Source organism: Schistocerca cancellata, chromosome 3, assembly GCF_023864275.1.
Source record: "Schistocerca cancellata isolate TAMUIC-IGC-003103 chromosome 3, iqSchCanc2.1, whole genome shotgun sequence".
Taxonomy (NCBI): Eukaryota; Metazoa; Arthropoda; class Insecta; order Orthoptera; family Acrididae; genus Schistocerca; species Schistocerca cancellata.
In genome coordinates, this window is record NC_064628.1 from 292899084 (window position 1) to 293043262 (window position 144179).

Genomic DNA, 144179 nt, shown 5'->3' on the forward strand with positions numbered 1-144179 from the left:
AAAACACACAAACACACACACAAATTTCAAGCTTTCGCAACCCACAGTTGCTTCATCAGAAAAGAGGGAAGGAGAGGTAAAGACGAAAGGATGTGGGTTTTAAGGGAGAGGGTGAGGAGTCATTCTAATCCCAGGAGCGGAAAGACTTACCTTAGGGGGAAAAAGGGACAGGTATACACTCGTGCAAACACACACACACACACACACACACACACACACACACACACACACACACACACATACAGAGACAGGCAGACATATGGCCTTTACATGTCATGCTCACTAGTGTGAGATAGCTTTGTATAAACTGGAGGTGTATTTTTCCAATTGCTTTTCTCATCAGTAAGACGTCTCTTCTTCGATTTACTTCTGGAAACTTGGGATATTCTTGGCAGTGAAGGACAGGTATACACTCGTGCACACACACACACACACATATCCATCCGCACATATATACAAACACAGGCAGACATGTGTAAAGGCCATATGCCTGCCTGTGTCATTACTTACCTCAGCAACAAAATCTGGTAAAATTACCACATTCTAAAAAGAAAATACATCAGCAGTAGCAGAGTTTCATTTTCGAACGTGCAGCAATACAAATAACTGAAATGATAACACCAAGTCCCAGTGTCCTATTTCGAGTACACAAAATTTTATAACAATGGAAAACAATGAATATAACTCCAATTGAGCTAACAATGCAAGTGGTTTAAAAGACACATTGTTGACTATAAATAATCACAAAAAGATCTTTGCCACATATTTCAAATATCACTAAATTGTCGATAAAGTAAATACCTGTAATAACGAAAGGTGTGCCTTAGTATTCAATAATCAATTAATGGTAGGATTTATTGCTTTTAATTTCCTGTAAGCATACATTTGTTATAAAAAGCATCAACAAATGATGTAGAACAGTAATAGTTGCAAATTAATAATTTATTGTGTATTTATAAATAAATATGTGCTCTGTCCTCAAAATAGGACACTGGTACTTAATGGGTTAAAATCACCCATGAGCAGAACACTGTCCTTCTCCTTTACTCTAACAACTACATTACTGAGTGCATCATAAAAACTATCCATCTTATCTTGATCTGTACCTTCACAATGCGAATATACTGACACAATCCTAATTTTCTTGCTAGACACTGTCAAATCTATCCACATCAGTCATTCGTTTACATACCTTACTGCAACTACGCTGGGTTCCATTTCTTTCCCGATGTAAAGTCCTACACCCCATTGTGCTATTCCTGCTTTAATTCCTGACAGGTAGACCTTGTATTCTCCCACTTCCTCTTCTTTCTCACCCCTTACCTGAATGTCACTAACAGCTAAAACGTCCAGCCCCATCTTACTTGCAGCCTCTGCCAGCTTTACCTTCTTCCCAGAGTAGCCCCCATTGATATTGTTACCATTCGTTTGCCGAGTCGTATCTTAGAAGTCCCTGGTTTGTCAATTAGAGGTGGGACTCCGTCACCTCCAAAGGTACGAGGCATTTTGCTCTGATTGTTGCCAGCATCATATTTAAAGTACCAGGGAAGCAGGTTGCTAGCCTTACTTGCCCCGGGTCCCATTGAGTTTTACACCTAACGGTTGAGGGACTAACTGGTGGATTTGGTAGTCTTTGCCATCTGAGCACAAAGGTGACCACGACTTAGAATATGTCCGAGATGCCCAACCTTAATCCAAAGTAGCTGGTATCCCGACTGTCAGGACCACTTACTTGGCCACTCATACGTTGCCCGTGGTTCGTGAACTAGGACATGACAACAGGAACCCATACCACGATGATGATGTGATGATGATGATGACGACAATCTATATCAGGTAAAGTTTCATTCAAGTATGAACATTATATTTTCAAGTTCATTTTTTGCATAAACGTTAATGGATGCTTGATAATAGTGCCCTAGGTGTCAATGAGTTCCAGTATTTAGTTAATAACTTACTTGCTCCGCAGATCAAATACACAATAAAATTTATGATTTGGAATGTGTCAACAGAACAAACATTAACCACTTATACAAATTTAAACAAATAAATAATATTTTTATGGCTGCAAGCTGGCATTTACAGAAACTGATATGGTCACAAGCTCAGGAGAGGCACTGTGGGTGATGTGCTGCTAGGAAAAGCACTCGCCTTGGTCGTCTCCTGCCACATCCCTTTAGTGCCAAATTTTGCCACACTGTTCTAATGGATACGGTCATCGTATGGAGTCGTATCTTAGAAGTCCCTGGTTTGTCAATTAGAGGTGGGACTCCTCATTGCTTGTCTGTCAGCAATAACAATGCTACGCGGTCACCACTGCTCTTGGTGGTTACATGCAGGCCATCAGCCACTGCACTGTCCGTGGTTAGGGTTTGTGTTGTCTTGGTCTTCAGTCCAAAGGCTGGTTTGATGCAGCTCTCCATGCTACTCTATGCTGCTTAAGTCTACTCATGTCTGAGAAACCGCTGCAACCTACATCCCTATGAATCTGGTTACTGTTTTTATCTCTAGGTCTCCCTCTATGGTTTTTGTCGCCCCCCCCCCCCCCCCCCCAAAGCTTCTCTCTAGTACTAAATTGGTGACCCCTTGATGCCTCAGGATGCGTCCTACCAACCGGTCCCTCCTTCTAGTCAGGTTACGCCACAAACTTTTTTTCTCTCCAATACAGTGTCTCCTCATTAGTGACATGATCCACTCATTTAATCTTCAGCATTCTTCTGTAGCACTACATTTCAAAAGCTTCTGTGGCTACACTCCATGCAAATACTTTCAGAAAAGCCTTTCTGACACTCAAATCTATATTTGATGCCAACAAATTTCTCTTCTTCAGAAATGCTTTTCTTGCCATTGCCAGTCTATATTTTATATCCTCTTTCTTGACCATCATCAATTATTTTGTTGCCCAAACAGCACAACTCATCTACTACTTTAAGTGTCTCATTTCCTAATCTCATTCCCTCAGCATCAACTGATTTGACTACTTTCCATAATCCTTGTTTTGCTTTCGTTGATGTTCATTTTATATTCTCCTTTCAAAACACTGTCCATTCTGTTCAACTGCTCCTCCAAGTCCTTTGCTGTCTCTGACAGCATTACAATATTGTAGGTGAACCTCCCAAGTTTTTCTTTCTTCTCCCTGAACATTAATTCCTACTCCAAATTTTTCTTTAGTTGTCTTTACTGCTTGTTCAATTTACAGATTGAATAACATCGGAGACATGTTACAACCCTGCCTCACTCCCTTTTCAATCAATGCCTCCCTTTTGTGCACCTTGACTCTTTTAACTGCAGTCTGATTTCCGTATAAGTTACAAATAGCCTTTCACTCCCTGTATTTTACCCCTGCCACCTTAAGAATTTGGAAGGGAGTAATCCACTCAAAAGCTTTTTCTAGGTCTACAAAGGCTGTAAACATAGGTTTGCCTTTCTTTGACCTATCTTCTATGAGCAGCCGTAGGGTCAGTATTGCCTTGCATTCTCTGGAAACGGAATTCATCTTCCCGAAGGTCTGCTTCTGCCAGTTTTTCCATTCTTCTACAAAGAATTTGTGTTAGTATTTTGCAGCTATAACTTATTAAACTGATAGTTCCGTAATTTTCACACCTGCCAGCAACTGCTTTCTTTGGAACCTCTCTATATACTACTACCACCTTTCTGCTTTCCCTTCTTTGCTTAGGACTGGTTTTCCATCTGAGCTCTTGATATTCATACACATGGTTCTCTTTTCACCAAAGGTCTCTATAATTTATCTGTAGGTGGCATATATCTTACCCCTAGTGATACATGCTGTAAGGAATTATCCTTACATTTGATCTCTAACCATTCTTGCTTAGCCATTTCGCACTTCCTGCTGATCTCATCTTTTAGATGTTTTTATTCCCTCTCACCTGCTTCAATTATTGCATTTTTATATTTTCTCCTTTCATCTGTTGAATTCAATATATCTCATGTTACTCAAGGATTTCTACTAGCTCTTGTCTTTTTGCCTACTTGATCCTTTGCTGCCTTCACTATTTCATCTCTCAAAGCTACCCATTCTTCTTCTGTATTTCTTTCCCCTGTTCTTGTAAATCATTCCTAATACTCTCTTTCAAACACTCTAAAGCCACTGGTTCTTTTAGATCATCCAGATCCCACCCCCTTAAATTCTGACTTTTTTTGCAGTTTCTTTGGTTATAATCAATAGTTCATAACCAATAAATTGTGGTCACGAGTCTACATCTGCCCCTGGAAATGTCTTACAATTTAAAATCTGGCTTCAAAATCTCTGTCTTACCATTACACAATCAATCTGAAACCTTCCGGTGTCTCCAGGTCTCTTCCACATATACAGCCTTCTCTCATAATTCTTAAACCAAGTGTTTGCTATGATTAAATTATGTTCAGTGCAAAAGTCTACCAGGCAGCTGCTTCTTTCATTCCTTTCCCCCAGTCGATATTCACCTACTATTTTTCCTTCTCTTTCCTTTACTAGTATCAAATTCCAGTCCCCCATGAGTACTAACTTTTCGTCTCCCTTAACTATCTGAATAATTTGTTTCATCTGATCACACATTTGTTGAGTCTCTTCATCATCTACAGAGCTATCTGGCACATAAACTTGTACTACTATGGTGGTTGTGGGCTTTGTTGTCTATCTAGGCTACAATAATGGATTCACTATGTGTTCATAGTGATTTATCCACTTTCTTTATTCATTATTAACATACTCCAGCATTCCCCATATTTGGTTTTGTATTTAGGGCCCTGTATCCACCTGACCAGAAGTCCTGTTCCTCCTGCCACTGAACTTCACTAACTCCTACTACATCTAACTTAAGCCTATTGACTTCCCTTTTTAAATTTTCTAACCTACTTGCTTGATTAAGGCTGTGACATTCCATACTCTGATCGTAGGATGCAACTTTTGTTTCTCCTGATAATGACATCCTCCTGAGTAGTTCCCACCCGGAGATCCAAATGGGAGACAATTTTATCTCCAGAATATTTTACCCAAGAGGACAGCATCATTTAGCGATTCAATAGAGTTGAGAGTTGCATGCCCTTGGGAAAAATTACAACTGTAGTTTCCCCCTTTCTTTCAGCTGTTTGCAGTACCAGCACAGCAAGGCCATTTTGGTTGACATTACAAGGCTAGATCGATCAATCATCCAGACTGTTGCCCCTGCAACTACTCTCAATGGATACCTCTCCATTATGGTTGCATGTGCAGTATGGCTATCTGTATCGCTGAGGCACACAAGCCTCCCCACCAATGGCAACGTTCATGGCTCATTGATGGGGGTGAAAGATAATGTCTGAAAATTGGTATTCTTGGCACACACTTGCCACTGTGGATGTCAGAATACTGAATTCCTTACAGATTTCCAAAATCTAATATCCCATGTGTCTAGCTCCAACTACATTTCCACTTTCGAAGTCTTAATTCCCGTCGGGCAGCCATAATCACATCGGAACCTTTGCACAAGAATCAGTTGAATACAAATGACTGCTCCACCAATGTACTGACCTTTTATACCTTGTTCACGCAATATTACTGCTGTCTGTATATGCGAACATCGCTTCCCTTTAACTTTTGTCACCTCAGTGTACTTATGAATATCACTGTTAATGTTCAAACCTTGACTGCTGATAAGTGAATAAATATACTGAGAGGGCACAGTTAATATTCTCAGCTGTTTAAAGAGATACCTGCATGATGAACACATGTGAACTTCATACACAATTCAAATTATTTTCTTCTGTGAAATTAGCAGGTGCTTTGTGGAAGGGACTGGGCAGTTGTTTAGGCTACAGGGTCCCAGGGTCAACTACAGAAAAGGCTTCAGTCTCAACGGATGCAGGGCAAACACAAGAAGATAGACCTAGCAAATGTGGGCTTAGCCTTTCTGAAATGCACAAATCTTTGCTTTGAAATAAAAACAAACAACTAAAAGTGTCCTTGTTCCAAAGTGCAAATCTTTGTACATCCATGAAACTAATATTGATGCTGGGCAGTGTTCAATACCATGTTACTACATCCAATACATTGTAACATCCATGTTACCCACCTTGGCAAGCTGTCCACAAGGTGGTGGAGATATTGCCAGTCAAGCCTTTCCCACTCTTCAATGGCTGCCTTCCTGAAGTCATGCAGTGTGCAAGAAGTGTTCCTACCATTATAAATAGCAAGTATCAATTGGTCCTAAGCATGCTCAATGTTCGTGTCAGTAGATATCCCAAGCCATTTCCCCGATTCGTGTGTTCTAGGTGTTGTGTTCTCGTGCATTATTGTACTGAAAGATGAACCGTTCACCAAAATATGAATTGTAGGCCTTGGCAATAGGTTGGAGGATCCTTCCCCCAACATTAAACATTGTTCAGATACCCCTAAATAGTGATCAGGGCATTCAAAATCCATACATACCACCCCAAAACATGTCTGACCTGCCTCCTTGCTGCACCTGTGTGACTGCATGCCTGAGACATGCCACCGATATTTGGCTGCCTCCATATCTTCTAGGATGATGATCATTGGTTCCAAATGTTGTCTTGCTCAACTTCATTACAAATATTAGGGGTTGTTTGTAAAGGGTGGAGGGACCAAGTTGGTCATGTGGAAATAATTATGAACCATCTGCTGACAGAGCTGCCCCAGTTTCCTCCAAAAATGTTAGCACATAAATTAGCAGGTTTTCTTTGGGGCTTGTGATCCACAATTTGGAAGTAGTCGCCATCAGCTGGTGCTGTTAACTGCAAATGACAACTACGAGACAGATAATGTTTTGAGTCTCACAGTAGGAACTGAATGTTCATGTGAAAACAGTCAATTTGGCGCATTGTTACAAATAAACAATGATTTAATTTGCTTTTAATTTTATAACTGTAAAGCTAATATAACAACTAAATAATATGTCCACATTCAACATATACCACAATCACAGTTATCGTCTTCTATTATAGAATTACATGCAAACGCAAATTCCAAAACAGTTTTTATTTACATTTAATAACTTTTACAGATGATTGTACCAAACATGCTTTAAGTAAGGCAACTGGCATGACAAGGATATTCTCAACTGCTACTTTTGTCAGTGCTTTGTATATAATTGGCTAGAAATCATTCCATATGAGGACAGGTCAAATATTTTGCAGAATAACTTATGTTGACTAGAGTCTGTAATGCCCTCAGTATCACATTCTTCTAACCATTATGGCACAACAGAGAACTGCTATTCTCAGTAATACTACATTAAGAACATACAAAAAGGAAAAATATCTCAAAAGAGGTTGAAACCAGTAATTGGTATAATACTCATGAAGTTATTGCCTTTGTCAGTGCACTGAATGACATGAATAGCATTTACATTTACTATTGCTTTAAATTCCCCCCCCCCCCCCCCCCCCCCCCCCCCCCCCCCCCCCCCCCGTTAAAGAGAACATACACAATATTCAAAGAAGACACCAATCAAGACTGATGAGGTTTTTCAGGCATTTCTCGTAACTTCCTCATATGTCTGCAATCTTCAATTAAAAATCTGAAACGGAAAGAAAAAAAACATTAGTTCACTTTAAAAAACTGAAATACAGCCAACATGCATTGTGTGTGTGTGTGTGTGTGTGTGTGTGTGTGTGTGTGTGTGTGTCGGCGCGCGCACATGCATGCGTGCTCAGTATCTGCTGTACTTAATCTTTTTGCCTAAATGCTTTGTAACAGGTTTGGTTTTACCTGTGTCATCAGATTTGTTTGCTTCAAAAGTAGAGCATGTAAAGGGATTTGTATAAGTGTGTGAGAGAAATTTCCAAATCCTATCAGTTACCATTTGAATGATTATCAAAGTGTAATTATATGAATCATCATGATACTTAATTTAGCTACCTTCTTTTAAGATCATTCACAGGAATATGACTAGGAAACTGTCTAGTTAGAGAGCCCTTACTGTCTTGGAAAATATTACCCCACCTCAGAAATAAAAATCTCAGGTCTTAGCTGCTGCCATTATTATAAGGATATGAGTAAAACTGCCAAGTACAAAAGTTGAGATAAAAAAAATTGTTTTTGTACTTTTACATTCAATGCCAACAATTTGAAATTAAAATGCATGAGAGGGAATTGTACTGATTTGATTCCCTGAAGCAAAACAAACGCTGTGGCAGTGCAAGGAACAATAATCAGTGAATAAGAAGTGCTGGTATTGATATATAAGGTCATTGTCTGCCGGTACAAATGATACCCGTTTAACAATGGAATGACTAAAGGCAACCAGTCACTGAGCAGTCCTCAGGGTAAGTGTTAGAAAGACAGAAAACAAAATTGGCTGAAAGCTTAGCTACAAGTTCAATGCCCCAGGGGCAGACATTGTACAAAAGATTGGCAATTATTCAATCTTCTGTAACAGCCCATCCACCTCTGCAAACCATTGCAAAATGGATAGCATTAGGTTCTCACATTGCACTACGTATTAATGTTTTCCGTATTCAATCTGCATATGCATCACCGTAATGATGACTGTGTGTGCTGTAATTAGACTAATCTTGTCTCTGCAGTTCTTAGGCAAACAATATGTACAAGATTTAGTATATTTCTACATTCCTCACTTAATTCTATTTTTTGAAACTTTGTGAGATAGCTGGTGACTACCTTGAAGTTACTTCTTCCATTCATGCATGAACTATACCTTTACTCCTTTCATTATATATATTTCAGCCCGAGCATTTGAGTACAATATTAAAATTCAATGTACAAACATACAACAATGAATTTGTTCTATGGAAAGGAAAGTTTGTAACTCACCACATAGTGGAGGCACTGAATTGCAGACAGGGACAATGAAAAAGATGCTTTAAATATTAAAGCTTTCATAATAAGTTCTCCTTTTGCACAAGCACAATTCACTTTTACATGGCCGCTGACTAAGGGCCAACTGCAAATGCGTCTGACAGAGCAGCGGTCTGGTGGGGGTAATGAGGAGGTGTGAGATGGGGAGGAGGAGTGATAGTATGGTAGGGTTGGGGGAAGCTGCTAGAGCTGCCTATCAAAGGTTGCAGGGCCTTGGTGATGCAGGACAGGGCTGTTAGGTGCAGTGTCAGGAGGCCACACTGGAAGGGGAGGGGGAGGGAAGACAAGCCCAGCTTGTTATTAGTCATGCCCATGGAGAAAGTGGCACAGTGGATGCATAAATTTTATTTTTCAATATTAGAGAAGGAAAGTTGCTACTCACCATATAATGGAGATGCTGAGTCGCGATAAGCACAACAAAAAGATTCACACAATTATAGTTTTCAGCTATTAAGGCATCTGTCAGCAATAGACACACATACACGCACGCACTCATGCAGATGCAACTTGCACACACGTGTGCAGTCTCAGACAACTGAAACCCACACTGTGAACAGCAGCACCAGTGCATGATGGATGTTGCAACTGGGTGAGGGTAAGGAGGAGCTGGGGCGGGGAGAGGGAGAGAGAGTGTGGTGGAGGTGATGGGCAGTGAAGTTTAGACGGAGGGCAGGAGAGAAATTAAAAGACTGGGTGTGGCGGTGAAATGACGGCTGTGTAGTGCTGGAATGGGAACAGGGAGGGGGCTGGATGTGTGAGGACAGTCACTAATGAAAGCTGAGGCCATGAGGGTTACGGGAACGTAGGATGTATTGCAGGGAAAGTTTCCACCTGTGCAATTCAGAAAAGCTGGTGTTAGTGGGAAGGATCCATATGGCACAGGCTGTAAAGCAGTCACTGAGATGAGGGATATCATGTTTGGCAGCGTGTTCAGCAACAGGGTGGTCGACTTGTTTTTTGGCCACAGTTTGTTGGTGGCCATTCATGCGGACAGACAGCTTGTTGGTTGTCATGCAGCACAGTGGTTGCAGCTTAACTTGTAAATCACGTGACTGGTTTCACAGGTAGCCCTGCCTTTGATGGGATAGGTGATGTTAGTGACCTGTCCCATACATCCTCCTACCACCACCTACTCCAGTCTGGTCACTAACATCACCTCTCCCATCAAAAGCAGGGCTACCTGTAAAACCAGTCATGTGATTTACAAGCTAAGCTGCAACCACTGTGCCGTATTCTATTCAGGCATGACAACCAAGAAGCTGTCTGTCCGCATGGATGGCCACCGACAAACTGTGGCCAAAAAACAAGTGGATCATCCTGTTGCTGAACACGCTGCCAAACATGATGTCCCTCATCTCAATGAATGCTTCACAGCCTGTGCCATATGGAGCCTTGCAACAACACCAGCTTTTCTGAATTGCACAGGTGGGAACTTTCCCTGCAATACATCCTACGTTCCCGTAATCCTCCTGGCCTCAACCTTGATTAGTCACTGTCCTCACCCATCCAGCCCCCTCCCTGTTCCCATTCCAGCACTACACAGCCGTCATTTCACCGCCACACCCAGTCTTCCAGTCTTTTAATTTCTCTCCTTTCCGCTCTCCGCTATATGGTGAGTAGCAACTTTCCTTCTCTAATATTGTTACATTCCATCCTGGATTTTCCATTGTTTAAATTTTATCTTTCTGTTGACAGACGGGACACATTGACAATCTGTGCAAGTATTTGTTACATGTTATCTGCAGGCTGCCTTACAATGACAGCGCAACATAAATATTTAATCGGGTAATCTTTACATTCATTGTCATCTTGCCAGTACTTTGAAGATGAGGGTGACTTGTGTCACTTACAGTTTACAAGTGTTTGTTGTGCATGCGCATTTTTGCATTCAATCTGATGAGCCGCTTATGGCACATGTGTTGCCCTGGGAGTTAGCTTTGACACTGATCTTCACAACCTACTATTTTTATAGATATATCTGAAGGTGGGGCAGAGTTCCTGAAATCTGACAGTACAGATTTCAGTCAATACATAACTGTACAACTGTTGTGGATGTTTTAATCATGAACACTACAGTGGTTACAGCTTAGTTGGTAGATTGCACAGCTACTTTCGCACATGGCCTTGCCTTAGATGGGGTAGGAGATGCCTGTGACGTGACTGAAGTACATGGTACTGGGAGGATGTATGGGTAAGATCTTGTATCTAGGTCTATTGCAGGGATATGAGCTATGAGGCAAGATGTCACTGCAGCTTTCATGATGAGTGGTCCTCTCCAACTAAGCCAGTGGCCTCATGAAGGCCTTCACAGATTAAAATTATCCCCCCAATCTTGTCCAGAACAGATCTCCCATCAGACCCACTGTCCGGTCACAGAAAAGCACTCCTCTCATAACTTAGTACCACCCACAACACGAGCAACTGAATCACATTCTCCATCAGTGTTTTCACTACCTGTGATCATGCCCTGAAATGAGGTACCCCCCCCCTCCACCCCCCCCCTCCCACAGTGGTATTCATGGCCAAGCAAACCTACACAATATCTTTATCTGTTCCTATGCCACCTCTCCTCCAAACCCCTTGCCTCATGCCTCGTAACCCTGCAGTAGACCTAGACGCAAGACCTGTCCTATATGTTCCCCCGCTACCACCTACTCCAATCTTGCCACAGGTAACTCTTACTGCTCAAACGCGGGGCCACATGTGAAAGCATCTATGTGACCTACCAACTTAGCTGCAACCACTGGGCCACTTTTTTCGTGAGCATGACAACTAGCAATCTGTCTGCCCGCATAAATGATCACTGCTAAACTGTGCCGAAGAGACAGTTGAACTACTACTACCCCCCCCCCCCCCACTTCTACTCCATGGCACAGCCGCCTGATGCTGCTCCTAACAGCCCTATCCTGCCCCCATCAAGCCCTGTGCACCCTCTTATAGGCAGTGCTAGCATCTTGCCCCACCCCTTCTGTCCCTCTCCCTCACTGCCTCCTTATCCCCACCATCCATCTCCACAGAGGCAGTCCCAGTAGGGTTCCAGCACCCTGAGACACTGGTCATGCACATGTGTGTGTGTGTGTGTGTGGGGGGGGGGGGAGACATGAGAGGGGGAAGGAGGGGGAAGGAGGGGGAGAGGGGGAAGGAGGGGGAGAGGGGGAAGGAGGGGGAGAGGGGGAAGGAGGGGGAGAGGGAGAGGGGGGGAGAGGGAGAGGGGGGGAAGGAGGGGGAGAGAGGGGGAGAGGGGGAAGGGGGAGGGGGAGAAGAGGGGGAGGGGAGAGAGGGGGAGGGGAGAGAGGGGGAGGGGAGAGAGGGGGAGGGGGAGAGAGGGGGAAGTAGGAGAGGGGAGGGGGAGAGATGGGGAAGTAGGAGAGAGGGGGATGGGGGAGGGGGGGAGAGAGAGAGAGAGAGAGAGAGAGAGAGAGAGAGAGAGAAGGTTAAGGTCTCAGTCAATTTATGAGGCATGTCCAGATGTTTTGAAAGAATACTGATCATGCAATTCAGGCATCCAAGTTAGAGATTCAATGCAGCACACAATTTTAATCAGTCATGACTAATACATCAGAAGTAAAATATTTCAGTACAAGAAACTTTTTACAGCAGCAGTTTATTACACTCCAGACCGGATCAATTCTTGAATTACATGTCCCTCTTGCTCCAAGAGCAGCTCACAAGTTAAAGTTGCAGGCCTCAGCTAAAACCATTTTCAGTTCAGTGTATTTGGCCATAACTAGGCACTGAAGTGACTGAAAAGTTACCCAGGCATGTCATCGACAACTAAGGACACCCTTGCACTGTTAACATGAAAATGACATTGTATGTACTGGAAATGAAGCCCCTGCTTCCACAGTATTCACTATTTAAGTGTCAATTTAATTTAATTACACCTGTTCCAGTTGCTGTGCCAGTGCATTAATTATGTGAAGAAATCAGTAAGTCCTACATTTTGAGGGTATATGCTGATACTTCTGAAAACAAGTATTCTGGCTCAACAGAAGTGTTATGCACACATAACAGCAAGCAGAGGATAACATTTGAGCAGTACCAACAGGTTGAAGTGTGTTACTAATTCTTACGAATGAAACAATGATACCCGTTTCTGTATATTATTCTCTGTTAACATATTTTTTAATGTTGAAATCTAATATGTCAGAAGTGTGAATAATGGGATACTCCTAGAATTCTCCCACATGACTTGGGGTGGAAATTTCCACTCACTAGTTTTATACTGGCTTAACTATCATCATAATAAAAAGCACTTCAGTTTCCATGTTCAACCTCTGATAACAGATGTCTTCTTATGTGAATTGGTTGGAGGTCATGCATCATTTCCTTTAAATAATAGCCGATTAGGGTATCACGAAGCACATACTACTGCCAGAGTGTTACCAGATTTTTGGTCAACTGAGAGTTTATTAATTATTGTTTATTTATGACAATATAATGCAGATGGATGGATAAAAAATCTACTCACCAAGCAGTGGTAGGAGAAGACACACACACACACACACACACACACACACACACACACACACACACACACACACACACACACACACAAAGGTTTAACTTTTGCAAGCTTTCAGCACCAGTGGCTCCTCATCCTGGCACAAGGAGCCACTGGCACCAAAAGCTTGCACACGCTAAACCTCTTTGTATGTGTTGTTCTGTTAGTGACAATACTAGAAGCTGGAGACATTTCTTTATCTTAGAATAGGAAGAAATTAACTGAGCACAGAGGCAAAATAAATGCCAAAACAACAATTTGTGAAGCTATTTATGCCACAGTTCTCCTGACTTAAATACAGGCTTCCCACATGAAATCGGCACACCTCACGCTTGAGATTCAAGTAACAATGAAGTAATTAAAAAATAGTAACATTAAAGCATGTAATTACCTGTTTATAAGAGATGCTGGAAGTCATAGCTATGGGCATTTCGAGACAGTGTTGCCACTACACAAGCAATTCGACTAGAGATGGTTAACCAGTACGTGAACTGTACTGCTTTTATGTGGGATACCCTGTAGCTCATTGCAGTTTTCTAACTAAACTCTGTCCATAGAGAGCAGAAAAAAAATGTTTACTTGATTTAATGATAATCCAGTAATAGTCTTAATAGCTACAGTTGTGAAATTTAATTAGATTCCACTATAATACAGTTATGTCAATGGCCTTGCTGCAGTGGCAACACTGATTCCCATCAGATCACTGAAGTTAAGTGCTGTCGGGCTGGGCTGGCACCTGGATGTGTGACCATCTAGTCTGCCGAGCGCTGTTGGCAAGTGGGATGCACTCAGCCCTTGTGAGGCAAACTGAGGGGCTACTTGATTGAGAAGTAGCAGCTCTGATCTCGTAAACTGATGTATGGCTGGGAGAGAGGTGTGCTGACCACATGTCCCTCGATATCTGCATCCAGTGATGCCTGTGAGCTGCTGATGACACGGCGGCCACTCAGTACCGTTGGGCCTTCATGGCTTGTTCGGGCGGAGTTAGTTTAGTTTTTATAAAACAGTTATATCAGTGACAGTAATAATAATCAGCAGTTTATGGTATTTTGAGCACTGTATACAGCCAGAAACCAGAATAATTCGATGTATCAGGTTGGTGCACAAGTTCATAGCATTTTTGTTTTGCATGCTGGTAGGCCGGTTGCTATGGATTGATTTATCAATTGTCATTTTTTTATTTGCAGTTTACTGTTGCCATTTTAGGTTACGTATTGTCATTTGGATACAGTGAACGGAGCTGTGTACACTATAAAATGGAGTGCCAAGTGGAGAAATTGGAATATTTCTGACATATTCTTCTTTTCACTAGAGGGGTGATAGCAGCGGAGGCAGCCAAAAATATTTGCACTCTGTATGGCGATAATGCCACTGGACAGAGCACAGCAAGAAAATAGTTTTCTCATTTTAACACTTAGGCGCCGACGCCCGTAAAAATACGGGTGTGCGCGGCTTGCCCGAAAGTCCGGCGTAATTTTACAGGTGCATGTTCTCGTTCTTCCCCTTCCTTCCTTTGTGTGTTCTTACAGCTCCCACTTGTCTGGGAGGTGCTGTATGGACTGTAGTTTGAGTATTGGTCACTAGAGAGTGCGGGCATGCTGTGGAAGGGTGTGCTTCCCTTTTTACTTGTCGGGTTTTGTGAGTGGCGATTTTTTCCCACGTGGTCTCAGTAGTGTCGACATGGCGAAGCGTGGCTTGACGGACGAAGAAACTGCTCGCGAGTTATATCGTGATTTACACTCCTGGAAATGGAAAAAAGAACACATTGACACCGGTGTGTCAGACCCACCATACTTGCTCCGGACACTGCGAGAGGGCTGTACAAGCAATGATCACACGCACGGCACAGCGGACACACCAGGAACCGCGGTGTTGGCCGTCGAATGGCGCTAGCTGCGCAGCATTTGTGCACCGCCGCCGTCAGTGTCAGCCAGTTTGCCGTGGCATACGGAGCTCCATCGCAGTCTTTAACACTGGTAGCATGCCGCGACAGCGTGGACGTGAACCGTATGTGCAGTTCACGGACTTTGAGCGAGGGCGTATAGTGGGCATGCGGGAGGCCGGGTGGACGTGCCGCCAAATTGCTCAACACGTGGGGCGTGAGGTCTCCACAGTACATCGATGTTGTCGCCAGTGGTCGGCGGAAGGTGCACGTGCCCGTCGACCTGGGACCGGACCGCAGCGACGCACGGATGCACGCCAAGACCGTAGGATCCTACGCAGTGCCGTAGGGGACCGCACCGCCACTTCCCAGCAAATTAGGGACACTGTTGCTCCTGGGGTATCGGCGAGGACCATTCGCAACCGTCTCCATGAAGCTGGGCTACGGTCCCGCACACCGTTAGGCCGTCTTCCGCTCACGCCCCAACATCGTGCAGCCCGCCTCCAGTGGTGTCGCGACAGGCGTGAATGGAGGGACGAATGGAGACGTGTCGTCTTCAGCGATGAGAGTCGCTTCTGCCTTGGTGCCAATGATGGTTGTATGCGTGTTTGGCGCCGTGCAGGTGAGCGCCACAATCAGGACTGCATACGACCGAGGCACACAGGGCCAACACCCGGCATCATGGTGTGGGGAGCGATCTCCTACACTGGCCGTACACCACTGGTGATCGTCGAGGGGACACTGAATAGTGCACGGTACATCCAAACCGTCATCGAACCCATCGTTCTACCATTCCTAGACCGGCAAGGGAACTTGCTGTTCCAACAGGACAATGCAAGTCCGCATGTATCCCGTGCCACCCAACGTGCTCTAGAAGGTGTAAGTCAACTACCCTGGCCAGCAAGATCTCCGGATCTGTCCCCCATTGAGCATGTTTGGGACTGGATGAAGCGTCGTCTCACGCGGTCTGCACGTCCAGCACGAACGCTGGTCCAACTGAGGCGCCAGGTGGAAATGGCATGGCAAGCCATTCCACAGGACTACATCCAGCATCTCTACGATCGTCTCCATGGGAGAATAGCAGCCTGCATTGCTGCGAAAGGTGGATATACACTGTACTAGTGCCGACATTGTGCATGCTCTGTTGCCTGTGTCTATATGCCTGTGGTTCTGTCAGTGTGATCATGTGATATATCTGACCCCAGGAATGTGTCAATAAAGTTTCCCCTTCCTGGGACAATGAATTCACGGTGTTCTTATTTCAATTTCCAGGAGTGTAGAAGAAAGTGACGTTGATTTGTCAGAGGAACATATTGTAGATGACTCTGATGATGATGATGTGGACTATGTTCAAGAAGGAGTTTCTGACAGTTCATGTGTAATTTTTGTTCAGACTTTCACTAAAAAAAACTCTCAGAACGTAATTAAGATTTTATTTGCAAATACTACCCTTCTGATAGATTCAGAAGAGGAAAGAAGGTGTCCAAGCACTTCAGCAGCAAGTAATCCCGTCGATATTGTGCCTGAAGAACGAGCGAGACTGATGGCGAGGGGGAAGCCGAGACCTGCGCAACGCACTGATTCTGAGGAAGGTTGGACGACTACTGATTGTGCACCAGATATCGATCTATTCTCAGGACAATCTGGAATATGCAATGTTGTCAGTTTAGACCAGAACAGTGCACCTCTAAAATTTTTTTCATATTTCCTGACAGACAGTATGATGAAACATATAAAGGAACAAACTAATCTGTATGCTCAACAATGCATCAGGAAATTACGAAGCACAAATTCCCTTTCACCCACCTGCTCATTGCCAAAGTGGAAAGGAGTTACACTTATGGAAATAAGGAAGTTTCTGGCAATTGTAGCCCATATGTGTGTAAGTGTGAGGCCACGTATATGAGAGCACTGGTCCAAGAACCCTGTTGTGTCGTGTAATTTCTGTCCAAACATCTTGAGCCGTCACAGATTTCTTTTTATTTTGAGAAACTTCCATTCTTAGTGATAATTCCTTAGCTAAGAGGAAAGGAGAAACTGGCTATGACCCACTCTTACCAGGGTGAGCACCTTGGCCACCTTTTCTGACGATTGGTGTGGCCACTTTCCCTGATCGAATGCCATGTCGGTATTAGTGATCCACAGAAAAAACAATCAGACTGAAGTAAATAACAAGCAGCTACATTTGAAGGCTTTTGTTTACATACTGATATGGTGAAAAATTATTACTCTCCACACAAGTGAGGTAACAATAATAATATAAATGATTTACCTTACACCAAACAATTCAAAAACAAAAATGTTTTTATTGAAAGATAATGGAACAAGATTCTTCTGAAAATCTCATTGACAACAATGGTGATGTACATTAGAACAGGTCTGACTGCTTCTCAGCAGGCAGCAGCACTGTTCAAGGCAATAAATATGCAATGGCCACTTTTCCCATTCTGAGCATTTTACCACACCAGCTCCTACTGCTGTTACTGTTAACCTCCATAAACCAATATGTTATATTAATTTACATTAATTAATATCAGTAACTGCAATATGAAACATTATCACAAATGTTTTGAATGACATTTTTCTTTCACTCATTGCACTGTATTACAACAGCCTTAATTTGATTTCATATTACTTGCTAAATGCACATACACCACCTTTGAAAGTGACTATCTGCATAGACCATTCACAAAAGTCCATTACTTCCATTTGACATTTATATCACAGGAGCTGATCGGTGCTAACTGAGTGTGCTCATGCGTTGGCAGCATTGGAAGGAAAAGACAAAAATATTTCACCTTTTGCTTCTATTAACCCTGCAATGGATGCACTACATATCACTCAGCCCCTGAAGTAAGTGGCAAATTTTACTTAGCTCAAGGTCGAATCCACAGATGTCAATTAAAATTAAACAATCTTAAATATTATTGACTCTGTAGGTATTTTCATTTGTTACTGAGCAAGAAAAACAAACTCTTATCTTTAGCCGATATTTTCAGATCAGGTGTTAGTTGCTTCATGTATATTATTATAAAATATCGCCGACAACAGCGGACCGCACATATACTTGATTCAAGCTGCATGTAGCCGGTCGGACGTAGTTTGATGGCCACTAATTTAGATGATCTCCAAATACTGTCTTATTATTACACAGTGCTGTTTTTTAACTGGGTCTTAAAAGTTCTAGCAGTGTGACCCAGATACTGTTTAGGACAGACATTGCACTTAATCTCATACACAACCAATGCACCAAATTAGCATACGGATTTATTTCTACCACATTTTACGTAAATTGAATGTCTGTCACTTGCATAAAAGTCTATTCTTAACCTGGTCTTCCAGAACTGTTGCACTCTTATCTGCTACCTTTCTTCTATATGTTATCGGCATGTACACCAATTTTTGCACTTGATGTTCATCTTTTAATGTAACAGAACCTGTTCTCTGCGTGTCCTTTATTTTAATTTATTGAAACATTTTAGTAACTACTTCAGCCTTGTAATAATTACTTGCAATGACTTGCTTAAGAATGGCTATTTCATTTTTCCTTTCTTGCTCACTTATTGGTAGCATCACCAAAGTGTTAATTAAGGAATGATTTTTAAAAACTTGATAAATTTTTCATAAAATGAGTTTTTCTGTTTTCATCCAGATAGATATGTTTGAGCATTTGAATTTTTACATGACTGCTAGGTCTCACTGACATTAATAAAGTGTTGTAATGAACTACATTAAAATTTAATTTTATAACAGTATAGTAAGGTGTGATTTTTCCAATTTTTTTTCAAATGTCAAAAAATGCTTATAATTACTGCTGGTATCAGTTACATTGCCTTCTTTAATTCCATGTATTTTCTTCCACAACTAATATTTTTATGTGCTGTTGTGTCTAATATATGCCGGCATTGTAAAATGCACATTTTTGCATATATTATTATATATAGTTTTCTAATTTATCAAACAATGGAAAATCCAGGATGGAATATAATAATATTTTGAAAAGGAAAGTTGCTACTCACCATATAAAGCTTTCAGCCATTAAGGCCTTCATCAAAGGCCTTTGATGAAGGCCTCAATGGATGAAAGCCTTGTTTATTTGTGACAGTCTTTTTGTTGTGCCTATCTGTGACTCAGCATTTCTGCTATATGGAGAGTAGCAACTTTCCTTTTCATAATATGTTTTTAATTTACAGTTATTGACTTTATCGAGAGCACAAACAATAATAATAAAAATACAGTGCCATAATACAATAATAGCAGTGATAACGGTTTTAATGTAATTGTTATCTTATATAATTATTCTAATACTACCTGAAGTATGAAATGAATAACACAAAAAGTATTTCACGTTAAAATCACGTTGTTATAGTCAAGTTTTCCCTCTTATATCTTTACATTATTCATCTACAACATCTTTGTAAAACTTTGCCTCCTCTGGAATTACAAAATAGTTTAGTAAACCAGAAACATCTTTCTTCTTTCTTTGTTTAGCATATTTCATTTTGATAAAAGGGTGGATGTTAGTACTGTTGGATGGCATGGTTTCTCTCATTTCATGATGTCAATTTGTACTGGATGTCCACAGTATGTATCACTGGCTGTTCATTTTGAATGTTAGCTTGGATTTTAGTACTTTATGTGCATTATCTTTTAGATTTTTAACATCCCAGTCTGTGTTTAGAACTTTGAGAGTACCATGCTCTTCTAAAATATTGCAATATTATTTAGCAGTCTCTGTGCTTTCTTTTTTTTCTGTAAGATTACTCAATTCCACCAAACACTCTTTCTGGAGGCATGTAGCTATGGCCATGAACAGGGAAGAAGTGACAAAAATTATTTAATCTTGTGCTCTTTTTCCAAGAACACTGCAAGCATAGCCATATTTTGGCTGCTGCAAGACCTGAGAATAGATGTATAGTAGTGGGGCCATCATCTGATTGTTTTTATCTAAGTCAAAATGAAAGTCCAGCAAAGCCAAAGCAATGTGAGTGCATCCTCTTTGTCTCGAAACAGGTGCAGAAAACAATACTTTGCATTCTCAGCTCCATAGTATGGATAATATAACAACAAAAATAATCAATTATTGATAATATAATATAAACGGATAGATAAAAATTGTACTCAGCCAAGTGCCAGCAGGGGAAAACACACACACACACACACACACACACACACACACACACACACACACACACACACACACGGATTTAACTTTCACAGACTTTCAGAGCCAGTGGATCCTTCTTCTGGCAGAAGAGTTGAAGGGGAAGGAAGAGGGGTGAAGGAAATGACTGGATAGGTTTTGGGAAAGGGGTACAGTTCAGAAAAATCACCTGGAACCCCAGGTCAGGGGAGACTTACCGGACGGGATGAGAAGGAAAGACAGACTGTTGGGGACTGCACCGGATGAGATTTGACTCAAATTTTGTCCGTTGCAGTCCCCAGCAATCAATCTTTCCTCTTCATCCTGTCCGGTAAGTCTCCCCTGATCCAGAGTTCTGGGTGACTTTTCTGAACTGTATCCCTTTCCCTGAACCTCTCTAGTCCTTTTCCTTCACACCTCTTCCATCCCCTTCAACTCTTCTGCCAGGAGGAGGAGCCACTGGCTCTGAAAGCTTGTAAAAGTTAAATCACTTTGTGTGTGTGTGTGTGCGTGTGTGTTTTCCCTCTCCACAGCTTGTTGAATAGATTTTTTTATCTATCCATTTATAGTATGGATCATGATGCACAGATTGTATAACCATACTTGTCTAGCACAGAAAACCTCACTGATGGTTTTGTTGCATGTCAAAGCAAATCTTAATGACAGTATGATTATCTTCCTTCTTTATATCACAAAACCACTTTGCAAAAAATTTTTGTAACCTGTGTCTAGTTCATCATTCTTCTTCTTCTTCTTCTTCTTCTTCTTCTTCTTCTTCATTTTCTTCATTTCAACCTTACAAGTGGAGTAGGTACCAGTGTGAGGGGTCCTGAATAATAGATTGAAATGTCTGTATGCCTGTCTTTTGATAAGGAGCATTGTTTCAGTCCAATATATTTTTTCTTTTTTCACAGAATCTCCTGAACATTTTATTGACAGAGAACTGAAGGCAAATAACCTCTCTTAGATTTCCCCCTTCGATGGTGGCCCTATCTGCATTTATACATTTTTTGTATCATTCTTAATGACAATAGTTACCTCCTTATGATCCTTTCCTGTTCTGTTGCCTCCTATCCTTTCCTTTGGCAACCTTCCTCCTTCATGGAACCTGCTTGCTAGATAGGATAACCTGCCCTTTCACATGCCAGATACACCTTGGAAAGTGGCAGCACAAAGAGGCACTACTTCACCATTCCTTTTTCTAATGGTATACTTGTCACTATTTTTCTTCCTTTTTGCATTATGGGTGTCCACTACTGTGCACTGAAGTGAAGAAATATTAAGAAATTTTAACAGAAACTCACCTTGATCCATTTTATTTAATAATGTCTTGCAATGATGAAAGCAGAAAATACCTTCATAGCACAGTCAGCAGCTTTACACTCTCATTTCTGTAGCTTTTGAAGGCAAAACCTCAAGTTCATGATTGCATTTAATGATTTTTAAACTTTTTGCTTTGCATGTCAAGTTAATGTAAGCTCTTCTTGAATCGGGATTTTCTCCCATCAGAACATTCTCTTACTTGTACGCGATTTTCAGAATCACAAGAATCATCGTCCATTCTGCTTCTGTGGAATAATTCTTTGTAGACATACACGTGAGCATAAAGTGAATACCTGTCTAAAAGCAAGTTACAGGTGTTCCAATGACAATGAAATCTGGCTGCAACACTATTCCTGCCAGTAAATATTGTTACAACAATGAGTAACACCACTTACAGCAATCAGCGTACTCCATTATTGTTGACTGCTTGCTGCGGAAAGAAAGCTGAGACATGAGAGAGTAATTATATTGCATTTGTCGACTTTTGCTATAATTGTAAGAATGCGTATATCGGGTTTTGCTAAAACTTTGTTCAGAGGTTGAAGTGAAAGGACAACATTATGCTATTACCACACCTAACTCAATTTTCAAATTTTTTGCATGTATCAGGTTTTGAAAAAATGTTCCTTAATTAAGGAATGAGAACCTGCCATTTGATCTATAGTGAGATGCCATGATGTAGAATCTATAATGAGATCTGTGCAAATGGGTTTCCTATAAACGCTGAATCTATGTCAGCCATCTTCTTTAGCAACAGTTACATCAGGGAAATTGATTACCCCCTTTACACTCATGTTCAACAGTAAATTTTAGCTTAAGGTAAATGGCACTAAGCTTCACAGTAATCTCATTGATTTCATTTACATTCCCTTCACATAATAATATGAGACCATGAACATGCAAGTAATAATATATAATTTGGTTAGCGAAACCCAAGTAAGATAATTGTAAGCCAATGCTAATTACTAAAACTTCAAGAACAATTACAAATTGTTTGAAAAAATAAAAATAATGCTAATAAAACTATACTATGTTCAAATAAGAAATTAGAAAAGCATAAAGCATTATTTATAAAAACCAATAAAGGGAACACTGTGGTCATTACGAATTAAAATGAATATATATCTAAAACTGGAAATGAAATTAGAGAAATAAATAAGAGTCCTACAACAAAATGCCATAATGATTTGAAATGTAAAATTCAGAATTCTAACTTCCTATTTAACAATAATAAAAAGGAATGATTTTTGTTATGAACCCATTAACACTAGTCACCAGAGGACAGGTTAAACTGCACAAACAATTCATGAGGCTAAACTCCAACAATGAGTGGAGTCCTGATGCACCTATTAACAGATGTCTGTCCAGAAAGTTAAAAGCTTCATATACATTTACTCAAGAGTTTAGTATTAAGAATATCTATGACTTTGCTGATAGTGTCAAACATACCGCAATACCTGCATACATGTTGTTTGCATCACTTGACATAGTAAATTTGTACACATGTGTGCCAATCAGTGAAACGCTCTATTTCACTAAACACAATCTACTACTACATAAAAAAGTATCTGAAAGACAAACAATGGAGTTGTTTATCTCCTATAACCCTTGCTGGTATCGTGGCTGAAATATTCATTAACCACGTAGAGCAGAAATTTTTTATGAAAACCCACAGTTAGCTAACAAAATTATATACTACTACTGATATGTTTATGATTCCATTTTATTATTAAATGGGAATGTAAAGGAAATCAATGAAGATTCCCGTGGAGCTTAGTGCTTTTCACCAAGCAAAACTTTATTGTTGAACTTGAATGTAAAGGGGTAATCAATTTCCCTCGTGAAATGTCACTAAAAAGGACAGGAGACATAGATTTAGCATTTACAAGAAGCCCACTTATACAGATCTCATTATGGATTCTACATCATGGCACCTAAGAACTCTGAATATAAGGGCATTACATGAAAGACCCAGATAAAATACCTACTTTCTAGCCTGACCTAAAGAATTTTGATGACATATTTGGGCATTCCAGTCAGCAGCAACTCATCAGCTTTGCTGCAGCCCCACTTGGCAGAACAAGTCCTTAGCAACTTGCAGTACTTGCTGGCAGTGTGGCTGAGTGGCAGCATGGCCACAGACAGACTGGAAATCTAAAGTGCATGAACGCAACACACCTCAGACACGCTCTTGGGTGAAAACTATCCAAATATCTTATTTCAATATTTTAATTCAATTATAAATTTTAACAAGACATGCCATGTATTAACATTAAGTGCATTAGCTAACATGCTTCTCAATGTCATATTGTATCTTTTACACAGTTCTTTGTCATATTTTAATAATGCACAATAGCAGTATTTTTTGTCTCCCTGCCACTATCCTCCCTCTTATCATCATTTAGGATGCGCAGTACAATATAATGCTAGATGCCGCTGTGGTTGCCCCGGTTGCTGCCCGCAGTGGGGCTGAGCCCTCGCCTGTGGTTGATTGGGAGGTCGTTCCAAGGCGTGGCAGGCAGCGAAAGACGTCCCCGGAGGCTGATCAGAAAGCCTCCCGGTGCGTCTGACAAACAGGTTTCAGGTACTGTCTCTGACTGAGCCAGATGCAGCTGCCTGCCTTGTTTCAGAGGATGATTCTCAGCCTTCAAGGTACGGGCAATCGCAGAGGGTGGGCTTATTGGTAGTTGGGAGCTCCAATGTTAGGCGCTTAATGGGGGCCCTTAGGGATATGGCGGCTAAGGAGGGGAAGAAATCCAGTGTGCACTCCATGTGCATTCCTGGTGGAGTCATTTCTGATGTGGAAAGGGTCCTTCCAGATGCCATGAAGAGCACAGGGTACAGCCAGCTGCAGGTGGTGGCACATGTCAGCACTAATGATGTGTGTCGCTTTGCATCTGAGGAAATTCTCTCTGGATTCCAGCGGCTATCTGATTTGGTGAAGGCTGCCAGTCTTGCTTACGAGATGAAGTCAGAGCTCACCATCTGCAGCATCGTTCACAGAACCGACTGCAGACCTTTGGTGCAGAGTCGGGTGGAGGGTCTGAATCAGAGGCTCAGACGGTTTTGTGTCCATGTTGGCTGCAGATTCCTTGACTTGCGCCATAGGGTCGTGGGGTTTCGGGTTCCGTTGAATAGGTCAGGAGTTCACTACACTCTGCTGGCGGCTACACTGGTAGCGGAGGCTGTGTGGCGTGGACTGGGCAGTTTTTTAGGTTACAAGGCCTCGGGAAAGTACGGAGTGGGCTGCAATCTCAAAGGGTGCATGGCAAATACAGGATGTGCTTGGATCAAGGAACAGTTGGAATTGTAGTTGTAAATTGTTGTAGTTGTGCTGGGAAAGTCCCTGAGCTTCAAGTGCTAATAGAAAGCACAGAAGCTGAAATTGTTATAGGTACAGAAAGCTGGCTAAAGCCTGAAATAAGTTCTGCAGAAATTTTTACGAAGTCTCAGACGGTGTTCAGGAAAGATAGATTAGGCAGAATTGGTGGTGGAGTGTTTGTGTCTGTCAGTAGTGGTTTATCTTGTAGTGAAGTCAAAGTAGATACTCCGTGCGAATTGGTATGGGTGGAGGTTATACTTAAAAGCCGAACTAAGTTAATAATTGGCTCCTTCTACCGACCACCAGACTCCGATGATATAGTTGCTGAACAGTTCAGAGAAAATTTGAGTCTCGTAACAAATAAATACCCCACTCATACGGTTATAGTTGGTGGGGACTTCAACCTTTCCTCGATATGTTGGCAAAAATACTTGTTCAAAACCGGTGGTAGGCAGAAAACATCTTCCGAGATTGTCCTAAATGCTTTCTCCGAAAATTATTTCGAGCAGTTAGTCCATGAACCCACGCGAATTGTAAATGGTTGCGAAAACACACTTGACCTCTTAGCCATAAACAATCCAGAGCTAATAGAGAGCATTATGATTGATACAGGGATTAGTGATCACAAGGTCGTAGTCGCTAGGCTCAATACCGTTTCTTCCAAATCCACCAGTAACAAACGCAAAATAATTTTATTTAAAAAAGCGGATAAAGTGTCACTAGAAGCCTTCCTAAGAGACAATCTCCATTCCTTCCGAACTGACTATGCAAATGTAGACGAGATGTGGCTCAAATTCAAAGATATAGTAGCAACAGCAATTGAGAGATTCATACCTCATAAATTGGTAAGAGATGGAAATGATCCCCCATGGTACACAAAACAGGTCCGAACGCTGTTGCAGAGGCAACGGAAAAAGCATGCGAAGTTCAGAAGAACGCGAAATCCCGAAGAATGTCTAAAATTTACAGACGCGCGAAATTTGGCACGGACTTCAATGCGAGATGCCTTTAATAGGTTTCACAATGAAACTTTGTCTCGAAATTTGGTAGAAAATCTGAAGAAATTCTGGTCGTATGTAAAGTACACAAGCGGCAAGACGCAGTCAATACCTTCGCTGCGCAGTGCCGATGGTACTGTTACCGACGACTGTGCCACTAAAGCGGAGTTATTGAACGCAGTTTTCCAAAATTCCTTCACCAGGGAAGATGAATTGAATATTCCAGAATTTGAAACATGAACAGCTGCTAGCATGAGTTTCTTAGAAGTAGATACCTTAGGGGTTGCGAAGCAACTCAAATCGCTTGATATGGGCAAGTCTTCAGGTCCAGATTGTATACCGATTAGGTTCCTTTCAGATTACGCTGATACAATAGCTCCCTACTTAGCAATCATATACAACCGCTCGCTCACCGATAGATATGTACCTACAGATTGGAAAATTGTGCAGGTCGCACCAGTGTTTAGGAAGGGTAGTAGGAGTAATCCATCGAACTACAGACCTATATCATTGACGTTGGTTTGCAGTAGGGTTTTGGAGCATATACTGTATTCAAACATTATGAATCACCTCGAAGGGAACGATCTATTGATACGTAATCAGCATGGTTTCAGAAAACATTGTTCTTGTGCAACACAACTAGCTCTTTATTCGCACGAAGTAATGGCCGCTATCGACAGGGGATCTCAAGTTGACTCCGTATTTCTAGATTTCCTCACAAGTGACTTCTAATCAAGCTGCGGGCCTATGGGGTATCGTCTCAGTTGTGCGACTGGATTCGTGATTTCCTGTCAGGAAGGTTGCAATTCGTAGTAATAGACGGCAAATCATCGAGTAAAACTGAAGTGATATCAGGTGTTCCCCAGGGAAGCGTCCTGGGACCTCTCCTATTCCTGATCTATATAAATGACCTGGGTGACAATCTGAGCAGTTCTCTTAGGTTGTTCGCAGATGATGCTGTAATTTACCATCTAGTAACGTCATCCGAAGACCAGTATCAGTTGCAAAGCGATTTAGAAGAGATTGCTGTATGGTGTGGCAGGTGGCAGCTGACGCTAAATAACGAAAAGTGTGAGGTGATCCACATGAGTTCCAAAAGAAATCCGTTGGAATTCGATTACTCGATAAATAGTACAATTCTCAAGGCTGTCAATTCAACTAAGTACCTGGGTGTTAAAATTACGAACAACTTCAGTTGGAAAGACCACATAGATTATATTGTGGGGAAGGCGAGCCAAAGGTTGCGTTTCATTGGCGGGACACTTAGAAGATGCAACAAGTCCACTAAAGAGACAGCTTACACTACACTCGTTCGTCCTCTGTTAGAATATTGCTGCACGGTGTGGGATCCTTACCAGGTGGGATTGACGGAGGACATCGAAAGGGTGCAAAAAAGGGCAGCTCGTTTTATATTATCACGTAATAGGGGAGAGAGTGTGGCAGATATGATACGCGAGTTGGGATGGAAGTCATTAAAGCAAAGACATTTTTCGTCGCGGCGAGATCTATTTACGAAATTTCAGTCACCAACTTTCTCTTCCGAATGCAAAAATATTTTGTTGAGTCCAACCTACATAGGTATGAATGATCATCAAAATAAAATAAGAGAAATCAGAGCTCGAACAAAAAGGTTTAGGTGTTCGTTTTTCCCACGTGCTTTTCGGTTGGTTGGTTGGTTGGTTGTTTGAGGTTTAAGGGATCAAACAGCAAGGTCATCAGTCCCTTGTTTCAAATTGGCTCCATTCCGCTAATGGGACCTCACAGTAAAGTCAGAAAAATAAAACGGAAAAAGGTAAAAACGTAAAAGGGCAGTCATGTTGTCAGTGGTAAAAAACAAAATGAGGGAAGTCGGCAAGAGAACGAACCCAACACTATGCTGAAGCAGCATAGGCAAGACCACCTGTGACGTAAAAGGTACAACTGCTAGAATGTAGGAAGTACGTATACGTATGGGAATAGAAAGACTAACGAAGCCTAAAAAAAAGGGTAAAAACAGAGTAAAAGGGGAAGAAAAGAGGATTTCGGTCAGGGAGGGGAATCGGGAATCTCCCAACACTGCTTACAGTGGGAGACACCCAAACACTCACCGCCCTGCCCCAACACCAGAGAGAGATTAAAACCTTAAAACTGAGAATAAAAACCACTTTCCCGGAGGAAACCGAGAACCAGATAGACCATCCGGGAATCGTCAGCCAACATCAAAGGTAAAGTGTGGGGGAGCCTATACTTAGCACGCAGAGCCAAAAGAAGGGGGCATTCAACCAAAATGTGGGCTACTGACCGGAAGGCTCCACAACCACATAGTGGGCGTGGCTCATCACGCAAAAGAAAAACATGGGTCAGCCTGGTATGGCCAATGCGGAGACGACACAGTGTGGTCGAGTCCTTTCGGGAGAGGCAAACGGAAGAACACCACGGGCCTGGTGTCACCTTAATTGCACTAAGTTTATTAGACAGGGGAGTAGCCTCCCAAGAAGTGGCCCATGACTGTGTGAAGTGGGATTTGATGTGAAGCCGTAAATCCGCTGCAGGAGGGGTTACAGAAAATGGGGGTAAGTGACTGCTCCCCCAGCCAAACGATCAGCGAGCTCATTACCCGGGATACCCACATGGCCAGGGACCCAAAGGAAGTCAACGGAACAAGCAGCACGGTGAATATCAGCGAGATGGTCATGGATGGCAGAGTCCAAGGGATGGCATGAAAAACACCGGTCAATAGCAAGAAGGCCACTCATCGAGTCCGTACATAACAAAACGCGGTTGTGTTGGGACTGTTTAATAAAGGTAAGGGCCTGGGAAATTGCCATCAATTCCGCAGTGAACACCCCACATGTAGGTGGCAGCAGATGATTTTCCGTTCGGACAGAGGACGTGAAGGCATACCCCACATGATCAGCAGATTTAGAGCCATCAGTGTAGAAAACAACAGCATCCCGAAACTCCCATAAAATTTGGCGGAAAAAGGAATGGAACACCACCGAGGGGATGGAATCTTTCGGACCTCACCGGAAATCCATCCGAATTCGAGGCCAAGGAACTAACCAAGGAGGGGTAGAGGGGAGGGAGCGAGGAAGACAGGACAAAGAAGGAAGCTGAAAATCACGGCAAAGAGATGCAAGGCGCAGCCTAACTGGTAAACCCGCCCGAGGGTGGGAGTCAGGTGGGCGACGTCCATGGTCTGGGAACAGGATAGAATAGGAAGGATGAGTGGGAGAGGAACAGATACTGAGTGCATAAGACACCAGAAGCTGGGACCGCCGAATAGAAAGGGGGGGGGGGATCCCAGCTTCAACCAGGAGACTATCAACAGGGCTAGTAGGGAAGGCACCGGTGGCCAAACGGATACCACGATGTTGGACTGGATCCAGCACATGCAGTGTGGTAGGAGCAGCTGAACCATAAACTTGGCAACCATAGTCCAAGCGAGACAGAACTAGAGCACGATAAAGACGGAGGAGGAGAGAACGGTCCGCACCCCAAGAGGAGTGGGCAAGGAAGCGAACACATTGAGTTTACAGAAACATCCTACCTTCAGGAGTCTGATATGGGGCAGCCAAGTGAGTTTGTTGTCGAAAAGAAGACCCAAGAAACGAAACTGTGGGACCACAGGCAATCTTCGTGCGGCGAGATAGAGCTCTGGATCAGGGTGGATCGTAGTACGGCGACAGAAGTGGACCACTCACGATTTTAAACGAGACAATTGAAACCCGTGTGAGAGGGTCCATGCAGAGGCACGCCGTATAGCTACCTGGAGCTGCCGTTCTGCAGATGCCATCGAGGAAGAACTAACCCAAATGCAGAAATCATCCACATACAGGGCAGGGGCGACCAAGGGACCGACAGAGGCCACAAGTCCATCGATAGCAATGAGGAAAAGAAGGACACTCAAGACAGAACCCTGTGGGATGCCCGTCTCCTGGGTCCGTGGAGAACAAAGCAGTACCAACTCGGACTCTGAATGACCGATGGATCAGGAACTGGCGGATAAAAATCGGGAGTGGGCCCCGAAGACCCCACTGATGAAGGGTAAGTAAGATGTGATAGCGCCAGGCCGTGACATAGGCCTTGCGAAGGTCAAAAAACACTGCAACCAAATGGCGGCGCTGGGAAAAAGCCTGCCGGACTGCGGATTCCAAGCGGAGTAAATGATCGATTGGAGACCGTCCCTCTCGAAAGCCACACTGGTAAGGGGTCAATAGATCCCGAGATTCGAGGACCCAATTGAGCCGACGGGCTACCATCCGTTCAAGTAACTTACAAACAACATTGGTCAAACTAATTGGCCGATAGCTGTCAACAGATAGGGGGTTCTTACCAGGCTTAAGGACAGGAACCACAATGCTATCCCTCCATTGAGAAGGGAAGTCACCCTGGAGCCAGAAACGGTTAAACACCCGAAGAAGATGTTGCCGTTGTGGAGCACTGAGATGTTGAAGCAGTTGGTTATGAATGGAATCTGGGCCAGGGGCCGTATCATGAGAAGATAGAGCAGAAAGAAATTCCCATTCAGTAAAAGGTTCGTTGTAAGATTCTGACTCACAAGGGGTGAAACATAAGGTGGAAGCTTCAGCCCGCTGTTTTTGATGAAGGAAAGCAGCTGGATAGGAGGCTGACGCTGATGCCACTGCAAAATGGGTCGCTAGATGTTCTGCAAGAACTAATGGGTCCGTACAAATGCCATCCGGGAGGTGAAGGCCTGCGAGGGTGGACTGCCGATGGCAACCTTGGAGAGAGCGAAGTGTAGCCCATACCCGTGACAGAGGGACAGTAGAACCAAGGGAAGAAACGAATCGTTCCCAACATATCCACTTGCTCTGTTTGATTAAATAATGGGCTTTAGCACGAAGGTGTTTAAAGGTAGTAAGGCTGGCTATGGATGGGTGCCTCTTAAAGTGTTGCAAAGTTCGACGGCAATCACGGATGGCAATGGCAATAGCTGTATTCCACCACGGGACTTGCCGGCGACGAAATAGTCCAGATGAGCGCGGGACAGCAAGGCTAGCAGCACGAACAATCGCGTCAGACACGTCACGTAGGACGTCATCAATACAACCCGACAAAGAGGGAGAAAACGCGACCTGTGCAGTGTATAGAGGCCAATCGGCGCGTTGGAAAGACCAACGAGGCAACCTGTCCATCGGGGAGCAGGAAGGGAGCGTGATAATCAACGGGAAATGGTCACTATCACAAAGGTCGTCGTGTGGCGACCAGTGTGATGAAAGGCGGAGAGAGGGAGAAGAAAGAGAAAGATCAATGGCAGAAATGGTACCATGACCGGCACTGAAATGAGTAGGGGAGCCATCATTAAGAAGGCACAGGTCGTGGTCTGCAATAAATTGGTCTATAAGAAGACCTCGTCTAGATGGAAAGGCACTGCCCCACAAAGGATGATGAGCATTAAAATCCCCGAGGAGGAGGAAGGGAGGAGGGAGTTGCTGAAGAAGGGTGGTTAAGGTAGCAGGTGTAAGAGTCCTGTCAGGAGGGAGATAAAGATTGCAAACCGTGATTGCAGAGTCGAAGTGGACCCTAACAGCAACCGCTTCCAATGTAGTTTGAAGAGGAATCCACGTGCTAGCAATGTCTGTACGGACCAGTGTACAAACACCACCAGAAGCCCGCAGGGGTCTGACCCAATTTCGACAGAAAACACGGAAACCACGGAGGGTCGGTGAGTGAGCATCAGTAAAATGAGATTCCTGGAGAACCACACAAGCTGCAGAGTAGGACGAAAGAAGGGATTTCAATTCCGGAAGGTAGCGATAGTATCCATTACAATTCCATTGGAGAACCACAGAACAATGGCTTAAATGGGGGCTGAACACTTGAAATCCAGTCATACCGCCGGGTCCCCACCCATCACCGACAAGGAGGGGGCGACATCCATGAACGACAGGTCAGAATCCGGTTGTGACGTCGGGGAAGGGACCTCCGGTGACACCAGAGGCTCTTTGTCCCAGGACTTATGTTTCTTCTTCCGTTCAGGCTGAGATCGAGGAGGGCTGTGTGGCATGAAGGAGCCAGCTGCAGCAACATCAGGAACAGAAAGAGACCAGGCGACCTGGGGGCCGACAGACCACGGCTCTCGCGGTCGTCGCGCGGCAGCAGACCTTTGGCCTGGAAGGGGCATCCCGGGAGAGGCGCCCTTGACCGGCAGACGCCGAAGGAGTGGGACACTTCTCCGGCTGGGGAGGGGGAGCAGCGCCCAGAGGAGAAGGTGTGGGAGCCGCAGGGGAGGGGGGAAGGAGAGGGGTCCGGGATGGGGGTAAGGAAGGGGAAGGAAGGGGTGAAGATGTAACCAAGGCGTAACTAGATGTCGTGGACACAGGGTGGAGTCTTGCATATTTCTTACGGGCCTCTGTGTAGGCTAAACGATCGAGGGACTTATACTCCTGTATCTTTTTTTCCTTCTTATATACTGGGCAATCTGGTGAACATGGAGAATGACTACCATGACAATTTACACAGACAGGAGGGGAAACACAGGGACTCCCCTCATGGAGTGGACTCCACAGTCACCACAGAGAGGGGCCTGTGAACAGCGGGAAGACGTGTCCAAAATGCAAGCACTTAAAACACCTCATAGGAGGTGGGATGTACGGCTTCACATCACAGTGATAGACCATAATCTTAACTTTCTCAGGGAGGGTATTCCCTTCAAAGGCCAGGATAAAGGCACCAGTATCAATACGATTGTCTTTAGGACCCTTCTGAACACGCCGAACAAAGTGAACACCCCGCCGTCCGAGATTGTCCCGAAGTTCCTCATCAGTTTGAAGGATGAGGTCCCTGTGAAAAATCACACCTTGTACCATATTTAGGGACTGGTGGGGGGTAATGGACACAGGTATTGTGCCAAGATGGGTACAGGCACGAAGGGCCGCAGATTGGGCAGCTGAAGCAGTTTTTATCAGCAACGAACCCGACCGCATCTTGCTCAGGGAGTCCACTTCACCAAACTTGTGTTCAATGTGTTCCACAAATAATAAAGGTTTGGTATTAGTGAAAGTATCTCCATCAGTCCTGGTGCAAACTAGGTAACGGGGGAAAGGTTTTGCCCCTAGCCGACGGGCCTGACCCTCTTCCCAGGGGGTAGCCATGGAAGGGAAGCCCGAAGGGGCAAGAGAAGCAGCACTTGAGGAATCAGTTCCACGCAGAGAGACGGCCGCAGAAGAACGGCCAGAGTTCTGGACCCGTATGCGTTTCATTTGCATAGCGTCCGCCCTGATACCATCCACTCCGATCAGGGGCTCTCCTCATGGGCGCCACCCAGCCACAGCAAGGGCTGTCTGGCACGGCGGCCATTGCCGGGAGTTCCGATGCTCCAGGATGACGAGCAACCACTCCAAGGCATGCATGAGGAGGTCACAGCTCAGGTATCAGAAGTGTGATCCCTGTGTGTTCAGGGGGCTCAACCAAAAGGGTACATAGCGACCCCACCACACGGGCTGGCTACCGTGCTGGCTATGCACCCTAGTATCAGACAACAACGTGAAAGAAAAGATGGAATGTACTAAGAGGGCGCATGTCGGAGACACTAGGTAAGGTGCTCTTCCCCAAATGGCTCACACTACGGAGGAGAAATTTTGTAATGGAGGTCAAACCCCAGAGGGGGACCAAGGAATGCCAAAAGGAGGAGATGATCATGCAACAAAGCCGAATTAGAAAACCAACAGAACCAGGAGGATAGCGGGGCCAACATAAGCAAGGACACGAAGAGAGGGAGAAGAGAGGGCGAGGAGCAAGGAGGGGAAAGGAGGGGAAGGGAAAGGAAATGCAGCCCTGGAGAGAAAGAAGGCTGCAATGGCTCGGGGCCCCGTGCTCGCTACGCACGTATCCACAAAAGAGTTGTGGACCCCCTGGGGGGGGGGGGGGGGGGGTGCTGCTCGGGAGTGGAATGGTAGAGAGATAGTATGATTGTGGTTCGATGAACCCTCTGCCAAGCACTTAAATGTGAATTGCAGAGTAATTGTGTAGATGTAGATGTATTGTACAACTCTATCTTTCTTTTCTTTTTTTTTTCCCCTAAGAAGTGTGACTTTTCACTAATCATGATTAATCAGGAACTATTTTATGTTGTAAATAATCTCAATCTGCGTAATTTCAGTAATCACGTACAGCTTTTAATGTTTTTAATTTTGAATATATTTTCTGTCTGTGTTACCTGAAGAAAAAGTTATTTACGTTTTATTTTTAGAACTGAAGATGATCATTGTTTATGAAAGAAACTAGTAATTAACTGTGAACATTTGCAACTGACACTGTAGTAATAAATATAAAAAGAAGCTTGTGCTCAAAATATACAAGACCAGACCTTAATACAGTTACTGTTGCATGCCTCAGTATATGCTAGATAAGAAAAAGTACATGGAGCTCAACCACGCACACTTACCGCAGATTGTAATATACATCAGAAAATTATCAAAGTAAGGGAAACACCTATATTTGATACACTCCATCTCTGCAATGCCAATGGCCTTGCCACAGTGGTCCCCAATTCCCATCAGATCACTGAAGTTAAGCACTGTCGGGTTCAGCTAACTCAGATGAGTGACCATTCAGGTCTGCTGAACACTGTTAGCAGCCAGGCAGCAATCAGCACTTGTGAAGCCAAATGAGAAGCTGCTTGAGTGAGAAGTGGCAGCTGCAGTCATGAGAAGTGACAATGGCTGGGAGAGCGGTGTGCTGACCACATGCACCTTCATATCTGTATCCAATGATGCCTATCGGCTGAATGTGACACGGTGGTCAGGCAGCACCATTGGGCTTTCTGAGGCCTGTTCGGATGGAGTATATACATCTCTCCTGTCTGTCATATTGACAGACTGTTCTACTCATTTTAATTGCCCACTTTCAGATCTAGTAAAATGCTTACAATAATCAGAAACAGGTTTAACGTTCACAGTATATAAAATTTTGGGCACAAACAGATGTTTAATGTTATACTTCACAGTGTAAAAACAAAATATTGTTTTAATAACCCACTTAGGTTTCGTTATTAGTAAGGAACAATAAATAAACAGGTTTTTCCTACTGCTCTACCTCCCTCCCCCTGGCACTGGAAAAGTTGTAGAATTACTGAGAACTAATAAAATAGACGCCACACTATAAAGCACACCAGTTTTTCTGCACCTGTATTTCATGCGTGCAGTTAAGTTGATATTTTGCAAGAGTTTTTCAGTTAAATATTATGCACAGTTTCAGAACTGTATCAATGCGTGAACCATTATGAGACTCAAATTCCACGTTTTACCTGTAGAACAATATTGGAAGTGGCACTGTGGCGAGGTGCCAGAGTGCATGGGCATCTAACGTCCATAACAAAGGTGGGAAGTCTGCAATCTCAAGTAGTAATGAGAGACCAGCCAACACTACAAACAGGGCACAGCGCCAAACATAGGGCTGCATCTTTCGACACCACGTACACCATAACAACCATCCCAGTCCATTCACGATACCTGAAACAAAGTCCAACAGCCTGATATAAATGGCCAAGTATGTACAATAATTCAGAATGAAAATCAAAAAGAACATCCATAGTTTGTAAATATGCTTCCTGACAAATTATTCTAATGGGTAGAATTCACATTCTGTACTACAAATGAGAAGACCACCATAGAGACAACAAACTTGCATGTCTGAAATTCAAACATCTGTTGGTCAGAAATAATCCTTTGTCTATGCAGAAGAAATCAAGGTTTTTAGAGATAGTAATAGTTGAAAAAATGTAGGAAGAAAATGAGAGGAGAAAGAAGGGTTGACAGGTGGGTGGGGGTGGGGTCGGCTGTGGCGGGAGGGGAGGGGGTTGGGAGTGGAGAGGGAGGCATGGCAGCTGCAGAAAAAAAGAAACATACTTAACAAAAAAAGAGAAGTGATGGAAAACATAAAACTAGGATTTTTCAAAAAAGTTGCTGAGAAAACCACAAAGCAATATATTGATAGAAGGAGCTATTAAAACAATATTTTTTACATTTGAATTTAGAAGATTACTCGAAAAGATCAAGGAGGTTAAGAAGACTACAAAACAAAGGAAGTAAAAGAGCTGAACGCACATTTTAAAGTTATGTTCCGCAATTTCTACAATAAGGCAATGAGTAAGTCGAATTTAATGGAAACACTGAAAAGGTAAACATGGCAGTAAGGAATAACCACAATATCAACAAGTATTTAAATGTTTATGGGATGCACACAAGCAGGTCTCCATCAACTCCAGATAATGACATCCAGCGGAGACCCTGAAGTATTAGTGAGAGTTGAAAATAAATGTCCCCATGCCACATAAGGGACAATTAATTTTAGTGGCCAATTGCAACAAAGTGCAAGAGTTTGAGGCACTGAAAAAAAACAATGGAGCTCACATAATATATTGCTCTGCAAAACTTAAGGATGAGCTAGATAAAGTGACATAATATTAAATGCTGAGTGGAAATTAATGAAAAAGAGGGAGCATGTTACCAGATGTCTCTCTGTCACACACATAAAGCTGGACGTCACAGTGTGTGATGTAAGTAGACTATAGCGCCAAATGGGGCTGGCCCCACAACACAAGGCAGTTGAAGGTACAGGAAAACACAGTGTGTGTGTCAATCAGCAATCAGTTATGGAGGGCTGTGGTGGTGATCTTCGTAACAACATGGCCCAGAAGCAATATTTTGATGACTCTATGGGGAAGAACCATCAGGTAACTGAAAAAAGAATGAACTGTGATGAGTGTAGCCCATGAATTTGGTATTGCTCACAGCATTTTTTTGCACGCTTTGGGTGTGCCGGTCCATACGCCCTGCTGCCTGAAGGAGAAAATGTGGTTGACCAAGGTCAACTGCAGCAGCAGATGGGTACTACATTTTGTAACATGCTAGAAAGGATCAATCAAACAGTGAGTGCAATTGGAATCAGATTTAACATGATCGCAAGGTGTCCAATCTCACAGTCCACAGTGGCGCAACTGCATGGAGGTGGTCTCTTTGTCCAATGACCAGTACATTGTGTTCTGTTGATGCCTGAACATCAGAGGCACAGTTTGTGATGGTGCAAAGAGCACAGGGAATGTACCAGCAAGGAATTCTCAGTTGAGAGCAGATTTGGTCTGAGTAGCAATTCTCAACATTTCCTCATATGGCAAGAGATGGGAACATGTGATGTACCCAGTATGGTGTAACAGAGTATCAGAAAGTGTTGCATTGCTACTCTTACTGCCTTAGTGAATACAGGTGAGAAGGTAACATAATTAAAATTAATGCTTGTCAAGACAACTGAGTTAGATTAATACACTTTAGTTGTGTCCTATTACAATTATTATTATTATTATTATTATTGCATGAATAACTGTTTTATTTTGTTTTATGATAAGACCAAAATCAAAGAAGATATGGGGATAAAATCGTACGAAGAATTGAAGAGGATGACAATGGAGAAAGGGACATGGCTAAATCGACAAGGCATAGCCTTTAGTTTATGATTATGACAATAATAATAATAATAATAATAATAATAATAATAATAAGACCAAGGGCGATGTGATATGCTGACAGAGTCTTTGCTGCTGAGAGCCGAAGATGCTGCACTGTTCACAGTCACAACTGAAGTGATTGCCGACGACAACAAGAAGGTCCTGCTAGCACTTGTGAAACTCTGGTTTTCAATTTGTGTTGATTGGTGCTATTATAATTAAAAATCAAAATGTATGTGTAGTGAAATTATGATTATGTACGAGTCAGTCCGCTGCTGCCTTCTAATAAGTCATACATATTGTTTTACACAATTCAAAGGGAATAAGAGTGTTCCAATCTGAAAGTTGATTTCATATCATATTTAGTTTAGAAGTGAAGAACTCAATTTATTTTCTAATGTTCATATACACATATTTCTATTCAACTAGCAGAAGAATTTTACAGCCTTTCATATAATTTGATGTCAGTAACACAGTCTGAAATAAATGAATGTAGGTAGAAATTTCACCAATATACAGCACCTTTGACTGATTACCATCGTACCTCTAATTTTTGAGAGAACAAATGAAGGAGTTTTTCCTCCAATCAGGTCTCTTTCTGAAACAAGGATATGAATTTATCAAATAATAATTCACTACTAAAATTCAGTAACCTGGTGTGGCTTACGCTCTGGTTACTGAGCAGGTCAAAGAAAGTAACTGAAAGTCACTTCTTTGATCCAGAAATGTAATGCCGACACATGGTGAGACATACACAGGACATCAGAGAGACTAAGAGAGATTGGAGAATCCACTAAAAGGACTCGACAAAGTTGACTACTAGCAGATGCAGAAGAGTACCCTGCAACTGCCATTGTCTTTGGGAAGATACAAGGACAAGCGATGCCACATGCCGCTGCTCCATGGGCCAACCACCTGGTAACGCATGCTGCTGAGAACTGGAAAGCAATGGGTAATGAGACATTGCAACCTGGTTGTGGCAGCTGGGTGCATCTGCTGTCTGGGTGTGGCGATGTTGCACCAAATTCCAGCCAACAACCTATAATTAATTTTTCCTGTGAGTTTGATTCATTTTGATAATGAAAGAGTTGTACAGTGTTGTGTATAAGCTACAAGGTGAAACATTGTGTGTGTTTTGCAAGATACTGTGTAAATCTTATATTTTATTAAAGAGAATTCAAACTATAATTATCTATTGTGTCCAAGCAAAGTTTTGATGAAGAGAACATATCTTGGCGAGTCCAAATAGTGATGTGAAGAATGAGACAATTAGAGTTCATAGTTAATTAATCTACATAAACAGTTGAAGTACACAGGATGAGAATACAAAATCAGAACAGAATCAACAGAGTAACAGTCTTAAGTATAAAGGTTGCAAATACACATTCACAATTAGAAATGCATATTCGCAAATCAAGGGAGGAAAATGCTCAAATGAAAAATGGTATATTCATGTTAAGTAGACAGATAGGGAATTTAAAAATACAAATCAAGATGACATTGACAAAAATACTATAATAAGAAAAGAGATTTTTGACCAAACTGGTTTTAGCTCATAAAGAGTTTTTGGGAGTCCATCAAGGAAGTATCGTCAAACATGGAAGGGTGATCTGTGAAACAAAATGTGGAATTTTTAGCAATAATTAATTGTATTGAAGAGGCATACAAAAAATTAGTAAATTTAAAATCCAAGGTACAGGAAAACTGCAACGCACTCAGCATTTTGCAGACCACTATAAGCAAAATGTGTTCATACTGTCAGGAAGGTAATGGGTTACAAAAAGCTACACTGTAAGAATGTTGAGAAAAGGTAGAGGACTGTTTACAAGAGGTGTGCAAGCAAACAAGAAAAGGCGGAAGACTTTTTACAAGAGGTATGCAAGCAAACAGTTCTTAGTGTTTCCCCCATACTAATGAAAATAAACCACATCCACTGAGTGAGTGGTGGGAAGAGTTTAGCTTAGCAAATAGTCATATGGCAAGTCATTTCCCGAGACTTAACCTAAAAGGGGAGCTACATCCAATTATATTTTTGGGAACCTTTGAGGGAGCTCTCTCTTCCACATGGGAAGATAAAAGGACAATCCAGCTTGTGAGAGGGCATTTAGAGGCTGAAGCCACCAAGTGGGCCGTCCTTCATAAACATGACTTTACAAACTTGGCAGATTCCTCACACCAATTTAAAATAAATAATGGTTGAAGGTGTGCAATGGTAGTCAACTCTAGAATTACTAAATCCATGTCCTTATAATAAAAGATAAGAAGGATTTAGAAAATATTTTGAGTGGCACTTTAATCAAAGTAAGTTTGTAGACTCTAGTGACAGTAACCTTATTAAAGTACTTATTAGCACCTAGGGAATTAGGTATATTGAATAAAACCAGGGTTGGTTGGTTTAAAAGAGGGGGGGGCGAGAGGAGGACCAAACTACGAGGTCATCGGTTCCTTGTTCCTAATAAAACAACGCCGCAAGTGTGAGAATAAAACAGACGAGACATATAACACAAAACGGAAACAAAGGAAAAACCACAAGAATGAAGGAAAGGCAATGAACACTAAATGGAATAAAAGAGGATAAGAAAACAACAGAGACGCTAGAAACAGAAGAGAGTATAACAAGAAAGCAGATTACAGTGGCTGGCCGACCACGAGAATAAAAAGAAAAAGTCAGCCACTCTGCAACACATTAAAACTTCCACCCTAAAAGCACAAGGGTGGAGGACACAAGAGGGACAAAGGACATGCGCTAAAACCTACATAGAAGTATACAACCCACTCTCATGGATAAAATGTAAAAATAACGCTGCTGCTGAGGTATCGTCGTCCAACACCAAAGATAGGGAGCTGGGAAAGTTAAAAGTCTGCCAAAGAGCGGCTAAATGTGGGCAGTCCAGCAAGAGGTGGACGACTGTCATTTGGAAGCCACAGTGACACACACGCATTAGCCACGTATGGCCAATGCGGAGCCAGCAGAGGACAACTGATTTAACTGATTCCCTGTGAGAGGACCACATGGAAGACTTCCACACATTTGTAGTCTCCTTACTAACACGCAGCTTGTTGTGCATACTGTTATGCCATTCCGTCCCCCAAAGCCTGAAAACCCTGTGGCGTAAGACAGGACACAGGCCAGCTTTGGAGATGACCCTCTCCAGAAGCGGTTTCCGCATTGCCTGTTTGGCCAGCCTGTTGGCAAGTTCGTTGCCTGGGATTCCGATGTGTCCTGCGGTCCACACAAACACCACTGAAAGACTGGACCGTTCCAGGGCATAGATGGATTCCTGGATGGAGCCTACCAGAGGATGGTGAGAGTAGCACTGGTCAATAGCTTGTAGGCTGCTCAATGAGTCAGTACACAGGAGAAATGACACGCCAGGGCAGGAGCGGATGCGCTCAAGAGCACAAGATATGGCAGTCAGCTCTACAGTGAAAACACTGCAACCATCTGGCAAGGAGTGCTGTTCAATACGTCCTCCATGAACATACGCAAAGCCTACGAGCCCATCAGCCATCAAGCCGTCGGTGTAAACCACATCAGAGCCCCGGAACAAGTCAAGAATTGAGATGAAGTGACAGCGGGGAGTGGCAGGGTTAATGGAGTCCTTAGGGCCATGCAAAAGGTTCAGATGAAGTTGCGGCTGAGGCGTACGTGAACGGACCACAAGTAGAGGTAGTAAAGGGAAGGACCCCAGTTCAAAGGGAAGGGACTGCACGCCAACCGCAATCGTTAGTCCCGACCTGGACCACCAATACGGGAGATGGACCACCGCGGGTTGGAAAAGGAGACGATAATTCGGATGCTCAGGAGAACTACAGATATGTGCAGCATAACTGGCAACTAGTTGTGCAGGTCTGATCTATAATGGAGCGACCCCAGCCTCCACCAGTATGCTGGTCACCGGACTCGTCCTAAAAGCTCCGTCGCTAGTCTAACCCCACAGTGGTGCACAGGGTCGAGTAAATGCAACGCTGAGGGCGCTGCCGAAACATAAACCACACTCCCATAGTCAATTTGTAATTGGACAAGGGCTCTGTAGAGCTGCAGCAGTGTAGAGTGATCTGCACCCCAATTGGTGTTGCTCAGGCAACGGAGGGCATTGAGGTGCTGCCAACATTCACACTTAAGCTAACGAAGATGAGGAAGTCATGCCAATTGAGCGTAAAAAAATCAGTCCTAAGAATCGATATGTCTCCCTACAGTGAGTGGATCATCATTAAGGTGAAGTACTGTGTCCAGATGAACAGTACGACACCGACAGAAAGCACGACACACAACTTTGCGGCTGAAAACTGGAAGCCGTGGGCTAGAGCCCATGATTGCACCTTGTGGATGGCTCCCTGTAGATGCCGCTCAGCAACACCAGTACTGGTGGAACAGTATGAAATGCAAAAGTCATCTGCATACAGACAGGGTGAGACGGACAGCCCGACAGCTGCTGCTAGACCGTTAATGGCCACTAAAAATAGAGAGACACTCAGTACAGAGCCCTGTGGGACTCCATTCTCCTGGATATGGATGGAACTATGGGAGGCACTATCTTGCACATGGAAAGTATGGAGCAACAGGAAGTTTTAGATAAAAATCGGGAGCAGGCCTCAGAGACTCCACTCATACAATGTGGCAAGGATATGTTGCCAGGTGGTGTCATATGCTTTACATTAGTCAAAAAAGGTGGCAACCAGGTGTTGGCATCTGGAAAAGGCTGCTCAGATGGCAGACTCTAGGGACACAAGATTATTGGTGGTAGAGCGATCCTGGCGGAGCTGCCCTGACATGGAGCCAATAGGCCATGTGACTCCAGGACTCAATCCAACTGCTGACACACCATATGTTCCAGCGGCTTACAAAGAACGTTGGTGAGACTGATGGGTCGATAGCTATCCACATCAAGCGGGTTTACCGGGTTTGAGCACCAGAATGGTGATGCGCTCCTGCCATTGCGATGGAAAATCGCCATCACACCAGATCCGATTGAAGATGACGAGGAGATGTCGCTTGTAGTCAGACGAGAGATGTTTAATCATCTGGCTGCGGATCTGATCAGGCCCAGGAGCCGTGTCAGGGCAATGTGCAAGGGCACTGAGGAGCTCCTACTCTGTAAATGGGACATTATAGAATTCACTGTGGCATGTAGTGAATGAGAGGACTTTCCCTTCCAGCCACTGTTCGAGAATGCAAAAGACTGGGGGTAATTCTCCAACGCAGAGGCTTGAGGAAAGTGCTCACCAAAGTGCTCGGCAATCGCATTTGCATCAGTAGATAACATGTCATTTATGGTAACACCGGGAACACCTGTTGGGGTCTGGTACCCAAAAAGACATTTGATCTTTGCCCAGACTTGGGAAGGTGACGTATGGCACCCAATTGTCGAGACGTATCTCTCCCAACACTCCTGCTTCCATCACTTGATAAGTTGGCGAATGCTGCACGGAGCCGTTTAAAGGCTATGAGATGCTCCATGGAAGGGCGCCACTTATGGCTCTGTAGAGCTGGCTGACTTTCCTTAAATGCTTCAGCGACTTACGGCGACCAGCAAGGGACTGCCTTACGCCGGGGGGCACCCTAAAGAGTGAGGAATCGCGTTTTCTGCTGCGTAAACAATTGTTGTAGTCACCTGCTAAACCATGACATCGATGTTACCGTGTGGGGAGATTCAATGTTGACAGCAGAGGTGAAAGTCACATCTGCCATCCCTCTTCTTCATACTTATCCACCCACCTGCTACTCACAATAAAAAAAATCTATATTTTTATTATTATTTATATTGTTTCTTTGCTCTCATTGTGACTTCATGCCAAGATTAATGAGTTTTTGCCTTTTGCTATCATCGGCCCCCTCAGATTTCATCTTGTTTCCCCTTTTGCATCCATTTCATATTTCTCAGGATTTTTCCCACTTATTGAGTGTATTTTTGTGAATTTTTTCCTACATAATTCTACATTATTTTTGTAATTTTTCGCTTTTTTCCACCATCATGAATTCTTGCTCCTTTCATCTGCATCAATACAGAAAAGTTTCCTTATCTCTAGCCAGATCCCAGTCCCACATACTGTTTCTGTGTAGTTGCTTGGCTCATTGAATCTGCCCCCCCCCCCACCCCCAAATGGCCTTACCATCAAATTACCCACTTCTGAATGCCACCCCTCCTTCCATAATAACATTCAGCTGCTCAGATATTGCCAATCCTTAGCCCTCACCAACACAGCCCTACAAAACCATGTCAACCAAGTCCAAACCTCCTTGCAGTACCTTCACTCTATCTGCAAAATTCTCCTGCTGTGCAATCCCAAATTCCTGGAACCCATAACACACATTGAAACTCTTGCCATCCAGGAACTAGAGCAACATGCACAACACCACTTCAACAAGCTCTCCATCCTGCTCACTTCCTATTACTGCCTTGGATTACCACTGTCCACCACCACTACAACAATATCCAAACCTCCTCCACATCCCCTCATAACTGACAAACCCAGTCTCGCAGACCTACTACATTAACCCCACCCTCCAAAACTCCTTCCAACCATCAGACACAATCCAGAACCGAAACAGACCTGAAACACTGTCATGAACCTTTTCCTCCAGAAGCCTTAGCCCCACAGAAATATCAGTTCTTTCGGAAGGCCTCACCTTTTGCCCACTCCCAAATACTATCATGCAGGACTTGTTAAAGTCCTTCTCTCCTTCTCCTGGTCCCTACTGTGGAAATACTTTCTGTCACCAACCCTAGCAATCAGACTTAACCAAAGACCAATGTTGAACCCTGCCTAACTCAGTTCACTCCTTCATCCACCCATGATCCACCACCACTGCCCCCAAACCACCCCCTACTACTTTCCAGAATGTATTAACCTCGAACCTTGCCTCACCGTCATTCCCCAAGTCCCTCAACATGCAAACTAGCCTTACATACACAAAAAGAATCGAAGTCCACCATCTAAAAACTGATCCCAATCTTACAATACTATCTGCAGACAAAGATTCCAGCACTGTTGTTTTTAACCGCAAGTATTTCCTGGCAGAGAGACTCCACCAGCTGTCAGATACATTCATCTACAAATCTTGCCACAGTGACCCCATTCCAGAAATCCAGCAGGATCTCTAGTCACTCCTCAAATCCTTAGGCCTATCCCAGAACCTCTGCCTGGAGTCCATCTATCTGCTCACCTCTACCAGCCCTACAATCCTACCTTCTACATGCTTCCTGAAGTCCATAAACCCAACCACCCAGGATGCCCCATTGTGGCCAGTTAGTGTGCCCCCACTGAGAGCATTTCTGCTCTCATAGACCAATGCCTTCAACCTATTACCTAGAACCTGCCCTCCTATATAAAACACACCAACCATTTCCTCCACCTGGGTTTTGACTACCTCTCATTGTGACCTGAAATGAGAAATGTCCTTCCCACTATCCTTCCCTCCTCTCCCACAGCGGTATTCCGCCGTCCACCGAACCTACACAATATACTCATCCATCGCTACACAATCCCTGCTCCCAACCACATGCCTCCTGGCTCATACCTCTGTAATAGACCTAGACGCACGACCTGTCCCACGCATCCTCCCACCACCACCTACTCCAGTCTGATAACAAACATCACCTATCCCTTCAAAGGCAGGGCTCCCTTTAGACTGCAGTCGTGTGTGCGAGTTGTGTTTGCATGACAGTGTGTCTGTCGTCTATTTTTGAAGAAGGCCTAAAGGGCTGAAAGCTTTATTTGAACAGTATTTTTGTTGTGCCTATCTGTGACTCAGCATCTCCGCTATATGGTGAGTAGCTACTTTCCCTTTCATAAAATCCATCCTGTATTTTTCATTGTTTGAGATAAACTAGACATATACTCATGAACAGTTTCAACTTGAGGCTGTAATTTTTACATATACAATTAAAGGTCCAAGACCTATTTCACCCAATGCCCATAAGTAAAATACAGGAGGACTACAAGCGGTAGTAATGTTGCAGTAACCTTCCTCCCCACAGAGTGTGACCCAGTCATAGATACACTGAAGAGCCAAAGAAACTGGCACATCTGCCTAATATCGTCTGGGGCCCTTGCGAACACACAGAAGTGCCACAGCATGATGTGGCATGGACTCAACTAATGTGTGAAGTAGTGCTGGAGGGAACTCTTAACATGTATCCTGCAGGGCTGTCCATAAATTTGTAAGAGTATGAGGAGGTGAAGATCTCTTCTGAATATCATGTTGTAAGGCATTCTAGACACGCTCAATAATCTTCATATCTGGGGAGCCTGGTAGCCAGCAGAAGTGTTTAAACTCAGAAGAGTGTTCCTGGAGCCACTCCAAGCAACTCTGGACGTGTGGGGTGTCACATTGTCCTACTGGAATTGCCCATGTCCATCAGAATTCACAATGGACTTGAATGAACGCAGATGATCAGACAGGATACTTATATACGTGTCATCTGTCAGAGTCACATCTAGATGTATTAGGAATCCCATATCACTTCAACTGCACATGCTCCACACCATTACTTAGCCTCTATCAGCTTGAACAGTCCCCTGCTGATATGCAGGGTCCATGGGTTCATGAGGTTGTCTCCATATCAGTATACGTCCATCCGCTCGATACAATTTGAAACGAGACTTGTCCGACCAGGTAACATGCTTCCAGTCATCATAAGTCCAGTTGGGTGGTTGGTTTAAAAGAGGGAGGGGGGGGGGGGAGGGGGGGTGGCAAACTGCTAGGTCATCGGGCCTTCGTTCCGATTAAAATAATTCCACAAGGGTGGAAGTAAGACACAGAAATCAAAGCTGGAAGAAAGGAAAAAAAACACAGAAACGACAGAAGGGCAACAAACACTAAATACGACAAAAAAAAAAAAAATAAATAAAAATAAAAAATAAAAAATAAAAAGAAAATAAACCAGACACACGCAAGGAACAGGGTAGAAGAGATTAAAACAACAAAAGAGATTACCATGGTTGGCTGACCACGAGAATACACAGGAGAAGCCAGCCACTCTGCAACACATTAAAACCTCCACCCTAAAAGCACCAGGATGGAGGACACAGAGGGACAAAGGACATGTGCTGAAATTTAGGTCAAATGATACAACCCACTCTCATGAATAAAACGTAAAATTAAATTAGCTGATGAGGGGTTGCCAGATAAAATTAGGGGCGATGAATCCGGTAACCGAAGATTTTGTCACAGGGCAGTCAATGTGGGACAGTGCACCAGAATATGGGCCACTGTCAACCAGGCGCCGCATTGACAATGAGGCGGGTCTTCATGGTGCAGGAAGTAGCCGTGGGTTGCCCAATCATGGCCAATGCGGAGCCGGCAGAGAACCACAGAGTCCCTGCAAGAGGCCCACATGGAGGACTGCCACACATTTGTAGTCTCCTTAATGGCACACAGCTTGTTGTGCGTACTGAGACTATGCCATTCCGTCTCCCAAAGCCAAAACACCTGGTTGCATAAAAAGGAACGTAGGTCAGTTATTGGAATGCCGATCTCCATAAGTGGTTTCCGTATAGCCTGTTTGGCCAGCCCGTCAGCAAGTTCATTGTCTGGGATTCTGACGTGTCCTGGAGTCCACACAAACACCACTGAATACCGGTCCATTCCAGGGCATAGATGGGCTCCTGGATGGTCGCTGCCAAAGGATGATGAGAGTAGCACTGGTACATAGCTTGTACGCTGCTCAAACAGTCAGCACACAGAAGAAACGACTCCCCAGGGCATGAACGGATGTGCTCAAGAGCATGAGATAAGACTGCCAGCTCTGCAGTGAAAACACTGCAGCCATTGGGCAAGGAATGCTGTTCAATATGTCCTCCACGGACATACGTGAAGCTGATGTGACCATCAGCCATTGAGCCATCGGTGTAAACCACTTCATGGCCTCGGTACATGTCAAGAATCGAGAGGAAGTGACAGCAGAGAGCCGCGGGGTGAACCAAGTCCTTTGGTCCATGTGAAAGGTCCAGGCAAAGTCATGGCCTAAGTGAACACCACTGAGGTGTACACAAATGGACAATGAGTATATGTGGTAAAGGCAAGGACTCCAGTTCAGATATAAGGGATCGGACGTGAACTGCAATTGTAAGCCCTGACCTGGGCTGCCGATTTGGGAGATGAACTGCCATGGGTGGGAAAAGGAGATGGTAATTCGGATTTGCAGGAGAACTACGAATGTGTGCAATATAACTGGTGAGCATTTGTGCACGCCTGACCTGCAATGGACGTTCTCCAGTCTCCACCAGAACACTGGTCACCAGACTCGTCCATGGCGGGATTGAACAAGGGCTCTGTAGAGCTGCAGCAGCGTAGAGCGATCTGCACCCCAGTTGGTGTTGATCAGGCAAAGGAGGGCATTGAGGTGTTGCCAGCACTTTCACTTAAGCTGACGAAGGTGAGGAAGCCAAGTCAATCGGGTGTCGAAAACCAGTCCTAAAAATCAATATGTCTTCATTACAGTGAGGGTATCATTAGTAAGGTAAAGTTCTAGTTCCGGATGAACGGTACAATGCTGACAGAAGTGCGTAACACATGACTTTGCAGCCGAAAACTGGAAGCCGTGGGCTAGACCCCATGTCTGCGTCTTGTGGATACCTCCATGTAGGCGCCGCTCAGCAACACCAGTACAGGTGGAGCAATACAAAATGCAGAAGTCATCTGCATACAGAGAGGGTGAGACAGACGGCAATACAGCTGCCTGGAGCCCCCATTCTCCTGGATATGGGGGGAACTATAGGAGGCACCAACTTGGACATGGAATGTACGAAGCGACAGAAAATTATGCGTAAAAATAGGAAGCGAGCCTTGGAGACCCCACTCGTATAATGTGGCAAGGATATGTCGTCACCAGGTGATGTCATACTCTTTCCGTAAATCAAAAAAGATGGCAACAAGATGTTGGCATCTGAAAAAGGCTGTTTGGATGGCAGACTTGTGGGACACAAGATTATCAGTGGTAGAGCAACCCAGGCAGAAACTGCCCTGGCACGGAGCCAGTATGCCACATGACTCCAGGACCCAACCCAACCACCAACACACCATACGTTCCAGCAGCTTACAAAAAACATTGGTGAGGCTGATGGGCCGACAGCTATCCATATCAAGCGGGTTTTTGCTGTGTTTGAGCACTGGTATGATTGTGCTTCCCACCAGTGCAATGGAAAGATGCCACCGCACCAGATCCGGTTGAAGATCATGAGGAGATATCGCTTGTAGTCAGACGAGAGATGTTTAATCATATGACTGGATATGATCTGGCCCAGGAGCTGTGTCAGAGCAATGTGCAAGGGCACTGAGTAGCTCTCACACTGTAAATGCGGCATTATAAGGTTCACAGTGGCTTGTAGTGAATGAGAGGAATTTCCCTTCCATCCACTGTTTGAGAGTGCGAAAGGCTGGGTGGCAATTCTACGACACAGAGGCGTGAGCATAGTGCTCAGCAAAGTGTTCAGCAATCACGTTTGAGTGGGTAGATAACAAGCCACCTGTTGGGGTCTGGCACCCAAAACTCATTTGATCTTTGCCCAGACTTGGGAAGGTGACATTTGGCACCCAATGGTCAAGACGTATCTCTCCCAACACTACTATTTCCATCGTTTGACAAGCTGGCGAACGTAGGCACGGAGCCGTTTAAAGGCTATGAGGTACTCCAGGGACAGGTGCCGCTTATTCCACTGTAGAGCTCGCTGACGCTCCTTAATTGACCCAGCAACTTCCGGTGACCACCAAGGGACTATCTCTTGCCAGGGGCATCCTAAAGAACGAGGGATCGCATTTTCCGCCGCAGAAACGATCGTTATAGTTACCTTCCCAACCACCACATCGATGTTACCATGTGGGGGAGATTGACCAGTGACAGCAGAGGTGAACACTTCCCAGTCTGCCTTGTTTAAAGCCCACCTGAGCAGGCGTCCCAAGGCCTGATGCTGGGGCAGTGACCGGAAGATGGTGAAGTGGTCACTACCACACAGGTCATCATGTGCTCTCCGGTGGATAGATGGGAGGAGGTCAGGACTGCAAACCGTGAGATCAATGGCCAGATATGTTCCATGTGCCACATTGAAATATGTGGAGGCCCTGTATTTAAGAGGCAGAGGTCGAGTTGTGACAGTAAATTTTCAACATCCCTGCCTCGGCCAGTAAGCACGGTGCCACCCCACAAGGGGCTGTTGTTGTTGTGGTCTTCAGTCCAGAGACTAGTTTGATGCAGCTCTCCATACTACTCTATCCTGTGCAAGTTTCTTCATCTCCCAGTACCTACTGCAACCTACATCCTTCTGATTGTGCTTACTGTATTCATCTCTTGGTCTCCCTCTATGATTTTTACCCTCCATGCTGCCCTCCAATACTAAATTGGTGATCCCTCGATGCCTCATAACATGTCCTACCAACCGATCCCTTCTTCTAGTCAAGTTGTGCCACAAATTTCTCATCTTCTATTCTCTTTTTGTCCAAACTATTTACCATCCTTGTTTCACTTCCATACATGGCTACACTCCATACAAATACTTTCAGAAAAGACTTCCTGACACTTAAATCTATACTTGATGTTAACATATTTCTCTTCTTCAGAAACACTTTCCTTGCCACTGCCAGTCTACATTTTATATCCTCTCTACTTTGACCATCATCAGTTATTTTGCTCCCCAAATAGCAAAACTCCTTTACTACTTTAAGTGTCTCATTTCCTAAGCTAATTCCCTCAGCATCACACGACTTAATTCGACTACATTCCATTATCCTCGTTTTGTTTTTGTTGATGTTCATCTAATATCCTCCTTTCAGGATATATCCTTTTTTCGAGACACTGTCAATTCTGTTCAACTGCTCTTTCAGGTCCTTTGCTGTCTCTGACAGAATTACAATGTCACCGGCGAACCTCAAAGTTTTTTATTTCATCTCCATGGATTTTAATTCCTACTCCAAATTTTTCTTTTCTTTCCTTTACTGCTTGCCCAATATACAGATGAATAACATCAGGGATAGGCAACAAACCTGTCTCAATCCCTTCCCAACCACTGCTTCCCTTTCATTCCCCTCGACTCTTATAACTGCCATCTGGTTTCTGTACAAATTTTAAATTGCCTTTTGCTCCCTGTATTTTACCCCTGCCACCTTTAGAATTTGAAAGGGAGTATTCCAGTCAACATTGTCAAAAGCTTTCTCTAAGTCTACAAATGCTAGAAACGTAGGTTTGCCTTTCCTGAATCTATTTTCTAAGGTAAGTCGTAGGGTCAGTATTGCCTCACGTGTTCCAGCATTTCTACGGAATCCAAACTGATCTTCCCTGAGGTTGGCTTCTAACAGTTTTTTCATTCGTTTGTAATGAATTCGTGTTGTTATTTTGCAGCCGTGGCTTATTAAACTGATCGTTCGGTAATTTTCACATCTGTCAACACCTGCTTTCTTTGGGATTGGAATTAATATATCTTCTTGAAGTCTGAGGGTATTTCTGCTGTCTTATACATCTTGCTCACTAGATGGTAGAGTTTTGTTAGTCCTGGCTCTCCCAAGGCTGTCAGTAGTTCTAATGGAACTACTCCCGGGGCCTTATTTCGACTTAGGTCTTTCAGTGCTCTGTCTAACTATTCACGCAGAATAGTATCTCCTTTTTTCATGTTCATCTACATACTCTTCCATTTCCATAATATTGTCCTCAAGTACATCGCCCTTGTATAGTCCCTGTATATACTCCTTCCACCTTCCTGCCTTCCCTTCTTTGCTTAGAACTGGGTTTCCATCTGAGCTCTTGATACAAGGGGTTATGAGTGTTAACATCTCTCAAAAGTAGGAAACGATTGGGGAGTTGATCAATCAGTGCAGCCAATGTGTCCAGGGGTACTGCACCATCTGGAGGAAGATATATGTTGCAGACGGTTATTTCCTACATCATCCTTATCCTGACAGCCACAGTTGCAAGAGGGGTTTGAAGGGGCACAGGTTCACTGCATACTGAGTTCAGGACAGACACAAACTCCACCTGACACACTTTTATAGTCACTATAGTTCTTGTAATATCCCCTATAGCTGCGGATAGTAGGGGTCCACATTTCCAGGAACCACATTGCCATAGCTCAGCCAGGTGGTGGAAAAAACGCCACAATTCCACTAAAGGACGACATTATCGTGCAGCTGGGAAGGCACAAAGCGCGCAAGGAGGCAGTTTACAACTCAGGGTTACCTGCTGCCATGATTGAGTATTTGTAGCCATTTCTATGGTGGATGAGGCATCAGTGAGATTCAGGTCCGCAGGGGATGCCGAGATCTCCACTGCATCCTCAGATGCAGAACTGATAGGGAGTGGTGGTGTTGGGGTCACAAGAGGGTCCTGTTTCTTAGCAGACTACTACTTAGCTTGCTTGATCTCTCACTTCTCTTTAGGGGCTTGCTAGGAAGATTTCTCCGAAGCAGCTTCATGCACGGAGGAAGACCGTGAAGCTGGCGAGTGTCTGCCATGGCATTAGTGGAGGCCCTGGGAGAGAGCCCCCAATGGACCCCTTCCACACGAGAGGACCCAGAGGAGGCTGTTGCTTCTCTGGCAGGGAGGAAGGGACCGATCCTGCGTTTGGGGGGCCTTGCTCCCGAAGTAGGTGCTTTGAGAGCAACGGAGGAAGATTTGCCCCCTACCACCAAGGGGATGGATGTATTCTGGTGACCCGGAGGGCTCACTGTTCATGGTACAGAGTTAGGAACTGCTGGCACTTGGGACGGTGATGGTGATGTAGCTGCAGCATATGTCGACGTCAATCAAATGGGGTGTAATCTTTCAACTATGCATTTAGCCTCTGTGTAAGTCAACCAGTCCAGGGTCTTGTATTCCATGATTTTGCACTTCTTTTGGAGTACTGGGCAGTCTGGCGAGCAGGAGGAGTGGTGCTCTCCACAGTTGATGCAAGTGGGAGGTGGTGCACATGGAGTATTTGGGTGCAGTGGACATCTGCAGTCTCGACATGTGGCGCTGGAAGTGCAGCTGCAAGACATGTGCCCGAACTTCCAGCACTTAAAGCACAGCATATGGGGAGGAACATATGGTTTAACGTCACAGCAGTAAACCATCACCTTAACCTTTTTAGGCTATGCATCACCCTCAAAGGCCAAGATGAAGGCACTGGTAGAAACCCTGTTGTCTTTGTGTCCCCTGTAAACGCACCGGATGAAATGTACACTCCACCATTCTAAATTGGGGCGGAGCTCATCATCAGACTGCAAGAGGAGACTGAAATGGAAAACAATCCCCTGGACCATGTTGAGGCTTTTATGAGGAGTGACAGAAACAGGAATGTCACCCAGCTTGTCACAGGAGAGTAACGCTCGGGATTGGGCTGGGGATGCTGTCTGAATCAACACTGCACTGTTTCACATTTTGGACAGCGCTGTCACTTCTCCAGACTTATTCTCAAATTGTTCAACGAAAAACTGAGGCTTCGTAGGTAGAATGGAGTCTCCATCAGTTCTGATACAGACCAAAAACTGAGGTGAATATGGCTCTCTCCATTCTGAAGCCCTACTTTCCTCCCATGGTGTAGTGAGGGAGGGAAACGATTTAGGGTCATACCTGTTGGCATTGTATTTGATCTTGCCCTTCTTAAAGACTGCTGGTGCCGTACGGCTACCACCAAATTTGTACATGACGGCCCCACCACAATGGACTGGCTACCGTGCTGGATATTGGGTGCAGAGAAATCAAATATTGTAATGGGGGTGAAAGAGAACAGGAGGCAAAGGAAGAAGATGACATACCCTGGAAAGTGTCCTCACACAAACAGTTGAATCGCAGGCAGAGATGCAAAGCCATGACAAGAGATTCATGAGATCAAATCTAAGGGTACTACTATTGTTCATAAAACTTGTTGTTATATTGAAAATAAGTCGAGAATAGACAATGTCGAAACAAAGCTATTATATCAGTAGGAAACATATCAGCTATGTAAGAAAGAGCTTCGTCAACAGGGACCATGGTGAACAGGGATACTACATCAAAACTGACAAGAATGTCACTTGGACTAACTGTGATCTCCCTCAGTTTTTCGATAAAATGCATAGAATTTTTAATATGAGAGTCAGTTTTACCTATATACGGTTGCAACAAAGAAGCAAGATATGTAGCCAGCTCTTGAGTAGGAGCCCCAATGGCACTTACTATCGGTCTCAATGGGACATTGGGCTTACCCTCCTAGATTGTGAGATCTTGACAGTTTCGATGTAGTATCCCTGTTCACCATGGTCCCTGTTGACGAAGCTCTTTCTTACATAGCTGATATGTTTCCTACTGATATAATAGCTTTGTTTTGACATTGTCTATCCTCGACTTATTTTCAATATAACAACGAGTTTTATGAACAAATTGATGGGGTGGCCATGGAAAGCCCTCCAAGCCCTGCTATTGCTACTCTATTTATGTAATTTTTCGAACAACAGGTGCTGCGGTCGGCCAAAAAAAGCCCTTTGAAATGGTATAGATACGTGGATGACACCTTTGTGATATGGAATCATGCTGAAGAGGAACCGAGTGATTTTTTGGTGCACATAAACAGTTTCAATCCAAGGATACAATTCACCATGGAGAAAGAGAGTAATGTACAACTAAATTTTTTGGATGTATTGGTTATTAAACGGGCAGATGGGACTTCAGGGCACAAGGTATATAGGAAAGACACACACACCGATCGTTACCTACATAAGAACTCGAATCATCATCCTAGGCAGAAGAGAGGAGTCATAAAAATATTAGTGGACAGAGCTAATAACATCTGTGAGACAATTTACTTGCAAGATGAATTAAGTCATTTGAGAACAGCTTTCAAGAGAAATGGGTACACTGACAAGGAAATAGATCGAGCACTCCACCCTAGAAGAAAAGTGTCCGAAAATACACGACAACAACTGTCAGCTGGAAAAGTTTTTCTTCCATTTATTCATAACATCACGGACCGTATTGGTAAAGTTTTGGCCAAGTTTCAAGTGGAGACAATCTTTCGACCTAGCAAGAAAATTGGTGAAAGTTTAAGATCGGTGAAAGACGCACGACACCCCTTAGCTACCCCAGGTGTGTATAAAATTCCGTGTAGCTGTGGCATGGTTTATATTGGAACAACTAAAAGGAGTGTTAATACCCGCCTAACGGAACACAAAAGGAACTGTAGATTGGGACAGATTGAGAAATCAGCTGTAGCGGAACACATTTTCAAAGACGGTGATCACGAAATAAAATTTAGTGAGATAAGCGTGATAGCTAGGGCCTCACATTATTACACTCGCATGTATAGAGGAACTATAGAGATCTACAAGCACGGAAATAATTTTAATAGAAAAGAAGACAAGATATGGCGTTCGACTTTGTACCAACGAAGTGACAATCAATTATCTGTAATCGAGAGAGATGGCACTAGCCAGAGATAGTTTTAAAGTCGAAAGCACGTGACGAGTTGTGGCGCCATCCAAGCGCTCTATATAAGTGGGACCACCAGCACCTAGCAGCCAGTCGCCGACTCACCTCAGATGTTGCCTGCAGCCGACAACCAAACGTCAGGAAGGAGAAGAAGTTTTATATATGGACCACGGCAATTCAGTCCGGAAGTTTTAATTAATGAAGACGCCGGCCGTGAAAGCTTACATGCTATGAACTCATGCACCACGTAAGGCGTCCTTCCCCATATGGCCCACACTTCTGTAGAATTTTGAAACTGGCAGGTCAAACCATAGAATGGGACCTGAACTCATGGGGTCAAAAAGTGCGAGAGACTGTTTAGTCACCTCTTACAACAGGCAGGAACACCTCAGGCCTATTCTAACCCTTGGACCCGCAGGGGGATCAACAGTCTAGTGTCAGCGTTGATGGGCCCAGGCAAGGCGTAAACTTTGTGTTGTGCAGTTATCAAGAGTACACGAGGGGCCTTCTGCTCCAAAAACCCATACTGATGATGTTTAGTTGAATGGTTCGCAAGCTGACACTTACTGATGGCCCAGCATTCAAATGTACAGCAATTTACGGAAGAAGTACATTAACGTAACACTGAACGATTCTCGTCAGTTGTCGCTGGTCCTGTTCTTGCAGGATCTTTTATCGGACACAGCAATGTCAGAGATTTGATGTTTTACTGGATTCCTGATATTGACGGCACACTCATGAAATAGTCATACAAGAAAATTCCCACTTCACTGTTACCTCAGAGACGCTGTGTCCCATTGCTCATGCGCTCACTGTAACACCACATTCAAAGACTGCAGTGCCATATTCTTCCTGTTTACATATCTCTGTATTTGAATACGCATGCCTATACCACTTTCTTTGGTACTTCAGTGTAATAGCCAGATGAAGAGCACATAGGCATGGCCAGGAAATGAGACGTGTGTCCGTGGGAAGTGTGTTGGGATCCATGCTGTTCATGTCATATACTGATGACCTGGCAAACCACATTAATAGTAAACTCAGACACTTTGCAGGCAAAGCAGTTATCTGTAATGAAGTAGTCTGAAAAGCAGCAGACATATTCAGTCAGATCTTGGTATGGTTTCAAAGCAGTGCACAGAGTGGAACCCTCTTTAAATTTTCAGAAATGTAAAATTCTGTACTTCAAACAAGAAACAAATGTAGTGTCTTATGATACTAGGGATCAGAATCATCTTCGAAACATGAGTAGGATCCTGGGAAAATGCAATCATCTACAAAGGACAATGCTCACAAAACACTCTTATGACCCACTCGAGAATACTGCTGAAGTGTGTAGGGCCAATACTACATAGCTACTATCTAGGGACATTGAATAAGTACAAAAAAGGGCAGCACTTATAGTCATAGATTTGTTTGGCCCATGGGTGATCATCAGAGATATGTTTACAAGCTTGAACTAGCAGGTGCTTGAAGATATACCCCAACTATCCTGCAAAAGCCTAGTTGAGAAGTTTCAGGAACCAGCATGAAGTGAGAAATCTAGGAATATACTACAACCCCCTACCTATCACTCCTGCAGTGACCACAAAGACAAAGACAGACTAATCACAGTGCACGCACAGGCACTTAAGCAATAATTCATCCTGTTATCCATTCATTTTCTTTTATATAGTCACAGCTACTTTGAAAGCAGTGCTCTTAAGTAATTAGCCTATATAAATAGGTGAAATATCTTGGGTTACAAGAGGCATGAGAATATCAGGTACAACTAAGAGAACACTTGACGTAACATTTAGGAAAACTGATAGTGATGAAACGTATTTAAAACTGCACGGCAAAATTCTAACCACAGTCACCAGAACATAAAAATGTTCGTATTTCCAAGAAAAAATAAGATTATCCAGCAACTAGGTAAGAGTTAATTGTACAGTAAATACGAGAGAAGAAAAATGAATCAGGAATGTGACAAAATTTATTTAAGGCATATAATGAACTGTGCGAAGATAGCTGCCTCCCCAACTACAGAAACATTAAAAAAATTTCTTATGTCAGTAGCATATAATTTAAATTTGTACTTTTCCCCTTAGTAGATAACCAATAGCTTTTAAGAAACACCATATAAAACAAGTTTGATAAAATTCAACCACATCCTTTGTCTCCATTAGTAGGTTTCAACGTTATCAAAATTCTTAAAAACAAAATTTCTATTGGTTACGAAGAAAATAGTAGAAAAATAATTAAATGTTGTTCAGCTGAGCTTTGCAATATATCCTATTTCTTACGCAATTAATCATTTCATAAAGGTATCTTCTCAGATAACTTATTTGTGCTATTGTCAAGTCTATTCACAAAAGAAAGGATGAAATAATAAGAATAATACACTCATTGAAACTTCCTGGCAGATTAAAACTGTGTGCCCGACCGAGACTCGAACTCGGGACCTTTGCCTTTCGCGGGCAAGTGCTCTACCAACTGAGCTACCGAAGCACGACTCACGCCCGGTACTCACAGCTTTACTTCTGCCAGTACCTCGTCTCCTACCTTCCAAACTTTACAGAAGCTCTCCTGCGAACCTTGCAGAACTAGCACTCCTGAAAGAAAGGACAGTTTTAATCTGCCAGGAAGTTTCATATCAGCGCACACTCCGCTGCAGAGTGAAAATCTCATTCTGGAATACACTCATTCATTAGTTCCAACATTTTCAAAAAATTTTGAAGTCACGAATAATAGATTTTATAAACACTTACGACATAAATATATTTTCAGTGGCAAGTAAATTTGGACATAAAAAAATGACTGTCAACGGAACAGTCTATATTTACCTTGACAGATAGTACACTAGAAGTTGATAATCAGGAATTATCATCATTGGAAATATTTTGTGATTTAGTCATGGCAATAGTGTGCAGCATGATATCATCACAAAAAGTTAATCTAATAAACAGAGTAATAGACAACACAACACGTTCACGTTCATAGTTCTCAAGTTCACTGTATGACACAAAGCAGCAGGTATCAATTCCAAGACAATTATACACCAATAGGCATTCAGAATTTGAAGAAATGAGATATCGTGTACCACACTGTTCTCTTTTAGGTCCTTTGTTGTTTTTGATAAATATAAATGGGCTTAAACTTCCATTATTGTCAGAAAATCAAATTTCACTCTTTTTGCGGATGATTCAAATATAGGAAAAAGTAGTACCAATCCTGTTGTACAAAAGACAGCCAATGATATTAAAATATAAACAAATCCTTCGAGGCATATGGATTATCACTGTACACTAAAATTACACTGAAGTCACTGCCATTTAAGATGGTCCACTGGACATCGTCCTCAACAGGGGGTGTGATCACCACAGACAGTAACGCCTGCTTCGTAAAGCCCTTCCATGTTGGCCACAAGGTTGGTAAGGTGGTAAGGAGGTCTTAGTGCAGGGCATTCCATACCTCCACTAGCATTGTTGACAACTGCTGGATGGTCATTGGTGTATGTGGAAGTGCTGCAATATGGATCCCCAATCAATTCCACACATGCTCGATGGGATTTAAGTCTGGGGAATGGACAGGCCTACTCCATTTGCCAAATATTCTCTCGTTCCAAGAGTTCATCCAATTGCGCTATTCAATGTAGTTGCACATTGCCATTCGCAAAACTTAAGTAATGGCCAACGCAACCCTGAAAAGATGGACATGTGGAAGGAATACAGTGTCACAATAATGTGTTGAGTGTACCGTGTTCAGAGATTTGGATGGCAATATGTCCATGTAATATTATGCCTTCCCGCTCCATAATACCTAGAGCATCAAAAAATCATGTTCAATAATGTTCCTGAGTGTATTGGGTGTTCCCACCTCTCACCACATGAGGGTACAAGCAGCTTAGTCGAACATGATTGTTTTGGTGATCCAACTGTTATGATTTGGGGAGGCATAATGTTGCATGCACACCCTGATCTCCAAATCTTTGAAAAAGTACACTCACAGATCAACATTATTGTGACTCTACTTTTTCCCCATATGCATCTTTTTAGGGTTGCATCAACCCTGACTTCACCTTTATTGATGACAATGCATGGCTGCATCAAACAGCACTACTGGAGGAGCTCTTAGAATGGGAGGATATTTGACAAATGGACTGGTGTGACCTTTAGATATCATGTTTGTGTAGAGTTTAATCAATTATGTTCGCTAACTAGATTCTCTGTAACACCGGTGCGGAAGGACACTATGGTGAGTGGTGGATCGTGGATGGGTTGAGGTCAGGAGGCTGACGGTGCACAACCCAAGGACATGGATAACAGCAACGCAAAGGGTAGATGCCTGCCTGATGCCTGGAAGCATTATTGATACAATAATACAACATCAAATAATTATTGTCTATAAAATGCAATGTACAATGAAACAATGTTCAGGAAGTCAGTGCTGGCATGCCTGCAGTGGCGTCCACTGAGATGTACGTCTCTGCACGTGACTCACACCAAGCTGACAACATAAGGCCAATGAACTTGCCATACTAGTGTGTGGCCACACCCAAACTGAGAGAGGCTGTGCATAGCTTTCAGAAGAAGATGACCTGGACTCCCATGAACCCATCAAAGGTTGCACACAGGAAAAGAAGCCACCAGCTCTACTCGGAGCATGTGAATTCATGCAGAGAGGTGCTGTGGCCTCCTGACAGGAGAGAGACCAGCAGCATCAAAGTCTACCTACAGGAACAGAAGCAGGCAATGGCAGATTACACATTCCTGCAATGAGAGATTATCTGCTCCCAGGCACTGCTAGTTAGGCCGCAGCTGCCCTTCAGTCTCGACAGTGGTGCGACACTGCACTTATGTCCCTCCAGCTAGTGCTTGCTGTTCCATACAAGAATGAAAGCAACAAGACAAGAGCATAAACAGTTTTAATTTTATGAATTTGTCATGCTTTTGAATGAAGAAGTCTAATTTTCTTTCTTTAAGTTTGCTGTGACAATGTTATAACTTTATTTGGCCTTAAAAGGTACTTGCCTCTACACTTTTTCCTCTTAAAATTGTTTTCGATATTTTGTTGCAAGGTGGAAAGGTGGCTTGAAAAAGGTTCAATACAGCATTCTTCTCGATAACTTAGCTACTCTGCTTTGGACTCAATAACTACCCCTTTTACTAATGACAATTATGTTAGTAATGAGGGCATTACCAATGAAACTGCTCCAAAAGAAAGTAGTCAAGTTGATGCTGTTTGATTATGTCACTTTAAATTTCAGTTACTTTAAGAACTTTTGGGTTACTCTTGAAATTATTTTTTGAATCAAATAAACATTATTTAAAATAATTCTCATTTTTGTTGCAAATAATCATCTTAAAGAATGTTACATTAAGAATGTACTACAGAAACAAATCTGGGTATCTACGATAAAGGAGGACATTAAAATGAGTTCTACTGATCAAAATGATTAAGAAACACTGCTGCAGAGCAGTGGTTGCTATTTGTCCAATGTAATCAAAGAGACAAACAATAATTTGATGGAAGAGCTTTGCCAAAGAATAACTTTTGTCTTGGAACACCCAAACAGTTGATTGCTGCTTCATTTCCACATTGTACAAATATAGTGAAGTCTCACATCCCGTTAGGATGCTGCATTTTCTCAGTCAAATTTTTTGCTCATTTGCTTACACAGGAGCCTATTTTTGAACTTTGGGCAAACTCAGCAAAATACACCAGTATGAGATTTTTTTACAGCAAAATGCATTATAGTTCATTGCTGATAGAAGTAGCTCCATGATGAAATTCTGCAAATCAACTGTAATGTCTTTTCTGAATTACCAAACATTGAACAAACGGCCTTCATGGGAAAAAAATCATCCAGTGAGAATGTTCACATTTCATAGCTCTGTAGCACTGCCTGGTGGGTGATGGTATAAACTTCAAAGGTGACTATTGTAGATCACCCTGCAGAGAACCCATAGACACTTGGAATTTTGAGAAGTTTTTTGAAATACATATTTTCATTAGCGTCTTCATCATTATTTTCACTATAATGATACAAAACAGAAATATAATATTAGGAACAAAAACAAACTCAACAAAGTGTTTAAGGGATTAACAATAGAACAGGAATGAGTCAGATACACAGGTTCACATGTATTCAACAACCTAATATAACATATTAAATGTCTTGCAATAACTGAATTACATAACTCTATGTTGGGGAACTGTTCATCTCACTGACGATTATTTTTGTAAAACTCTTAAAATTAATGCATTAAACTACAAATTATTTATTTGCACTGTAATACTACACCATTTAATTAAGATGTTTCATAATACTATTCTTAAATAAAATGTGCACCCTCGACTTCTTTCCATACCTCAGAGACCATTCAGCACAGAATGTATAGAAGATGATCCATACAGTCATTCTCTATGTCTACCATCCATAAATGAAATAGAAAATACAAGAAATAGTACCGGTATATTATTTACAACCTACAGCATACCATATAGTGATATAGTGGCTCACTGACAAAAAATGTAAATTATGTACTGCCAACAAAAAGGATGAGGGGGAAAGGGAGAAGGGTGGAGGTGGGATTGGAAGAGGGAAGGAGTCAAATGTATACACTCCTGATTACATAATTTGTAATGAAGAGAAAAACTCATAGTAGGTCAACAGAAAATTACAAGGAAATGTAACACAATGTGATAAGAGTAATTGCAATAAATTAATGAGAAGTACAAATATTAGTACCAAAAAGTGTGAATCCTATACACACTTTGAAAGACGACTTAAATTTTACTAGAGAAAAGGATGTATAATGCTGTATAAAGGAGAATCAGTATACTTACCTACAACAATGTTTGCTTTCATGTTGTAGCCATAATCAAAGTGTACCATTGTCAAGTATGTAACATGATGAATGAAAAACAGAAGACTCACTGCTGTCAGTAACATTGTTAGCAGATTAATTTTCCCAGACATCATCCTGAAATACGAGAAAGTCAGTCAGCAAAGTGCTACAGCATTATTAAAATTATACATGACAGAAACATCTTTCTGGCATCTTACTCTAATAAGTGCTAGTGATCTATCTTGTAATGTGCAAAAACCTCCAAAAAAACAAGTTATTCACGTATGAAAACTAATTACCAAACATTGTGAAATTTGCAACACCAAGAAAGATAGATCTAACTGAAATGAAGTTCATATAACACATTAGATACATGAAATTCACAAATGATCAGCATTATAGGACTGCACATTATCTTCAACAATTTGATATGGTGTCTCCACGAAATGTTATTACAGCCTCTCAAAGCCATAGCAAAAAGAATCAAGGAGAACCTGGACATCTTCCTAGGGCATCTCCCTCCACACAGATTGTATGTCACAAAGCATCAACATAGATTGCCGTAGGACCATAATGAACACATATCTGGTCAATCATATCCCAGGCATGTTCAATGAGCAAAATGTTAGGTTGACATGCAGGGCTTGAAAGCAGTGGTAAATGCTTCCAGCCGAAATATGAAACCGCCTGAAGGATGGGCATTACTGCAGGTTCTAAAGCATGAAGTTCCTACCCATCCCGAAGTGTATTTTACCACCTGCCCCATCTAAGAAATATAGTGGTCCTGTAACTCAACAAAACTTTTCTAATTTATTTTGGCTTACTGTGAACAATTATTGTTGCGTGCTTATCTATTATAAACACAATGCTGTACCTGAGAGGTAAAGTGGCATTATGTCCTATAATCAAAATTTCAACTAAAGACCATATTTTTAATACATCTACATCTATACTCTGCAACTGACCTTACAGTGGGTGTTAGAACGCACTCTGTGTAACACTGTTGCTTCCCCTTTTTCCAGTTCCAGTTGTATATGGTATCATAGCAAGACGAATTGTCTTTACACTTCTGTGTGGGCTTGAATCTCTCCAATTCTACCTTCATGGTCTCTCAGTGATACATACAAAAGGGTCCAGAAAAATGTAGACAGTCTTCGATAGTTAATATCTTTGGAACAAAATGACATATTATTGCAATTTTGCACGGTAGCATAATCCACTGTTTTCTGAAAAGATCTTGGTGTGCATTTTCCAGCCTGTAGATGATAGTGTAGCAATGAATGAAGTAAGACTGTTGTCTGAGCAACACACTGAAGTGGTACTGGAAGTATGAAAACATAATGAAGGTACAATGGCAATGGCATAATGTATACAGAACTCAGCCACCAATGCATATAATTTATCGTATTCAAGATAAATTTGAAGCTGACAGAAATGTTCAGGATGTGTATAAGGAAAAGTCTAACATCAACAAGTCTAGCTGCCAGTGTTGCAACATTTTATTAAGTCACCTCAAAAATCTGTGGAGCTGTAACCTAACCTAACCTAAAGTAGGCTGATCAAGTGTAACAATAAATTCTGAATGCTGCTAAATGGAAAGTGTACATTCCAAGATTGCTGCATGCTATGAACGAGGATGACCCGGATCGAAAGAGAGAGTACTGCAAGTAGTTTGAAAACACTCTTCGCAAGAGAGAATGGTTTGCAGGGATGGTTATCTGGTCTGACAAGGTGCAATTCAAACTGAATGGTACTGTAAACTGCCACAATTGTATGCACTGGGCTCCTGAAAATCCTCACGTTCACGAGGGCAAACATGTTAATCTACCAGGTGTTAATATGTGGTGTGATCTGTCATCATGAGGTTTGACTGGCACATTCTTCTTTGAAGATATTTTAACTGGTGATATGTATCTTCATATGCTACAAACACCAATTTTATCCGCCACTTGAGAGGTGTTTCGAAATGAAAGATTTTATGTACAATAAGATGATGCTCTGCCTCACTAACACTGAGATGACAGAGCTTACTTGGATGAAAGTCTACCTGGATGACAGATAGGACAAAGGGAAGCTGTTGATTACTCACCATGGTCTCCAGGCCTGAAACCTCTTGACTTTTTCCTATGGGGGACCTTGAAAAATGAAGTTTCTCAACAGAAGCCAGCTACACTGAACAAGCTACTGGAAACCACTGAGGCATCCTGTGCGGCTACCACATTGGCACCACTGACAGCTGTAGTTTGGTCAGCAGTTAAGCAGCATTGATGTTTGGCTGCTAATGGCAGTCATTTTGAACACACAAAATAACCTCCCTTCGCCCTCTTGTGCAAGAATTTTACTGGTATGTCATTTTGTTCCATTAAAATTGACTATCAAAGAGTGTCTATATATTTCTGGACCCTTCTGTATGTAAGCAGAGATAATGGTTGACTCTTGTTGAATGTACAACCTCTGAATTTTAAGTTTTCCACACCATGATTCAAGACACCTATCTAGTAGTGTCTGCCAATGGAGATGAGTGATTATCTCTGTCACGCTTTTGTGCTTGCTAAATGAGCCTGTAATGAAACGTGTGGCTTTTTGGAACTTCTCTACATCCTCTATCAAACCTACCCGGTACAGATCCCAGACTGATGAACAATACTGAAGTGTAGGTCAAACAAGTGTTCTGTAAGCTACTTCCTTTGTTGATGGACTACTGTAGTATCATACTTAAGAGTGTGCATTTTGTGCTGTAGGTTTATCTATGCTTGGAGCATACGAATCCAAGGCTTCTATATTTCAATCATGTTTTAAGGCTCCACGCTACTATCAACTCGACTTATTGGTTATCACGAAGTAATAAACCACATTATCGGTAACGTTAAAGTCTCTTTGTTGTTTGCTGTATGCTGCACTGACTAAAAGAGAAGGTACGTTTTGTGTAGCTATCTTGAGTTAATAAGCACACAGAGTGTTCATCACGTTATACTTCCTAGTTTCTCAATCCTGATCTATGAAACATTTAAGTAGTTTTATGGAGAGATTTAATGCCTATCATTCACTTTGAAGGAACAGTCAAATTTATAATGTGTTGCACATTAGTATCTTATCTGTTGTTAGCTAACTTTCACAATCATTAATCATTTTTTCATTTGGCAACAATAGAACCTGCACTTATGATACAAGCCCATTTCAGGGATTAGCTTTAGCATCACTTGCATTAGAAATCAGATTTATTAGAATGTAGTTACACCGGATGGGGAACACGGTATACTCCTACATATATTCTGTTTGTTTAAAGCATTTGCATGCTGTAACTGGTAACCAAGACAGGATGCTTTGAAAAAATGTGTCGCTATTTTATGTATATTAATACAACCGTGATTTCTGTTTCATGGAAATAACTGAATATTGCACTAATCATAGGCATAAAAAGTCAAAGTACCAGCACACTGAACTAACAAGAATCTCATCAGCGGAGCAGTTTCGCGGAAGCTAAAGTTATACTTTTTCATAAAAAGAGTGTCCGTGTTAAGTTTAACACAATCACCAATTCTATACTGTGCTTTATAGTATTGTAGACATGCTGTAGATATAATTTGTTTAAGTAATTTGAATTTCTATCATAGCATAGTGCTTAGAGAATGTTTTTATCACAAACCGAACTGTGACATACTTAATTTTGCATAACTACGATGAACTACATTTTCAGTGTGGTGTTTGACTGTTAAACTGAGTATGGATTTTGGGAATTTAGATAAAATCTTGGAATGATTAAGACTCGATCACAGATGACTAATATGGATTCTACTGTTCAAAAAATAGTCGAGTCAGATGTCATGTTGGCAAGTCAGCAGCACAATCCATGCTTTTAAAAAACACAAACACAACACATTGGTGTTTGCTAGAAAGCACAATGAGATACCAAGCAAAAAATATCCGATTCGAGGGACCTCACTCAGATTCTGGAAACTACTAAGAGACAGGTTGTTATTGCAACCGAAATTAAAGTACTTTCTGCTAAGCAAGATGTGCTATAGAAAGAACTATCAGATGAGACAGCTGCTTTGTAGCTCACATCTGCTGGCATTCCCACAACAGTGCAAAAACTTTCTATGAAAGTGGATGAGGTCAGTCACATACAGACTGTGCTATCAGAAACAGTTCAGAAGTTTGCATCTAAAGCAGATAATCTCTCTGCCCAGCAAGAGTTGATGGCATGCAACAAATTTGAAATACAGCGAAAAATCTTAGCAGACGATTTCACTACTTAGACTTCAGCTCAAGATGAACAAATTTTCCAGTTAGTTGACATAAAAATACAAGAAGCCACTGGTAAGATTTCTACGGAAACCTCAAAGGTAAAAAATCAGCCAGACAATAGTGAACTGCAAAACACAAATGAAAAGCTAAGCCAAGATCTTTCACCATGGCAGAATGCCTTCAGCAACTAATAAGAGGAAATGAAGACAGAGTTATTGGAAGTATGAGATATAACAAAGGACAATATGTCTAAGGCAGGTTTGGAGGAAAATTTTTCTTCCAAGCCAATGTAGAGAGAATTACTGCAAGTGCAATCTAGGTGCCATGTGCAGCATCATATAATTGGTCCTGTGATACAGGTGTGCTGCCACATTTCACAAGTATGACGAGGGAAGAAAATCTTAGAAGGCAGCAATAATTTCAAGTTTTCATGCTGGATAAAAGATGTGTGCATCCTGTTGCTTTTATAAGAACATTTCATGAACTGATGCCACATTCGTCGTTGGATTTGCAAGGAACTGTTTTCATGTCAGGCTTTATTATGGGTTATGTAGCCTTGTGGACTACAGACATTGCTGAGTATTGCCAAACTTATGATGAATTTGAAAGCGCATTCTTGGCCAATACGGATTGTTGGCTGTACAGGATAGGTTGTCTAATGAGATATTCAATCCCAAGCCCTTCCAGATGCGCCAAGGGAGCCTGCGAAAATTTTTAGAAAAGTACCCAAGTAAGACCACATATTGGGATAGTTCAATACCACAACATGTGGTAGTGAGGATATTAAAGTCAAAACTATTCATTCATATTTGGGAGAAGTTAGTCAGTGTAGCCAATCTAAAACAGAAGAACTTACGCCAGTGTTAGACTTGATTCATTTAATAAACAAAGTCATCTTCCCAGAATAGCAATTACGGTAACAACAATCACCATGATCACAAAGGAGTGCATACAAATCTGTGAAAATAATCATGGCCAACAGAAGATGAATGGTGAGAACCATAATGGTAATAACAACAATAATATGATGGTTGTTCCAAAAGTAAGGTTCCCAACGAGCTACAGCCTCGAGAGAAGGTGCTAGGCTAAATCCAACAACAGTGCCACGTGCAGTGGTTCCCACTCTCGAGCCCACCCATCCGGGATTCACTATGTTGTTCAGTGTTGGCTTGGCAGCAGTCCGAGATGGAAGTGAAGCTTCCTGGCAGATTAAAACTGTGTGCCCGACCGAGACTCGAACACGGGACCTTTGCCTTTCGCGGGCAAGTGCTCTACCACCTGAGCTACCGAAGCACGACTCACGTCCGGTACTCACAGCTTTACTTCTGCCAGTATCTCGTCTCCTACCTTCCAAACTTTCATTCTAGAGATGGAAGTGTTGATCGCCGCTCCCGCCAAGGGCTAGGTTTGAGCAGTAATCTGGTTTCTCCAGGCAAGGAGTTACTGCCTGTGGAGATTCATCGGCAACTGACTGAGGTTTATGGTGAAGAAAGCATATCTGTTCAGCATGTCTGCAAATGGTGCAGGGCTTTTGCTGAGGGTGGCACAGAAATTCACGATGAAGAATGGAGTGGAAGACCACCAGTTTCGGGTGCGATTGTCCAGAAGATCAACAGTCAGCTGCTCAAAGATCAGAGGGTCACTGTCCGTGAACTTGTTGAACACATTCCTGCATCTTCCCATGGCACAATTGAAAGAACTTTAACAGAAACATTGGGTTATTGCAAGGTGTGTGCTCACTGGGTCCCCCGGATGCTGACTGATGGACACAAGGAGCAACACCTTAATTGTGCTCACAAGTTTCAACAACAATCTGAGAGGGGAGGCAAGAAGAAGTATTTGTTGGACTCTATCATCACAGGAGATGAAACAAGGGTGTTTCATTACACCCCCGAAATAAAACAACAATCTTGTCAGTGGCATCACTCCGGTTCAACGCAACCAAAGAAATACAAACAAATGCAGTCAGCAGGGCAGGTTATGGTGACTGTGTTTTGGGATCGGAAGGGGGTGGTACTCATTGATTTCATGCAACCAGGGATAACAATAAACACAGACAGATATTGTGAAACATTGACCAAACTCCTGCGAGCAATCCAGAATCACTGGAGAGGACGACTGAAGGAGGGATTAGTGCTTCTTCAAGACAACGCTCGACCCCATGTCACTCGTCAAACAAGGGAGCTTTTGAAGAAATCTGGGTGGACTGTTATGCCCCATCCCATGTACAGCCCAGACGTAGCCCCCAGCAATTATCACCTCTCCCCCACGCTAAAAGAACACTTAGGTGACAAACACTTCAAGAGCGATGATGAAGTTTGAGCAGAGGTTACTCACTTCCTCAACAGGTTGGCGAGAGACTTCTTCGACTTAGGAATACAAAAGCTGGAGCACCGCCTTCAACAGTGTGTCAAACAAAATGGAGACTGTTGACAAATAGACAAAAGTGTAAGCTTTTCAACATTGTATAAATTAATAACAATAAACAATGTTTTCTATTTGTAAGAAGTTTGGGAAACTTAGTTTTAGTACACCGCTCTTAGAAATAATTATGGGAATAATTTATTCCAACAGGCGGAACAGTTCCTAGTGGCACTACCAACCAGCCACTTATAACACGAGTACTAACTGGCAGAGTTCTAATTCAGATGGAAACAAGAACTGATGGTAACTGATGTCTGTTTCTGTGCTGGAAAATTGGAAAATTAAATTTGGCCACTTGATGGTATAAACACCTGGCTGAAGATTGGGTGTGAGGATTCAGTTAATTTATAAATTTATTTATTGCTCATCTTTAGCTCCAAGATGTTTGCAACCCCCCGTCCCTTCCCCACTCATTGATAATCCGTCTCATGTCTGTAGAAGAGCTCAACTTACTACCAAACCAAGGACTCATCAACTCCGATGTATAGAGAAGGCTTTTCTTGTGCCTTTAATTACAAAACGTGATCAGAGGTTACTCATCTAGTTATAACTTGTCATGAACAAACTGCAAACTTTCCCTCACCCCCCCCCCCCCCCCTGCCCAAAAAAAGATAATAAGAGTATCAATACATCAGTATATCAGGATACACATTATTGTTATACTCTCCTGGTTGTTGGTCTTCCTTGACCCCATAATTCGTGTAGAAGATTCTTTTACACCTCCAGTTACTTGCCAAGTACAGTTTTAACATTCTGGTTATGGCATGGAGCCCACACAGAATACCTCAGACGAGTAATAGAACATACGAACTAGATTTGCTCCTTAATAATTCCTCTTACATAATAATTAAAATTTTAAGTTCTGGATAATTTTTCTGGACAAACAAATGAACAAATCATATAGCTACTAATAAAGCTTTCTAATAAAAATTTAATCCTCAATCAATGAAAAGATTTATTTCCAAAAACTTTGGTTGGTTGGCTGGTCAGTTTAACATTAAAGGGACGATACTGTGAGGTCGTCCTACCAGGAACGGGCAATTCAACAAAACTACACAACAAAGAAGGGCCTAATGCATGAAACCCAAAGAAAGAAAACCCCAAGATCTACCAAAGGTCAAAAATGACTAGAGAAAGGATCAAGGAAGAAGAAAATGGGGAGAAAGGCACGTGAAAGTGCAGCTGGAGACCTCAAAATGCAGAAAAAGTGATGGAGAACATAACCCCACCACTTACAAGAGGCACCAGAGTGTGACGTGTAGAAAACCTCCATGATGATGTATCCCGGTGAAAAGTCTACACCCGCGACAGCCATACTATATCAAAGATTTCTCATGGCTATCCAAGCCAAAAGCACAAGAAAACAAACTGCAACAAAGGCTCTTCTCGGAGCCAACAGAATTTGGATGAAGTATCCATATATTACAGATAAATGTAGAAGGACTATCAATAACACAAATGTGAATACCTGAGCAAACTGGCCATTGATCATAATACCAATAATATCAAATCTCTCCAAGAACACAATCTAAATGAAGATAATATAACAAAGAGTGTAATGATAGGATACCTGCCATCACCAGTACATGGCTCTATCACTTATGTAAGAAATGGCCTAGAGGGAATTAGACTAAGAAATGAGACACTTTAAGTAGTAAAGGAGTTTTGCTATTTGGGGAGCAAAATAACTGATGATGGTCGAAGTAGAGAGGATATAAAATGTAGACTGGCAATGGCAAGGAAAGCGTTTCTGAAGAAGAGAAATTTGTTAACATCGAGTATAGATTTAAGTGTGAGGAAGTCATTTCTAAAAGTATTTGTATGGAATGTAGCCATGTATGGAAGTGAAACATGGACGATAAATAGTTTGGACAAGAAGAGAGTAGAAGCTTTTGAAATGTGGTGCTACAGAAGAATGCTGAAGATTAGATGGGTAGATCACATAACTAATGAGGAAGTATTGAACAGGATTGGGGAGAAGAGAAGTTTGTGGCACAACTTGACCAGAAGAAGGGATCAGTTGGTAGAACATGTTCTGAGGCATCAAGGGATCACCAATTTAGTATTGGAGGGCAGTGTGGAGGGTAAAAATCGTAGAGGGAGACCAAGAGATGAATACACTAAGCAGATTCAGAAGGATGTAGGTTGCAGTAGGTACTGGGAGATGAAGAAGCTTGCACAGGATAGAGTAGCATGGAGAGCTGCATCAAACCAGTCTCAGGACTGAAGACCACAACAACAACATATTGACGGAGTGAGTTGCCAAGAGATCTGTGACATCAAAGCAAACACTCTGGAGCTGAGTGGCTTAACTGTTGATTCAGTCTACAAACCACCAAACACCTAGTGGCCCACTCCAGTCTTACCCTCAGTATCTCAGTATATGTATATATCTAAGAATATACTTATGAGATCTCAGTAGCCATCACACTACCTGTGATTATAAAATAGTGATGATAATGGAGAGCAACTAGTAGAATGGCAAAAGGAGAAAAACTCTATCTTAGTTATGATGCCAAAGAAATGAACACCTTTCAGTCTGCTAGATGATACATTGATACCAATCCTGACCTGTGCCTTCCCTCCACTGATGAAAACACACTTCCTTTCAGTTGATCTAGAAAATTCCTTAAAAGATAGCTTCCCAAGAAGCCAGCACTGCCCTACAATAATCAGTACAGGATTTGAAATACTTATCATAAATTCTATTAACAAGCCAAGATCGAATTTCGGAAAGATAAGTGGAATCAATATAATCAGAAGGTCAACAGCAACTTACGTTGGATACCCCCAAAAGTATAAAACTACAAGAAATTTGAGAGTCTTGACTGGCGCAGCCAAATGTAATATACCATGACGGCTCAGGAAACATTACATCCCTTGCTGGGATGTTACAACAGAAAACATGATGCAGAATACCAACACACAGTTGTTTCAGACAATGTTTGAGAAGACAGAATGCGAGCTAATAGAGGACTGACACTGAGGCCTTGGCGAAATGTCTGGCAAAATGGTCGGCAATAGAACCAGGGCTGGTGAGAATAACACCATTCAGGGAAATTCCTTGGACACCTGTAGGAGGATGGTGTCAAGAAATGTGCCTGACCTTTGCCCATAACTATGAAGTCGGAATGTGGCGGCCTATGGCAGCGACATATTGTTCCCAACAAATCTGTTTCTGGTGTTCAAGAAGATAACAGGCTCAGGTATGAAACCATTTAAAGTCCAGGAGATGGTTGAGAGACAGATGCCATTTGCAGCATTGTAAGGCACAATGGTGGTCTTTAATAGCCACTGGAATTTCAGGGATCCACCAAGGGACAGTCTTCAATTGGGAAATAAATCCAAGGAAAAAGCAATCACCAAACCAACTGCTGAAAAAACGGCATCAGTCAGACTCCATATGGACTAATCAATGCCATTTTGTGGTGGAGCAGTTGGAATGGCAGCCAAGGAAAAGACACCCCAGTCAGCATTATGAAAGACCCACCTGTGTGTCCAGGCAACTGATACTTAAAAAAAGATAAGACCGTTGAAAAATAATCACTGTAGCATGAACTGTCATGAATTCCCCATTGAACAGAGGGAAAAAATCCAGGGCTACGATTTTGTAAGATCAATCGCCGAGAAAGTGCCATGTGCCACACTAAAGTGTGTGGGGGCCAAAGTTTTAAGGCGGCAGAGGTCAGGCCCTGCCCGTGGGTCTTCAACAATCCTGCCCCAATCAGTGGTTGCAGTATCGCCTCACTGAGGGTTACGGGCATTAAAATCCTCAAGCAGAGGGAATGGGGGAGTGAACTGTCAAAGGAGGGCAAAAAGAGCAGGAAGTGTAGGAGGCCAGTCTGAGGGGAGACAAGACTGCATATCATTACTGCCAAGTCTAAATGGATCTGAACGGCGACCGCTTCCAGCACATTATGAAGAGGAACTCAAGACCTAATAATTTCCATGCAGACCAACATACAGACAGCACCGGAGGTTCACAAAGGGCCAATATGGTTCTAGCAGAAGGCTCAAAAATAACAAGGAGTCATAGAATGAGTACCCACAAAACGAGATTCCTGCAGTACAACATGAGCTACAGAGGAGACAGAAAGAAGAGATTGTGATTCTGAAAGGCAACAATAGTAACCATTACAGTTCCATTTGAGGAGAGTAGTATAAGAGGTCAGATGGATATCGAATGGGCAATAATCAGTCATTGTGCCGAGTTAGTGTCTGTCACCAGTAAGGATGGAGTGACATTCATGAATGTAAGTTCAGACCCCGACACCATGACTGAGAAGGAGGAGGCGACACCCACTAGGATTTCAGCAGGAGGGGGGGGGGGGGGGGGGGAGGAGGAGGCGGCCTCGTCTTGAGACTTATGCATCATCTTCATCTTCTTCTTCTTCTTAGAGGTGTGGTCAGGAAGAGGGCAAGTCACAACATCACAACAACATCAAGATCTGAAAGAGCGTGGGTCCCGCATCCGACCAAGTAACAGGCTTCTTGTCCAGGAAACACCAGGGAGGAGGGTTCCTAGAGGGAGCCCTATCTCTGACAGGGTGCTAGAGAGGAGTGTTTATTTTCCAACCAAGAAGAAGGAGCAGTTCTGTGACAGAAGGGAATGGGAACTGCCAGGCAGGAGGAAAGGGAAGTGTAACAGGACAGACGTGAGGAGGAGGAGGAGGAGGAGGAGGAGGAAAGGACGCAACAGAAGCAAAGACAGATGTTAAAGATACTGGGTGGAGATGGTTGAATTTCTAACGAGCCTCAGATTAATTCCTGAATCTTCCTTTCCTTTACATTGATGGGACAATCTGGCGAGCAAGGAGAATGTGGGCCAGAACAGTACACACACTTGGGCATTGGAGTACAAAGGCTCCCCACATGGAGAGGGTAGCCACAGTCACCATAAACAGGATTCGTATCACTTTGTGAAGACATGCGACCAAAACAAAGATACCAGAAACTGCACATGGGAGGTTGAATATACGGCTTCACATCACAATGTTAAACCATAACGATGACGATGACATTTTCCAAAAGGGTAACACCCTCAAAAGCCAGGATTAAAGTGCCGGAATCAACAATATTGTTCTTAGGATCCTTTGGACTTGTCAGACGAAATGAACGCTGTGTCATTTCAGAGTAGTTCCGAGTTCCTCGTTAGACTGAAGGAGGAGGTCCCTGGGGAAAATAATGCTCTGGATCATATTTAAGGACTGGTGAAGAGTAATGTTGACTTAAGTACTTGCGAGTACAATGGGAAGCCAACTGGGTGGCAGAAGAGGTGTTAATCAGTAGGAAACCAGATCACATTATACTAAATGAGTCAACTTCACCAAACTTATCCTCGGTATGTTCTACAAAGAAGAGCACTTTGGCAGTGGAAAAAGTCTCCCCATCTGTCTGAAACAAACCCAAGTAATGGGGAAAGAGATTCAACCCAAACTACTGGGCCTGGCCCTCCTCCCAGGAGGTAGTCAGGTAGGGAAAAGTCGAGGAAGCAAAAGTAGGAGTAGAGAGAGAACTGTTCCTGTCTGAAGAAAAGGCTGCAAAAGAGCAGCCAGAATATGGAGCTTAGCGCACTTCACGTGCAGAGCATCCACCCTGGTACCAAATACTCTGATCAGGAGCCTCACTTTGTGGGCACCACCCGGCCGTGGCAAGGGCAACCTCGCACACCAATCATTACCAGCAGTTCCAACACTCCAGAAAGAGCAAGAGGTAGTGATAGCTCAGGTACCAGAAATATGATATCTGTGTTGTCAGGGAGCTCTGCCAGATGGGTACGCAACAGCCCCCATTACATGGCTGGCTACACATGCTGTTGACCTAGAGAGCAGGAGAGGCGGGGAGGGGGGAGGGGAGAGGGGAGGAGAGAGCAGGAGAGGGGGAGGGGGAAGGAGTAGAGGGGAGATACAAATCCACGTTTGAGTTCTGGAGAGGGAGTTTTTCTCCAGATGTATCATACTACAGAAACAGAATTTAGAGAGGGAGGTCAAACCCCTAGGGGGACCAAAAAAAGAAGCAACATGGCAACACAAAACCAAAAGGAATAGAGGAACCGAGGGAATAGACAGGTCGTCATAGAGAGAAACACTGAGTTAGACAAGGAGTAGTGGGGGGTGTTGGGGGAGCAGGAGTGGGAGGAGTTAGGATGGGAAGGAGTGGATATGGGGAAGGAATGCAGCCCAGAACAGAAGAAAGGCTGCAATAGTGCAGGACCCCATGTATGCCACACACATACCCACAAAAATGCTGTGGGACCCTTGGGGGTTAGATAACCTTTGGCTACAAAACTTCTGGAAAATCTTGTACCTTCACATGGGACAGGGCAGACAGAAAGAAACCAAGATTACAAGGTATGACAATGGTGGTGATATCAGTGACAAATTATGTTCTAATATCTGAAACTGCCAGGCTCAGCCCAATATTCACTCAATGCAAATGTAAGAGATATTCCTACTGTTGTGATTTTGGACACAGGTGCAGCAATAAGCATGACATCCCACAGCCTTTATGAAAAATTATGAGAGACGGTAGTCATGCCAACTTAGCCAATCAGTAATTGCTGAATCATGGGAGCTACAGCCACCTGATCACAGAATGTGAGACAGCAGGCCTGTATACCTATTACATTTTAGAAGTGTAGCCACAGCTGGCACATTCCTTGTAGTTAATGCTGTAGTTACAGACTGTGTAATGGGTATTGATTTTCTACACAAGAGTTAAGCAGAAATAGATCCCTCTGTTGGAAAATGCAAATTTACAATGTTAATAGACGTGAGCTGGCAACTGATTTGGTAAACACAGAACTTGGATAGGGCAAGTACGGGGATAAAAATCAAATTACAACGCAAGAAGATGCAAAAACAATACTCGCAGCAAACTGAAAAACTCGCTGAACTGAGTCTCAGAATATCAACATTTAACTAGAGACCAAGGGCAGATCTGAGTAAGGTTTTACTGCAATATATTTAAATGTTTGAAAAGAAACTAGGTGTGTTAAAAGATTGCACATGTCACTTAAATGTCATATCAGTGAATGTTTTTGTTACCCCTCATATTCAATTCCCGCAAGCCAACCATGTTTGATGACATTAGAAAAATGTCAAACTGGGGACATTATAGAACCATATTCCTGTCCATATTGCAATTCTTTATTAGCTATAGCCAAAGCAAGGGCAACACATCAAGATAAATAACGAAATATTTCCATTAATACACTGAATGTGTAATGACAATACATTGTGTAAATATGTACATAGCTATTCATAGGTGTGGATGTATAAAGCTCATATTTAATTAAAATTTCATACCTAGTGTTTAAGGGTAATTGATGTGTATATTATTACACAAGTTTTCCCTTTTTTTCCATGTGGTTAACATACAAGTCAATTAATTAATTCTATGCACAGCAAGGATGAAACCTTATGAGAAGAACAAATCATATAGAATCATTCAGACAGATTCCCATATTTATCAGGAAATATTCTGTAGTGTCATTACCCAGTTTTTAGTGAAATTCATAAGTCGTGGTAGTGAAGTACTGCAATAGCAGCTGATAGCCACAATGCAGTGACATGTGGGTCCAAATAACATGTACACAGTATTGCAAGATGGGCTAGCCACACTCAACGAAAACTGCACCGCGCAGCTGTAATAGCCGTAGCCAGTGGATCGGCGTCACCCTACCAGAGCAAGACTCTTGCTATGGACTACATGACTTGGTACCAGGTTTCGGCATAACGAATGCACACCAGAGTCATACAGGTCTGATTTTGAGGCCGAGGCACTTCAGGGTCTGACAGCACATGGTGACGTCAGGGCCATGCCAGACAATGAGATGACTGGGCATCACCAGCAGCAGCCATTGTTTCGAGACTGGGTTGGGCCCAGCTGTCACCAGCACACTGAGTTTCTTGCAGGACTTGGTGCCACAGTCCCACTGACCTGCCATCAAGCCAGCCACTATCCGAGTCCTGCCAGAGGGCAGTGGGTCATGCCTTGAGCACAGCAGTCTCCATATGCTGCTGCAGTGTACGCATGCAGGGCTGAGTTGCAAGTATGGCCATTCCCCACATAAACATCGTCACAGCAGAGCAGACAGCGACACTGACTTACAGCCATGGCCTACTGAGGCTGCCAGCCATCCTCTGACCTGATGTCTTAATTGCAGTGCACCGAAGTGAGCATCTCCTCACTTGATGGAAGCAGCTGTCCACAAGCTAGCAGCAGCCAGCGTCAATGGAGTGAGGTGTGTTTGCCTTGCTAAGCTAATGATGCAATGTGTAATTAGAGTTGAATGAAAGCATTTCTTTTGGTCAGCAGTATATCTACTGGGCATCTCGACCCACTGCCACCAAAGAGCTGATGCTGCCGAAGTGGACAGCACAACATCCAAGCCACAGCCTTCAATATAGTTGTTGTGGGGCAGGTGAAACCTATTCTGTTCTTTTCTGGTGACAAGCATGGAATTGAGAGTTAGGGGCCATAATAACTGTAGAGTCACTTTTGTGATATCAAAAGAGCCGATGGATCTCTCAGTTTAGGGGTAATCCTAGAAATGAATGGCTATAACCAGTGTACACAGTGCTATTTACTTGGGGATTCTGCTCCTTGTGCCAAGTCTACACCAGTGATTTGTTTTACATGTAATCATTTTGATCACAGGATGAGACAGTGTAGGGAATCCAGGTGGCTCATGATTAGACAGAAAAAGTGAGTGTGGTAATACCAGTAGCTACAGAGTGCCCTGTCCATTTTCTTACTGAGGTGTTAGTAGTGGATTGTGGAAATGGGTAATTGTGATGCAGTGGCAAAATCAGGCACACAAAATATCCCCAATGAGGTAGCTATATAGTCAGTGGCTAATTATGCCATCCAGTCAAGGGGAGAGAATATGTTTTGTGAATAACAAGCTAGCAGAGATTGATGAGGAGATAGCATTATTGAAGTTACACAATCCAGGAGCAATTGGGAACCTTGTTTCTCCCTTTTTCAGTGGGTTGTCATTGGCTTACATAGTGAGTTTGTCAAACAATTGTTACAGATAACAAGGCTGCACCTGTTGGGAGATGGAAAGTCATTTGCACAGTGCACAGAGGCACTGCACAAGGCAGAAAATTTTGAACAACTCGGGCAAGGATTAGCACAGAGATATAGAAAGCAGAACAGTGTACGGTTTTTCCATGAACAATTGAGAGTAATTTCAAAAAGGCATAATGAAGCTGTAGATGATTTTGTGGATAGGATTAGGAAACTTAATATGCATGCATAAGTCTTAACACATAGTGAGGAGGTGAAGAAGGTGTTGCTAGAAAAACCAATCAATGGGCACTTGGTGCTTTCCTGAAGGGTTTAGCAACACAAATGTCTAGGAGGCTGCACACTGGTGCACCTAAGGATCTGCATGCAGCAGGTAGGCTGGCACTGTAATATGACAAAATTGGTGTTTCGACAGAGAAATGTGATTGCATCAATGAGATGTTTTAATTGTGGGAGCACAGTACATGTGCATAAGCAATGTTGCCAACCATGAAGTAGTAAGGATGGTATGAAATACTGGCAGGTTAACGGGAATTATGACCAAGATAGTATGGATCAGCAGTGAGCTATAGGAGTAATAGTAGGGGTGGTCTGGGTGATAATAAGCACACATTATAATTGAGAGAGAATGCCAGATCCGACATAAGGCATGGCCAGTAAAAGTAAATGTTGCGAAAACAAATGCAGAGGTGTAATGTGCCATGTGGGTAGAATAAGTAAACCTTCAGTACAGGTTTTTGTTGGACAAAGGAGCACATGTGTCAGTGGCCTCGAAAGAGTTAGTGGGTGAGAGGCAAAGGAATGCATCATGTTGTAAGTTGTGTGGCTTAGGGTATAGTCATATATGACCACTGGGGTTGGTAGTAATGAGTTTTTCATTGGAGATGACCAAGTTTAAGCAGTGTGTGGGACTAGTGTCTTATGTAAGCAAGGGACACAGCATGATCCTAGGGTTAGAGTTTATAATGTCCCAAAATTTGGACATTATAGACAGAGTTATTTTTGTAACTTATTAATAAAATGTCTGAAGTGAACAGTAATTATTTTCCATTGGAGACATAGCCTGAACAATGTAGCTATCATACCTGACAACTGCAATTGTACAAAATAATAAATTTTCTTGTTCTATAAAATAAGCAGTTGTAATAGCCGCTACATCTGCTGTCTGCCTTACTTTTGTTTCCGCTGTTCTTGGAGAGTCATTTTTGGTGAGGAGATGTGTGTAAGTGTGTGTGTGTGGGGGGGGGGGGGGGGTCATTGTTAGTATATGCACAAAATGTTAATCTTTTTATTATTTAAAGTAACCTTCCAATTTCTCACATCAATGTTTTGAACATTTAAACAATTTCTAGCAATTTACAGCTGCCGCACCACCAGAAAACAGAATACCACTGGTGTGCAACAATCAGCTGCCTTTACGTGGCAATTTCAAATATGACAAAATATTTTATGTCTTTTTCCACAGTAGCAGCCACACAACAGTTCAAAGCATTTCATTTAATAATAGCTTGCATAGCAAAGAGTTTATTTTATTACGGAGTCGGTATTTACAATATCCAAGTCAGATACAGCAGCTTTGGCCTTGACTAAGAACAAAAGAATCTTAAAATATACAATTGTTAAGGTGCCTTGTATGATAAAAGTGAACCCACCAACAAAAAGTAAATGCAAATCCAGTATTTTATTCTCTTTACATATTCTTATTTCATTGGCTTGTCTATGGAAGTCTGACCTCTATTATATGCAAATTTATGTAATTTATAGGCAGGCTTGGTGTCGGAATATCAATTAATGGACCAGTAATCAAGAATATAATGAAATAACTTCATGCATCAACATCATGCCTTAACTGACCTTCAACAACATGTTTTGGAACTTAGTGGGAAGTCATTCCAGTTAGAGGAAGCTGTCATCAATGTTGATCTGTCACAAGGAGTGTGTGTTGCACAAGGCAATCCAGTTAAACCATGAACAATGACATTTAGGCTTAATTCACAAGACTGTGTGTAAAGTAAAACTGGGAAGTCGCTAAGTGCGGGTGTGGAGCCTAACTTACCAATTTGTGTGTTATGTATAGTGGAACCACTGGAAGATAGTGGGGTGTTACTTTCAGTGTGTTGTTTGATAATAATAGTATTGTTTGCACACAAGGAAGTGACAGAGGCAAGGTGATGCCCATCAATGTGGATTGGTAATGCTGGAAATTCCGAATGAGGAAGACTGCTGCATAGGATGCTGCTACGACTACATTTCGTGAGAAGCTGGAGCATTTAAAGAGGACCAAGAGGGCGCAGGTAGAGAAACTGTTTTTAGAATTTCAAGACTTATTCTTTCTGCAATAGCTGTTGCCTGCAATACAACATCGGATTCCGTCAGGGAACACAGGACTGCTTTATTGGAGGATTATGTAATACCACAGTCTCTGCTACAGATTTTGGAGGAGTTTGGCAATCAACAACTGGCTGATGGTATAATAAGCATTTGCAGCATCACTGCACAGTAGTACGCATACATTGATTACTGAGACGCTTTTGATAGTGTACCCCACTCATGGTTACTACAAATATTGGAAATATACAAAGTAGATCCTAAACTGATACAGTTCCTAAACATAGTAATGAAAAATTGGAAAACCACACTTAATATCCAAACAAATTCAAATAATATCACATCACAGCCAATACAGATTAAGCGTGGAATATACCAAGGAGACTCATTAAGTCCTTTCTGGTTCTGCCTTGCTCTGAACCCACTATCCAACATCCTAAATAATACAAATTATGGATACAATATTACTGGAACATACCAACACAAAATCACACATTTGACCTATGACATATGACCATGACCACATGAATGACCTATAACTACTGGCAGCAACAAATCAACAACTCAACCAATTACTAAAGATAACAAAAGTATTCAGCAATGATATAAATATGGCTTTTGGAACAGACAAATGTAAGAAAAATAGCATAGTCAAGGAAAAACACACTAAACAAGAAGATTACATATTGGATAACCACAGCGACTGCATAGAAGCGACGAAAAAAACAGATGCCTATAAATATCTAGGATACAGACAAAAAATAGGAATAGATAATACAAATATTAAAGAAGAACTAAAAGAAAAATATAGACAAAGACTAACAAAAATACTTAAAACAGAATTGACAGCAAGAAACAAGACAAAAGCTATAAATACCTATGCTATACCACTCTTGACCTACTCATTTGGAGTAGTGAAATGGAGTAACACAGACCTAGAAGCCCTCAATACACTTACACGATCACAATGCCACAAATATAGAATACATCACATACATTCAGCAACAGAAAGATTCACATTAAGCAGAAAGGAAGGAGGAAGAGGATTTATCGACATAAAAAAAATCTACATTATGGACAGGTAGACAATTTAAGAAAATTCTTTCTAGAACGAGCGGAAACTAGCAAAATACACAAAGCAATCACTCATATAAATACATCGGCTACACCATTGCAATTTCATAACCACTTCTACAACCCTTTAGATCACATAATATCAACAGATATGAAGAAAGTCAATTGGAAAAAGAAAACACTACATGGCAAGCACCCGTATCATCTAACACAGCCACACATCGATCGAGATGCATCCAACACATGGCTAAGAAAAGGCAATATATACAGTGAGACAGAAGGATTCAAGATTGCAATACAGGATCAAACAATAAACACCAGATATTACACAAGCATATTATTAAAGATCCCAATACCACAACAGATAAATGCAGACTTTGCAAACAACAAATAGAAACAGTAGATCACATCACAAGCGGATGTACAAAACTAGCAAATACAGAAGACCCCAGAAGACATGACAATGTAGCAAAAATAATACATCAACAACTTGCCATACAATATAAACTAATAAAACAACACGTTCCCACATAAAAGTATGCACCACAAAATGTACTGGAGAATGATGAATACAAATTATACTGGAACAGAACCATTATAACAGATAAAACAACACCACATAACAAACCTGACATCATACTCTGCCAATAAAAATAAGAAATTAACACAACTAATCGAAATATCCATACCCAATACAACAAATATACAGAAGAAAACAGGAGAAAAAATTTAAAAATACATCCAACTGGCTGAGGAAGTCAAAGACATGTGGCATCAGGATAAAGTTGACATCATACCAATTATACTATCAACTACAGGAGTCATACCACACAATATCCACCAGTACATCAAGGCAATACAGCTACATCCAAACGTATATATACAACTACAGAAATCTGTAATTAATGATACATGTTCAATTACCCGAAAGTTCTTAAATGCAATGTAACATATATCGTACAGTTAAAAAGAAGTCACGCTTGATCAAGGTCCGCGTCACTTTCCATTTTTAACCAGACATAACATCTGAGAAAGGAAATAAATAAATAAATAATAATAATAATAATATGCATTTTTTGTGGACTTTTGTCATTTTGAAAATAACTAAGTTTAGGGCAATAATGAAAAAATGTGCAAGGTTCGCAACTCACTATTTTGCATTTTTGTGTTGAGTGGGAGTTTTTGTGCTTTTCCATTTTTTCGGACAAATGTGTAAGATCCCTAATAGATGCATTAGTTCATGAATTTACTTCTGGACTGAAAATCAGACATTCTTATGCTGCACCCACACAGCAACTTGTGCTAACTATACACTTCCTTGTTAAATGTTCGCTTGCAGTCACACTTATTTGATTTCATCACCCTCTCAATCAACAGATCTGTTCTGGAGACCCTAGTTCCCTTGCAGCTAACTTTCCCTGGTACTTTACTTTTCTGTTCCCAGAATGAGATTTTCACTCTGCAGTGGAGCGTGTACTGATATGAAACTTCCTGGCAGGTTAGAACTGCATGCCAGACAGAGACTCGAACTTGGGACCTTTACTTTTTGTGGTTGGTTGGTTTAAAAGAGAGGGGAAGGGACCAAACTACGAGGTCATCGGTCTCTTGTTCCTAATAAAAAAATGCCACAAGTGTGACAATAAAACAGACGAGACATATAATACAATACAGAAAGAAAGGAAAGACCACAAGAATGAAGTAAAGGCAACAAACACTAAAAGGAACAAAAGAGGACAAGAAAACAGAGAGACACTAGAAACAGAACAGAGTAAAACAAGAAAGCAGATTACAGTGGCTGGGTGACCGTGAAAATACAAAGGAAAACCCAGCCACCCTGCAACACATTAAAACCCTGAAAGCACTAGGGTGGAAGACACAGAGGGACAAAGGACATGTGCTAAAACTCAGATCAAATGATAAAACCTACCCTCATGGATGAAACATAAAACCAAATCAGCCGATGAGGCATTGTATGCTAAAATCAATGGTAACGAGTCCAACAACCAAAGATGAAGTTGCAGAACGGCCAAAGAAGGACAGAGCCCCAGATCATGAACCGAGATACTGAAGTGCACAAGATATGGCCACCAGCTCTGCACTGAATACACAGCAGCCATCGGATAAGGAATACTGTTCAATATAGCTGCCATGAACATAGGCAAAGCCAATGTGACCATCAGCCATCAAGCCAACAGTGTAAACCACTTCAGAGCCCTGGAACACATCAAGAATCGAGAGGAAGTGACAATGGAGAGCCGCAGGGTTAATGGAGCCCTTACGGCCACATGAAAGGTCCAGGTGAAGCTTCGGCCTAGGGCGACACCATGGAGGTGTACATGAATTGACCTCGAGGAGAGGTGGTAAAGACAAGGACTCCAGTTCAGACACGATTGCATGTGAACTGCAATCATTAGCCCTGATTTGGGCCACCAATGCAGGAGGTGAACTGCCGTGGTTGGGAAAAGAAGACAGTAATTAGGATGTTCAGGAGAGCTATGAATGTGTGCAATGTAACTGGTGAGCAGTTGTGCATGTCTGATCTTCAATGGAGGGACTCCAGCCTCCACCAGTACGCTGGTCACTGGACTCATTCTAAAAGCTCCTGCGCTAGTCAAATTCAGCAGTGGTGCAATGGGTCGAGCAACGCAACTCTGAGGGTGCTGCTGAACCATAAATCTTAATTCTTCTTCTTCTTCTTCTTCTTCAGTAGTGCTACAGCCCTTGGTGAGCCTTGGCTTCTTCAACAATCTTCCTCCACACTTCTCGGTTATTTGCTGCTCTTTTCCACCGCCAGACTCCCATACTGGTGATATCTCGTCGATCCGTCTTCTTCTAGGTCTCCCTTTTCGCCTAGCTGAATGGATCACACCTTTCATCATTTTCTTTGGAATTCTATCCTCTGCCATTCCCTCCAAGCGTCCTGGCCATCGTATTCGCTGTGAATTCACAAATTTTACTATGTACCTGCCTTGTATTAACTCTTGTAACTCGGCACTGTAGCTTATTCTCCAAACTTCTTCCGCCCTTATTGGCCCATAGATTTTGCGTAGTATTTTCTGCTCAATGGTTCTCAGTGCATTTGTATTGTGTTCTGTCAACATCACTACCTCTGACCCGTATGTGATAACTGGACGCACTACGGAATTATGTATTAGCAGTTTTGTTTTTCTTGTAACAAAGCTATTTTTGAAAAGTTGCACATTTGCAAAGTAACCTCTGTTTCCTGCTTGTATTCTTTTCCTTACAGCTGTTACAATACCATTATCATTTGTTATCATGGCTCCCAAATAGTTAAAAGAGGACACTCCTTTGAAGCATTTCCCATTGTTGTTTAGGTTTTTAGGGGTTCTTCTGGACTCAGATTGTGACATTACCATATAATGTGTTTTGTTTTCATTTACTATGAGACCAATTTTTAAGGCTTCTGTTTCCATTGCCCTGTATGTCTCTAGGTCCTAAAATATGGTCAATCTGATTGACTACCCACTGACTGCAGACTTCCAAGTACCCAGATGGATCCTTTTGTGTGGAAATCAGGTACTTTTAATAAACATATTATTCCTTGCTGCGAATTTGCATAGTAAGTCTCCATTCTCGTTGTTTTCTTCATGTAGTGAATATTTTCCAGAAACTCCATACGAGTGTTCGTTCCTCCCTATTTTTGCATTAAAATCTATTACTAGCATCAGGTCATATTTAGGTATTGCGCAGCATACTTTTTCCAAGTATCCGTAGAACTGATCTTTAATTATATTCTCTTTTTCCTCCGTTGGTGCATGTGCATTAACTATTGATATACTCATAAATTTCCCTCTTAGTCTGAGTCCACACATCCTTTCATTTATGGGTTCAAATTCTAGAAGGCTTTTCCTAACTTCCCTAGTTATTATAAAGCCTGTTCCAAGTTGACCTGTTCTTTCTTCTGGTCCATTATATACCAGAGAGTACTCAGGTTTACCTATGTGCCCATTCCCTTGCCATCTTATTTCCTGTAGTCTTATGATATCATATTTGAATTTTAAAATTTCACTGGCTATTTCTTTCATTTTTTTCAGGCTCAAGCATTGTCCTCACATTCCATGATGCTACTGTCAGATCCTTTATCCGTTTCCTTTGCCGGGGTCGTGATACATGCTTTTTGTCCAGTTTCTGAGTCTTCTATTGAATTTCCGTAATATTTTTTTCAGTATGGGGTTATTAGACCCATGCCCAACCCCCAATCTGGAGGACCAGGATTTGTATAAGGTTTACTCCTCTAGGCTAGAGCTGGCTTCACTACAGCTCTAGAGCCCTCCCTGCCCTATGTTGTGCGACACACTCTGTCTGGCTCCTCTGTCGGTACAGTGCTGACAGAAATGCATGACATACATCTTCATAGCTGAAAACCTTGTGGATGGTTCCAAGTAGGCAAACCTCAGCAACACCAGTACTGGTGGAGTAGTAAGAAATGCAGAAGTCGTCTGCATACAGAGAGGGTGAGACAGACTGCTCTACAAATGCTGCTAGACCATTAATGGCCACTAAAAATAGAGAGGTACTCAATACAGAGCCCTGGGGGACCCCATTCTCTTAGATATAGGGGGAACTACGGGAGGCACCAACTTGGACACGGAAACTACAGAGCGACAAAAAATTTTGGAGAAAAATTGGAAGCGGGCCTCAGAGCCCCCACTCGTATAATGTGGCAAGGATATGGTGTCAACAAGTGGTGTCATACGCTTTTCGTAAATCAAAAACGACGGCAAGCAGGTGTTGGTGTCTGTAATAGGCTGTTCGGATGGCAAACTCGAGGGACACAAGATTATCAGTGGTAGAGCGACACTGGTGAAAGCTGCCCTGACATGGAGCCAGTAGGCCACATGACTCCAGGATCTGACCCAACCCAACTGCCGACACACCAATCATTCCAGCAGCTTGCAAAGAACGTTTGTGAGGCTCATTAGCCAATAGCCATCCACATCAAGTTGGTTTTTACCGGGTTTAAGCACCGGAATGACAGTGCTCTCCCGCCACTGAGATGGAAAGTCGCCATCGCACCAGATCCGAATGAAGATGACCAGGAGATGTCGCTTGTAGTCAGATCAGAGATGTTTAATCATCTGATCGTGGATCTGATCTAGCCCAGGAGCTGTGGCGGGGCAATGTGCAAGGGCACTGAGGAGCTTCCATTATGTAAATAGGGCATTAAAGGATTCACTCTGGCATGTAGTGAATGAGAGGACTTTCCCTTCCAGCCACTGTTTGAGAGTGTGAAAAGCTGGGGGGGTAATTCTCCGACGCAGAGACTCGAGCAAAGTGCTCGGCAATCGTGTTTGCGTCGGTAGATAACAGACCATTTACAGTAACACCGGAAACACGTGTTGGGGTCTGGTACCCGAAAAGATGTTTGATCTTCTTCCAGACGTGGGAAGGTGACGTATGGCACCCAATGGTAGAGACGTATCTCTTTCAACACTCCTGCTTCCGCCATCTGATAAGTTGGCAAACACGGGCACGGAGCTATTTAAAGGCTATGAGAGGCTCTAGGGAAGGGTGCTGCTTATGCCGCTGGAGAGCTCACCGTCACTCCTTAATTGCTTCAGCGATTTCCGGCAACCACCAAGGGACTGCCTTACGCCGGGGGCACCCTAAAGAGCGAGGGATCGCGGTTTCTGCGGCAGAAACAACTGTACTAGTCACCTGCTCAACCATCACATCAACGTTACCGTGTGGGGAAGATTCAACGGTGACAGCAGATGTGAAAGTTCCCCAGTCCGGCTTGTTTAAAGCCCATCTGGGCAGGCATCTGTGGTCCTGATGCCGGGGCAGTGACAGGAAGATGGAGAAGTGGTCACTACCACACAGGTCATCATGTGCTCTCCAGTGGATAGATGGGAAAAGTCCTGGGCTGCAAATTGATAAATCAACGGTTGAGTAACTACCATAAGCCACACTGAAATGTGTGGTAGCACCAGTATTCAAGTGGCAGAGGTCGAACAGAGACAGTAAAATTTCGACGTCTTTGCCTCGGCCAGTAATCACAGTGCCACCCCACAAGGGGTTATGGGCGTTAAAATCTCCCAAAAGTAGGAAAGGTTTAAGGAGTTGATCAATCAGTGCAGCTAATACATTCAGGGGTACTGCACCATCTGGAGGAAGATATACATTGCAGACAGTTATTTCCCGTGTCGTCCTTATTCTGACAGCCACAGCTTCAAGAGGGGTGTGAAGGGGCACAGTGTCACTACAGACTGAGTTTAGGACATAAACGCAAACTCCATCTGACATTCAATTATAGTCGCTACAGTTCTTGTAATATCCCCTATAGCCACGGAGGGCACAGGTTCCCATTGCCGGGAACCAGGTTTCCTGGAGGACAATGCAGATAACAGGTGTACAGCTTACCAGTTGCCGTAGCTCAGCCAGGCAGTGGAAAAAAACCGCAGCAATTCCACTGGAGGATGACATCATCATAAGACTGGGAAGGCATGGAACATTCAACGAGGCAGTTTATTCCTCAGAGGCAGCTGCTGCCACTGACTTATTGCCTGAGCAGTCCATACCCATTGTGTCTGAGGATCTGGCGAGATCTCGGCCCTCAGTGGACGCCAGAATCTCCACCCCATTCTCAGATGCAGAGCTTGTAGGTAGGAGTGGTGTGGGTGCCACCACAATTTCTTAGGGGTTTTCTTTTTTGGATTTCTCTCACTGCTCCTTGGGTTTCCCTTGCCAGGGGTTCTTCACTGGCTCAGTCTCCAGAACTGAGGATGAGTGTGAAGCCCTACGACCAGCTGCTTTTGAGCTCTTCAGCCACTGGCGGGTGTCATCTTTCCCACTAGCAGAAACCTGGGAAGGGAGTGACCCAAGGGACCCCTTCCTACCGAGAGAAACCGAAGAAGACTTACGCTTCTCTGGCTTAGAAGTGGGGACAGACATCCCCGACAGTTGTGGGGAGGGGGGAGGGGTGGTTGTTGCTCTCGAAGTAGGTGGTGCAGGAGCAACAGGGAGGGAAATGATGGCCCCCCACCATCAAGGGGGCAGGTGTAGTCTTCCAGCCCTGAGAGGTGACTGGGGTTGGCAGAGCTGATGGTGCCAGAACTGTTGCAGCGGTGGCGTAAGACGATGTCATACGTACAGGATGCAGGCGTTCAAATTTTCTCTTAGCTTCAGTGTAGGTCAGTCAGTCCAGAGTCTTGTACTCTATGATTTTCCTTTCTTTCTGGAAAATCCTGCAGTGTGGCGAGAAAGGTGAATGGTCCTCTCTGCAGTTGACACGGATGGGAGGCAGGGCACATGGAGTATTGGGATGTGATGGGTGTCCGCAATCTCGACATGTGACACTGGAAGTACAGCGGAAAGACATGTGGCCAAACTTCCAGCACTTCAAACACCACATTGGGGAGGGATATAGGGCTTTACATCACAGTGGTAGACCATCACCTTGACCTTCTCAGACAATGTATCACCCTCGTAGGCCAAGATGAAGGCACCAGTGACAACCAGATTATCCCTCGGACCCCAGTGGACAAGTCGGACAAAATGTACACCTCGCTGCCCTAAAGTGGCGCACAGCTCATCGTCAGACTGCAAAAGAAGGTCCCTGTGAAATATGATACCCTGGACCATATTTCAGCTCTTACGGGGCGTGATGGTTACAGAAACATCCCCCAGCTTGTCACAAGCGAGTAACGTCCGTGGATGGGCGAAGGATGCTGTTTTGATCATTTTGATCAAGGCTGACCCAGACCTCATTTTGGACTTGTCCTCTAAATGCTCGACAAAAAACTGAAGCTTCATCATCATGAAAGATTCCCCATCAGCTCTCGAACGTACAAGGTCCCGGGGCGAATAAGATCTGCTTACATCCTTAGCCTGACATTCCTCCCATGGTGTGGAATGATTTGGGGTCAAACTTCTGTGCATTGAACTGAGCTCATGAATGCTTAGAGACTGCTGTGTTTCACCACCAGCAAGAGATGATGGACTACACTTCATCGTGTGTCATCCTCCCTGATATCACCCACTCTCACCAGGGGCCCTCCCCACAGGTGCCACCTAGCCGCAGAAAAGGCCACCTGGCAGGATGGCCATTGCCGGGAGTCCCAATACCCCAGGAGTATGGGCATCTACCCCTTGGCATACATGGGGAGTTAACGGCACAGGCATCAGCAGAACGATCCCTGTGTGGTCAGGGGGCTACAACCAACAGGGTACATGGCAACCCCACCACAATGGACTGGCCATCATGCTGGATATCAGGTGCAAAGAAGTCCATGGTCATCGTCGACGCAGAAAGTGATACTGCATAGTGCATGGTGGAAAACACACCCACGAAGGTGTCCCTGCCCAAGATATGGAGAATGAGTGGGACTTAAATGGGACGACGAGAAACTGGGCTAAAGATCTCAATGCACGATAGACACGATGCACCATGTAAGGCGCCCTTCCCCATTTGGCTCACTCTTCGGGAAAATTTTGATGAATGGATGTGATGATGATGATGTTTGGTTTGTGGGGCGCTCAACTGCGTGGTTATCAGCGCCCGTACAATTTCCCAACCTTTGCTCAGTCCAATTTCGCCATTTTCCTAGATGATGATGAAATGATGAGGACAACACAAACACCCAGTCATCTCGAGGCAGGTGAAAATCCCTGACCCCGCCGGGAATCGAACCCGGGACCCCGGGCTCGGGAAGCGAGAACGCTACCGCGAGGCCACGAGCGGCGGACTTGATGAATGGAGGTCAAACGCTACAGAGGACCATCACAAAGGTTGAAACGTGTGAGACTCCTTTTAGTTGCCTCTTACGACAGGCAGGAATACCTCGGGCCTATTCTAACCCCCAGACCCGCAGGGGGACCTTTCGTGGGCAAGTGCTCTGCTGACTGCAGTACCAAGCACAACTCACGACCACATCTTCACTGCTTTACTTTTCTGTTAGCATTTAAAATAGATTCAACATAGTTCACGTTTACACTGCACTCAAAAGCTGATTCCCACACAGTAATCAATCAATTCAAAACAGAAAGTGCCATTCGTGAAAATGATTTAACTCAAGTAGTAATGTCTACCAACCTGGTCACTTGACTAGAATACAAATGAGGTGCTGAGATCCATAAAGGTGTAAAGCACATAGCCATTGATCCCGCATTTAAGTGAATATCAGAGAAACCAGTTATACAGCTTCTCATGAATTTTCATATACACATGTGGTCCTACAGCACAGCTAAACCTGACTCACCAAAAGATCAGTAAGTTTGAGAAGCATGAATAAATTCTACATTCTTACAATCAACGGTGATGCGCTTTAGGCCCTCGTGATTCTCAGTGCTTCAAATGGATTACTGTATGATAAAATTCATGACTTAATATATTAACTCGTCCAGAAACCCACAAAATTGGTTTACTGACAGTACAACTTTAACATATACTGATATCCGATCTAATTTTACTATAGTATACAGGGTGTTACAAAAAGGTACGGCCAAACTTTCAGGAAACATTCCTCACACACAAAGAAAGAAAATATGTTATGTGGACATGTGTCCGGAAACGCTTACTTTCCATGTTAGAGCTCATTTCATTACTTCTCTTCAAATCACATTTATCATGGAATGGAAACACACAGCAACAGAACATACCAGCGAGACTTCGAACACTTTGTTACAGGAAATGTTCAAAATGCCCTCCGTTAGCGAGGATACATGCATCCACCCTCCATCGCATGGAATCCCTGATGCGCTGATGCAGCCCTGGAGAATGGCGTATTGTATCACAGCCGTCCACAATACGAGCAAGAAGAGTCTCTACATTTGGTACCAGGGTTGCGTAGACAAGAGCTTTCAAATGCCCCCATAAATGAAAGTCAAGAGGGTTGAGGTCAGGAGAGCATGGAGGCCATGGAATTGGTCCGCCTCTACCAATCCATCAGTCACCGAATCTGTTGTTGAGATGCGTACGAACACTTCGACTGAAATGTGCAGGAGCTCCATCGTGCATGAACCACATGTTGTGTCGTACTTGTAAAGGCATGTGTTCTAGCAGCACAGGTAGAGTACCCCGTATGAAATCATGATAACATGCTCCATTGAGCGTAGGTGGAAGAACATGGGGGCCAATCAAGACATCACCAACAATGCCTGCCCAAAAGTTCACAGAAAATCTGTGTTAATGACGTGATTGCACAATTGTGTGCGGATTCTCGTCAGCCCACACATGTTGATTCTGAAAATTTACAATTTGATCACGTCGGAATGAAGCCTCATCCGTAAAGAGAACATTTGCACTGAAATGAGGATTGACATGTTGTTGGATGAACCATTCGCAGAAGTGTACCCGTGGAGGCCAATCAGCTGCTGATAGTGCCTGCACACGCTGTACATGGTACGGAAACAACTGGTTCTCCTGTAGCACTCTCCATACAGTGACATGGTCAACGTTACCTTGTACAGCAGCAACTTCTCTAACGCCGACATTAGGGTTATCGTCAACTGCACGAAGAATTGCCTCGTCCATTGCAGGTGTCCTCGTCGTTCTAGGTCTTCCCCAGTCGCGAGTCATACGCTCGAATGTTCCATGCTCCCTAAGACGCCGTCTTGCTTCGAACGTCTTCCTGTCGGGAAACCTTCATTCTGGAAATCTGTCTCGATACAAACGTACCGCACCACGGCTATTGCCCCGTGCTAATCCATACATCAAATGCGCATCTGCCAACTCCGCATTTGTAAACATTGCAGTGACTGCAAAACCATGTTTGTGATGAACACTACCCTGTTGATGCTATGTACTGATGTGCTTGATGCTAGTACTGTAGAGCAATGAGTCGCATGTCAACACAAGCACCGAAGTCAACATTACCTTCCTTCAATTGGGCCAACTGGCGGTGAACTGAGGTAGTACAATACATACTGACGAAACTAAAATGAGCTCTAACATGGAAATTAAGTGTTTACGGACACATGGCCACATAACATCTTTTCTTTATTTGTGTGTGATGAATGTTTACTGAAAGTTTGGCCGTACCTTTTGGTAACACCCTGTATTGTGAGCGAATTAGCAAATCTGAGGAGTGTGCTGTCATCTATCAGGGTTTATGCTGAGCGAACTGGGACAAAAGTCTGACGCAGTGTGCTACCATCTGGTGGCATTTAAGCAAACTTCTAGTTGAGTGGCAAGGACTAGCTGTGTACATCGTGAACTGTACACATTGTTTATCAAATCCGTATGTATTTGGCCCACAAGGCAATTGTATCACGCGAGTTGTCCACAACTGGAGCTGTGCTCACAACCTTTACGCCAAGTTTCATGGAATCTGGAGGAGCAGTAATGCGGTAGATTTAAGGGCCGCATCTTTCAGATTGCAGCATCTATGTTATGTTTATCAGCATTCAAAGAAAAATAACTAATAAATCCCCAAGGTGTCGAAAGTTAGGGTGTTCACATGCTCTTGTGCTCCTACACATCAGCCACCACTGATTGTACCTAAGAAGTCTATGGAAGTTTTGAGGAAATATTGATTCTTCTGCGACTAGCGCCATTTAAGCAGTAAGACTACAATGAATGCCTACTCTAACCCAAACATCATAGGCACGATTGATAATCTTGACAGTACCGGTACTTCTCGACAATAGACTTGAGGAGCAGGTACCTTCAGTGGGAAGTGAAGACTATGTTTTCAGCACTTTGGGGACTTTGTCAGTACAGACGAATGCCATTTGGTTTAAAAAATGCAGCAGCAACATTCCAGCATTCATTGGACAAAGTGTTTAAAGGATTGGAACCTTGTCAATATCTGGTGTATCTGGATGAAACAATCATCTTTTCAAGAGGTAAGCAGGGACACAGACAATGACTAAACTATGTATTCAAGAGGTACATTGTTGTTAGAAGAGGTGTAAGTTCTTTAGCATACTCTGTGTAGATTGCAATTGATATCCAGTCACATCCAGTGGCCTTTCCACTGTTGAGTGTTTTCAGTTGCTTTCCTATCTGTAATCATTTATTTCAATATCTGTTATTCTGTCATTAGTGTGACGATTCAGAGGAGGAACTAGAGCATGATCTTCTTCCATGAAATAATTTGGGAAAAATATTTAGCATTTCTGCCTTATCTGTGTCATCCTCTGTGTCAGTGCCATTATGGTCACAGGGTGTCTCGACAGATGGCTTTGATCCATTTACATACTTAACATTAGACCAAAATTTATTAGGATTTTCTGTCAAGTCAGTAGAGAGAATTTTACTTCCAAATTTGTTGAAAACTTTATGCCTAGCACTCTTTATGCTAATTTTGGCTTCTTCTGGTTTTTGTTTGTCTGTGAGGCTTTGGCTATGTGTAAATTTGTTGTGAAGTTCTCTTTAATTTCACAGCAGCTGCCCAACACAATTGTCAAACTACAGAGGGTCTTTTCCATCCTTCCCAATTTTGTTTGTGGCATACCTGTCTCAATCATATAGTATGATGCTCATGAACTTTGTCCTTTGACTCTCAACATTATCAGTGATGGAGATGGCATTTTCGTGTTTACTTTTAAGATAAAATGAAATCTGTCTCTTGTAATTCTTGCTAAACAGAAAGATCTTCCTACCTTTCTTTGTATTCTTAATCACTGTGTATTCACTGATGTTGAAAGGCCTTATGATTCCCAGTTCTATACTAACTGAGATAGAATATTCAGGTCAGTTTGTCACCTGAAGGTCTAAGCTGTTATCTTCCTGAGTCAGTTCTCTCACAGACTGCTCTAGCTTATTTTTGGATATGGCTCACATCAGCACTAATGATGTGTTGATGTGTGCCACTTTAGAGCCTCTATGGTTACAAGTGGCAAGCTGAATCGGTAAAATCTGCAAGTCTTGTTTGCGAGACGAAAGAGTTCATTATCTGTAACATTGCTGACAGGGCCTATTGCGACCTCTGGTACAGAGCCAAGTGGGTCTAAATCAGTGGTGCAACTATGTAGGCTGCAGATACCTCTACTTATGCCATGGCGTGGTGGGGCATCAGCTCCCGCTTAATAGGTCAGGAGTCCACTATACACAGAAGATAGCTACATGGGTAGTGGGTCGCTGTTCGGAGTGGACTTCGTGATACTTTTTACATCACAGGGTCTCAAAAGGTGCAAGTCAAACACAGGACAAGGTTTGTCTTAGGAACTAAAGATAGTATAGTGGTAAACTGTTGTAGCTGTGTTGGAAACGAACCACAGCTCCAGACACTAACAGAAATCACTGAAGCACAAACTGTTACAGGTACTGAAATCTGGCTAAAGCTGTACACAAGTTCAATGAAAATTTTTACATAGGACCTGACAGTGTTCAGAAAAGATAGATTAAATACAATTTGAGGTGGCTTGTTCATTGCTTCCAGAAATAGTTTATCTTGTAGCGAAATCTAAGAAAATAGATTCTGTGAGTTACTACAGGTAGAGGTTATACTTAACCGGAATAAATTAATAACTGGTTCCTTTTACAGAGCTCCCAACTCAGATGATAAAGTTGCTGAACAATTCAAAGACGACTTGAGTCTCATTTCACATAGGCAATCCACTCACACATTTATACTTGGTGGTGACTTCAATCTACCCTCAATGTGTTAGTGAAAATACACATTGAAAGTCGGTGGTGGGCAGAAAACATCATTCACAACTGTACTAATTTTCTTAATTAAAACTATTTTGAACAATTTGTTCAGGAGCCCATTTGAAGTGTAAATGGTTGTGAAAACACATTCAACCTCTTAGCAACAAAAAATCCTGAACAAATAGGCAACATTATGGCAGATACAGGGATTAGTGACCACAAGATCTTTGTAGCAAGACTTAATACTGTAACATCCAAATTCACGAAAAACAAATGCAGAATATATCTATTTCAAAAAGCAGATAAAAACTTGCTTGAAGCCTTCCTAAGAGATGGCCTCCAATCCTTCTGAAATAACTATGAAAGTATAGACTAGATGTGGCTTAAATTTAAAGAAATAATGTCGCAAGCAATGGGAAGATTTATACCACATTAATTAATAAAAGATAGAACTGAGCCACTATGGTACACAAAACAAGGCAGTAATTCTTACAGAAGCAATGCAAGAAGCTTTTAATAGGTTCCACAATGAAACTTTGTCTTGAAATCTGACAGAAAATCCGAAGAGATTCTTACTGTATGCAAAATACACCAGTGGCAAGACAAAATCAACACCTACACTGCATAATAGCAATTGAAATGTTACTGATGACAGTGCTACTGAAGTGGAATTACTAAATATGGTTTCCGGCATTAGTTCACCAATGACAACAAAGTAAATATTCCAGAATTCAAATCGAGAACTCTTGTCAACACATGTAACTTAGAAACAGACTCCTTCAGTGTAGCAAAGCAACTTGAATTGCTTAATAAAGACAAGTCCTATTGTATAACAATTAGCCACAAACATAATATGCTGTTGTAGCAGGAGGAGGGGTGATACTCCTATGTGGTGCATTCCAGGTAGCAGATAGGGGGATCCTCACTGACTTATATTGGTGTTGAGTGAGATAAAATAACTCTCGTGGACCAAACTCATCCTCTGCAGTTAACAACTTTAGTTATAAATCGGAGCTTGCTCCAGCTGAGGTTAATTACCTTTGAAAGTTAAGTATGGAAAGATCTTTTAGGGAAAAAAATGCCGCCATCCTGCCCAAAAAGGCAGTTAAGGGATACATCGGATTCAGTGGGTAACCAACTAGAAGACAGCAACAAATCAGTGTGTTTGCAATCACCCTACTGCACACTAACTCATAAAAGAAGAATCAAAGGAGCAAACAAATTATATAGTAACACACAACATAAACTCACTACCTATGACAGGAAAACTCAAGAATTTCACAGATGAATTAAATAAACAAAAACTTTTAATAGCAGGTCTCCAAGAAACATGATAGAAGACCTGTAAAAATCTCAAGGATATAGAATGTATAAAGGGAAACCAGGACAGATGGTTATGAAGTAGTGTCCCAATTAGGAGCAAGCTTTATAGCAAATATAAATGTAATAAATTCAACAACTGATTTTCAAGCTATATCACCAAGAATTGCAACTGTGACTTTTAAAATTATGAATAAATCTTACACAATTACAAATGCTCATGCTTCCACACGTGGGAAAAAAAAACAACCAAAGGAAGAGGTAGATCACTTTTGGGACATTCTCCAATGAACTGGGAAGAGAATACATGAAGCGAATATAAAAATGTTATTGGGAGACTTCTACACCCAGCTGTGAAAAGAAAAGAAATAAAAGATATAATTGGAAAATGGAGTCCACAAAACTTTACAAACAAGAATGGTCAAAGACTTTTAGAAGTCTGAAGAGAACACAACCTTATATTTAAATCAACATACTTCAAGAGGAAGCCAAATAAACTTGAACCATTGAAACACCCAGACTGGATGGCAGAGGAGTGTTTGTTAGATGTCTGTATAGACAAAAATTTTCCTAAGGTAATCTACAATGTTAAAGTACTGAGAGGAGAATGCTAGTTAAAATTAAACTCAAATTCAGTCCATTAATGAAAAATAATGGAAAACTAATAAAACAAAAAGGAAGTATGATCCATATCAGCTAATCAAAAATGACAAATGACAACAAATAATACAAACCATTAATTTAACAGATGATGTAGAAGAACTGGTAAGTCTGAAGAAACAAGCAGAAAATCTAGCTCCTTTGAACCCACAAAGAAAACATGCAAGGTGGACACCAGAATATGACAAATTCCAGGAATAAAGACACCAAACACAGTTCTGTTTTCTGTGTTTGAAACTTTTCCAAACGCAGAAAACAGAGGAATGTCATCAACTTAAAAAATGAAAGGAAAAAATTCACACAAAACATTAGAAGAATTAAGAGAGGATTTCATAAAGACAGAATAAATTCTATGGGAGATAATTATCCAAAAAATTCCAGAAACTACTACTACAAAATCTTTGTGAAACAACTCCAACAGTATGAGCCCTCTATGCTAATACTGAAAGATGAAGATGGAAGAATGGCACACAGTAAAAAAGAAAATGCTGAAATTATGCCAAAAGCATTTATAAATTTTTTAACTGTGAAGAACATACAGAACTCTTACAAATCAACATAATACCCCAATAAAAACCAAAGCTAGCAAATCAGAACTTTCCAAGAAGCAAAAAGGAGCCCTTCATGACAAAGTTATAAAGCATGTAGAGAAGATCGTGTTTTTGTTGAATTGTGGAAATACTGAAGTGACTAGTCAAGGCCTCCTTACACAAAGCTCTAACAAAAAACTGGATAATAGAACAGTTCCCCAAACATTGGGCCACAGTCATCATCCTCCCACTACAAAAGAAAGGGGGATAGGAGCAATCTGGAAAATTACATAGGAATCTCTGCACTAGACTGTACAGACAAGATTTTATCCAATACATGGAAGAATCAAGGAACAGCTAGAACAACAGTTAAGGGAATAATAGGGAGTTTTCAGACTACTGAGAAGCTGTGCAGAGAACACAGTTTTAAACTGATTATGGCATACTACGGGAAACAGAACAAACCTCTGGCAATAGCATTAGTTGATTTTAAGAAGGCACTTGATTGTCTCCACAGCCCTTCAAGATTAAAAATTTAAAGGTATCTGGACTCCATTCAAAACAAATTGGACTTAATCTAACCAACACCAAACTCACAGTTAAGTTTAGAGAAGAAATTTCTGGCCCATTCCCCATAAAAACAGGCTTAAGACAAGATGACTATCACCATTACTGTTCATCTGAGCACTGGAATACATAATGAGAGACCGGTACACATACAACGCAAATAACACAAGAAAATCAGTCTTCTGTTTCTCATGGCTTCATATGTATTTTACGTGTTTCAATAAATTTTGTCGTTACTATGCAATTTCCAACCTTTCATAGTTTTTTGTGCATCTAATATTTTTCTAATGATTTGGCTTTCTAGTGCTTATAATTTATCTAAATTATAGTTTGATACTAGACATTCAGTTGCATGTAGACATTCTGACTTCACTACTGTACTGTAATGCCTTATTTTTGCATTTTCAGACAGTCCTTTGCTGTTCAAAAGTGGTTCTAAGCACTATGGGACTCAACATCTGATGTCATCAGTCCCCTAGACTTAGATCTACTTAAACCTAACTAACCTAAGGACATCACACACATCCAGGCCCGAGACAGGATTCGAACCTGCGACTGTAGCAGCAGCTTGGTTACGGACTGAAGTGCCTAGAACCACTCGGCCATAGGGGCCAGCTCCTTTGCTGTTGTAATAGTTTTTAGTTAGTTCCCATTTTATGTATTCCTTCCTCTATCGCAACAAACCATTTTCTTGGATTATCTCCACAAGATATTTAAATCTTTTAACCATTTTATTCTTATTGTTTATTCATTTTTTGCAGCTCTGAAATTATCTGTTATGAAACCACGAAGAAGGAATTGTGACATTTTTGCAATCACTGCAACTTTGTACTACACATTTTGCCTATTTTTAACAGTATCACATCATGAATAAAGCAAAAATATCACCTGGAACAAAAGCAGCAGGCAGCCAGAGAATGCAACTGAGACCAAGAAGAGCCACAATACAGGATGAGAAATTTTTATGATATCAGGGAGGAACAAGGAGAAATCTCTCCCATATGTAAGTTACATGGCTCAGCCTAAAAATGATCAGTGTCATTATCTTTATAAGAAATCACTCTTCTCTGCAAAGAAAGAAATAACACTGTTAGGCTCAATAGGTCAAAGTATTGACAGACAAAAGTATAACAAAACAATATGTGCAGCATTAGGAATAAAATATTAGAATTAGAACATTAATGTAGAAGTAAGAAAGTAGATGCAGCTTGTGTTTTGGAGCACTGGTTAATTGAATCTGAAATAGATATTTTTGGTTCCTCAAGGATATGTTGTGGCCAATATTATGTGTAGAAAAGAGAAAAAAAATTGGTGGAGTTGTAATTTTTCTCAAAGTCAGTCTGAAATTCACAAAAGTTGATGTAAGCCAGTTTTGTTCTGAAGTAGCTTGTGAGTTAAGCTGCATAAAGCTGACAGATGAGACTGCAATAGACAGATCTCTAAATGGAGAGGTACAAGTATTCGTTTAAAAAATAGCAAGGAAAAAAGAAAATATCACTATCTGCAGTGACTTCAATATAGAAATGTCAAACTGTGGCAAGTAAGTGTCAAGAACTTTTTTCAATATCGTAAGGTAATTAAATTTATTCTGTACAAATAAAAATACTACTCGCCAAGAAGTCTGCTCAGATAATATTATTGTTAACTTCTCTAGTGAGATTTTTACTGCTGGTCATGCTAATGGATGTTTCTCTGACCCTGGACCATTATTCCTCAGACTCTACAGCAACCTGTCAGGTCACATCAGTAATATAACCCACGATGAAAATGAGGGGACTTGGGTGAGAAGTCAGATAGACGAATTTGTGAACTGTTTGCTGATAGGCTAAGTTATATAAAATGGGACTTTTTGTATGAAACACAGATTTAACAAAATAATGTTGAAACTGTGTTTGACAGATTCTTTAGCAAATATATTGAAGTGTGGTACACTTAATCACCCTTAAGAAAAACTAAGTTTAAATGTAAGCCCAAAACAAAGTAGCAAATTGGTATACTAAAGAACTGAAAACATTAGGGAACAAATGTTATTGCAAAATGCATATAAAAAAACTTTGGGAAGGACACCAAAGAAGCTGATACAGATTATAATAAGTATCAGAAGTATAAAAATTTTTCTAAAACTAAGTTGCTTAATGAGAAAATATTATTGTATGAAAGCTTTATAGAAACTCCACCAAACAAGTGCAAAGCAGCATGGCAGATTATCACACAAGTACACTCCCCCAACCAAACACAGGAAGTATCACTTGAATGAGACCAACTGAATGAGTTCTTTGTGACTTCAGTGAAAGAAACTGCAAACAGAATAAACTTGGCCAACACATCAGCAAGCGAACAACTTGGTAAGTGGCTGCCAGTGAAACAGTTTTTTCAGTGGAAGATTATCACATCCACAGATGTAATAAAAGCAGTAAAAAACCTCCAACTCTGAAACTATGGATAATTACTCGCTATCCAACTGCATTATCAAGAAAACTATTCATTTTATCTGTGAACCTTTAGCCTTCAATTTTAACAAATGTGTTCAGCTCAGAATTTTCCCAGCATCATTAAAAATTTCTAAAGATATACCAATTTTTAAAAAGGAGACAAATCTCCCCCAAAATTATTTCCTTGTCTCAATAGCTCCTGTAACTTCTAAAATATTTGAAACTCTTATACATAATCAATTAAGTGATAATTCTGAAGAATATAATCTCCTTTCGAACAAACAGTTTGGTTACAGACAAGGAAAAAATACCACCTCAGTGGTTCTTGACATTATAAACCAGATAAATAACTGCTTTTGAAACTATGGTTTTATGTGACCTAAGTACAGCCTCTGATTGTATCCCTTATGAAATATGAAGAAACTTGAATTTTATGAAGTACAAACAACAGCAATAAAAATACTTGCTTCATACTTAAGACACAAAAAACAATATGTTTCAGTGAGAAACGGGCATTCTTTTATGAAAATGGTAGAGACAGGGTTACCACTTGGATCAGTGCTTGGACCATTCTTTTTCATAATTGCTATCAATGACTCGTCACAACCTGTTCCTTAATTTGTGGTCTGCTATGCAGATGACCCAACAATTATTGCTGTAAACTAATATTGACCTCAATAAATGATTAACAGGCAGGGTACTTATGATGCTGACACCAAAATTTTGAGAGTGCTCAGCAAAGAGGAGAAGAGGAATCTAAATTTGTCCTCAGTGCCAGTTATCCTAGCAGACTATGTGCACAAGTTTCAAGCCAATTTCTATGTTTTCTGAAATATAATACCAGATTCTCACTGACAGTAAAAATTAATCATGGGGAGTCAGTAAGAAATGAAACATAGACGCATGTGTTTGAGCATATTACAGTAATCACAAAAGCACATCACAGAGAGACAGACATTGGTATAACAGGTAAACTGGTGGGCCTACGTTAATGTGGATACTTAGCTCTTCCCACATACACATATACCTATGATTCTTCCTTTCTCCTCTCACAACTGGTCTATAGCAGTGTCAAGTTAAGCGCAGGGCACTAAACTGACACCTTTAAGCTGTTTGTAATTAAGTGATGACTCTGGGCATATTTCCTGAAAGACAAATATGGGAAATACGGAAGCGTCCGATCCCGCCCGTCTGCTTTGACCCATGACGTCACAAATATGGCTGAAAGATCATAAACCACGATTCCAATATGGCGCATATAAAGTCGGTACGTACACATTATGAGGACGAAAATACATCGAAAAACAAACACACACACTTATCACAAAAAGCCTAATGACACTAACGGGACAAGCGGGGGAAATGGGGTGTTTTTGGGTGCGGGCAAACTAAATATAAACAAATTTAGACACCCACCCCCATACAAAACCACACAAAACGACGAAAAAAAGCGACATCGCAAAACTCTCCAAATGCCACTAAACACAATATCATCTGGAATCTGACACTTCCCTTGACCTATATAGCTCAACAGCAGCTGCCAATCCCATAAATTAGGGTCAAACACTTCCCTTGGTCTATATAGCTCAAAAACATCTCCCGATACCAATATCAACATTCACAGCCACACATTGGGATCTAACACTTCCCTTGACCTGCGCACTGTTAATTTTATCCGTCATATCCATTCCTGAACAAAAACAACAACCGATTAATTTTACTAAAATTACCACACAATGTACAACGAACAACACTAAATTAACCTTCACACAAAATCGTCAACTCACTGAAACGAATTCCACTACAAAACACAGCCGACACTCGAAGAATTCTGGATAATGAGCAAAAGCAAACTGAGCCCATTACACCACACAAACGAAAACCCTGAACATACCACCAGAAACCACAACACGACGACATCTACAAACACGCCACACTCACAAACCAAACTCCGCGCCGTCATGACGTCACACACGACAACACCCTTACGTCACGGGTCAAAGCCGACGCGTGGGATCGGACGCTTCTGTCGACCCCAAATGTGCTGTAGTGACAGCCATTGACAACGCTGGAGATAGTCAAACTACCTCTGATTGGCTACTATATCACTACTTCATCTTTTCAAAAGTTTTTGAGAGAATGTACACACAAATAACTGAGCATAACCACCAACCAGCTGTCCCTCAGAATGAATGGCCTCTACCAAACTGTGGCCAAAAATGGAGTTAACCACCCAATGGTCAATACACTGCTGAGCACAACATGCTTAAGTTCAATGGTTGTTTCACAACCCTTGTCATTTGGATCTTCCCCTCCAGCACCAACTTTACTGAATTATGCAGATGAGAGGATAACAGATACTCCTGGCCTCAGTCTCCACTAACCCACTGTTCCTACTACTGCCACCCAACAGTTTCCCCTTCCTTTGTCCTGTTACCTCCACCCAATCCATACCTCCAAAATCATCTTCATTTTGCGCCACACGAACTCACCTGCTCCGATGTCCATACACTGCATGAATAGCCCATGCACCTACCACCTCTCATTCCCACATTTCTATCCAGCCAACCATCTGCTCCCTGTAAACCATTATCTACCCACACCTAACCCCTCATTCTGCTTCCCACCTCCACCTCCTCCTCCCTCTACCCACCTATGCAGCACTAGCCCTCACCCTAGTCCTTTGGGGTCCTGGATTCCATTCCAGGCTGGGTCGGAAATTCTCTCTTCACAGGGACTGGGTGTTGTTGTGTCATCATCATCATAATGATCACCACCACCAACGCACAAATCACTATAGTGATGCTGAATAAAAAGACTTGCACTGGGTGGCCGAGCAAACCCAGATGGGTTCTCCCAGTCAATAATGCCATACAATTATTTCATTTTCATATGCCTTATGCCACAAAATTACATTTGTTTTGGAGATCTAGCAAATTTTTAGTATGCCAATTTCCACCTAGTGGCATAGTGTTCGGCAAGGTAAAAAGTTCAAAAGCTGAATTACAGTCACGGAAATACTATAGTACACATGGCACACAGTGCCGTGAGGCTTACTTTGCATAGTCCGACACAATCACTCAAAACATTTACATGTGTGTGAACTCTATCGCACATCTGTTGTACTCAAAATGAACACTTCAGAATATCATTTCTTTAAAGAAAGGAAAACAATGTGACCCCTTCAAAGTCAAAGTGCTTGTAGCACTGAGCAACATGGATGAGGATGTAAATTTTCTGATTGTGTTGGTTACTAAAATTGCCATACTATATCTAATTAAAATTATCAAGGTGCACACTAAACCCTAAAATAGCATCTATAATCCCATCTATTGATTACTCAAAAAAATTACCAATGCCCATACCTCTATCCAAGATATTATGGAAGTAATTGGAATGAAAAAATAATGTATCTAACATTCATCTCATTACATCAGTCCTTTTTGGTGTTTCAATTTTTCTGTGTCTTTGATGACGTTTATGAGAAGGTACTAATACTAAGAAAATCTTGCTATACCAACAGTTTTCTGAGAAGCAGAAAGGGATGGAAAGTCACAGCAGCTATAGGCAGTGAGACTGCATAATTCAAAACCAAAATACACAAATTAATAGTTACAACATAGAAATTAGTGTCATCCAGTATTTTTTTCACTTAAATTACCTCACAAGCATACCATAGCAGGAAAACAGCACCATTGAAAATGCGCAAAAGTAATCCATTTGTTCAGTAAGCACTGTATCTCTTGCATGAAACACTGCTGACCACAACCATGCATTCAAGCAGACCTGCAAGTAATTCTCCATTAACACTGGGGAAGAATTTCAGACATTCATATGCAAAGAGAAATGAAATGTAGCATACCGCCCCATACACATGCCAGAACCAATACATTGGGCTATCTCTCCTTACTTCCTTGTGAAACCTCCTCAGCATCAAAAGATGCGAGACAAAATTCATCACAGAAAAAATGAAGGAGGCTGGTTCTTGCACACCAAGAAAACGTATAAAGGGCCACTGAAAAAGAAACCAATATTAGTGCTCACGATAACCATTCAATGAAATCTGTTTTTACTCCACAATCCGAACTGCCTCACTTTTCCATGAAACTGTGGAACATCCCAATTACGTCTTAAGAAGTTTTCAACTGTATGCCACATACAGCTGTACTGGCACTCTTCCCTACAAGTCCATTTTAGCGCTCTTTGGTAGAACGGCTGAACTGCCGTGGAAAAGTCCAGGCCATCTATAAATGAAAGACGGTGATGTGCGTAAAAATCTTTTAGTATTTCACTTCCCTGTAGAAATAATTATTTTACATAGGTACCTTTCGTGCAGTTTTGTCCGACACATCTGTCAACACAGTTTTTATAGAACAGGGTTCTATCGCCAACAGACGCCGCAACAACATTAAACAATCCTGTCGTTACTAGCCATGCTACTATAAGTGACATTTTCACCAATTTTTCGTTCTACGCCTTCAACATTATTTACTACGATACGAAAAAATATCATAATGTAATCACGCACATGTTATCAAACACAGAACTTCGTATGACAGCCGGCATGTACTTCCTTCCACTTGCATCGTCAATGTAAACACCACTGACCACACACATAAATAGCGTGGCACCACTGCGAGTATGAATCGACAAGGGCGAATACGAGGAATATCAGGGATCTATGGGAAAAACACGCACAAACGTTACTACAGCATCGTCCCGATAATGCGAACCCAACAGTGCACTGATAAAGGCAAAACGCGGATAATCCTGTTGAAGTGAAATGTCCATGTTGACATTTAGGTGAAACCTCTCTGCTAAGTAGCTGCATGTGAAATTCATGAAATGTCTGTTGTTGTACCGAATACAAATTCTAAGAACTACGCCGCGTATTTGCTTTATTAATTCCATTAAGGTATATTGTGCTCTTTTCTTTGAATTTCTGCAATAGGTTATGGGCCCAATCTGTGGTTCTTTCAAGGAAATTATTGGCTTCAATAGTTTTGCAACTAGTGACTCCAGAAACAAGTTTGCCTGTTTATTTATTTATTTATTATCATCCCAATGTTCACATTTGTGATATAGGATTTGTCAGGGTACATTTTAACAACTATATAATATCTTTACAAAATTTGTATCTGTGCTGAATTCATACTAATCTATCTTATGTTTAATACAATATACAACTAATAAGTGTTTTTATAACATAATTTATTATGCACTGATGTAATTTCATTTGTCACATTAACTTAAACATATATTTTATACAGTTGCGCAGAGATATTCACTTATGCTGTAATAGCATTTGTCAAGCATGTGGTTCTTTAGAACAGTTTTAAATTTATCCTCATTTTCCAGCTCTTTGATATGTTTTGGTAGTGCATTAAAAAGTTTGATGCCTTGATTACATTCATGTTTCTGGCTTCGGGTTCTTGTTACAGCTTGTATGTGGAGATCTTTACATTGCCGTGTAGGGTCAACAGAAACCTCCGATCTTACTCGTCGGCTTTGACCCGTGACGTAAGCGTGTTGTGGTGTGTGACGTCATTACGGCGCGGAGTTTGGTTTGTGATTGTGGCGTGTTTGTAGATGTCGTGTTGGTGTTTGTTGTGCCCTCTGGTGGTGTGTTCATGGTTTTCGTTTGTTTGGTGTGTTGGGGCCAGTTTTCTGTTGCTCAGTGGTGAGTGCTGTGTTCGTGGTTTTGAAGCGGAATTTGTATTAGTGAGTTAACGGTTTTGTGTGATGGTTAATGTAATGATAATTGCTGTACGTCGGGTGAGTTTGTTATTGAGTGTATTCGGTTGTGGTTTTTTGTTCAGGAATGGATATGAAAGACCGCATGAATAGTGCTCGGTTGAGGGCGATGATGGGCGAGACACCGTTAGAGCTGATCAAATTTCTACAGCTATGTTTGTTTGCTATGGTTTGTGGTGTTTTTTGATTTTTGCAATGGTGGATGGGATCGGGAGATTCTGTTGAGCTACATAGGTCAAGGGAAGTGTTCGATCCTAATTTATGGGATCGGGAGCTGTTGTAGATGTATGTAGGTTAGGGAAGTGTTTGTTTGCTATGGTTTGTGGTGTTTTTTGAGTTTTGTATTGGGGGATGTGATCGGGAGGTTCTGTTGAGCTATATAGGTCAAGGGAAGTGTTCGATCCCAATTTATGGGATCGGGAGTTACTGTAGATCTATATAGGTCAAGGGAAGTGTCTGATTCCGGATAAGAATGTGTTTTTTGGTATTTGGTCAGTTTTGTGATGTCGATTTTTTTCGTCGTATGGCGGTCGGTGGCTACATTTGTGTTTATTTAGTTTCTCCCCACCCAAAAACCCCCAATTTCCCACGCTTGTCCCGTTAGAGTCATTAGGCTTTTTGTGAAACCTGTGTATTTCAGTGTTTATGTTACGTATGCGATGTTTTTATATCCGCCATATTGGAATGGTCGTTTCCGCCATATTTGTGACGTCATGGGTCAAAGCCGACGGGTAAGATCGGACGCTTCTGTATTTCCGCCGTGTATTGTAATTATGGAAGTCTGTATTGGTTTTCATTTTGTCCTGATTTCTCTTGATCACCAACAGACATTTCAGAATGTATAATGATGATTATGTTATATCAAGATGGCGTCGCGTGTAGAAGTGTGTATAAATAGTTCCACGGTAAACGGCTACATATCGAGTATAAATTGTATAAAGTGCAATAACTACATCGCGAAAGGTATCAAGTTATGTGCAGTGTCGCAAAAATGGATTCATACAAAGTGTTTCGCGGGAACGGAAGAATGGGACGCGAAATGTGACTGTGGCATGGAATGCTGCGATCTACTAACGGTAGCTTTGTCAAGATACGATAACTGCATAGAAGAAAGTGTTACTACATCGCTTCAGCAAGACCTTGTGCTTGCAAATCGTTACGTAAATAAGTTAGAGGAACTGATAAAGCAGCGGAATTATGACGATTTAAAAAACGAGTGTAATGAAAACATACCGGCAATTTTCGTTTCAAACAAAACTTCTGCTAGTAGTAAACGAAATCTTTCTGGCGGTATGACATCGTCAGTAAATAGAGTGCAAAGAAAAACGGGTAATAAAGACACGACAGGACGAAATGTGAACTCAAAAAATAAGACACGTGAAAGTGAATCTAGATCATCTGTGTGTTCTAACGAGAGAAATGTTTCTCCAAAGTGTACTATAAAAACGACGGAGAACAACAAATATCAAGTCTGTGTATTAGGTGATAGTCATGCAAAGGGTGTGGCACAAATAATAAATGATCAGCAGTCGCAATTCAGAGTAACAGCCATTGTCAAACCTGGTGCTCCCCTAAATGAAATAGTAAATAATTGTGAAAACTTAGTTAAGACTGGAACATGCTGTGTGCTAATAGGTGGAGCAAATGACATATACAAAAATGAAAGCCAACTAGCGACAAGGGCACTTCAAACAACTCTAAAAGAGCTGTCAGATCTAAATTTAAAGGTTCTCGTTGTAAGTGTTCCACATAGACATGATCTAATCGAGGAATCATGTGTAAACAAAGAAATAAAGTCAACAAATAATAAATTCAGGAAGATCTGCTGTGCTTTTAAGTGTGCAACTTTTGTGGATGCAAACAGCTCAGTGAGAAATCATTTCACGAGGCATGGACAGCACAGGAACTATTATGGAAAAAAGATGATGGGTGAAAAGATACTAGAAGAAATAAGCCGCATAACAGTAGAAAAGTTCCCTAAAATCCCACTCCAAATGAGGACAGAAGCAGAAGAAATGAAAACCTTAACAAGAGCAACATTTGCTGAAGCACTAAAAACATCATCATCTGCTATTGTAAATATTAAAATGCCATCAGGTGCCACAGCTAGTATAAACAATCAATCAGCATCATCAACTTCAAGTAGGAAAAGCAACAGAAACAAGAAACCTGTGGTACAACAGGATTTTTGGTATCCAGCCATAATGAAAACTCCAAGATAACAGTGTTAAACTTGAAATAGCAGTAAGTAACACCCAACCTGATGTCTTGTGTATTACAGAACATTGGTGTAAGGACCAAGAAATTAGTAGTATTCATATTAATCCATTTAAACTGGCAAATAATTATAGTAGGAAAATTGCAAAAGGTGGTGGAGTCGGTATTTACCTTAGACAAGAGTTAGAATTTAAAGAGAGATGTGAAGCAGAGAACTTAAGTATTGAAAAGTTTTTTGAAGCAGGTGCTGTCCAGCTATATGGCCTGATGAAAAAAGTCATAGTCATAACAGTGTATAGGTCACCATGTGGAAACATAGAAGTCTTTTTTGATAAATTAGAATTGTTGCTAAATACTATTTACAAAAAAGAAACTGTGATTATTCTTTGTGGTGATTTCAATATTAATCTTCTAGTTGAAAGTCAACAAAAAAGGGAATTTTTGGACATATTAAAGAGTTTCAACATGTCACTACACATAAACAATTCAACTAGAATAACAAACACCTCCAATAGCCTCATAGATAACATTTTCTCAAATATGTCAGAAACTGACATAGAGGTAACAAACATAGATTTAGGATTGTCTGACCACAATGCTCTCACCATTGAAATCCCTTTAAGGTCAAAGGAAGATAAAGGTGTAAATAATATTTACAAAAGAAACTTCTCTGTGGACAGCTGTCATCAGTTCATAAGTATCTTAGAAAATGAAAATTGGTTAGATGTTTTGAAACAGTCAAGTACAGATGAGGCATATAGTGTATTTGCATCGATTTATATGATGAACTTTGAGATGTGTTTTCCAAAGAAACTGACCAGATTCAAGTCTACTGGATACATAAAGTCAAGTTCTTGGATGACTCTTGGAATTAAGAAATCATGTGAAAACAAGAAAAAACTGAATTCAGAGTTGAGGGAGTGTACAAATATTGATTTTATAGAATATGTAAAGAGGTATAGGAAAATATACCGCAGAGTAATTGCAAATGCAAAGTTATTAAGTAATAATATGGAAATAAAACAGTCCAGAAATAAAACTTAAGTAGCATGGGAAATTGTGAGAAAAGAAACCGGGGTACCTACCAAAGACAAGGAAATTATTCTAAGAGACGAGGAGAATAAAATGGTAGATAAATATGCCATGCCTAATTATACAAATAATTACTTTTTAAATGTACCCCAGACATTAAGCAGGAATCTTGGGGAGCAGATTAAGATGGAAGCACCCAAGGCAGCCAGCAGAATGATGGCAGTTCCAACAAACGAAAAAGAAGTTTTAAAAGTGATTAAAAGTCTGAAGTCCAAGATGTCTGCTGGAGTAGATGAGGTGCCAATAATATTAGTAAAGAAAACAGCTAATCAGATAGCGAAACCATTGACACACATAGCAAACTTATCAATGGCTGAGGGCGTGTTTCCACAAAAACTGAAAATTTCTTAAGTCATTCCCCTGTTGAAAAAGGGTGATAAACTTAAAATAGAAAACTACAGACCTGTCTCACTCCTCCCAACTTTCTCTAAAGTTTTAGAGATACTAATGAAATATAGAGTCACACATTATCTTAATATGCACAATTTGATAAACAGTAATCAGCATGGATTTCAAGCTGGGAGAAGTACCGAAACAGCTGTACTAGAATACACAAAAGAAATAATCACTAAATTGGAAGAGGGAAATAGTGTAGTTGGGATAAATCTAGATTTGTCAAAAGCCTTTGACACTGTTGACCACAGCATACTTTTGAAGAAGCTTGAAGCTATAGGTATCAGAGGACCGGTAAAAAAGTGGTTTGAGTCTTATCTGGAAAAGAGGATGCAGGTGGTTGAAATTACAGCACCAAATATTAATCAAAAAATTAAACTAAGATCAGATCCAAGGGAGGTCACAGTAGGAGTACCTCAAGGAAGTGTATTAGGCCCCTTGCTGTTCCTCATTTACATTAATGATATTCAGGTGTCAGAGAGAAAAGCTAGAATCATGTTATTTGCTGATGATACTAGTTTAATAGTTAGTGATATGAAGCAGTCATTGCACAGTACTGTGGACCATGTCCTACAAGATATACAAAAATGGTTTAGTGCTAACAAGCTAACACTGAATGCAAAAAAAACTAATTATGTGCAATATGGAAAAATAAGTGAACAGGACGACCTAAATCCCACCATGGAGGGCAAACAACTTGAAAGAGTACAGTGTGCAAAATTCCTGGGTATGCACATTGATGAGAAGATTAATTGGAAGGACCATGTGCTGAACTTAGCACTAAAACTAAATTCAGCATGTTTTGTGCTTAGAATAATTTCAAGAGTTTGTAGTAATGACTGTACCAGATTAGTATATTTTGGCTATTTTCAGTCCATTGCATCCTATGGGATAGTATTCTGGGGAAAAACAAATTGTCGTCTAAATGAGATTTTCAAATTGCAAAACCGTTCTGTTTGATTAGTGCGGTTCATGCTAAAAATTGTCCGGCACGTTCTACTATGTAATTTTTGCAGTTGTAAACCTGAAACGTTTTACGTGACCAAATTGGATTTCTATACTATTAAGAAATTATAAAAAGTGGACCATATGGAAGTTTGCAGTAAGAAACTCATAACGTGTATTACAATGCGTTACGAGGTGTGTCTTCGCGAAGTGCAGAGACCTGTAGTTTTGTCAACGAATGATACAACAGCACAAACAGATGCATTTAAAGCAGCATTAAATACACTGGACAAAGCAGATCGTCCGGCGAGTCAGAACTGTTGAAGCAAAAATCATGTAGATGTTGGTTGCATGTGAGACGGCGAGAGATATCTGGGACAACCTGTAAGCAGTGTTTGAATAAAAGACAAAACAATCTACGTATTCTGTTCAGTTATAATTTCTCACTTCTCATATGATTTCAGGTGATGACCTTAAAGAGGAGTGGCCCTATATAAATATGCACTTCTGATAAATTAACTCTGTTTCCGAGTTTGCTATAACAATTATAATTAACTTCAAAACATTTTAGGAAACTAGTAATTTTTACCACCGGCTTTTGTGTTGTCTTAATATAAATCTCGTTTTGTCCATTTGTTTCAATTCTTATAAGGAATTAGCAACTTTTTAGCTCAAGAGATTAAAAGATTATCACTGGGCTTAATTTAAAGTTATTTGTTTAAAGTCTTGTAATACATTGCACCAGCCAAAAGGCAGTCCTACTGTGAGTGCTGTTCTCAAACACGGGATGAGTTGACTGACTTCGTAAGCAGCTGGAAATCGCCCTGACTACTGTCAAACGATCGGCAACTGCTGCAAATCGTTGTGTTGGAAGAGCTCCTGAGAGTCGTGTACAAGTGATACGAGTACCAGAGGTACCTCAAGTACTATCCTCACCAGTGGATCTTGCTTCCTCTGCAGAAAATACGAGATCTGTCATTACGCGTCCACCTGCAAGTGGCGTGTCAGTGGTAGATCTAGGCGTCCTGTACAAGGCGGATGGGGGCCAGGGAGGATTCAGGGTGTTGAACTGATCCCCCTAACCAACAAGTTAGAGTTGCTATCTTTCACCGAAACTGAAATTGAACCACTTGGATTCACTTCACCTGTTTTGGAGAAACTTGTTTTGTCCGATGTCAAGAGGAGGCAAATGCAAAAGGGTAGGGGTATGTTGACCATTGGTATTTCGAATGTATGGTGAATGATGGTACCCCTTAGGCAAATGGCAGCAAGGGACAGGAAAGGACACCAGGTATACTCAGTGTGTATACCTGGAGTCTCATTCAACATATTGAAGGAGCTATTTCAGCAGCCTCTGGGGGAAGAGAGTGCAACCAGCTGCAGATTGTGGTGCACGTGGGAACAAATTATACCTATCGTCTGGGCTTTGAGGTCATACTTTGGTCATTCCAGCGACTGGCAGAGAAGGTTCAGAAGACCACCCTTGTGCATGGAGTTTCGACAAAGCTCACAATTTCCAGAATTTTCCCCAGGTTCTGAGTCGAGTGGGAAACCTGGACCATAGAGTTCAAAGATTCTGTGACAAGCTAGGTTGCAAATTTGTGGACTTGCGCCATTGTGTTGAGAACTGTAGGGTTTCCTTAAGTGGGTCAGGAGTGGACTACTCTTCAGATGCTATACTTATGTAGTTGACTGTGTGTGGGATGCTCATGCCACGCGGGATTAGCCGAGTGGTCTAAGGCGCTGCAGTCATGGACTGTGCTGCTTGTCCCGATGGAGGTTCGAGTCCTCCCTCGGGCATGGGTGTGTGTGTTTATCCTTAGGATAATTTAGGTTAAGTAGTGTGTAAGCTTAGGGACTGGTGACAATAGCAGTTAAGACCCATAAGATTTCGCAGATATTTCAAGTTTTTTTTTGGGATGCTCACAAGGATTTTTTAATAAGGTGGCTCTCCATCCAATCCAGATAACGATAGTTGCAGGAAAACCAGATGTATCAGTGTAATGTTGAAAGAAATGCCTCCCACAGTTGAGAGTATTAAAATCCTACTGGTTACCTACCGAAGCTTTGGCAACAAAGTGAAAGAGTTTGAACCGCTCATAGAAAGTGAAGCTACTTCTGAGATTGTTTAGGCAAGACTCGGTACAGGGATGGGCATAAAATGATAACTGGATTCTTCTATCACAAACCAGGCTCATCTTCTGATGTAACCGAAAACTTCAGAGAAAGCCTCAGTTCACTTGTGCATAAGTTCCTCAATCATACTGTATTCATTGATAGAGACTTCAGTCATCCAACAATTAATTGAGAAAATTACAGTTTTGTTATGCTGAGTTTGATAAGACATCCTCTGAAATGTTACTAAATTCCTTCTCTGAAAACTAGCTAGAACAGATAGTTAGAAACCCCATCCATGATGGAAGTATATTGGATCTAATGGCAACACATAAACCTGACCTCTTTGAGGATGTCCTCATCGAAACTTGTAACTTGTATAAGTGACCTTGATGTGGTCGTGGCAACAATGATTACCAAAGTAAAAAGGACAACTAAAACAAGTATAAAGGTACATATGTTCAGAAAAATAGATAAAAAATCAACACTGTCATATCTCAATGACGAACTTCCAGCACAGGGCAGAAGCATGCAGAGGAACTGTGCCTCAAGTTTAGAAGAATAGTTGACCATGCACTGGGTGGATATGTACCCAGTAGAACAGTTCGTATTGGGAGGCAAACTCCACGGTATACAGTCAGTGTAAAGAAACTTACAAAGAAACAGAGAGTACTGAATAACATGTGTAAAATAATACATAGAGCTATAGATAGAGACATGCTGAATGAAACATGTTCCACTATCAGGAGGCCAATGTGTGATATCTTCAATAGCTACCACAGCAGCATAATGTCAAATGATATTTCACAAAACCCAAAGAAATTCTGCTCATATGAAAGGCTGTTAGTGGCATCAAAGTTAGTGTCCAGTCCCTAGCGAATGAGACAGGAACTGAAATTGAGGGCAGCAAAGCAATAGCTAAAATGTTTAACTTCGTTTTCAAATGTCTCTTTACAAAGGAAAACCAAAGAGAACCACACTAATTTAATCCCCATACCACTGAAAAAATGAATGAAATATGTATTAATGTCAGTGGCATGAGAAACAGCTAAAACCATTAAAATCGAACAGTGCTCCAGGCCCTGAAGGAATTCCTGTAAGATGCTATACAGAATTTGCAGCTGAGTTAGCCCCTCTTCTAACTATAATCTACCATAGGTCGCTCAAACAAAACTCCGTGCCTAGTTCTTGGAAAAAACCACAGGTCACACCTGCCTGCAAGATAGGTCGTAGAACTGTCCCACAGAACTACCATCCAATACATTTGACATCGATTTGTTGTACTGTCTTTGAACATATTCTGAGCCCAAACATAATGAGGTATTTCTGACAGAATGATCTCCTCAATTCCGAACAGGATGGATATCGAAAACATCGATCATGTGAAACCCATCTCGCACCTTTTTCACATGACATATTGAAAGCTTTGGCTGAAGGCAATCAGGTAGATGCAGTATTTCTTGATTTCCAAAAAGAATTTGACTCAGTATCACAGTTACACTTATCGTCAAAAGTATTGTCAAATGAGGTATGGAGTGAAATTTGTGACTGGATTAAGGACGTTTTGGTAGCGAGGATGCAGCATGTAATCTTGGATGGAGAGTCATTGTCAGATATAGAAGTAACTTAACATCTGCCCCAGGGAAGTGTGTTGGGATACTTGCTGTTCATTTGGTATATTAATGACATTGAAGACAATACTAACAGTAACCTCAGACGTTTTGCAGAGGATGCAGTTATCTGTGATGACGTACTGTCTGAAAGGAACTGCGCAAATATTCAGTCAGATCTTGATAAGATTTCATTGTGGTGCAAAGATTGGCAACTTGCTTTAAATGTTCAGAAATTTAAAACTGGGCACTCCATAGAACGAAAAAATGTAGTATCCTATGACTGTAATATCAAGAACTCATACAAATACCTGGGTTTAACACTTTGTAGCTATATGGACATATAGCTGTACAACATAGGAAGCAGACTTCGGTTTATTGGTAGAAGACTGGAGAAGTGCATATAGCCTACAAAGGAGAATGCTTATAAATCACTCACTCAACCAGTTCTAGAATATTGCTCAAGTGTGTGGGACCCATACTAAATAGGACTAACATTGGGCATTGAACATATACAGAGAAGTGCACTGTGGAAGGTCACAGGTTTGTTTGATCTTTGGGAGAGAGATACTGGAAAAACTTAACTGGCAGGAGATAGATGTAAACTACCCTAAGAACACTTCATTACAAAGTTCCAACAGTCAGCTTTAATTGATGACTGTGAGATTCCTATGTATCACTCACATAGGGATTGTGGGGATAAGAATAGAATAATTACTGTGTGAACAGAAATGTTCAAACAATCATTCTTCCCATGCTCCATACGTGAATGCAACAAGAAGAAAGCCTAACAACTGGTACAATGGGAAATACCCCCTGCCATCCTCCATACGATTATTTGCAGAGTATAGATGTAGAAGCAGATGTAGATGTAGATGATACATCTCTCTCGCTCATAAAACTCAGTTCTTTGCATACAGCAACTCAGCATGAAAGAGGATGAAACATCATTGGTAGTGTAGCTACTTGACACACTGCCTGACTGTTTTGAAAGTCTGTAACATTCATAGTGGTCAAGATCTCGTTATTAACAGACACAACAAAATTTAGTAGACATTTAGCATCTGATGAGAGTGTTTACTGGAGGAAGAAAAGAGATGAGTTAGTAGCACCGTTTGCTACCAAAGTAAGTATTAAAGAAATGAAAAATGCAAACCGAGGCACTACGGGTAATGTATTTCCATGAATTAAATATGAAAAGGAGACAAACAAAAGGGATCTCCAGTGTTGTGGTGGACAGTTCCGGTGGATTTGGCGTATTATGGAAAATGTGTCCAAATGTAAACAAAATCAAAGTGAGTTAGCTATTCAGACTTTCATTAGTGAAGTAATGAGTGCAGAATTGGACGAGAACTCACAGATCACTGATTGTGGAATGACGTATCACTTGGCTAAGAAAACTGAGTGGCGCACATCATTTACCAAGTTTGCAAACCATTGCAGATATGTATGCCAACAACTCGACTATGAATGCACTAAAAAAATGGACTATTTGTTTTGAAGTTCTTGTCGATGAAAAGTGGAAATTATGCAATATGGGCAATGTTATGTATACTCCAGAAGAGCGAAGAGATCTCTTTTATGTATAATCAGCTATGTACAAGGGATTAGATTCTTATGCTTCGAAAGATAAGTGGGATCCAGCAGGGGTGGCCGAGCTGTTCTAGGCGCTACAGTCTGGAACCGCGCGACCGCTATGGTCGCAGGTTCAAATCCTGCCTCGGGCATGGATGTGTGTGATGTCCTTAGATTAGTTAGGTTTTACCAGTTCTAAGTTCTAGGGACTGATGACTTCAGAAGTTAAGTCCCATAGTGCTCAGAGCCATTTGAACCATTTGACAAGTGGGAACTACGAAACAACGACGTCGTAAAAGCGTATGGCATGTGTACTGGCAATTTTTTGAAGGTATTGATTCCAGTAACAAGACTAATTCATTCTCGAATCCTGACTTAATTCTTGTATCTAAGGAATCTCTGCTGATTTGGCATCTGAACGTCAGAGGAAATGCTGAACACTGTGAAAAGTTTCTGTGCACGACCAGAAAAAGCATTTCAGTGTGAAGTCGGACTGAAATTGAAAAAAATAATGAAATAAAATGGCATACATTTCACCTGCCCAAATCGCTGCATTCCAGAGCAGAACGCATGTGCTGAGCGTACCAGCAGAATTGGAACTAGCTCAAACCTTGTTGTTAGCTTAGGGTTTACTTAAGCTTTCATGGGAAGAAGCGGTAAACACGGCTGTTTATCTGCTAAACAAACCTACTTTTTTATTTCTTTATTTTGACAGCCATCTCTAGTGTTTTGGAGTTTAAAGCCAGAGTCACACACGTAACTTATGTGAAGTCACAGTTTGTGGCTTTCTACAGCAGCACTACAGTCTAATATAAAGACGTGTTCACCACATATCTAATGTGGCGTCACAGATTGTGGCTTGCAGTAGTGGCATCGTGAGCTACCGATCATACAGGGCCCCACAAATTCTACATAGTTGCACAGTATAGTGTCAACTGAAATCATATGGGCGGATATGAATGTTGCAGTGCAGGTTATGGCCTTAGAGCTGTGACAAGAGTTAAATACAAGCAAGCCAAAACCTAAGTGATGGATCCAAAATAGATTTCGCAAGGGAAAAATCAAGTGAAATAAACACATTTATAAAAGTAAGTAACACCCAGAAAAGAAAATGCTGTCTGCAATGACAGACTAACCAACTGGCATGTAAATATCACCTGCAGACACGCCACTCTTCTAAGATTTTAGAATCTTCTTTTATTCGTTGATATAGGCATTTCAAATAACTAACTTTTAGTTTAACGGCTGCCACATCATACTCTGGCGCTATTTCCTGCATATAATCCACAATTTATGCAATGCTTGGTCTCACAAATTGCGAAGTTTATATAGCTTGCTTTTTTGGTTACATATATTAAGTTTATTTATTCATTCCTTTGTAGGATACGTCATTGGTTTACACACACACACACACACACACACCTACTCACTCACACACTCTGCTGCAGAAAGAAAATCAAACATCGGTTATCACTTAACCCTTTCGGGCTGAGATGCCGTGGTCCATACATAAAACTCTCCCCTGACATTTCGCCTTCAACTGCGGAAGGCATCCTCCGACGACAATAATTATAAAATTACACCCCATTTGCACATTGAAACTGTCAGCTTGCTGACCACTTGGGGTGCTTGTGTCGCTCCAGATGTCAAACGGTAACAAGTTTTGCACCAGACAGTGTTGTGACTGTATTCATTACACTGTGGTGGTACTGTGAGCTATTGCCCACATAGAATGTCACAAATTTCATGAAATTGCACAGAATTCAATATGGTGGTAACTCTTTGGTGTTTTTGCGAAAAGTGTTAAGTGGTTGAATGGTACAAAAACTCACTAGTATTCTCCTAGTAATTCTAATTTTTTGAAACTCTGTCCAAACACCATGTTGTAACCGTGGATCATATCACTATTTCAGCATTAGGAATGGTCAGCACTGAAAGGTGAAAACTGATGTTGAAGTACTATTTTTCACGTTAATTTCTCTGTTTCAAAAGCTACAAGCAGATAAAGGCATATTATGTACACTGATCAGGCGACTGATCACATACTTTCTATTTTTATTGTAATCTATGAATAAATTGTTATGTTTTAAAGTTTTTCCTTGTATGACATCGCAAGTTTGTGTTGGATCCTCCCATTGTTGATGTTTTAAAGCAGATGGGGCATTGTACTTCAGTGATGCAGCACTTCGTAAAATTCTTCCAGACTTGGGATGGTGCCATTATGTAATACAACTAATGCTTGACGACAACAGCGAGAAACTTCCATATTGACTAGATGGGCAAGTCACGCTTATTGCATGTACATGTGTATCAACCAATAGGCCACACCACGTGGTAACAGGTACAGTATTGTCTCTGCAGTGCTGTACCAATTCTTATGCCACGTATTTGTTGCTCGTTTCTGTCGGCATTTCTCTTGAAACATCACTGATCGCTTTTCCCATTTCTTTAATAACGCAGTATTTCAAAACAATAGAAATTATACAAATAAAAATTATTCCTTTTTTAAAAAGATTTGTTTAAAATCTAAAATCTATACCACTGCTGCTGCAGATTTGGTATTTAGATTTTTTTACCCAGTTGTTAGTAAAAAATAAAAGCATCTGTTACAACCACAGCTAAACAAATAACGAAAAATACTGATTATTCAGAACTAAAATACCAGTATCGGTTTTAGATAGTCAGTTTTTCCCATCCCTACAACGAAACCCAAATGTGGGATTTGGCACAGGGATAAATAAATGGCCACAACACACATTTTTATAGAAGACATAACCCTTGAAGATGAAAATGCCGTCTGCTATGACAAACTAAACAGCAGTTGGCATGTAAATATCATCAGCAGACACCCCACTCTACCAACATTTTAGACTCTTATTGTATTTGATGAGGTAGACATTTCGAATAACTAATTTTTAATTTATCAGCTGCCACATCACACTCGTGGGCTATTTCTCACATATAATCCACAAATACATAAGGCTTGTTACTCGTGCATATTAAGTTTATTTATTAACTCATCCATCTGCATTTACATCTACATGGCAGATTACAATCTGACCACAATTTCGATGGGATTTTAAACCCTAAATCACAATTTCAGCTCAAATATAGTTATTTTACAATAGACTTACACACATAAGGAAAATAATTTATTAAAAATAGGAAAAACAAAAATTTCAGTATTAATTTAATTTACTATACATAGATGACCAATTTCAATTTATGTTGCAAAAACTGTGAAATTAGAAAAAATTTGAAGTTTACTTTCCATTGACAATGATGTGTAGTACATTTTACAAGCTACTACTTTTGTGGAGCAAATTTTTTCTGTTTCTTTTGGATTGCTCTCAAAATGTTTCTTAACACTATACAATACCACTGTTTTTAAATACTCCCTCTGTTTGGTAGCGCTTTTATATTTTTTAAGCTGCTAGGTACTATTTTGTGTAATAAGCACCCTGCTTTAATAGGGTCTTTATCGGTCAGTTGAGTTGGGTACTGTTGCTGTGTTAGTCATCTCTTGATCTTGTACTGTTATTGTGTAATTCTCTGTTAAGCATTGGCGTAAAATTTAATTCGAGGTATGTGATACACTGCTGGGAAAAATTAGAACACCTGTAAAGACGACATCGATTTTGATCCATTGATGGCATATGCCAACCAGGTGGTAGCAGATGTACTGACAAGGTTTCAGCATCATCCACCAACACATAGCGTATTAGCATAGCTACCAGAGCGCCATCTGTGTCTACCCTTTAGTAGCGAATGCTCCTTGTCAGAAGGCTCACTGTCATGCAAACGTGTGATGTAAGCAGGCAGCTGTGCCATAGAGGAGCACTTGTGCTTCCTGCAGCCAACTGAACGAGTTTGAAAGGGGTCAAATTGTGGCCTTGGAAGTGGCGGGATGATCCTTCAGGAGAGCTGCCATTCAAGTTGGATATGCTGTGTCAATGCTGGTACCAAAGGTCACGTGAACGTTCCCACACACGTTGACAAGGTTCTGGACGACCACACAGCAAAGACGCTCACCAGGATCATCATATTGTAAGGACAGCAGTGACAGATCATACAGCTAATAAAGCACAGATAAGAGGACTTGTGAACCCAGATGTGTACACGAACTGTTGCAAAACGGTTATTAGCAGTGGGATTATGGGCACACACATCTCTAGCCCGCCTTCCATTCACGCCATATCACCGACGTCCTCGAGTCGACTGGTGTCGTCAGAGGATCACTTGGAAGATGGAATGGACGCTGTGGTCTTCAGTGATGAAAGCAGATTCTGCCTGCACGCAAGTGATGATCGTTTCCATGTGCAATGAGGACCCGATGAATGCTGTCTCGTAGACTGCATTCGTCCAAGATGCACTGACGCTGCCCTAGACCTTATGGTCTGTGGCTGCAACTCTCGTTCACGTTTGGTGTTTCTGTAGGGGATGCTAAACAGCACTCAGTAGGTGCACAATATTGTTAGACCCATTCTTTTGCCATTCTTGCGACAGGATAATACTCACCCACACACTGCTGGTGAAACTCAATGCACTCTCTATGATGTGCATCAATTTTCCTGGCCAGCAAGATCTCCAGACTTGTCTCCAATCGAGCACATGTGGGATATGATAGGAAAGGAAGTAACTCATGCAACTCGTCAACCAATAACTCTTACAGAACTATGTCAACAGGTCGAATAGGCGCGCAATACACATACTAGAACAGTAATCGCCACTGTACGATCGACTGGATGCCAGTGTCAGAGACTGCATTGTCACCTGTGGAGGCTACACCATGTACTACTATGGGTGTTGGGTCGATACCTGCCACCTTAGAATCGCTTGTGCTGTTCATCCATAAATGTAATCATTTCGTGTACTCCATATTCACTGTTCCAACGATAAGTCTTGAGTGAACTGGAGACTTGTAAGAGGGTGTACAAATTTTTTCTAGCAGTGTAGATTCAAGTACATACATAGAGGATACAGTCATAATTTTATATTCTTTGAATTTGATATTTCAGGATTCTCTTGGTGATAGTCTTCCAATAAATCTGAGTGCTTCAATTTTTTTGTCAGTTTTAGCAATCTGTTCATATGCACATTGCTGCCCTTCCTTATATTATTATACAGTATGATAAATGTGGATGAATTAGTCCACATTATATCGTCAACAGTGCTTTTACATTAACTATGTGGGAAATTTTCTTCATTAAAATACATTGCTGCTTATTTTTGAGCTGATCTTTTCTATATGATTTCCTAAGTCATAAGTGTGTCTATTGTCAATCTCAGGAACTGCCAACTGTCAACTTCTGTTAGCAATGTGCCCCTAAGTCTTATGTTTAGTTTGTCTTCATGTGTTGTTCTCTTCGCAAGTATTTCAATGTAAGTTGTTTCCGTTTCATTTACAAATAGATTTTTTTCACTTAAATATTCATTTTCCCTCTCTGTGACCATGATAGTTCTTGCTTCTAAATAATCTGTGCCAGCTGAATACAAGGTTACACCCTCTTTTACCGATGCCACTATGTCTCTTACATACAATATAAACATTAGTGGACCAAGTATTGAGCCTTGTGCTACTCCATGCTTTGCCTCTTGAATGTGAGAGTAAAAGGTTTCTATCTTATTGTTGACATTGTATCTTAATTGTACACTTTGTTCTCTGCTTTCTAGAAACGATTTTATTAGACTCACTGCATTCCCACTGATGCCATATGTATGTAGATTATGTAGTAGAGTAGTATGTAATACACAGTCAAAGGCTTTTGAGAGATCAGGAAATACGCTACAAACTTTCCTTTCCTCTTCCAAAGCTCTGACTGTATGTGTCACGGAACTTGCCACAGCTGTTTTTGTAGCCTTCGCTCCCCTAAATCCATACAGTGCTTCATCCACAATATTTTGTTTTCTATGAAGTTTATAACTCTTATTTGTAAGTTTATAAGACAGACAGAGACCAAAAACGATAGACACAAGCACCATATATAGTCACAGCACTAGGTATTTCCCGGGGGGTTGGTCGGTCATCCACCATGGCCAACGGTCATGAGTCAACTGCCCACTGCACACACTGGCCTGATGCGCGCTCAGAGCGCCCTCCACAGACTGCTGCCACTGTCATAAATGGTGTACAAAGGCTGGACTGATTCCCCTGGCACAAAGGCGCCAGGTGATGGTACTGTTTTCGATATAGTCTGCTTGCTACCGCAGTTCCAGCAACGAATTTTGATCCTTTCCACACCCTGGGATTACAAGAACATATATGCCAGAATATCATACCATTTACACGATGGTTCTTGATATCAAGCAAATAGCAGTATGTTACCGAACACTTGCAGAGTGTAATTCTGAAGATAAAGAGTGGACATTATAGCTCTAGAGCTCCATACATTAGCGAGAGGCAGCGAGGTGGTATGTACTGCAGATCACTGAGTAACTAGAAACTAATCTTGTCTGCGAAGATCTTGTAACCTCCCCGCAGAATGAGGTCAATGAAAATATGTGAGCCAAGAGTAACCTTCCCACAAAATATAATAACTTATAATTAAATGAATTTTTAAATATTGTGACCTCTGAACAAAATTGATTTTAATGTAACCTCTGAACAAAATTGGCTCCGATTTATAGTCTCTGTGCAAACAATGCATTCACACTTAATATTCCCACAAAATTCTTTTCTCAATTAATGTCAAGTTCGAAATAGAAAAATTCCTAAACACCAAAATAATAAGAAAGTTTAGTAACCTGATAATTTTTATGAGGACAGCAGCGCTGCCCTTCGGCCCTGTATTCTGAATAAAAAAGCAAAACTTCTTATCTCAATAAAAACCGAAATTGTATCTGCTCTTAAGTTGGGATTTCTTGACACAGCTTCGTGCAATGCTGGCGTATATTTTTTTTAAATTATTATTGGAAGGAATGACCATGCATTTGAAATATTCTTTAATAAAAGCGTTGCTTTATATTATAAAAATTATTATTGGGGCATTTCTTTGAACAAATTAAATTACAATTAACATACATTATTAAATATGCGCAAGGCTGCTTCTTTACCTTCTACAACAATACTCATCCTCCAGAGTCCTGACCAGAGTCCCGAGCACAGCACACAGCCGACGCATGCTGACTCCCGCCGACTAGCATGAACTAGCATGGACTGACGACTACTGTCGACTGACTACTACTACTGTCGACAGACAACTACTACTGTCGACTCACGCAGTGAAGTGCAGACTAGCAACAGCTAATGATAAACTACTCTTTGGTCAGAGATTCTGTCATGCCTCGCCCATCGCCGGCAATGTATACGTCATTCATAATCCTCCACTGGGGGGGCAAAAATTTGGCAGCGATGGTGAGTCAATTGGACTTGCCATGAGCAACAAATTTTTCTTAATTATCTAACTTTACAATCACAGAATATATACAGATATATAGGTGCACAACATGAAGTAAAATATAGTGCACATGCACTGAGTACAGAACATATCAGGCAATGACAAAGTGTATACACAATGAATACAAAACATATTAACAAATGGCAAAAATGCACAAGCACTGTAAAACTCTTTAGCATTTTTACAACAAATAAACATGATAAGTACAAATCATATTGACAAATGACAAAAGTGCACACGCACTGTAATACAGAACATATCTGGGAATTACAAAATGTATACGTCATGAGTACAAATGGCATAAAGTGCACACGCACTGTAAAACTGTTTAGCATTTTTACAACAAATAAACATATCAAGGAGTGAAATAAAGTGCACACGCACTGTAGAAGTCTTTAGCATTTTTACATAACATATCATGGAATGAAATAAAGTGCACACGCACTGTAGTACTCTTTAGCATTTTTACAACAAATAAACATATCAAGGAGTGAAAGAAAGTGCACACGCACTGTAGTTCAGAACATATCAGCAAATCACAAAATGTATACGTAATGAGTACAAATGGCATAAAGTGCACACGCACTGTAAAACTCTTTAGCATTTTTTACAACAAATAAACATATCAAGGAGTGAAATAAAGTGCACACACACTGTAGAAGTCTTTAGTATATTTAGGACAACTAATCTTATTAACAAAAGAAATGAAGTGCACACACACTGAAAAAATCTTTAGTATTTTACAAGAACTGATTACCCTAAAAATGAAATAAAGTGCACACGCTCTGTAGAAGTCTTTAAACATTTTTACAACAAATAAACAAATCAAGGAGTGAAAAAAAGTACACACGCACTGTAGAAGTGTTTAGCATTTTTTTTTACATAACATATCGTGGAGTGAAATGAAGTTCACACACACTGTATAAGTCTTTATAATTTTTTTACATATCATGGAGTAAAATAAAGTGCAGACGCATTGTATAAGTTTTTAGCATGTTTAGGACAACTGATCTTGTTAACAAATGAAATGAAGTGCACACGCACTGTATATGTCTTTATCATTTTACAAGAATTTAAACGCATTGTATAAGTGTTTACCATTTTACAAGAACTAGAAAAGGAATGGGAAGGATTGCGTCATGGTTGTAGCACTTTAGGTTGCATGCAGCTGCACTGAAAGTCCATATCTTTCTATAGAAGCACAACACCAAGTGAGACAATATAAGGTTCTTTTCCTTGAAGTATTAATCAGTGTAGCCAAGACACTGAACTGTCGTAGTAATATTCATGTTATCATTTTGGTAGTACATTAGGTACACCAAACAGTGGGACTATTATAACATCTCCATCGCTCAAGGTGGTGGACAGCATGTCGTGTCAACACCACGTTCTTGTAGAGTACACCAACGTAGAATTAGTGCAAAAACCAAATATAGTGCTCCATGATCATGAGGATAGACAGGACAAATGGATATTGCAGTAATTTATGGTAATTAGGTAAGAAGGTGAAGGACATTAAGTCACATAGTAGTCTTCATTGAGAATTACACTAGTCTAACAACTGATTTGAGTAATTGGTGGCACTCATCACCCAGTTACTGAACATTTCTGTACCATGTATGTAGTATTACAGAATAATGTTCATAAATCGTTTGTTTACAGAGAACATTGGCACTCATTGCCCAGCTACAAACCATCAGAAGTCATCATTCAAAACAGGAGCTAATAAATGGCATAGCATTAACATAATTCACTTAATTATAGTAATCATTGGCATTCATTGGCCAGTTACGAAGCATTTTTTTTTGTGTATTATTCAGAAGTGATCATTCAAAATGAGTTAATTATTGGCATAGCATTTATACATAATTAATCTAATTATCGTAATCATTGGCATCATAGGTCATCTTATTACAGTAATCAATGGCATTCATTGGCCAGTTACAAAGCATTTTTTTTGGGTGCTAGCAATGCATTGCGTTGAGATCGATAATTAATAACAATATTTGCTTTTGAGTTATTGCTGCAAATGAAGATGTGTAACGTCATTCGTCATGAGTCAGCAGTAGCAAGGTTATGAAACAAGTAGAGTATATGTGATCACATTCATAAATGACATAGGTTTAATGAACAACTGCTTATAGCACATTAATTTCATGAATAATTTCTCCTGGAAAATATACAAAAAATGGATTATTAAACTGAAAGAAGAAATGCATATTAAGCTGAAAAGTAGTGAACTTCGAATTAACAGGTAGTGAAAGGTGTATAAAAAATATATGTGTTCTCTAGCTGTCCTTTCCAAAACATTCAGTCATCATACTATGCGATATAAGACATACTGTCAAAACGAACTGCAACAAATACTTAAATAACTACATAGCATAAATACATAAACTTCAACATTATCCTCAATACTTAAATAACTACATAGCATAAATACATAAACTTCAACATTATCCTCATCTGTAAAGAAAAAAAAAACTTCATTATCCATATTATCATAACTCCATTATTATCATCACCTGTAAAGAAAAACTTCATTATCCATAGTAGCATATTCTTCATCATTATTCATCACCATTCATTATCATCTGCAAAAAAGTCACTTCATTATTCATTATACAACTATCCCTTATTTCTAGCATATTTCATCACTAAAACTAAGATGTGTAGTTCTGTCTGACAGCCTGCATCAATCGCCTCGTATTCTGAAAGAAAAAATTAGTTAAGACTGCTATTCTACTATGTGTATAGTATATTCTTGTTAATGCTTGTTAATTCTGATCCATTTACTCTTCCTCACGAGGTATTGCATCTTCTTTCGTTCATTCCGAAGGTGAAATTCCCATGTCTGTTTAACTTATATATATATTTTTTACACGTTATTGCTTTCTGAAAATGATGAACAAAGATTAATGTCTTTCATTTAAATCACATACCCACTAAATAAAAACTGGTTTATAGTAACATAATTGAGCATACAGCATAGCATGACAGAAAACGTAATGTGTCAAAAACATAAACAGTGTTCAGAGGCAAAAATGTACACAGTGTATCACAATGCAGCAGCAGCAAAAAAGTAAAATAGTCACGATGTTGAGATATCATAAGGCAAAATGTTACAGTCAACTGGTGTTTGTTATATCTTAAATATTTCATAGTGCATACAAACAAAACAGCAAAACAATCATACATACATAAAAATGGAAAATATGCACGGTCTGATGTGTAACGACAAGAAGAGCGACCTGCTAACCTTACCTTGCCGGGCACTTGCCAAGAAAAAATACGACAATCATCAGTAAGTAGTCACATAAATTTAATTGCATAAGTGGTCATAAATTGTGTAAGTTCATCTGGAAAAATATGCACGGTCTGATGTGTAACGACAAGAAGAGCGACCTGCTAACCTTACCTTGCCGGGCACTTGCCAAGAAAAAATACGATAATCATCAGTAATTGTTCATGTGAATATAATTGCATAAGTGATCATAAAAAAATTAGGAAATGGCATTACAGTATGATAAATCATAAAGTATGTTCATTCAATAAAAGGTTTGATGTTGGACGCGTGGTAGTTCCCTTTGGTTTTTCTGGTTCTCAAAGTTTCGACGTGTACTACATTGGGGTGAGGAATGCTGCGAATCCGATATGGACCTGCGTATAGAAGCTCAAATTTACTGCATCTACTCTTTCCTCTGTTGGATAAATAGTGTGTACGTACTAATATCTTCTGTCCAATGTGAAAGTCACGACGCGTACAAACCTGTTTTTGCTGTCTTCTCCGGCGCTCTGCGACACGTTTGATGTTGTTCAGCGCAATGTCAATTATTTCATGGTGTCGTAGTCGACGTGATGTAGGAAAGGTTACTAATTCTTTAATTTTGTTAGGTGGTTCAACATTTTTCAGTATAACAGACGGAGATAGCATAGTAAATTCATTTGGTATGGAATTAATTACATCCTGGAATGAGAGTATGTGTGTGTCCCAATCAATATGTTTTTTATGGCAGTATATTCTACACAGTTTACCAATTTCTTTTATTAATCGTTGACAAGGGTTCGAAGAAGCATGGTACCTGGATATATAGATCAGAGAAATGTTTCTAGCTCGTAACATACGTGTCCATATAGCAGATCGAAACTGTGATCCATTGTCGGAAATTACTTTCAACACATGCTCTACATGAAATAGAAAATGTTTTACAAATGCTTTAGAAACAGTTTTAGCGGTAGCTTTGCGTAACGGAGTGAAGGTAACAAATTTTGAAGTGAGTTCAACAGCGACAAAGATGTAGCAAAAACCTCTATTAGTTCTGGGAATCGGACAAAAATGTCTACAACGGCCATATGTCTCAATTTAACAGGTACAATGGGATGTAATGGAGGAACATGTGAAGTCGTGTCTGACTTAGCTTTCTGGCAGATTTCACATGACGCTAAAACTCGTCGTATACGTTTCTCCATGTTGGTAAAATAACAGTTCTGTCTCAGTATAAGAAAACATTTTCTGGTTCCATAATGTGCGTAACTTAAATGAGTATACCAGATTAGTTTGTTAACAAGTTCGTCAGGGAAGCATAATAACCAATTGTTGTTGTCAGGATGAGAGCTGCGAAACAGAATGTCATTACGTACAGTGTAATGGTTTCTAATGGTAACATTACTCCTATCTTGCCAAAGGTGTTTAATTTCTTTCCATATGTTGCCTTTACTCTGCTCTTGTGCTATGTCTTGTAATGACGACGAAATGAAATTTTCAAATGCAACTTGTTGAATGTACATGACGCTGAAATTTGCTTTGCAGAAGTTGGTTGCGATGTCTTGCTGATTGTTGCTGAGAGAACGAGATAGTGCGTCTGCTACAATATTTTGTGTGCCGGGAATGTGAACAATTGTGAAATTAAATTCCTGCAAATAAAGTTTCCATCTACTTAATCTGTCGTGTGTAAATTTAGCCGAAAGTAAAAATTGTATAGCTCTATGGTCTGTGTAAACGGTGGTATGTCTTCCATAAAGAAAATGCCGAAATCTCGTAAATGCCCATACAACACATAATGTTTCAAGTTCTGTAACAGAATAATTTCGTTCAGCAGGTGACAGAATGAGACTTGCAAAAGCGATGTTTTTAATTACTGTACAACCATGTTCTTCAATTTCCTGAAAAATATGTACGCCTAAAGCGGTGTTAGAACTGTCGGTGGCAATGGAAAAATTTCTAGTAAGATCTGGGTGCGATAAAAGTGGTGCATTCAACGAAGCATGTTTCAAATAACATTCTCGTGAACAATATTCTGTGTGTCAAAAGTATTGCTTGCGTTACTGGAAAATGCAACCTGTACTGTATTTAGTCAAATTCTATCTGACGTGTTATTATTTTCAGGGGGATGCTGTGGCATTTCCACTATTTGAACTGTTCTGTTATTTCGTCCTGACGTATTACGTTCGGGATGATATCTACTGTCTGGTTCATTCATGATGATATGTTGTTGCGGATGATTTTGCTGTTGGTAAGATCAACTGTTATTAAACGTACACTGAAATTTGTGCTCATTATTTTTACGTCTACCATGATAGTCATTTCTATACGGTGCATTGCGATAGGAATTGAAATGGTGTGTTTTCTGTACGTAGTTATTTCCTTGTTGCTGTGCGTTACTATTTGTTGGAGCTGATGCTATACGTGCACGCGGGGAAACATTAAAGCTCGGTTGACCTTGTACATTACATTGTTGGTTAGGTATGCTAACCGATTGGTTTTGTTGCTGTTGTTGGGAAAAACGTCTATTGTTAGCAAAATGTGATTCCTCTTGCTGATAATTTTACACATACTGATGATTAAAAAATTTTTTGTCTGTTATTAAAATTATGCTGGTAGTTCTAGTCGCTTCGGGAGTGTCTAAAGAAAACTGTCACTTTCGGTAAAATTTGTCACATCGGGTTTTCATTACTCATTCTTAATCCTAGATAGAGCGGTAGTTAAAGAGCTATTCAGATAGATATAAAGGAAAGTAGAAGAGAAGGCAGCAGTGCAGAAAACTAAAGATGAAACAGCACTACTACGGCTCGGGGGCCTGTGCACGCTACGGCACATATTCATTATAGCGTAATGAATCCCCTGAGGTCAATTATGCACTGCAAATAAATTTTAGCTTTTGCGTTACAGGCAATCCCGTTGAAAATTCAGAAGCAAATTGCTGTATCCATCCTAATTCTAGTTTCTGCTTTACACGAAATGCTGGTAAAAATTCAAAAATAAATTGTTGTATCCATTTCAAAGCGTGTACCTGTGCTCTGTCATTTTTAAATACCTCAAATTTTTCCACGGATAAAATTTGCTTATAATCAACGTTGTCATCTCTGACTTTGTGAACAGGTTCAGGATTGCATGAGAATCTATTTGTCTGTGTCTGTTCGGATTCTAAGTCGCGTGATCTCTGTAAATTACCTAAGTTACTCTGGCTGTGTGAGTGTGACAAATGTTCGGAACGTGCCGTATGCTGTGACGTGTTATTAACTGAAATATTTTTTATCTCTGTCACTTTAAAACGTTCGTCAATTTGGCTGTTCTGTTGTTCACATTTCTTATCGACTTCCATATCCAGAGTGTGTGAAAGTTCTGGTGACTTTAAATTAAACTCGTCGCGTATCTGTGTTGCGTTTTCTGAACATTGTTCAGTGACTGCATTACTTTCATCTCTAAGTGATTCTGTTGTCGCTGCATCTGTATTACTTAATTCTTGTGCAACAGATCTAAGTTCTTCACTACTGTTACTAGCACAAGCTTTAATTTCCTCACATAATTGTTATTTAGTATCATGGCGTTGCACGGTAATGGCTGTAATCTGTTCACTAAGTTGTTTATTCTGTTCATTAAGGTTATCGCGTTTTTCATTTGACTGTTTGAAACTTCCATTAATTAGTTTGATCGACCTGTCATATTTTTCATTGAATTGTTTGCACGATTCATTAAGTTTGGCGTAACTTTCATTAAGTTGTTTGAAATTTTCACTAAATTGTTTGTTATTTTCACTCTGTTGTAGCAATAGTGCCATAATTTGATCCAAGCCAATATTACCTACTCTATTCTCTATGCTGTTTGATAGTGTATCTGCAATTGTCACATTTTGTGTAACCATATGGTTATTCTGTGATTCTTGAAAATGTTTGCCAATCAGATGTGCACTGTTAATCACTACACCGGAATTAAATAAATCTGTCGTGCTCTGATTACACTGTTCATTTTCGTTAGAAAAATTTGTCTGTTCATTACGTAAATTATGCAAACCAGGTGTTTCAAGCTGCGCAGCGTTCATTATAACAGAACGTCCCACGTCATCAATTGTCGTTAAATTAACAGAGGACACAACTGAATTTGTTTGCTCATCATTAGGATCAAAATCAATATTAGTGGTCAGTACGCACAGATTGTCTGTAAATGGACGACTGTCACTATTACACTGAGTGTTGCAAGTCCTATCGGTCAAACTATTCGAGTCGGCTATTTCACTCATTGTACATCGCGATGTACTGTTAACAGTTTTTCGCGGCATTTTTCACAAATCAAAATTATTCACAAATGAAACAAAGACAATGCAAAATGTAACAAACACAAATACAACAAAGAGCAACAAATTGCCGATGATCTGTGAAAGAAAGAGTGACAAATTAGTAAATGCGTTGCGCCAGATGCAAACTACATTTAAGTAAATAAGAGCAGATATATGACTACTTCTCAGAAAATTCACGAAGAAATACGATCCTGGCCGGATGTCGCCAAGTGTAACCACCCTGCAGAATGAGGTCAATGAAAATATGTGAGCCAAGAGTAACCTTCCCACAAAATATAATAACTTATAATTAAATGAATTTTTAAATATTGTGACCTCTGAACAAAATTGATTTTAATGTAACCTCTGAACAAAATTGGCTCCGATTTATAGTCTCTGTGCAAACAATGCATTCACACTTAATATTCCCACAAAATTCTTTTCTCATTTAATGTCAAGTTCGAAATAGAAAAATTCCTCAACACCAAAATAATAAGAAAGTTTAGTAACCTGATAAATTTTATGAGGACAGCAGCGCTGCTCTTCGGCGCTGTATTCTGAATAAAAAATCAAAAATTCTTACCTCAAAAAAACCGCAATTATATCTGCTCTTAAGTTGGAATTTCTCGACACAGCTTTGTGCAATGCTGGCGTATATATATATTTTTTTATTATTGGAAGGAATGACCATGCATTTGAAATATTCTTTAAATTGAAATGAATGCTTTTCTTTAAAAGAGTTGCTTTATATTATAAAAATTATTATTGGGGAATTTCTTTGAACAAATTAAATTACAATTAACATACATTATTAAATACGCGCAAGGCTGCTTCTTTACCTTCTACAACAATACTCATCCTCCAGAGTCCTGACCAGAGTCTCGAGCAGAGCACACAGCCGATGCATGCCGACTCCTGCCGACTAGCACAGACTCTCGACTACTGTCGACAGACAACTACTACTGTCGACTCGCACGGTCAAGCGCAGACTAGCAACAGCTAACGATAAACTACTGTCTGGTCAGAGATTCTGTCATGCCTCGCCCATCGCCAGCAATGTATACGTCTTTCAATCTTTATGTGAGAATTCGAAAATAGAGGAAAATGGTAGTTCAACCTGTATTTTTTTAACAAATACCGATGTCAATGATATAACAGATTCCAAATGATCCTTTTACTTTACAAAGGCAATTAAGGTTTTAATACTTATAATTGTAAGCATTTCTCATGTTTAGAGAAACGGCAACTGTGTCTTCCATCTGTTTTCCATCATCTACATGCACGCAACATACATCACAACCAAAGTTGTCATAGCCAAATAAAGATGACAAATGTGTAGAATGGCAGCACAAGCGGTCAACTGGTCAATTTACATGGGAGCGATCATTGTCCAGCTCAAACACACTCCAATATTGAATCGTCTCAAATTTCTACAGACGGTAGTCACACCACACATGATCATGAAAGATGCCCAATACATACTGAGTATTAGGTCGCTGTTCAGCCGCCCATAGGGCGACATGGTTAGGTTAGGTACGTTCCTGATCCCCAACCTCTCCAGTTCAGGTGGCTACCACCGTAAGCTGGAAATGTCAGTCATTCTGGCAACAGTCTACCTTGGCTACATGATCACGCATGTCAGCCAGAATCGTCCTAGGAAACCTGCAACATATTTATCACCACATTTATAATTAAATATTACGATTGCAGCCTCAATCTGGTGATATTCGACAAGGAAAAAATATTAAAATACCCCTCCTGATGACTGTGGACCTGGAACTACCAAAATCTGTACCATTCTTAAGACTGGGCATAATTTTCCACATAAAAAATCTTTCATTCCCTTAAGGCTATAGATACGCTGAAATCACCATTTTCCACATCAGATCCATACCTTATTTACAAAGGACAAATGCATTTTTTTTTGCACATGTTGGAACAATGACCACACTAACTTTACGCCCCAACACATACTTTATCAGTCTGCTGATCACAGCGAATCTATCATACATCAACTACTAAATATAATACTTCGCCAATAACTGAACAATACTGAGCGAAAATGCGCATACCGCATTTGACTTTTTTGTGTGTGGTATGTGAGTGGTACAAATGTGTCTAAGGAAGAGAGATGTAATTGTCTTATAAGCGACGAGCTATTAACAATCAGATCGGAAGGACTATGTTGTTGTCATCCTGCATAAATGGTGACATAGTTTTACCGGCGCTCACAGGTATCACTAACAATATCCATGTTAAAAACTACATAACCTGTATAAATCTAGATGCATTATTGCTTCCGAATGACGTGGTCTTTCATACAAATACCGCGACATTAAATATAAACAATGATCGTTAGGATGTGTATTAACAGACCAAAAGCGTGGGTGCACGTCGTGATAAAATCAGGCTTCTCACCAAATTTAGAAAATGATTCGGCTAAGGAACTTTGTATTAAGCCAAGATCTGCAACTCCCTCATGCCGCCTTTAAATATTTCTCACGCTAACAATTTGTAACGCGTTCTATCTGGATACTATGTCACAGGTTTTGTGATGACGGTTGACTGAGAATGATCATGTATAGTAGAAAGTGTGCTATGTGAGGAATCACTTAAAAAAGACGCAACTCTAGACTGAAGTCGTAAGAAATGTACAAAATCCTATGACCTGGCTTTTCAGATCTATGGTATTTCTGCTAGATATGCTGTCTACAATTTGGAATAAAGTCTGTCTATTAGACCACATACTTGCGTTGGATCCTATGGAGATATCTTTTAATGATTACAGCCACTAGTGAATCATATTCATGGCAATCTCATATCTCAAAATGATTGACTCGTTCGATCCTATCTGCTAAGGACTCCATACAATAAACCTGCAATGTGGTTTTAGACAGTCCTTCATGTTGTAATGTTTCTCTGTCTCTGCCCTGCCCTACCTGCAACTTTGTCCATGTGATCATTCCAATTTAAGTTGGAACTGAGCAGCAACCAGACAGCACTATATCTACCACCTTCCACAGCCCACAGAGAAACATGGTGAGCTGAATTATTGCAACAGGACCGTGTTCTGACCACTCAGGGAAAATGGGAACTGTGTAAGGTCAGCGCAAAACGAAGCATTATTCTGCAACACCAGGTAGTAGAAAAGGCAGTACGATCAGTTACGGGAACTGGATAAGTATGAGGATTTTGCTGCTGCATTGCGGTGCATCTCCAAACTACCTACTGGTACTACAGTGCAAAGGAGATCTGCATCCCTCAGGGTGCATCCATGTCCATCACACAGTCACACAAACATTCTCTCTATCATCGTTATTTTGTACCATCCAACAGAGAAAAGCTACGAACTACAAAACTCTGCTAATGTCATCTGATAAGGAACTTGATAAGATATTACCACATCCCTCTCTTCCAGTATATCGGGAACAAATACCATCCATGCGTTGGTATTGAGCGTACGTGGTGATCCTTTTACATATACAGGTATTGGTCCACTGAAACAGGTGGCTAGTGATAGAAGCCAGTTGCACAGACCACTGTAAAGTTTCATCACCTGTACTGTAGGTGGACCATATCCCATACACTATCAGTTGCAAGAGACAGTCCCTTTGTTGTTGTCTGATACATTGTTTTTTCTTCTGTAACACATCCAAGCAGTGTATAACTACAGCTATGTACACCACCACACATTTTCTTTTTTCCACCATGACTTTGAGGTCTGTATCAGGTCCTAAACTAGCATTAACACTTTTCATCCACTGGCTGTCACAGAAAACTGGACATCACGCATTGTAAATTATGCTGGTGCTGCTCCCAGAAAATACAGGATGACGGAAATAAAAGACAGAGGCAAAGTTTCTTATGGACAGAAATGTGGGAGACATCACAGCATATGGAACTGGAAGAGTTTTGCGCCATTGTGGGGTGTTTCCAAACAGCAGTCTGAAGGTGATTAATGACCTCTACATTTAAACTCATCTTCCACAGTGACGGGATAGCAGATGTATCTCTCTCCATGTCAAACAAGTGATGTCAGTCAATCATTATATGACTATCAACAGCGTACCAGTGGACGGGTGGGATGGAAAAGACACTATCAATGTACTATAATAAGTATCACAGTTGATAACAGAATCATTTATACATAGTAATTTTACCATTTTTAACCATAATTTCAATGCCAACTAATAACACGAAGGCATGCTTCACAGTTTCTTTATCATTGCTAAACCACTCCCCAAGCTATTCACATAAATAGGACTTCCCTTTCTTGTTCAAGTGCATTCCATGTTTTGTGAAGCACATTCTTTCCAAATCAGCTGTATGAAGAAAGAAAACATTGTCCATGGATCTGCAGATTTTTTGGTAGATGCTGTTGGCTTTCTGGATCTCTTTATTTACACAGGACCATTCTGGTAGATCATGCCTGTGAGTTACCCCTATAACAATAATATTTTGATTCTTTATTTTGTTTAGGACTGTCTTTAGTGTTCGAGTAGCTTCTCTTAGCTCGTTTTTATAAATATCATTTGCACCGCCGGATATTACTATGTATTGATTTTGCCATGTGTGATTACTATAATTACAGTCTTTTAAAATTTCTTTCATGCAGGCACCTGGTTTGATGAAACCTGTAGTCCATTCTGATATCGTAATTTTCTGCTAACCCTCTTCCTTTACTATCTGAATATAAGACAACATCTCTTGTTTTATTCCCCACAATGTTTTGCGTTAACTGATTTCTATTACCATGCATTTCATGTCCAAATGGTCGTTTGAGATGAATGTTTTCATCGTGAATACACTTCTTATATCGTTTCACCTGCGCGAAGTTTTTGTTTACATCACATCTAGATAGACTTAATCGTCCTTTGGCACAATCCTGACAGGGAACATCGGGTATTCCATCGTTCACTATATCACGATTTGCTATCCAGAGAATTTCACTGTCTTTGTTTCAGCAATTTACTTTGTTTTTGTAAGTTAAAACACTCTCGTTTCGTGAACTTTTCCGGTTTAAATAGTTTGTGTTACCTGAACTGCAGTGGATATATACTTTCGAGTCTCTTTCTTCCCAAGTTTCTGATAAACGTTGTACCATGTGATTGAACGTTTCAGCGTATGCTGTAATTCCTGCAAGGTCCTCTTGCAGCACGTCTATCACGTTGACTTCCAAACTGTTATCACATTTTTGCACTGCTGTCTGGCGACCGGCACTGTATTTTTCACAATCACAAGATACGTTTTCTAGTTCCAGTCGAGCGAAACATGATGCATGATACCATCTGTGTGTTGCTGAATCGATTGTGAGCGAGCAGCGATGTTGTAAGCTGTATCGCAGAAGTTAAGTTAGTACTGCTGAGCTGTGCGAGGGCACAATGAAAGCAGACAATGTTTAGCTTTGGTAAAGAGAGCAGTCAAAGTTCAGCTGTGTAAGCTAGAATGACAATGTTAAGCAGTGTTTGAATAAGGATGCAGATAATGTTATCCTGTCTCTAACCAGAAGTCTGTAAATATATGTGTATACTATTTAGCTTATTTTAAATTGGTCTAAACTTGTAAATATTGTTACATGTCCTACACCTTTGTAAAAGGGCTCTATGGATGAATAAAGCTACTACTACTACTACTACTACTATTAGAGTGAGGAAGCTGACAATATTAACCTGTGTTAGAGTGAGGAAGCAATGGCAATATTGTATTTGAAATTTAAAGTCTCAATTTATCAATGAATTTTTTGTGGCTGAGGAAGTCTAATGGAATATCAAGTATATATTATAATGAAGTTTCTTTTTTTCACTATTGCTACGCCATCAGACTAACTTAGTTATTGTACTGAGGTTGCTAGGTTTCAGAGATAGAAAGTGTATTGTTAGGATGTCAAGAAGTTCATTAAATTTAAAATATGCCTTGAGCACTTTTTCACAGTATATACAAAAACTTAGTGTTGTAATTTATGCACATATTTCATTACCTTACCTACCTTTCTCTTGCAATTCTTTTTAATGGATCACCCAGCCAAGTGTTCGAAAAACAGATTTGAAATTAACAGAGAAATAATTGCACCTCTAGAGTTTTTCTATGTAGATACAGTGATTTGCAGCTTTAACACAGCGGCGCAGTGCTGAAATGCATTATCCAGAACAAAAGCGACGAGAAAATATGATTTTTTATATGTTCAATAAGAGCCATCTTATGTTACTCAGAGACAGTTTTTGTGGAACATTAGAAGCAGTAAATACATCGACTGGCATAAGGAGGTAGCTGCTTATAACTCTTTAACAGAGAAATTACATAACAGAGAAATTATGAGAGATTGACCCAACGACAAGCAGGGAAACGGCACATAACAAAAAAATAAAAAATTCGATGTGAACCGTTTACGTCAATGAGCTAGCAAAGTAACGAAACCTTTTCAATCTTGAAGGGGAGGGGGGAGCTATGCCATAATTTAATGTGAGTTGTGAGAGTGTAGCAAACAAAAGCAGGCCCAGTTTGTTCTCAAGAAGAGTGAAATCAGAACGCTGCGTTAAGCTGATGATGGAAGAACCTGGAACAGTGCTGTCAAGGACATTACAGTGAAGACAATTACAGAGGAGAGGCAAAGAAACTGGTACACCTGCCTAATATGGTGCAAGGCCCCCGTGAACACATAGAAGTGCTGCAACATGACGTGGCATGGACACGACTAATGCCTGAAATAATGCTGGAGGGAACTGACACCGTGAATCCCGCAGGGCTGTCCATAAATACGTAAGAGTACGAGGGGTTGGAGATCTCTTCTGAACAGAACATTCTAAGGCAGCCCCGATATGCTCAATAATCTTCATGTCTGGGGATTTTGGTAGCCAGCGGAGGTGTTTAAAATCAGAAGAGTATTCCTGGAGCCACTCTGAGCAACTCTGGACGTGTGGGGTGTCGCATTGTCCTACTATAATTGCCCAAGTCCGTCGGAATGCGCAATGGACTTCAATGGATGCAGGTGATCAAACAGGATGCTTACATACGTGTCATCTGTCAGAGTCACATCTAGACATATCGTATGAGGAGTCCCATATCATTCCAACTGCACAAGCCCTACACCACTACAGAGCCTCCACCAGTTTGAACAGTCCCCTTCTCTTATGCAGGGTCCATGGATTCATGAGGTTGTCTCCATACCAGTAGACATTCATTCGCTCAATACAATCTGAAACGAGACTCGTCCGACCAGGTGACATGATTGCAGTCATCAACAGTCCAATGTCGGAGTTGATTGGCCTATGTGAGATGTAAAGCTTTGTCATGCAGTCATCAAGAGCTTACGAGTGGGCCTTTGGCTCCAAAAACCCATATTGGTGATGTTTTGTTGAATGGTTCGCAAGCTGACTCTTATTGACGGCCCAGCATTCAAATCAGCAGCAATTTGCAGAAGAGTTGCATTAATATAACGTTGAACGATTCTCTTAACCCATTACTGGCCAAAACTCTATAGGATCATTTTTTGCAGACTTTTATACATAAATACGTTACATTGAGTGATTAATTGAATAAAAAGTTGTTTTGAAAATTTTCAGTTTATTAGAACAAAAACTACAGACCATCCCAATTTTGGGACATTGGCCAAATGCGCAATCCAAATTCACAACCTTATTCTCCATGCATAATATTGTAAGAAACAACACAAACAATAAATAAAGAATGTTTTAATATTATTGAATGTCTATTCAGTATGAAATGAAGCAAAACACTTGCCGTGTACACCAACATTGCACCTATCACACTTTATTATTTTTTTCTTGCAGTAAGCACATCTCTTCTGTGTTTTACTCTCTTCTGTGTTTTACTTGACACAATGAAATGATTTCCTGGATCTAGTCGTACATCTGTGCTCACCCGTCCTCCCATCAATGTGCTTCCTTGTGGTCCTCTGCATTGTGGTACTGATCCTGTTTTCTTTGATATGTAAAACATCACTATTCTCTGTCGGACATCCAAAAGTGAGAGCTTCTCTCTAAAGTACCGTCTACATCTTGTACAACAGACTTCTTGTTCAATACATTTTTCTCAATGTCTTCTTCATCTGTTATTACATCTGCATCAGGTGGAATAATCGCCGATTCAACGTCATCATCTTCATCGTCACTCTCTTGATGGTTCACTAGTTTTCTAGAATTTCTTCAAGTGTAAGTCCACGCGGCATGTTTTCATCCTGTTGGAATCTTAAAATTCGAACAGAACATGAAAAAAAGCTGATATAAAGCACGTAAAATGCAATTCTTCTCTGTATAATACGTGTATACAAGAATAGGTCACATCAACAATAAATGATAGTGTAACATGCCATTGTCCCATTATTGGGACGCATAAAATATAACTTGAAAAAATCTGAAGCATACTTAACCTTACATGGACATCCATATATAATAACAAACACGCCCAGACAACTAAATTACAGTTCATTGTCGTCCCGGAAATACCAGCAGACATACAGTGCTGCCAAGTGCGAGAACAAAAATCGGCAAGTTTATAATTTTCCTGACGTGAAGTACTTAGAAAAGCATTATTTATTTTACATTTACAGGCATTATAGCAGTTAGTTGAACCTACAGGTGCAACAATAAAGGCTAAAAGTTCCATTATTACATAGAAATAAGTAAAATTTACGCGTCCCAAAAAAGGGACAATGGCCAGGAATGGGTTAAGCCGTTGTTGCAAGATCTTTTTCTGACAGCAGTGATGTCAAAGATTTGATGTTTTACCAGACTCCTGATATTCAGAGTACACTCATGAAGTGGTCATTCGGGAAAATTCCCACTTCATCTGTACCTCGGAGATGCTGTGTCTCATCGCTCGTGGGCCGACTATAATACCACGTTCCAACTCACTTAAACCTCGATAACTTGCCATTGTAGCAGCAGTAACTGACCTAACAACTGCGCCAAATACTTACTTGTCTTATATAGGCGTTGTCGACTGCCTGTTTACATCTCCCTGTAATTGAATACACATGCCTATACCAGTTTCTTTGGCGCTTCAGTGTATTACATTTCGTTTACTTCCAAATTTAATATGTGGCTCATAACAAGAGTGATTAAGTGGTGAACTGTATAATTCACTGCATCAGTACTAATAGTAAAAATTTCCACATATACAGAATTAAATTTTATATTCTGGTGCAAAAGTACTGGAAGACTTCAAGCAGAGAACTGGAAATCTCGACTTACAAACAAACTGAACTTAAGCTCATTGGTCACTTATACAACTTCTAAGAATTTACTGCGTCTCAGACACTACTAAATCAGTAAAAATATTATCTGTAACGTAGCAGAATTGATGTGCAGTACTTGCTTTCCTGAAAGCACCCTTCAGGACAGCATAAATAACTTCACATGTGATACATAAGATTTCACTCAATACTTGTTTCGAAATTGCAATAGCAAATTTTTGATCTTCGTAGCTCCTATTGCCAGAAATCTTCACGTCGTCAGCCGCGCCTGTTGCAAAATTTCTCTCCCCATACAAGTATATGTACTAAAAGTTATAAGCGTCAAAAGATAGTTACACCTTTCTAAACCCGTCCTCAACTAATTACACAAGTTGTAGAGTTCATACTAGGACTTGTGAAGTAAACTTATGTGCGAAAACGCCTGCGCGTAAGCAGCAACCATGTAGATCATTTTGATCTGCCGTTCTGTTTCTCGCATTTGTAATTTTGCATTTTTTCAGGAGTCGCCCGGCACTGAAATTTCTTTCCTACTCCGACAGTAGGCGAGCAGTAGACTGGAGCTCGCGTTGTGTGAACATACACATTTGCTGCGATCCATTGCATGCACAGACATTTGCGTCTGTGCAGGAAGAGCATTGCGTGTGGACAGTCCTTTACACATTGCGATTAAGTCTCGTTGTACGCTGGCCAAGTCACGCGTGACGTCATTATAGCGTGTAAACGATGTACCGAAGACGATAGAGGCCGTGTATCGATTTTTGTGATCGTTCGAGACGCTAAACTGCAATACTCATTTTTGCGGACGAATTAAAGGAAAACTCATCATATCTTCAGTTGGTATATTCACTGCAATTTTGGAAGCTATGGATTTCTTTATTTTATTTGGAAGTATGAACTTGTCAGATATGGAAAAAAAGACTCAAAGTCTGATATCTAGATTCTGAAACTCGCTAATAGAGAAGCAATGTCACTAAGGTTCAGACAGTAAAATACTACATAACTGTATTTAACATCTCTTTTTTCCCAGATCTATGTGTTAATATAAATGCCAATTTTACCATTTACAAATTTTATTGTGGGCTAATTCTTTTCCAAAAGTTAACAGGGTCACACTTCCAAAGAAAATGAAGGCTGTAACAGCTTCCAAATCTACATTGTATATACAAATGAAGATATAACGAGCTACAGTCTGGCTTTTCGATTCTCGTGATGTCTAGGTTAAATACAATATGACTGTTGAGTTAGCTTTGGTTACTGCAAAGCTCATAGTGTTAGCCCTTTATGAAATGTTAACTCCTTGGTTGGTATTTTTAGCTCCATAACGTGTCATAGCATTAGTAATATATTAGAATTTCAGTCATAAAAATAACTGTAAAACATATGTTCCTCTATCTTATAGACAAAAGCTCATATTTAAACACAGCCATTAATAAATAAATCGTGATAATTATGCCTCATCCTGCAATCTAATGACATCTGTTGGTACTATTTCCACAACGAATCTTGCCACTACTATTTTCTCTTGTGATCGCAGTTACTGCAAGTAAATATGATTTATTTCATTTATTATGCATTCAGTTCTCAATTCTCTTCCTTGTTTCATGTGAATGTTATTAATGTGTTTTAAAGTTGACTAAAACCTGGTAATGATAGCAGCAGAAGAAACGAATTAAAATTTGTGCTGCAGCCAGGACTTGAAGGCTGGTCTTCTTCCTTGGTAGGCAGAAACGTCAACCATTACACCAACATAGCACTTAGATATGGCAAATCACCACACACTACACACAGATTTTAATTCATTTCTTCTGCTTCTATGATTATCATAGATAAAGAAGAGACTTAAATGTCTCAAGGAAACATATAATTATAAGATCACCTATGGTACAGGACTTTCCCATTACATCCTATGGTGGGGTGCTATTCCAATGCCAGAGAGCTGTAACAATAGTGACAATGTAAAGGAAAATAAGCAAAAGATATGAATTGAAGTTTGTGTTGGTGAGGCTACTCAACTTGGTTAGTTCGTGCAGCCATCTTAACAATTGTGTGGTAATGGTGTAATGGTTAGCATTTCTGCCTACTGAGGAAGAAGACCTGGGTTTGAGTCCTGGCTGCAGCACAAATTTTAATTCATTTCTTCTGCTTCTATCATTATCATAGATAAAGAAGAGACTTAAATGTCCCAGGGAAAAGTATAATTATAAAACCTGGTAACTTCTTCACATGTTTACGGTATTCTTATATATGAACAGGGATCCAAATCTTCATATGAATTCACTTGATAAATGATGATAGTCTGTAACAAATTTATAAAACATTTTATTGGGTACACAGTTGAATAATATATTTGATAGACAATACTTTCGCCTTGGACTATTAGCTTTACATAAGAAAATCACCATGAATCTTAATGTATGCTGTCCACAAATACAGTATGAGAAACTTTATTGTAAATTAGTCCAAATACCATAGTAATTTCTGCAGTGGTGGAGTTTATTATCATTTCCACTTGTGTTTCCAGAAATTGCCAGATTTCAAATATAACTATAGCTTATTCTTCTTGCATTTTTTTAGTTTCACTCACTCTCGCACCACTTGTGTCAAATTCTACGTGATTGTTGAAGCTGCACTCAGTGCTGTATTAAACCCTGCAGTATCTTGGGGAATCTCGAACTCTTTCAAACTAATCTTTTCCCACTTCTAGTTTCCCAACTACATGCTCTAAGAGTTTTGGAATACATACAAAACTGGTCTGAACTGAACAGGCTAACCTTAAATATTTCAAAAACCAACTGTATACATTACAGGAAAACAAAGTTTCATCATGATGTGAATCTCAAAATTCAAAATAAACAAACTGAAAGGGTAGCTGCCACAAATTTCTTAGGTGTGCAAATTGTTGAAAATTTAGACTGGAAAGCCAACACTCTCTATTTCACTAACAAGTAAACCTCTGCTTGTTTAGCGTACTGCATGTAGTACTGTGTGTAGTAGAGAGTGTAGCAGAACTGTCTACTTTGCTTACATCCATTCTGCTATCACCTATGGCCTAACCATCTGGGGTCATAATAAGGTAAACATGAAAACTATCTTCACCTTACAAAAACGAGTTGTTAGAATAATTTCAAGCAGTACAAGGCTTCCAAACAGTTATTTCAACACCTAAATATTCTACCCCTACCATGCCTCTACATAAAAAAGTGTTGTTAATATAAAAATGCACATTGATAATTATAAAACCAACTCAGATCTTCATTCCTACAATACAATAATGTGCAATGACATCCACATAAAAAGGGTAAACAAGGCTTTAACACAAAAACAAACCAATATTCAGGGTACTATTTTGTACATCAAACTTCCAATTCAGCCAAAAGAAATAAAAACATTGTCTACATTCAAGGAAGCAATATTTAAATTCTTAATGACCAACTGCTACTATAGTCTAAATGAATACCTGCAGTATCCTTGTAGCAAGTAACTACATTCATTTACTATGTGCTAATAGTACCATAAATCAAATGCTTGCCACAGCCTCAATGTTAATTTTTCTGAACAAAAGTGTTAAATCAATTATTTACTTGTAATGTATACTTTTATATTATTACAGTAATCAAAGTTGTGTTGCCCAAAAATATTGTGATCGGTACAATGAACCATTGTATTATGTAGGACACTGTACACCCTTATACTATGTTCTTTGAGGAAGTACATTGTCACTGGATGAATAAACTACTACTACTACTACTACTACTATTACTTTTATTTGCATATCTACAATAAATCTAAGACACAGGGCTTTACCAGAAACATCCTTTTACTTCATTTAAAAAAATATGCTAGTTGTAACATTTGAACGCCCACTGCATTACATACATATCACTCACTGGAAAACTGACGACTTACGCTTCAAAAACAGTAAATTTCGTATCATTTGCTTTCAGTTCATTTTTGGTAAACAATCATCCAGTTCATTCTCTTTCTATTTTTCATTCATGTCTTTTTATGATGACAATCCTCAATTTCCAGGGAGTCTAAACATCAGTATATTCAAATTAAGTTTGCCCTGCATACATTAACAACAGTTCAACACTTTCAGTGTTTCAGCGTGCATCATAATTGGTATCTCAATCACCTCATCTGCTCTCTCTTCCTGATCATATATCCAGTCACATTAATGTGACCACTGCCTACATTAGACATCAATGTGCAATAATCATAGAAGGACAAGACAGTAGTAGCAGTGGAGTGTATGTAAAGCATACCGGTGGGGGGGGGGGATGAGCTTTTGGGCTTAGGGTGGAAGCATTTCTGAAATGGATAAGTTTGTGAACTGTTTGCATGTGGCCTTGATTCAAATATACCATGGATTGTAAAATGGTGCTATCCAAAACTGGCACAGAGGCAAAACTTGTGCATCATGGGCCATAGGTAAGAGGGGTGAATGACGCGTGCAGAGATATGTACAGGCAAAGAGACATGCAACTGTTGAGCAA

At 41.0% G+C, this 144179-nt stretch overlaps 2 protein-coding genes across 2 annotated transcripts in view; both read right to left on the minus strand.

Moving 5' to 3' along the window:
- Positions 1-1359, minus strand: part of LOC126176278 (piggyBac transposable element-derived protein 2-like) — a 2430-nt gene extending 1071 nt beyond the window's left edge. Inside the window, exon 1 of the mRNA XM_049923427.1 lies at positions 1193-1359. Within this exon, the coding sequence (XP_049779384.1) occupies positions 1193-1359 (167 nt within the window). The remainder of the gene's footprint in view (positions 1-1192) is intronic.
- Positions 1360-7397: 6038 nt separating this feature from the next.
- Positions 7398-104601, minus strand: LOC126174989 (post-GPI attachment to proteins factor 3). Its single transcript, XM_049921469.1, has 7 exons — positions 104147-104601; positions 103917-104065; positions 103684-103836; positions 103483-103607; positions 61643-61779; positions 35241-35445; positions 7398-7517 (listed from the first exon to the last, which is right to left on the minus strand). Exons 1-7 carry the CDS (start codon positions 104271-104273, stop codon positions 7448-7450), a joined length of 966 nt encoding a protein of 321 aa, XP_049777426.1. The 5' UTR covers positions 104274-104601; the 3' UTR covers positions 7398-7447.
- Positions 104602-144179: the final 39578 nt, after the last annotated feature.

What these genes read in the sequence shown, in the direction of transcription:
- LOC126174989 (XM_049921469.1), bottom strand. Translation starts at nt 104,273, where the DNA reads ATGTCACTTATAGTAGCATGGCTAGTAACGACAGGATTGTTTAATGTT. An exon ending in CGGACAAAACTGCACGAAAG is followed by an intron (nt 104,066 to 104,146) that starts GTACCTATGTAA and finishes TTTCATTTATAG; the next exon opens with ATGGCCTGGACTTTTCCACG. An exon ending in TGCTATGGTATGCTTGTGAG is followed by an intron (nt 61,780 to 103,482) that starts GTAATTTAAGTG and finishes CTCGTATTTCAG; the next exon opens with GATGATGTCTGGGAAAATTA.